This window comes from Oenanthe melanoleuca, chromosome 9 (genome assembly GCF_029582105.1).
Source record: "Oenanthe melanoleuca isolate GR-GAL-2019-014 chromosome 9, OMel1.0, whole genome shotgun sequence".
NCBI classification, from domain to species: Eukaryota; Metazoa; Chordata; class Aves; order Passeriformes; family Muscicapidae; genus Oenanthe; species Oenanthe melanoleuca.
This window is the reverse complement of record NC_079343.1, coordinates 8407966-8522166: the sequence shown is the minus strand read 5'-3', so window position 1 is coordinate 8522166 and position 114201 is coordinate 8407966. Positions and strand designations below refer to the sequence as shown.

The following is a 114201-nucleotide window of genomic DNA, read 5'->3' as shown; positions in this document are numbered from 1 at the left end:
AATCTGCAAACTAAGCCGGGTTTGCCGAGCTGTTGCCTGATGTTTAAGAGTTGCTAAACTGTGATAGCATTTCAACAACAGAATGGCTAAAATAGCACAAGTGTTGCTTCTCTTATTTCTAAAACACCTCAGGACTACCCTAGAATTTATTTACTTCCATTTTCCTGAAAAATCTGGTATTTGAGACAAGGTTTGCATCTAACATTCATTCCACATTCACTTCATTAATACACATTTGTTAAATACATGTTTTGCTAAGATGCTTGCTTTGCTTAAAAAATAAAATAAAATTGGAAATCTTTGAGGAGAATTTCTGAGGGTCTTTAGGTAAGGTGAACCCAAATCCTTGAAAGTTAATTAAGAGCCTTTTTGAAGACAGGTGGATTGATGGGGTTTCCAATAAATCTGCATACATAGAGTTCTCTTGCATACTGCAGATACCAGAAATATCCCTTACAATGGCCTCTAAAGTAAAATAGGAGGAAATTTGAAGTCATATTTACCAAAAAATGAAATTGTAGTGTTTTGAAAATACCAGAATACTGGTTTTGTTTTGTGTTTTCATGTCCCTTTTGGTTTTTTTAATACTATATTCTTTAAACCAATAGAAATTAATGAAGCATAGAACTGGATCTATGTTACCAGTTGCAGAAGGTTTCTGATAACATGTGCCTATCCCTAGCTGTTAAAATTTCTCAATTAGAAGAACCTGAAAACTTGGGGAGGGAAATTACGGTTAAGCAATTTGTAGAATTTTTTTTTATTCCTCCACTCCCAGTTAGATATTGGAAGAATCCCATTAAACAAAGAAGAAAATAATTATCTCACAGAAATGATTCTTATTGTCTGTCTTAACATTACTACTAGTATTCTCTCTCCATACTAAACCAGAAGTGTTTTACAGAGTCATATTTTTTACAGTGGTATCGGACTTGCTGTTTGCTCAAATTAAGAAATATCAATGGTATGTGCAATAAAAATTGATTTTCAAGAGTGCTATGTGCAACACAGCTCATTTGAGGAATATTGCTTGGCTTATCCTCTATGGGCAGAATCTGCAGACTGTCTGACAGCATTTTAAATTGAAGTAGTGATTTTAGTAATTACATGAATAAAACATCCCCTAGCCATGAAGTAAGAGCCAAGTAAGGCTTGAGATCTGGCCACAGCTGATTTCTATCCCTAGAAAGAATTTGGGTCAGAGAGAGACACTAAGAAATGTGATTGCCAACCTGAGTATTACCTTGAAAAGTTGTCACTGTTTATTTATTTATATATTTTTAAATATTTATTTTCTTTTTATCAGCACAGGCTTAAGTAAAGTACATCAGTAAAAATGAACTTTTCTTGATACATTGTATTTATATTAGGAAAATTTTGCCATGCATGTGGTACATCCATCCTAGGAAGATGGTCTTGCATATGGATTTTTATTCAGGTGTATATAGCTTTTCATTGTATTTTCTGCACTTTGTGTTCTAATGCCTTGAAAAACTGTAGCCATTTCATGGGAATGGGTCTGTGCTACCAACACACCCTGCTCTCTCATGAGGACATTATTTATTTAGGTATTTCTCTAAGATCAAACAAATAACTCATTGGCATCCAGAGTGATTTTTTTACCTTGTATCCATGTCATGACTGTTCCAAAAGCCAGGCTCAGCAACGTGAGCTTTGCTTTGCCAAACCCACTGGACTCTGCACAAAAGACAGATGCATAGCAAGGTGATCTCATGCCTGTTTACACCAGGTTCAATACATCTACTATGTGATCTTTTACTTTTTCTCATTTGCTTTAGGTCTCCTTTCAGACTGTAAGGACCATAATCCCATTCCTGAAAACACATCTTCCTTCCTGCCACACCTTTCCCATAACCCGCCTTATGTGCATCATTTGCAAACCTTTTTTTCTCTAAATATTGTCTATTTTTTGTGCTTGTCTAGTGCCAGATAAAAGTGCTGTTCGTTGACTCTCAGATGACAGTGTAGTCAAGATAGTAGCAATAATCTTGTGGTTTAAAGAAGCATCTTGTCTGAATTTATTGTCATGGAAGAAAAGCTGTTAAAAGATATTTTCTTGCATTGAACTTGTGATTTGAGAGCTGTTTAAGGGCTGAAAGACAGTTGTGTTTTTCATGGATGTTTTGTATTTTTTAAGCAGAACTAAAAAAAAATGGACAGTTGTACTATGCAACTTGCTTGACTACTTGATGGTCATGTGCCATTACCATTCTGCAAACCCCTTTGACTGCTGAAAGTCTTGCTCACTCTGATTCCAGTTTTGCATTTTCACCACAACCAGGAGTTACCAACAGCACAACTCTGCCAAAAAGGTGTATCCAGGGCAATTAATGCTCACTATTTTGTTTCAAGCAAGTTCTGCTGGGTTAGATCAAACAGCTGCCAAAGGCAGGCTTGACTAACCAGCATGCTTTGTCTCAGGCAGATCAGGAAAACAGTAGCACAATTTCAGTTCATTCCAGGGAGAGCCCTGGTTTCTGGGAATGCCCATTCCAGATGCCTGGCATCTTTAGCCTGCAGAACCAGGTCTGAAAGAGGATGTTTACCAGCTGTCTGTAAAATAATGACTGTTTTCTGAGGCTTCAGTCACATGTCATTGTAGAAATGGCTTTGTGGCACTTGAAGATGTCCATCCCCAGCCATAAGCTGAAAATTACCTTCTTCCTGGTACAGCTTAGATGTCAGAATAAATCATCTGGGCACTCATCATGGGTTTTAGTGCAAAGACAGCAGGTTAGTAAGTGCTGGTAGGAGTGATGTGAGTTCACCCACCTGACCTTTTCACTGGAATTTAAACAGTAATTTTTTATTTTTTTTTATACAGCCTTTTATACTCTGGGCTGACTGTACAGCTGCTGCAGAGTTATGACAAATACCTGGATGATGGTCACATCTTAAACTGGCACAGCTGCTTGGCCACTTAATACCTGAGGTGAGACTGAATATTAGTCACTTTGCAGCACAAGAGTTGCTGTGGATGGTAAAGGACCTGGGAAGGATGCAAACTGCCGGGGTAGCACCTTCTCCCATGCAGAAGTAACTTTTGGAACAATGTGTACATTTTAGAACAGGAAAATTCTCATATGGGAAACCTAGAGTTTTACCTAGGTTTAGAGAATGTAAAAAGGCCACAAATGTACAGGCATTTTAAGTATGCAAGGCAAGCAATTCTCTGTCACTTAGCAAACAGGAAACGTCAGAATAGTTGAGGCGTGAAAGTCAGCAACAGCCACAAATAATCTCTGGTGAGTGTAACCATGAAAAATGTGAAATGTGTTTTTCCCTCAAGCTTCAAAGTAACTTCCTCCAGGCCCACAGAAATTGAACTGGTACTAAGACACTGGATCTCATAAGAAGAAAGATTTGTCAGCTATCTCAGACATTCTCCATCAGCCCTGTCTGTGCCACACAAAGCAGTGGGTCAATGCTCCCAAAAGTCTGCATTACACACCTGCATCTGCAGATGATGCCAAGAGCTGCTGCAGCTATTACTACTAAAGTGAATAAATCCAGAGGTTCTGGAAGAATGTGGCATTCCTGTCAGAACTCACCCCATTTGGACTCTGACTTGGTATTTAGCAGGTTACTAAGCTTCATTTGACAGGTTGAATAATGAGGGATCTGTCACATATGTAAGTAAATAGTTGTAAGGAATAATTATCTTTGGAGTTGCATTGTTTTTGATCTTGCTTCAGTTTGCAACCAATTTGTCAGGCTGTCTTTTCCTACTAGATTTAAATGGCAGTACTCTCAGAAACCACTTTGCCAGGTGGCTGCTTTCTACACTAAGAACAAGCTACCCCTAACCTTTGGTGGGTGCTTGTATAGTACGATGCACTGGTGCAGCTTTTTAAATTTCACTTGAGTTTATGCACAATGTTTTCTTCCATGGTTTGTAACAGAAAACATGTTGTTTTTTTTCCTGAAAGTTGCCTTGAGTGTTTTGAAGCATCTGGCTCTTTGAGGCTATCGTCTGACATAATATATTCACATCTGTTCAACTCTTAAGAGCAGATTGTTGTGATGGGATAGGGAAAATATCTGAACCTGAACCATTTGTCTGACTGCACCACTGCAGCTTTCACTCTTGGCTGGAACTCCGTAACATGATTTTTTTTTTTTCTAATGTGAGCGTTGCACAAATGATTTGCTCCAGCTAAATCCCCTGTCACCATGGAAAGCCTGTTTATACTCTGCACTTGATAGTGAAGCAGTGGTTTCACAGCTCAAGAACGGGGCAGTAAGCCAGGAGCCTGCCTGTTCCTGATGAGAAACCCTCTCCTGCAGCAGTGAGGACAGAGACACTCACTCACAGCAGTGAGGACACAGACACTCACAGCAGTGAGGACAGAGACACTCACTCACAGCAGTGAGGACACAGACACTCACTCACAGCAGTGAGGACACAGACACTCACAGCAGTGAGGACAGACACTCACTCACAGCAGTGAGGACAGACACTCACTCACAGCAGTGAGGACACAGACACTCACAGCAGTGAGGACACAGACTCACTCACAGCAGTGAGGACATAGACACTCACAGCAGTCAGGACACAGACACAGCAGTGAGGACACAGACACTCACCCACGGTGCTGCTGCAGCCCCGGTTAGACAGAGACCAGGCAGGGTGTGAACAGCACAGTCCTAACAGCCATTGCTGCCATCAGAGAAGCTGCAGTGCTGGGCAATTACAGGCCATCGCTTTGCTCATGTCTTTTGCAGTCACATTGTGCAAGATCACCGGCAAAGACCTGCACCAGAGATGGAGTTTGCACTGGAACTGACACTTGACTTAGTCTCTTAAAGACTCCAGTATTATTCCAACAATCTCGAAGTGGGTCAGGTACTGAAAGGGAAGCCAGTGGTGTTTGGACAGCATTAATTTTGGTTATTATGTGCATTGTCTGGTTAGACCTGTTTTTGAAATGTGCCACTACATGATGTGCTCATTACAGCAGCCTCATCATCTGCTCCTGCCCGTGCTCAGCACTCTGCTGTAAACAGTCCAGTGCGAGCCGGCCGGCACTGCAGGCAGCTCTTGTGCAACCAGAGCTGCTGGAGCCTGCTCCTGGAGCCGGCTCCTGGAGCCAAGCACTGCACACAGCTCTGAGGGACAGCCTGGCTTCAGCTCTGCCCATCAGCAAGGGTTTTGTCTGTAAGTCAGGTCAGTAACAGAGAAAAGAGGGTTGAGACAGTACCTCAACATCTCTTTTTCTTCCTACTTGCAAAAATATTTGAAATAATGTAGTCTGATTTAATTTTGAAACTGTTGAACCATTTAGACTGTCATATTTTAGCATTTATTGTGTTTGTGGTGGCATTTAAATGCAACAGGAATTAAATTTAAACACATCCTAGCTAAATGTTCCAAGCAACAAGTTTCCATGAGTGAGCAAGCAAATAACTTTATGCTGCTTGTTTTCCTTCTTGTCTTGCCACTCCAAAGCCTTTAACTGCACACCCAGGCCTCTCAGCCACCCCTACCATGTCAAAAAGGACCCCAAACAAAACAAAAAAATAAAACCCAACTGTGCTCCTTGTTCCAGCAAACAAAATATTTTGTACGTTATTCCAGAGAAGGAATAAATAAGGAAAAAAACAACTCCAAACTTACAGATCTACCAGAAAATGCAAGTAGCTTTATTATACTTCTGCCTAAACTCTGAAGTAGTGATTGAGGAAGATGAAAACAAAGTTTTTCTTCATACAGGATATACATGAAAGGAAAAAAAAGTCTCTAAATGGATAGAAATAATGTGAAACATTATGGCTTGAAATTGTTCTGTTTCTTCAAAGAGAAATGTAATAGTGTCCTTGCAAATCTTATTTCTGAATATTGATCCTGTTTATACAGGAAGCTATTGTCCCTGTACCTACAGAAATCTAGGAACCCTGTACACAAACCAGTCAGTTGGTTGTGATTTTCAGGGAAGGAATTGAGGCATTACAAGTATACATTTATCCTGACCTTTTTTTGTTCTTTCAGTGATTTACAATAAGACTCTGCTCTTGGCAGAATCCTCAGTATGATCAATTAAAAGCCAGTCTGTGGTTCATTCATCAGATGCTTGAACTGTCTCATATACACTTACTGTGTCATGTATCAATTATGCAAATCTGAAAGCAACCATCACGTGCCAAGAGATGCAGGCACTTACAGAAAAAAGTGAACAAAAATAAAGAATGGGGGGGGAGGGATCTCACGGTTTTTCCCACCACACACAGAATTCTTTTTTTCTACTTACAGTGAGTTCAAGCTCTGAAATGCTTTTCCTTGAGTTTGCAGTCAGGCATGTAGGTGCTCTGCAGACCAGGATGTGGTCATTCTGCATCCTTCTGTGATAGAAATACTTTTTTTCTTTATGCTTTTGTGTTTCAATCTCTCACCCCTGCGTAAGGAAGACCTGAGAATACGCATGTATGATTCCTTGGAAAGAACAGTTACTCAAAAAAAACCAAACCAAACCAAAACAAAACAAATATAAAACCCAACCCAAACCAAAACAAAAAAACCACCAACCAAAAAAAAAAAAAAAAAAAAAAAAAATCACAGTACCTGGCTTTGGTGAAGCACAATTAAGTAGAAAGTCACCATTTGAAATAAAAAAAAAAAATATTTGCACAGATGTAAATTTAGATCAATGAGTCCAATGTAATGTGCTCTTTACATTCTTGTAAAATTTCTGATGCCTTTCAGATGATTAAGATTATATAGTAAGATATAAATCAGATTATAAACCCAGTATTTAAATAATTAAGCATTTGCTGTGACCTTCAAGACATACAGGTCAATGCAAAGGGCCATCCTTCTGGTGCTGACAGCAAAGTGGTGACATGTTCTTCAGGTGGAGATATCCTGTGTGGACTGGCAGGCACCTAAGCAACGTCCCCTGACACTTAGTGATATCATCAGTATCTAAAATCAGAGGACTGATAGGACTTCAGGAAAAAATAAAACCCAAACTATAAATGACTTCTTAAGATGAGATGCTGAGCTCTTCTCTGCACTAGGGTAAATTATTCTGGGGCTGTACATAGCTCTGCCTGTTGTAGTTGCTGTGAGCTGGGTTTAAGGCTGCTCAGTGCTCAGATGTGAATTTCCAGCAGGGGTGACCCTCCTGTGCACAACAACCATTCCCTTGTGGCTGGACCACAGAAGGACATGAGATGTTTGGGACACAGCTGGGGTGACCCAGGTAAGCCACAGGGTGCATCACACTTCCTGTGCTAATCTGTCCTCCTCCACCTGCCTGTCTTCCTTCTGGCTTTGACCCACCTGGAATTAGCATTATAAGCAGTTAACAAACATCTCAATTAGTTCTCTGTGTAAGCTCAAAGGGTAACTTTTAGTGAAACCTCATTTTGTACATTATGTATGGAAATAGAAAATTTGCACTAAAAAAATGGCAATTGTCTCCACCTTGGACAGTCACAGAACAGACCTCAGACATGAAAGGAGCTACAGAGGAATCTGTGCTAGCAGATATGACACACTGGGTCATAAATCTGCACCAAAAAAAGGCTCCAAATTCAGCTTTTAATAATGAAATTAGAACAATCATTACACCTGTGCTAGTGTGTGGTAGCTATAAACTCATGTGACATGAGAATTGAGATTTCTTGGTAGGAGTATAATTTTATTTTTTGTTGAGTGTAATGTGCCAGCCTGAACAGCGTCTGAGGGTGAGTCAGCACTCTTCCACTTTTAGATAAAAAAATGTGCATTAAGAGCAACTTAGATTGAGAAGGCAAAGAGGCTGGTTGTCCATAAGGCCAGTGTCAGGAAGCACAAGTTAATCCAGAGCCATCTGCAGTAATGGGGACAGTAAAAATTGTTTTTTTCTTCTTTCTTGAAAGAAAAAATGCCAGTTCCTCAAAAATGGTTTATGGGGAAAGTTTTGGGGTTTGAAAAGTGCACTACATTTGTCGAAAAGTGTTTTTGCAACATTTTCAAAATGAAAAATCTGTGTTTTAGTATAAATTTACTTTTACTTTAGTTCTGCAAATTATTTTTTGCAAGAGTCAAACATTTTCAAATTATTTTATCCTAACTGTTATGGAATAGGAAAAAACCCATATTAACATAAGAGGTTGTCCTCCTTTGGCAAAGGAAGTACTTAGGAGGAGAAATGACATTGAAATTATATTGAAACAATGTGTAAGCCATATTCTTCGCATTAACCACTGGTAATCTTTCCCTTCTCATCTCATCTTTGATCTGCATTTTGACTATACTGTAATTTTGAAAAGGACTGGTTCCTATTGCATATTCATGTTGCAATCATTGTTTATTGTGCTGCTCTTATATAACACCTACTCTAGGCGTATATACTTAATTCTGATCAGAAGATTAAAAAAACATGTTGTATATGAACATGCATAGTCCCAATAGGAAGTGTTTGTAACCAACTCCAAGAGACAAAACTGGTGAAATCACTGTTACAGAAGGTAAACTAGCTCAGAGAAGGAATGCTGCTTCTGTGCCATGCTATGGGTGCATGGGGTAATGTGTGCAGTGTACAGGCATCTATAGGGAAACACTAATGATGGAGGTACATGGAGCAAAATGTGCATCACACCATGCCCTGATATTCAGAGTCCAGTTCAAGAGTCATCTGAAAGAAATTCTCTTCCTGGCTATGCCAGCTCCTTCCTTTGGGGGATCTTGAGCAAGACATGTTTTGACTCACTAACTTTTCAGTCAGTCCCCTGGCATCTGGGACTTAGATTCTTTCTGGCTGACCACTCTAACTTCCAGAGGAGCCCCCCTTGTTAACTTAGAGAATCTGACATTTTCTAACCATTTTACCACAACTGCTCTTTGCTGAACGACCTATATTTAACTCTGGGCACATGCAAGCATTGCCTCAGGTGGCACCTTCATTTCCCAAGCATGCACTGCAACAGGGACACAGAGCATTGGTGGATACACCTGCCTTGCATCATGGCACTGTGCAGGCACAGAGCATCCCTGAACACACCTGGCACTGTGCAGCCATCACACAGCATCCCTGAACACACCTGGCACTGTGCAGCCATCACAGAGCATCCCTGAACACACATGACACCGTGCAGGCACACAGCATCCCTGAACACACCTGGCACTGTGCAGCCATCACAGAGCATCCCTGAACACACCTGTCACCGTGCAGGCACACAGCATCCCTGAACACACCTGGCACTGTGCAGGCACACAGCATCCCTGAACACAGCTGGCACTGTGCAGCCATCACACAGCATCCCTGAACACACCTGGCACTGTGCAGCCATCACAGAGCATCCCTGAACACACATGACACCGTGCAGGCACACAGCATCCCTGAACACACCTGGCACTGTGCAGCCATCACAGAGCATCCCTGAACACACCTGGCACTGTGCAGCCACACAGCATCCCTGAACACACCTGGCACTGTGCAGGCACAGAGCATCCCTGAACACACCTGGCACTGTGCAGCCATCACACAGCATCCCTGAACACACCTGGCACTGTGCAGGCACAGAGCATCCCTGAACACACCTGGCACTGTGCAGGCACACCTGAACACACCTGCCTTGCATCAGGGCACTCTGCGGCGGGACCCGCCTGCCGCTGACATGATTCACAGGGGCAGCACTGGCAGCCGGGAGATTTCCAAGGTTAAGGAACAGAAAAGGAAGGCAGTGCCAGGCCGACACCAGGTACCAGGCACAGGCCAGGTTCTGCCCGTTTGCCCGCGGGGCTGCAGCAGCTCTGAGGCCCACTGGCTCTTCCCTGTAGTGGCACCAAAACCTGCACTTTAAACCTAATGAAACAACTGCCACAAGCCCGACAAATGGGATATGGAGCACCTGGTGGAGTCGCCATCCCTGAAGGGTCTGGCGCTGGGTGATGTGGTTCAGTGGCTTAGGGGCTACAGGGGCAGCGCTGAGCGAATGATTGGACTGCACAATTTTAAGCTCTCCTCCAACCCCGATGCCGCCGTGATTCCCTCATCCTGCAGCACAGCAGCACCGCAAACTCTCCGGGGCACCCGCGGCCCCTCACGGGACGCGCCGCCCACCCGCCTCAGCCCCGCCCCCGTCGCGCGGCGCCGCTTTCCGCCAATCAGCGGCGCCCTGCCCACCCGCGCGCCTTCCCCGCCCTCCGCGCCCCGCCCGCCGCCGCCGTGCCGGCCCGCCGGGGATAGCACGTCTCGCGAGAGCGGCGGAAAGCTCGCGAGAGCGGCGAGGCCCCCCTCCGCCCCCGCCCCCGGCCCTCCCGCCGCCCCCGCCCCACCGCGGCCGGATCCGAGCGTGCCGGGCGGTGGGAGGGGAGGGAAGGAAGGGAAGGAGAGCAAGGGAAGGAAGAGAAGGGAAGGCAGGGAAGGGGGGGCGCTCGGCCCTGCGCAGTGAGCGATGTTTGTCCGCCATCGCGGCGGAGGCTGAAGGAAGCGCCGCCAGCGGAGCGAGGGGCCCGCGCCGCCGCCTCTCCCGCCCGGCCCGGCCCGGTCGGCCCGGCCCCCGCGCCCTCCGCGCCCCCCGGCAGCCGCGCTCGCAGCGAAGGTCGCCAGCGGCCTCCCCCGGCCCCGTTCCCGGGTCCACCGCCCCGCCGCGCGTCCCCCGGCTCTGCCGCCCCGCGCCGGAGGCGCCGCCGGCCCCGAAGATGTCGAACCTGAGCAAGGGGACGGGCAGCCGGAAGGACACCAAGATGCGGATCCGCGCCTTCCCCGTGAGTACCGGGCCTGGGCCGGGCCGAGCGGCCTCCGCAGGCCCCGGCGTCCTGCGGGCCGCGCCGTGCGGGCTGGGGCGGCCGCGGGTGCGAGCGGGCAGGGGGAGCTGTCAGCCGGGCCCGGCACCCCGAGCTCCGTGCGGGGCTGGGGGGAGCTGTCAGCCGGGCCCGGCACCCCCAGGGCCGTGCGGGGCGGGGGGAGCTGTCAGCCGGGCCCGGCACCCCCAGGGCCGTGCGGGGCGAGGGCAGTGTGCGGAAGCTGCTCCGCTGGGAAGCGGGGCCGCACGGCGAGTGGGAGGCGGAGGAACTGGTCCCTGCGATTATCACCTCCCTCATCAAACAAATCAATTATGAAAATCCACGCACGGCATTGGGGAGGGGGGCAATGGGGACTGATTTCTTTGTTTTCAAGGAAAAGGCCTCAAAGAGGGAGCCGAAGGTTATGCGCCTTCATCAACAAAATTAGTTAGCCCCGGAAGGTGTTGGGGGGAATATTTGTTTATGTCTTCTGCAGAGTTTCCTCTTGCTGAATTTTTCTCTCTGCTCCGTAGAAGAGGCACTAAGTCGTATGATTATAAAATTTGGGTGGCACAATGCCAGCTATTCTGAAGGTGCTACTATAAACATGTAGGCATAGGTAACTTGCTGCAGGTTCGGTAGAGCCGTGAGCGTGCCTTCACTTTGAGATCCAGGGGGGAAGGAGCCAGATTATTAATTTGAAGTGCTATAACGCTGCTGTGTTTTGACAGTCGGTTCAATTAGAGCTTACGACGGAATAACAACTACAGCACGAGTAATGGCGTTGGGGAACGAGAGGAATAGGAAAGGTTCAGTCTGTCTGAGGATGACCAGGAAGCGTGTGTATTTTCAGCGGGGTGTGTGTTAAAAAAAGATACTTAGTTGAGTCTCTGTCTTCTAAGGCTTAGCGTTGGCTTTTAAGGTTTAGAGTGAGCTTTTCAATGCTATGTCTGATTCCAGTAGGCTGTGGTGGAGAACTAATGTGCTGTGCCTTTATAGAGAAACTGGACATACCTGTTTATCTCATTTCACTGGCAAGGCATATATCAATATATTTGCTTCATCCAAACTCTTGCTGATGAAATTGGAAGATTCTTTTTAGTCTCAGCAGCCAACTTTACAGCAGTCTGAGTTATACTGTTTTACTCTTTCCTCTGCTTTTAATCATTGATAGTTGCATTTAGTGATAAAAGTAAAAATAAGAAAGTGGGCTATAAAATTAGGAATTTTAGCTGATGATAGGTTTTTCATCTCCATATTTCATTTTTTTCTTTCAAAAGCCTTTTCCAAGAATGTCAGTTTTGGATTATAGAAATAAAGAAGATGACTTGCTGCCATGTGGCCACGGTTTTAGTAGCAAATAGTAGGAAAACCTGTACAAAAATAAGCCATGACAAAAGCAATGTGTATGTTTTGTAAGAAACTGTACCAAAGATAGCAGTCTTTTAATTTGCTAAAGAGATTCATGTATTCCAGCTGTGAATATGTAACTATGGGTCAGACAGTGAAGGCAGACTCGACAATGCAATAAACTTAAGTTTGTATTTTTCACCTCTTCTGTATTTGAAATTTGTTTTGCAGGGGTGAGAAATGCTCTAATGGGGCAGTTCTTACATAAACATTGTCAAGTTTTTAAAAACTGTTTTTACTAGCATTGTCTCTTTTCAGTTGCATAAAGAATATAAGTCACAAGTCATCAAGGCCTGCAACTGTTCAGGGGCATCTCTTGATAGCCACTTTCCAGATGTCCCCTCAGATATCTTTTTTTTTTTTTACCTAGGACATTTTGTTGGCAATCCTTTTGATAAAGTGTTTATGGAAAAGAAGCATGTACTTTGTTGAGAGACTTGGAGGGGTTTCTCTTTTGTAATTGCAGAAGTTAGAACTGTAGCTGATGTAAAAATCTTTAACACACATTTTGTGTTGGCCTAAGTGGTTGTAAAGCTTGGTCCAGGAAATGACTTGGTGCTAGTGACTGCAGTAGGATTATTTGTGTCAATGAGGTACATTTTTGTGGGGGTAGAGTCTGTGTTTAGAAAATGTAGTACTCATGCAGCAGCTATGGATCCTCGCTCTTTTGTCCCAAATGTGGTGGTTCTGCTCTTTGGCTCTCAATTAACAGTGCTTCCAGAGGTGGTTTTTAGGCTGCTTCAATTCATCTTCTTATTGATCATCTTTCCTCAGGAGGTCTTCCTGGTTTAGATTAGTTTGCTTCTTGCATGAAGGTAGCTATTTACTATTACATTAGGCTAGAAATAGCCAAATTGGAATGCTGGTGTTCCTGGAGCATAGCAATATTAGCATAACTTCCTCCGTGTAGATTCTTGTTTTTTAAAGTTTTACATTTTTATAGTGTATTTCATACTTTGGTTATTATGTTTTATAATAGCTAAAGGAAAGGAGACATGATAATTTGCCAAATGTTGGCAAATTTTCTACCTCAAGAAAAATGTAGTCGAAGTAGATCAAAACATTGGAAAAGCACCAGTCTTCTACCTGGGGATCTTAATACTTAGGAATTCATTTTATTCTAGATTTTTTTTATTATTCTTGTAATTGGTGCCAGTTTATCTGTCATCCCAAGTATCCGTTAAGATTTGCTAGCTCGGGGTGCGTGATGTGCTTTTTTGTACCTCAAGGGCAATGGAATGGGAGACACTGTTTTGCTGAAGTGGGTAATCAGAAGTGACTGAGAAAAACTGTTTTCTGTATGTTTAACCAGATTTTCTTTTCCTATTTTATAAACTATCTTACAAAAAAGAACTTTGCGTTCTCTTGTTCATCATGACTTAAAGACAGTGTTAATATTTGCATCAGAAGTAGTCCAGATGAGGATGCATTCTCTTGAGACTTCAGACTTGAGCATATTTCAAACCTGGGAAGAATAACAGAAATAAATTTCTAAGAGAGTTTATTGTATGTTCAGGAAAGGAAACTCATGAGGTTAAGCGTGTGCTTATCCTTATGTACCACCACAGAAGACTTCCAGTGTGCTACTTTCAGTATCCACTTCTGGTACTTTTAACACCTCCATAAATTATAGCTGTTCCATATTTATATAAGGTCTATCCAGGAGAGCATTCAGGGTGATGTTAAAGCCAGAGAATGGGGCAGTGGAAGAGGGCATTTGAGAGATAGAAGGTTCCTTTTTCTTAAGTAGTTTTCGAATTTTGTTGTTTCAAATTCATACACACTGCAACAGATACGAATATGGATGCTAAAAATAACAAAATTTCAGAAATGCCGTGTAATTGTCCATGATTTTTTAATTATTTAGAAGAGTGCAGTGGTTTACTGAATACATGTGCATTATATGAAAATGAAGGTTTGATACAACTGCAGAACATGAATTGCACATGTTTTGAAAAAGTGCTGGGGGTTGTTTTCTTCCAGTTTTAAAGGTACGCTCAGGATTTCAAATTGGCTCTCATTCCTTAACTCTCAGTGAGCCTATTGCTGCTGGCTACAGGAATACTTTCAAAGCTCTCAAACAGATTTGCAGCAAATCTGATTTTAAGATGATTTAGTTGTGAAAAATTATGCTAAAAATGGTAGATTTGCACTTAAAACTTTTGGAGAGATGTGATTTCTGCAAGGAAGATCTAGAATGTATAAATTATATTTCCTACAAGTGTATGTGAGCTGTTTTGCTGTGACTGGTTAGCTAGTGGAAAACTGTAGCCTTAAATGTGTTTTGATGGAAAAGTTGTACATAGTAAAAAATATGCACATTTCTTATATAAATAATCCAAATGTGGGAATTTAGAAAGCATTTGGGGAATTAATTTTCAAAATTCAAGCAAGCAACATTAAGCTGTGTTGAATGAACTTTTTTGCAAGAGCTCGTTCTTCTCTCAGTGCAGGTGTCACCATAAAATTGGTTGCATGTATCTTTCTGAAAGCCAGCATGATCCAGTGTAGGTTGTTGGATTTGATCCTTACAGTTGGAGGGGTTTTTTGAATGCTTTAAATATTTTTCCTTTCCTGCAGAGATGTCTTTCTTCTCTAGAGCAGTGCTACAAAGTAGTGTTTTGCCAGTTTTCAGAACTATTTTGGTGGATCAGAGTTACATAGTTACATTATGAATTCTGTACAGCATTTTGAGAGATTACACATGCTCTTTCAATATAACAAGTCTTTAAAACAATACCTGTAAGATTCTGACTAGTTTTATTTGGAATACTTGTGCCCAAGAAAATTCTCATTTTGTTCATTCTTGTGCAGAAAGACAGACGGCCTTTCATCTCCTTCAAGTGTTTATCGATCAATATTACTCCTTTCTTGAAGAAAGTTACGTAAACTTAGAAGTAAATAACTCCAGCTCTTCCATGAGAAAGTATAAAAAAAAGACTCATATTTTCATTGCCAGCACTCCTTTCTCTGCAATCTAACAGCCACTTGTTCTAGGCTTTGTGTAGGCAGAAGGCTTTTTTTTTTTTTTTTTTTTTCCCAGGGAGCACCAAATGCTTCTCTGGTTTGTTTTGAGTCTTGGGAAATTGATGATGCAAGTTGAGATGAGGTTTGTTAAATTTATGCTTCAACCTACAACGTGTAGATCCATCAGTTCCAGAAGTTGGTGTAAATTTGGTCCATCTTGAGCATCTCAGAGCAGATAGCCCTAGAAAAAGCACTGAAGTGTGGTTAAATTTTGAAGCATGCAGGTTATGTAAGCAGTACGTGAGGATCTGCTTTGGCTTATAACCCTCAGAGCCTGTGAGGTGTTGGGGAGAGCATGGAGAGGCACGGAAGGTGGGAGAAGAGTGGAACTGGGGGGTGCTTTACTGCAGGCTTTTTCAGCTCTGAAAAAGTAATGTGAGCACACCAAGTGCTGCAGGATCACCTGGTTAACTCCATGTTTTGCACACTTAGCTTGTGAATCTTGATTACTTCATATTCTCAGTCATATTTATGGGAGCATCTTAGCTAAACCCACGTAGCGTTCACGGTCATGCATTCACATTCACAACTGAAATTTTGGTCTGCTTAAAAACTAGGAATAAAACAGACCAAAACACTAAAACACTGTTTCATATTCAAAGGAAGGGGGTTTTGTGCAAATCAAGAAAAACTTGGAAATACTTTCTATTTACTGAAGTCCTTCAAGTTTTCACAATTTTCTTTAATGAAATGCTGTGAGCAAACTGAATGTTCCAATAGTACATTTAAAATTTTTCAGAGGTGAGAGCACTAATTCCAGGGCAGTCTGACTAGTTAGTTGTAGGTGGGTTTTATTTGGTTGGTTTTTTTAACACACTGTGCATATTATCTTTTCGTTTTTGCCTCACCTAATCTCGTTCCTCAATTCTGTAGATGTTCAGGTTTCAATTATGAATTTTCTTGGTTTTCCTTACTAACTGGGTCTTAAGTTCTGAGCAATCATCATTTGCCTTGATATACAATTTTGAGCCAGTGCCTCTGTGTGGCTCAGGAAGGAGCAATGCCGTTTATGAATCTTGCTGTATTTGAAATTTGCTTGATTTTGCACAGGACTACAAGGCTAAAGCTGAAGTGATCTCTTAGGATTTTTACCCTGGCTAATTCAATCTGAGCTTTTTCAAGTTGCTTCATTAGGTTTCTCCATCCCTTTACTGGAGTTGTATAGTAATGAATTATTAAACAGGAATTACTATTTTTCCCTGGTAGTGGTAGGTAAAAGAACTCTATGAGAGTAGCTAAACTGATGAAGATTTTTTTATATTCTACATGAATAATTGTAGTAGTAGTATGTAACACAAAATTAGGCTTTTTTCTGTAAAAAATAGTAAAATTTCTCAAAATTTTCCTTTTAACCTGTTCTGGACAGATGCATGCAGCACAAGTGACCCCATTTTTCAGGATTTCAAGCAGGTATTCCTAGGCTTTGATCTGTAGGGCAGGTAGTCTGAGTTCAGGTGCTTTTAAATTTTCATTACCACAACTGATGTACATTGTCAGTGTGTCTTTATGTGGTGAAAACATTTTGTGATAGACTGGGACAGATTTTTCTTAAGATAGTTTGATTGAGTCCATTCATAAAACAGAGTGATTGTGTTACAGTCTAAAATAGGTTCTTGACCTTGTACATATGCTCACTGGATCTTATCTTGATTTCTAGTAGCTGTACAAGTGGAAAAGCAGCTCTTGAGAAGTAAGGTCATGCTTTTCATTCTGAGTCAGGTTTTGTGGAAACACAGAGCAGGAAAGTAGCATTGCAGAAAACTCCAGCATAATTTTAATCACATTATTTTATTTTTCTGAAAGTCAGTTAAAGCCAGTAGAATTTTTTTAAATGACTGATGTTTCTTTTCTGAAGGTGCAAGTACTGGCAGCTCAGCATAAGTAAATACTGTTAGATAGCTTAACAAAAGAAGTTCAGTATTGATTTTAACATATTGGGAAAGGTAAAAAGTGCACTTAATACCTGAGTACTGCAAAAAGGACAAAACTGTGTGGATGGTGTTTGCAGTGGAGTGGCCTCAATTCTTTAATTAGCTGTTTATAAAATCAGTGTTTGAGGGCTGAAACTGTCTTGCTTGTAGGTTAAATAAGGTATAATACTGTGCAAACTGTTAGCAGATAACTTGCTTTATTGGTTTATGGTTATGAATGAGATGCATTTGTGGAAAAGCCGATTTTTGTTTAATGCTAATGAGAGTAAACATAAATTAAGGGATTAACTTAAATTATACATGTGAATTATATTAAATTGGACAAGCTTATATAATAAATTCATAACATTAATCTCTTAGACTGCATGTGGTCTGAGCATAGGCCGTGCATGTCTTTTTCTTACATTTTGTACGTGAAGAATCTTTGTTGAAATAAACATTTTGCTTCCACACTAGTTCTGTTTTTAAAGCATTGGTAACATCTGAGTGGACCTGGTTTTTTTTATTACATACATGGATTTAATTTTCTGTATAGGTATGAATTTTTTTCTATTGCCATCATTTCAGTGTTAGTCTTAAGTCTTCCAGGCACTGCTGATCTGTGCATGTGCTCATGGTGTTTGCACCATGTGGTACAAAAATTCCACAGAGAGGTTGTTGTCAGGACACAGGGGTATTGATTATTTGTAAATTTTAAAGAGATTTAATAATTGTATCTTCCTTCTGCTACCTGAAGTGAGCTGAGGGGGAAAAAAAGAACCATCTTGTGTTGGCCTCTGTGCTGTTTACCATTCATTTATCATTCATTGTGCTGCTTGTTTTGAAATGACTACAGGAAATGTGTCTGCAATCTCTATAAGCTGGTGTGTATTTCACAGATTTCCTCTTTACATGTTGTTGATTTTTGGACAATTGTAAAATACTGAGCTACTTGTAGGTTAATTGAAAAAAGCCAGAAACAATTCCTGTGGGATTTGCCTTCAGTGTTAAGTAGGCAAGGAATGGGCTATTTGTGGTTCAGGGAAGCTTTCTGAATTCAGGTCATCAAAGCTGGAAAGTTAATGAACTAATAGATTTTTTCACTTGGAGAGATGATACCCCTGAGGAGAGTCTGCCTTCCAAAGAACATTTTTCTTTCCTTTGACACTTCTTAACTGGTATTGAGGCATGCAGCATCTCTGTTATTTTTTAAGGTTGTTATAATGTTGATATTGTAGAAATCACCAATACAAAAAATTTGCCAAAAAAACCTAATTAATTTAATCCCTTATTAAGTTAAGACTTTTTATTTCTACTTTGTAGTGTTTGTTAGGTGATGGTCTTAAAACTAAATCGATATATGATCACATACTGAATCAAAGTTTTAGTCTGTTCTGACTAGGTTAAAAACAGTATTTCTATTAGTTTAGAGTTAGAAATGCTCTGAGTAGTCTGGGGTATAGTGGTGCTGCTTGTGCTGACAGTGACCTGTCACTCTCAGGACAGCCTGCTGATCATTACTGCAATGCTGAGCTCCCACTCTTGTAAAAAGGAATTAAGAGAGTCAGAGACCTAAATCTCATTGAAATTTGAGATTTCCAGCTATCTTCATTCTTTGCTAGTAAATCTTGTTAGGTTATATGTAAGCAAACAACTTGCCTTTCTGCTTTCAAGCCTTTAGGAAGTTGAAAGTAACTCCAGTGGAAGAGGAATGAGCCACCTTTCTTCTCCTGCAGTGTAAGAGCCAGCACATGGGCCCTTATCCCAAGTAAGCAGCTTTGAGGAAGTTTGCAGGCGAGTGTAATTTGTGTAGTTTGCTCACAGTCACACAATCCTCAGGTTTTGAAAAGCTTGTCCTTGCCTCTTACAAGCTTTTATTGCAGTGGAATGCTAAATGTCTTCAATGAAATTTTAAGATTTGGCCCTGTTTGTATATGGGAAAAAGCATGCCCAGTAATTTATAAAATTTTGTGCCACTATTTGCACTGTCTTGTCGTTTCACCTTTGTCCAGAGGCTGTTTGACAGCTGCAGACACACAGGTGAGCTGTACCTGTCCCTCCCCACACCTTATAGACCTCCAGGATCCTACTGACAGGTGAGAGGGATGATTCACTCCCAGAAATCCAGGTTTTCTTTGTTCCAAATTCTGCTTTTCTAATTAGGTTCAAATACTTTCTTTTGACACCAACCTTGTTTAGCGTAGAAACAAAGCTATTTTATTTCTTTCAGGGGCATATTTCCTCCTGTTTACACAAGCCTTTTAAATTTTTGTTCCATAGCTTTAGTTTGAGGACAGTTTTTTTGGAATCACTACTTCTGAAGTGAGTAAAGAGGACTCTCAACTTCTCATTAGTCTTCAAAAATATTGATAATTTTTATTCTTTTGGGTAGGACAGGGGAAGTAGATAGATCTTTGGCTTCAAATCCTTATGTTTCTTCCTCAGTTTCATTCAGAATGGGTTTTTCTTGAGTTAAGCAATACACAATACTCTTCTTTTTCCCACCTGTTATTTGCACCATAAGAGACAGTATACTTACTAAAACAAGTCAAAAACTTACTTCAGATCTGAAAATGCTTCTGTTAATTTGCAGAGCTAAAAGTGAAAGATCAGACATTCTGAATTGTGACTTAGATCTGAGTTTGCAGAAAAGTAAGAGTATTGACAGTATATAGCAGTATATAGTATATATGGAGAGTATATATACAGCAGTATAGACAGCTCTTCTTTACACTTGTTAGTTTGGAGTGCTCCAGGGAAATCAGGAGTTTCATTGCAGATGTTTTATAGTCCTTCTCTGTTTTCAGGTGCTGTAGTAATGAGCACATGTAGAAATGTCACTGCATGTTTTTGAAAAGAGCCTTGGTTAATAATGTCACTCTTTTAGCTGTTTAAGCACTTCCATTCTGTGTCAGTGACAACAATCTTTTGAGCTAGAACTTCCTAGATTTAGCCTCTTAGCAGTTCAGGTCTTCTAGAAGTTTGAACAAAACCAGTTAATTGTTTTCTTTTAAATACAACTTTTTAAAAAACAAGTTTCATAGTGTAATGTCAGGTGGGCAGAAGCTTGCATCATGACAGGGGAGATTTACTTATTCACAGCTAATGCCTTTTGTTATTTGAAAGGCATTTAGATTTGTCTGCACATGCTGGGGAAAAAAGATGTTATTTAAATCTTGGATTTCTGTATTTTACTTAAATACTTTTCTGGTGTCTGCTTTGGGCAAAGCATGCAACTGTAGAATAAATTCCTTAGTGTAAATAGTAGCACCTTAGAAAGTTTATGTTAAAAAGAAGTTAATTTTGGTGTGTTTTCTTTGCTTTTCCTCAGTATCCAGCCCTTGTGGAGAACAGCATCCATTAATCCTTGCTGAATAAAGCATATGTTTATTTCAAGCAGTTTGGGTCTTGTGGGAAATAAATAGCAAGGCAGATGAGTGAGGAAGAGACAGAGTTAAGCATTGTGTAAATGATCACAGATTCAGGCATTACCAACTTTGATTATCCCCTGTTGTTACTTAACCAGCTGAGAGTTTTTAGAGAGAACCTTGAAGACTGATCTGTGTGAATCCATATATATACCAATAAGTAGATGAAAAATGAGACTGGTGAGCCAGCATTCATTTTTCATTGGCCCACTCAGACAAGCAATATTCTGCTTTTGTCTGTATTAATAAGAGTTATTTTTTATCTGTATTAATAGACTGACTGAAGGTGCATTTTGTAAGTTGAACATCATAAATTGCAAAGTGAACCCATAAGTTGATATTTGGGGAGTATAACTGTTTGTAGTTGCTTATTAGTGTGGGATAGTGTTGTGAAAGTGTGCAAAGGTCTGTAGAGAAGAAAGTTATCTGTATTCACAGAATCACCACTGTGCAACTTTGTGTTTCAGTTTGTTTGCCTTTTCAGAGGGTCTCTGGTTTTTGCATTTTTTAAAAGAAATTAAACCAAAACTTTGTGATTATATTTTGCCTTGTGTTTATCTGGTAAGTGAAGGCTGCTCAAAATTACATAGTTCGTAGTCTTAGTTCAGATGAAGCAGGTGTTTGGGAGAAGTTGGTTTTCTCAATTTTTTCCCCTTCAGCATTTTATGTTCCATAGATTTGCAAGACTAAAGATGAGGAAGGGCATTTGGGAAAAACAAAGAAACTTTACTAAATGGAAATTGAAATCAAGAGTAAAGGAGGTATGTTGGTAGTTCACGATTAGTCTCATTCTTCTGAATTGGTTCCTGAAATGTGACAGATAAATGAGTATCTGATCCTTAATTTTGTTCAGTTGCCTAAGCATGTCAAAACTGTTGCTGCAGTATTACATGTTCTAATAAAGACTTGCTTTTAACTTTTCATACAAGCTGTTAAATTTTGCTGTTGTGTAGTGAAAATCCTGTCAGGCCTAGCTGTAATGCAGGCAGGTATTATATTTTGAGAGAAGAAACAAATCCTTTTTCCCGAGATTTACTGGAAAAGGAAGTTCTTGGAGCATATTGCATTTTGCTGTAAAGCTCAAGACCAATCAGCTAACCCCCTTCCTCTTCAGGCTCCTACCCCAAAGCAGCAGTTGTGTGAGGAGACCAGCATGCTGCAATGCCTTGGAGGTAAACTAAATCTGTCAACCATGGTGCAGGAGGTGACTCCTCCTTTTAAGGAGCAATCACTTTTTAGGCTGCTTAACCCATCTGCTCCGTACTGGCAGAACAGATTTTCAGTGCTGCAGAACCCGGTCAAACAAAGTGGAGAAGGAAGCAGTTTTGCTTAAAATACTGCAGCTCTTGGATGTTTCAGTTGAGAAGCAGGACTCCTCTTTGATTTAATTGCATGTTCTGCTTGCTTCTGCTGAGTAAAGCCTGGGAAGGAGAGGTGGATATTGCAATTCCTGCATTTCTGTTACTGATTGAGTATTGAGGCTCAAGCCTCTCTGAGGGTGAGACTAGAGTTGGTTCTTGCCTTGGCCTTTAGAGGATTTCTCTCAGCACTGGTTACTCAGCTCGTCTGCTGAGCCTGGAAGGGGACATGGTGCAAGATGTGAATATTCCTTGCAGGAGGAATCTGAAGAAGTTTAGTGTAGGGTTTGCCCACCCAAACAAAGTCAGTGCTTGAATATCAAGGGAAGAGTGAAGAACAAAACACAGGTATTAAAAATTGTCAGTATTTAATCTTGTAGATGACAACTGGCAGATGTCATAAGCAAATTATAGGCAGAGATTCCCCCTCACCACACACAACCTCTGAGGGAATATAATAGTGTAATAGGCATTTCCTGACATTCCTTAGGAAACGTGGATAATACTGTATTGTCATCTTCGATTGTTGCTGAAGGTCATCTAGGAGCATAAGGTGTCCTACTTATTAGGACAGTTTTGGTAGAACATTTCTCTGATTTCCCTGTGACTCTTGACATGTGTCTTAAGATTAATAGCCCAGATTCAGGAGAAGAGCAATGAGACAGGGTGCCCCTTACTTTCTTCATGCTCCCTCTGTTAGCCTCCAGTCATATTTTTGGTGTGTCACAGTTAACCTGTTCAGATAACATAATTGAGGAACTTTGTGTGTGGTGGTTTTGATTGTTAAGAGATCAGTTGTTTTTTATTTGTGGGAGAATAGCCCATGTATCCTCTTCCAGATATACTCATTGCTACATAGTGAAGAAAACTTAACTCAGAAAAGTGTGGATATTGAGCTCTCCATTTGACATTAATAGGAGAACATTTTATCTGCTCTGTAGTTGAAAAAAGTGTAGTTCCATATCTTAATATGCCATTTTTCAGAGATATTCTTGGAGCAAATGCTAGACAATATATCTCTGTCATTGTAAATTCTAGTCTTTTAAATTAACAATATTCAAAGGGTTTATAAAAATTCAAATAGTGATTAGGTTCTGAGGCTGGAAATGTGCTCTTCTTGCCCTTTTCTGGATAACCTCATCCAAACTTCATCCAGAATGAAGGATACAGGCTCAGGATACTGAGTTATTGTGTAACAGACTATTTAATACCACCTTGATGGATGCCCTGTCTTCCAGTGGACTGTTGGTGACAGTCTCCTTTGCCTCAAGGACTGTGCCCCTGTGGTGGCTGTTCTAGATGACAGCACTCAGTCCCTTCTGTTTTTTCTTAGGAGGTATAGGAAATGGGAGAGTGAGAATAGGTGGCAATTATTAGGTGAAAATGTTACTCCCAGTGCTGCTAACTAACTTAATTGTTGGCATCCACTCAGTTCCTTCCAGGTAGAGAGCATAAACACCTGTATTCTGTAATTTCAGCTGGTTCTTGTCCCAGTGCTCTGTGGTATTAGACCTGTGAAGGATATAATGGAATGAGGCAGATGGTTGCTCTTTTTGAAAACTTTGAGAAGCCTTATTCTGCAGTAATCACTGTCTGGATTGATGTGTTTCACCTGTTAACGTGTAGAATTGTGGTAAACACTCTCCAGCTATGCTGTAGAAAACTGAGTACCAGTGTTTGTAACATTTTTGAGAGTAAAAATGTCCTGCAAATGTGTTTACAGTCTATTAAAACTTCTGAGATTCAACACGTTTTATCTGAGATCTTTGTGTGGACTTTATAGATCTTGCATAGAAATTCCTTCTGCAAGAAGGGTAAGAAGCAGTGTCTGGTCACTACTCTTGATCCCACTGGTTTGTGTATGTCCTGTTGCTCCTGGTGGACTTCTGTGGATACTCCTGCTGTAGGACATCTGTTTACCTCTTCCTCACTTCTTTCTTAACCATCTCTTGTTAAGAAGACTTAATAGGTACTTAAAGCTGGTATAAACTATCAAGATTTCAGCAGGCTCTTAGCAGTTTGCTTCTGTAATTTCTCCTTGCAATTCACAGCATTTAAAGCATGGTTATATAAGAGGAATGAGCTCTGTAGTGTTAAGGGCAAACTGATGACAAGGAAAAAAAATGAGAAATATGGAATGAAGCTGCATTCAGGGGAAACTGCTGTAAAATTTAAAGTAAATAGAATGAAAATGATACCCCAAAACATTTATTTCTCTGCAAAGTAATGTGGATTTCCAGCAACAGATATGTTGGATGTTTCTGGATCTGGGAGTTTTCATGGTTTTTTTTGACTGTAGTTGGTAGAAGCTAGGGAGCAAACACCAGGTTCCACTGGTGACCACAAGTATTTTGTTGCTCACCTTTGGTATTGTACAATGCATTTCCATTTGAAAACTGGTACAGGCAGTTTGAAAAGGTCACGTATACACAGGGAGGGAGCCCTGGTTTTCGAGCTTCCTCAGCTTACAGCTGTAATGTGTATTACCAGATCACCAGTGGTTAAAGTTGGAAGGTACTTCTGGAAGTCATCTTGTTCTGCCCCACTGCTCAAGCAGGGTCACCTAGAGCTTGTTGCTCAGGATTGTATCCGGATGGCTTCTGAATGTCTCTGAGCATGGAGTCTGCAGCCTCTTTGGGCAACCTGTGCCAGTACTTGGTCACCCACACAACAGAAAAGTTTCCATGACAATCACAAGGAATCTCCTGTGTTTGTGCCCACTGTATCTGCTCCTGTCGCTGGGCACCACTGCAGAGGCTGGTTCCCTCTTCAGTACACCCTGCCTTTAGAATTTGCATGTACTGATTTGATCCCTGCAGGGGTTCTCTAGGCTGACTGTCCTTCCTATTAGAGCTGCTCCAGAGGGTTGTTAGCAGCCATTCACTGGACTCTCTCCAGTGTGTTTTTGTCTCTCTTACACAGTGTTCTACATGTGGCTTTCCAGTGCTGAGTAGAGCCCTTGGCCTGCTGGTGACCCTTCCATAAGCAGTCTAAGATACCATTAATCTTCCTTGCCTCAAGGGCCCATTGGTTTGTCATCAACTTGATGTCCACCAAGAGCCTTGAGTTCTTTCCTGCCAAATAGATGCTTTCCAGCCATTTGCCCCAGCAGGCATTATTCCCCCTAGGGATGGGATGTTTCACTTCCCTTTGAAGTGCATGACTAGAAGGGGGCCGATGACATTTTGTATGAAGTTACGTATTGATCAGAAAATAACGAGAATTGAGCTGGTTGCTCCTTCTGATTGAATGCCGGTAGGTTACTTGCAGGAGGTGGTGCCTGTAAGCTTCCAGGAGGGAGAGAAGTCTCTGGGAAGTCTTTTCAGGACTGTTGCCAGCTTCAGCTGCTTTACAGGTGATAATGACAATAGATTGCTGACAGTGATTGTTTATTTGACTTGATGATTTTAATAGGGTAAACGAACATTGCTGAAGGAAGAGGCTTGAGTGTGTCTGATCCTGCACTGTGGAATAAAGGACCTTTTGAATCTCTTGCGGTCTCTTTTTTGAAATGATTGTACTTTCATGTACACTGACATTTTAGTCTTAATTTCCTCAAGATGTACTTGTGCTACACTCTGAGTTCAGATGTTTGTGCTCGAGTTGCATCTTTGAATCATTAGCATTTGGGCAGCAGTGTGTGGAAGTTTTCCAACCAGCAGCTTCTTATAAACAGCTCTCTCTCCTGCCAATAACAGACTTGGTCGCTTTCCCATTCCCCAAGAAAGGTAATGTTCAGATAAGCGCGAGTACATTAACACGTTTCCTCTGCTTGGACACTGGCTTCTTACTATCTTGGTGAATCTGGGTGTAGACACTACTGAAATTGCTGGGATTTCACTTCTGAAAGCCTTTCCAAACCTGGGTGTTTGTTTTGTTTGTTTTTTTTTTTATGGACCAGCAGAAGAAGCAATCTGTGTTCTACTTAAATCTGCAAGAATGCAAAGACACAAGCAAGGCAACTGTATTCTAACTGTGGATTTCAGTTCTAAAATATAACCATTAGAGGAAATCTGGGAATGAACACAGAAAAACATCTGGGCTCTGATCCTGTATTTGTGGAAGTGGATCACTTACAGTCTTTGTTGCTAGGGATCTAGAGAGTTGCATAAATCTTCATTGTTGGGTCAGACTGGGGGATTAGGATTGCAGTTTTGTTGTCAGAGATGCTTATGTAGAGAATTCTGAAAAATGTCAGTGTTCTACTAGTATCAACAACTTACTTACTGGTTATTTGTTTGGATTTTAAATCTGCCTACAAGCCTGACTTCAGGAACAGGATGAAAAGTGATGAACCTATGAGTTAAATAATCCAAGAATAGATTTAGTCATTGCAATTCTTACATGCATTGAGAATACAGGAAGACCTCTTCTGCTTAAATGCTGAACAACTTTTCAGCAGCAGGGAGGAAATAATACATTTTTGCTCAAACTTTACTGCAGTGACTTACTGCCAAATAGAATGGAATTATTTAAAGTATTAGGAGTCTTTGCTTTGATAGAAAACACTGCTGCAAACAAGTCAGCTACGCTAGATCTTTTTGGAAGACAGTGCTCTTCTAACGTGATATTCTAGAACTTGAGCAAACCTGTTCCCATAAAACCTCACAGATACTAATCTGAGTCAGAAGCAAAATAAGCTGCATTGAAAAGCAGAGTTTTTATTGCTTAATCCTAAAAGGTAATAAGGTAATTTTATAGTACTTTTTCAAATATTTCTGTGTATTTATCTCATGGAGATGTGTACTCTTTAAAATTACCTTCTATGGACCTTTCTTGTGCTTTCAGAGTAGCTCATGGTATGTCAGTTGTTAAGTGGCACAAAGCTCTGTGTGCTTGTTTGTATTCAAAAGCAAATGATGTTGCAATCATTCCTTCTTTTTTTATAGCATTTGGATTAAAAGTACAAGAATTAAACGATTTGCTTTTAGCTTTTTGCTGACCAGATCTGAATTATTGGATGTGCTGCTTTATCTCTGTATGTAATGTACAGAGATGTTCCCTGGGACCAACCCAGAAACAGGGGCACTGTAATACCTTTGCAGACTGGTGCCCAGTGGTTTGCCTGCTTTTTACAGATCATACCTTTGCTTAGAATCCAGTGTGCAATTAAATTGCAGTTGAGATTAAAAGGTTATGTTGGCTGAGAGTTTTTTAATTAGCAAGGGGAGCCTCTGCTTTGTTTGAAAACAAAACCTCAGGTTTTTGAAAGGAAAGCTGACAAGCTTTTACTTGGATTGCTGTCTGCAAATCTAAATGGTTGCCTTCATTATCAGTACTTGTAAATTGCTGGTTCAGGAAGGCTGTAGAAAACAACTTCCCCGAAGGGGCACCAATGTAGCAAATGCAAATTAAAAACAAAATTACTGTCTTTTCAATGCTGTGTGTAGCAGAATGAGGAAGTGTGGAGGGAGCTGTGACATTCCATCCACCATTCCTCTGTGACACTGAGGCTTTGCATTTAGGAGATAGGGAGCTAAAAAGTTTTCAACATGTTTGTGATTTTATTTTGGTTTTGCTTTTAGATATATAATGCCCATCTTAAGTTTAGGGTATATGAAGTTTATTAGTCAAGTGCATCTGGTATCAGAGGAGTGGGAATAGTAGCAACAGGATTATTTTTATAATAAAAATCCTTGCATTTAACCAAAACTCCAAAAGATGAGCAGGATTGTGTCTTGTTTTTATTTTATTCAGCATCAAATTCCTCCAAGGCAATTAATGGCTTTTCTTTATTGCGAGCTGTGTTGCTATTTATCATGCATAGGAAACTTGATATATTTTGAAAATACATGTAAAAATAAACTTGGAATAAAAAAATTCTGCTAAATAATTGCATTTGATTGCAAATGGAGTAATATCTAGTCTTCATATCTTTCCTCTATTCAATTAGTGGGTTTTGTTGGAAGGAGGAGGAGAGGTAGATTAGGGTTGGTATGATTCTCCTCTATAATGTCATACCATTATTTTTTACTCTTTTAATACTTTCAATTCCTATTTTCAAGATTGCTTTGACGGTTTTGAGAGACTCTGGGATATTTTCACTTCCCATAGTAATTCTGGGAATAGCAGTTTTTTCCCTTCTTTCTTCAGCCCTTTTTTTTTAGCTATAAAATGCTATATCTGTTCCTGATTTTGTATAAACTAAACCAAACTTAACTTTAAACATTACTTTTTAAATTGGTTCAGTTTAAAAGTGCTTGGGATTTTTTTTTTTTTCATTTGGGTGATGAGACCTAGCTGAATCACAGACTTTAAGCAATACTGGTATCTGATTTTTTATTTTTTTTTTTGCGATACTTACTTGGAATCCCAGATGCTGCTTTATCTATAAAATATCATATATTGAAGCACCTTTGCAATGGTAAAGCACAAATGTGAAATAATTTACACTAAATAGAAGTTTGCTGTATTGTGTCTTATTTCTTATAAGAGTTTTTCTCCTTCTCTGAATCTTTTTTCTTTCTTTCTGTGTATTTACTGAAGTTTACAGATCTGAATAACAGGTCAAGCAGATGCTTAGTGCTTGGTACATATCCTTTAGGAAGGTATTTAATCATATTTGTATGAAGGGAATATGTTCAGTGCAGGTGTTAATGTTGGGCATTTGTGGGGGTTTTCAGTAGTACGTGTACTTTTTTAAATTGTGGGTACAGTATTGTAGGTGTGTAATTATTTGGATGTTAGTACCTCAGCTAGTCCCAAGTTTGTTCAAGCAGATGACCAAGTTTGCTAAATCTGTGTCAGACATTATTATCTTTTGTTGTACAGATTTATTTGAGGTCTGGTGAAGCAGATCAGTATTGCAGTACAATTTATGAGGTGCCAAATAATGTGTTAATATGGAATGAGAGTTAACCATCTATCACTGTTAACCTGTGGAGGAGGAGTGGGGAAGAGACTTTTGTCCACAATTACCCACCTTTACACCTCCAAAGGCTCTGGAGTTGGATTCTGGGGATTTGCAGTTCTGAAATAAAAAAGCATTAAACTTTTGCAAATTACAATTTTCATAAATATTTATTGAAATCCATACTATTCTCATAAATACTGTTTTTCTTTTAATAAAGTTTGAGAAATCTTGTGATAATAGAATCAACAAGATGGGGCAGAGCAATTACCTCGTATTATCTATATATTTTTTTTTTTTTTCTAAACAATAACGTCGTGTTTTATTTTTACAGATGACTATGGATGAGAAATATGTGAACAGCATTTGGGATCTTCTGAAAAATGCAATCCAAGAGATTCAGCGTAAGAACAATAGTGGTCTCAGTTTTGAGGAGCTGTATAGAAATGCTTATACAATGGTGTTGCATAAACATGGTGAAAAACTCTACACTGGACTAAGAGAAGTGGTCACTGAGCATCTAATAAACAAGGTTTGTCCATTTGTGAATTAAAATAGAAGTGTTATATGAAATAATTCTGAACAGTTATTTAAATGACAGAAAATCTAAGTTCATTATGTTACCTTGTGTTGCAGTTGTGTAACTTCTCTCAAAAATGTTATTGTAGAACTAACATCAAGCTCAAATGATTTCATGTTCCAGGTACTGTTTGTTGTAAGTTACTGATGGAAGGCAGATCATAAGGAAGCATTTGAAAGTGTGTAACAGGAAACAATTTTTTTTAAGAATTACTGTTAAGAGCTGATAATTTTTTTTAAAGATTTGTGTCATTTTTGGTGGCGTTTTGTGACTTTCTTAGGCCAAATTTTCTCTTGTTTGCTAGTCAGTTTTTTCATCTGTGGTACAAATAAATACCAGTGTAAGAACTTGTTTTCTATAGGCTAATGAACTAATTCATAAGTTAATGAGGCAGTTGTGCTGGGATTATGCTCTTTAAAGAGGTGGTAGGCACTGTTCAAAAACAGCAGCTCAGCAATAGCAAAAGTCCTCAGTTGCTCACACTATGTCAGCAAAACCCTGTAAGTCAGTCAAAATGACACACAGAAACTTTCTGAAGATGTAGCATCTGAGAAAAGGAATCTTTGTGTCTTGTGTTAAACCATGGAACCACTTCTTTAGTCTTTGAGCAAAGTTTAGAATTGATTAATAAATATGTAAGCGGAAAAAGTTAAAAGTCAGTTTTTAGGATTCCAGATAATATTTCATGGCAATGGGATTCTAAGCCTATGGGAGATGCCTGCCTTACTCATGGTGACATCCATAGCAGAGAGGTATGTGTCCACTTTCATCCCATATTTGATCTCACATTCTGACTGTGGGTTCAGATGGAGTATCAGATTTTTGTCCTGTTTTTACAAGATCTGCGAAGGAAAGTCAGAGACCATCATGTGTCTTGGATGATTACTTCTGGCTGAATTACAGAGAATGGATGGGAGATATATGGCTAAATAATTGAGGGTGCTTGGGGAATTTTTTTGTGCATTCCAGCTGGAGTTACTGCTGTGGCAAAGAAATGTGTTATTTCTTTTCTGAAATCTTAGTTTTCAAAGGTGCGGTCCAGATAAGTACTGTCTAAAACTGCTTTGAATGTGGGGCTTTTTTACTGTTTGCAGCAGAGGAGACATCCTCTATGAAGTGGCTAAATAATTTGCAGTTCTTTTCTATAATTGTAGCACATCTGTGACTCTCAAAAACTTTTGGTTTCATTATGTGTGCATTCATAATCTGTACTATTCATATAAAATGTGGCAAATGTCTAGGCTTTTTTTGCCTTGTTCTTTGTGTATGCCTATGCACTTAATTATCATGGCACTAAATTTTTATTATTCTCAGGCTTTAGTTTATCCTGGTTTAATTTGGTGGGTGTTTTTATCCTTGTTCCTAGGTATTCTGCAACTTATCTTAGTTCCTAGGTATTTTGCATATTAAAAATTAGGCATTTGCAGAATTAGTTATTCTGAAGTGCTGATTGTGGCAGCCTGACAAACGAGCAGAAGATTCAGAGTTTGTGTTTTCAGTGCAGAGGCTGAGAGGACTGCACAGGTAGCAGTGCAGAGAAATGCCTTTCTGACACTAAAACAAATCTTCTCTGATGACCAAATATTCCAATCTTTAATGTGATTAATCAAATTGTATCCATGTGTGTGGGTGATAAATAGATGACCAAAGTTTTTTCAAATAAAAAGGTTAGCTGAGTTTTAGTAGTTCATTGCTGTAGAGTTAAAAAGGCTAAATTATTCTGATGATGCCAGCCTATAAATTAAATAATCCAAGGAAAAGACTAAAAAAAGTGACTTATGCCAGAAATTTCTGTACAATAACAAAAACTTTTAGATGCTAAAAGCTTCTGCTTGTCCCTTTTGTATGTTTGCTTAGACACATTATGTTGAGGCATATATAGATGGAAGTATGGAAAAAATAATGCATTGTTTATTGTTTAAGAACAGGATCAATTTTGTAATGACATCTTGTTTGTGCCATTAGACTCTGTTGTAAGATAGATTAAAACAAAAGTTTTGTTTAGCCTCACATTTTGTCATAGAAATTTTAGCAAAATCTTTTATGTTTGCTGTCTCTGTCCAAGAGCAATTCTCTGGTAAATTCTGAGTAGCCAGTGAACGATAAATGCTCTCATCACAAGTCTTGGTAAAACTTCTATTCAGAGAATCAGTGGTGGATGCTAGAATTTATAAGAGGGGGATTTTGCCAACTGAAACATTGTTCATTACATTTTGTTACTTTTATAAAAATTGGAATGTTCCCAGATGAATAGATTTTACTGAAGAACTATACTCAATTCAGGGAGCACTGCTGAGGTGCCTACCCCAAATTTGCGATAATCATCAAGCCATAACTGTCATTTGTTGCCCACATCTCCAGGTTACCTTTTTAGAAAAAAGCTGCACTCTTGTGGTATTCCAGTCATGCTGGTTAATTAAGAATAAAGGAAGAGACAGTGGTTATGTTCTGCTGTTTTTAAAAATAGTTTTAAGGCCTGGAAAGCACAAGCCTTCATTTTTGGCAAGTCATGGTTAAGAGCTGTATTTTTGATTTATGCTAATTTAACTGCCAGGTGAAATGCTTATACAGCATTTTAATTAGCAATCAAACACTAATGACAAAAGTATTTAACTTTTCAACAAGAAAACAGTACAGAGCACTGTCTTAACAGCTTAATTGTAAATAAAATAATAGGTGCAAATATGATCAATACAAGATGCATGTAAGCAAGTTATTACCAAGACTACTTGGCTTTAGACTTGCAGACCCCAATGGTTTGCAGTTCTAAATCACCCTATTCTGGCTGTGGGATAAAGGCTGTAGCAAGCCAGGTACTCTGCATCACTGAGACAAGTCAGCTCTCCTAAATCTACCTTGTTTTTACTACTGGGTAAGAACATGCTAAAACTTGTCTTTACCTGTGTATTGACATCATTATTTAAGTATGGTACGTGTAGAGCTCTTTAAAAATACTTTGAATTTTGAAAGTACTGAAATCTTTCATCTTAATTACAGTATTAAATTCCTGTGCATCTGATACTTCACTAGTTTCTCCCTTTCTTTCCCACTGACAATCTTGTAGCTTCATGTGGACAGTCTTCCTTCATACTTCTCAAGCCTAGTGTTATTACTTCACCCAAATGTTAAGTGCTTCTGAAACACACAGAGCTTGATTTACAGCTCTAAACCATTTGATGATAAGCAACATCATTTGTATTACAGTAAAAAAGTTGAAGTTAAAAAGTTTGCAGGGTAATATTTTTAATGTTCCTTTTGTGCATAAATCAGTGAGGCCCTATGAGGTGCATCCCAGAGTCCTGAGGGGAATTGGTTGATGTAGTTGACATGCTACTCTCCATGCTGGTCAGGTGAAGTTCCAGGTGACTGGAAAAGAGGAAACATTGTACTCATCTTTCAGAAGTGTAGAAGGGAGGACCCTGGGAACTACAAGCTGTAAGCCTCACCTCTGTGTCTGGGAGGATCATAGAACAGATCCTCCTAGGAGCTATGCTAAGATACATGGATGACAGGAAAGTGATTTAGGACAGCCAGCACAGTTTTACCAAGGGCGAGTCTTGCCTGGCCAACCCAATGGCCTTCTATGAAGAAGTGACCACATCAGTGAACAAAGGAAGAGCTCATTGCTCTGGACATCTGTAAAGGTTTCTACATGGTCCCCCATAACCTCCTTCTGTCTAAATTGGAAAGAGATGGATTCAGTGAGTGGAGTTAAGTGGGTTAGAAATTGATTGGGTGGTCACACCCATTGGTTGTGGTCAATGGCTCCCAGAGTCCCAATGGCCATCAGTGACAAGTGATACTCCTCAGGGGTCTGTCCAGTATTTCTGTCTGTCGTGCTGTTTCAGAGTAACAGTACAGGCAGGCATGTGAGAACACCTTTGGTCAGGAGGGTGCAGAGCTGCTCATGGTGGCAGTGTTCAGTGCAGAAGGAATGCTCTGGGGTGCTGGTGGCAGGTAAAGGCTGAAAGCAGCGTGTCTGCACTGGGACTTAGCAGGTTGTGTCTGGGCTCCTTTGCAAGCTTTAAAATTTTATATCTTAGTGTTGCAGAGAAAAGGGAGAGATGAAAGTCATCTCCATCAGGGAGTTTGAAATTTCCATAGCATCAATGAAATAGGGAGGAATGACATGAGAAGTTGTGTAGGAGGCAAATTACCTACTGAGCATTAGAGTGAGCCTGACTGGCAATGTATGCAGTGTTATCTGCCTTTGTATTTTCTTAATGATGTTTTCAGACAATCTTGAGCAAGTCTGCTATTATATGGAGGGCAAAAGGATGTGAGGGAATTGCTCGAAAGTACATAACTGTTCAGAATGCCCAGGATCCTTCAGTGTTTCTTTTTTCCTTTCAGCAGTAGGATAGCAGCTGCAGGGATGAACAGACATTTCTGCTCGTCAATCCATTAACCTACTTGGGACTCCTAAGATTTTAGAATATATCTTTTAAACTATTTGGATTTTTCTAAAAGAAATTGTATAATAAAACTTCTGAGAGCTTGAGGCCTTGGTTCAGAAAGTGCTGTTCTGTACTGCTACTCCCCTCAGGAGGTTCTGGCTGTCCTTACAGTAGTGGAAATTACATAATTGAACTATTTGTGCTGCTGCATCAGGCCAGGCACTGTAAGATAGAAATAGTAGGCCATAAATCTTCTTTGTGTACAATTAATTAGAAGTTATTTAAAGGTATTGAAAGCCTATGCCAACAACTACTCTTATTGGGGGGAGGGTTCTGTATTTCCTGAAGACCTATATCCAGTAGAAAATACAGTTGGGCCTGAAGTTATACACAGAATTTCTTCCTTATAGCTATAAAACTTTTCATATATTATGAAGTTGGTAATTTATGTATATGGACAGTCCTATTTAAGCTGGCTTTCCCTGTAACTTATTTCATAATTGCAAATATTGTCACAAAAATCACCACAAGCTCAGCTAATTTAAAGTAACATTTTGCTGATAAAAATCCTTGAGATTTGAAATTTTATAAGGCTTTGGCAGAGTAGCAGCTGTGTCTCTTTGTTTGAAGAGTGTGAGTATGCAGTTTTCTCTACTTCAGATCATTTCTTCTACTAAAGTGGTGTGACTCTGCACCTTTGCATGGCTAAGTTGTTTTGTGCATTATAGCAGTTTCCCTTTTGTATTGATGAATTAATGGCCCACACAAGGAATGTGTCGAACACTTGTTAACTATAAAGTTGCTGTAAGTGATAATTTGCTTGGCAATAGCTTGGTTGGCTTTTGTAGCAGCTGAAAGAATGGCTTTCCAAACCTCTCTGCAGTTTCAGATAAACCTAGAAGAATGTTATGGAGGAGCTTCACAGGGAAACTCTGAAGGTAGCTCTGCTGTACAGCACCCATTCCTGAATTTTAAGCCTATTTCCAGAAATCTCCGTGGCACACCATATGGAGCAGAGGTGCCACTATTGCAGAGCGTGCCAGTGTCTGCACGAAAGCAAGTTGTCCCTGCTACCTGGTGGCAGGTACCCACCCCTTTTTGTGAGATTTGGCACTGGCTGGCCCAGCACCATCAGTGTGAGGGATGTGGGATGGGTGCAATTATAAGGGCACGCTGCCTCTGTGTTGTTAAAGTAAAGGGTATCATAAAATTGGTCAATAACTATCTTAGTTATTTGTGCTGATAATCTAATCATGCTTTGGTAAATTTTACCAGTGTGGATGAGGTAAGTAATGTTTTTCATACTGACCAAAGAAGTAAAAGCAACCATGTCATGTTTTTTTTCTCTTGTTCTGGGAGATTCTGCATGTTCTTAATAAGTGTATGTTAGTATCTGATGAAGTTATTAATGCATATTTGTGTTTTGGCTAAAATCTGTCTGGTTTGGGTGACAGCAGAGCACACACTGGAAGACCAAGGTAAAGGGTGATCATGATCAGAGAGAATGAGGCAGCTAAGCAGAGCTTATAACTGCATATTATGTTTTCCAAAAGCAAGGAGCAGAGGCCTTGCTCAGGTGCAGAGTAGGTGTTTGAAGATGTAAGGAAGATTTGAACAACCTATGCATACCTGTATTGCCTAGATGCAGTAACAAGGTGAATATTATTGGGATAAGTTTCCCTTCCTTTATCTTTCCCCTCTCCCTCTTCTCTTTCTCCTCTTTCTTCCCTCTCTTCCTTGAGACCATTGTGTTGGATGATGTGCCACACTGTGTCTCTGGCTTGCTCATCTGAATTTGTGAGTGTGTTAGTAGTGTGGCAGACAGAGTTGTTACCCTGGTTTGGCCTAATAACTTCATAAAACAGGAATGACAAAATGAAGTCAGATGGTTGTGTGAGACATTAGTGCAGCTTGTGGCTGCCTGGCATGTGTGATTTGTTTCCCTATTTGAATCTCTGTACTGAAATTTTCACTATCAGTGCAAATCAATATATGTGAACAATCTGTTTGGTTACAACAGAGGGCAGAACATATTTTACATGTTATGTGAAAAGTTAATTCCCAGTTTATTAACTCTGGAATTTTTTTTTTTTTTTTTTTTTTTACATTCCCACAGGTTTCTCTTTGATATAAGTTTCAAGTTTGAGGACTGCAGTATATGCCTACTGGAAAAAAACAAAATATGAAACTGGATGGGTTTTTTTTATTAGTAGGTAGAGTAGTGGCAAAGAGGCATACAATCTGAAGTTGATGAGACAGATGAACTTGCAAATTGCAAATACATTCATAAAAAACAAAGATTACTTTCTTATTTCTGAAATCTTGTCATTAGTATTAATGTAAGAGTCTGATCTTTGCCAAGCAATTGGTTCCTTTCAGAACTGTTGTTTGCTGTATCTGTATGCTGTCTCAGCTTGTCTCTCTAAATGTCATCATGGCCAATTTTCCACCTGTACTTGTTCCTGTTTGTAGCATTTACTGCTACTACCCAATGTTCTGAAATTACTTGTGATAGTAAAATTACCAGCAACTGAAAGACTATAACACAGGAAATGAGAGCTTTGAGGAGTTGTCAGAGACTCTTCTTAACATTTGAGATTTTAGGAATTCCTTTAAAATTTAAAACCCATGTTTATTTTCTTTCTCTTGTTTCTAGCATAATTTTTCTTACTTATTTTTCTACAGGTAGGGGTAATCAGCACCCAGGAAAAGCAAAAACCTGTTTGCAAAATTCAGGTCCATAGAGGAGCAAGAATTCTTGTGCTGAAGCTAAGTTTAAGATTTAAATGCTGCTGGAGAAACTGACCTGAGTTTATGTTAACCTTTTTTTTTTTTTTTTTTTTTTTTTTTAGGTGCGAGAAGATGTGTTAAACTCCTTGAATAACAACTTTCTACAAACACTAAACCAAGCGTGGAATGATCATCAAACAGCAATGGTGATGATTAGAGACATTCTGATGTATATGGTGGGTATTCTGCTATTTCACACACTTAGCAGTGTAGTAAATTGTCTTCTTACCAGTCTTTTTCCAAAGACCACTCTCTGTCCTTTGTTTTGAATTTTCTGTGTGCATGCAAGACTGCTACAGGTGTTTGACGAATTGTAATTTGTTTTATGTTTTAGGTTATCTCATTATCACTAGAAAAGTTGATCTAAAAATAGTTGAACTTTGTAGTTCTTAAAAAATAAGCTAGTCAGATGCATTCTGGCAGATTTTAGATGTTAGTTCAGCTAGTGGTGCTTTCTTACTGTGGAAAGCACTATGGTGTAAAGCCTCCTGAAACTTCCAATGTAGTTGTTCTTTAAGCTTTAGGATTTAAAGAGGACAACTTTGTTTAGGTACAGGGTGTGTCCTTGGATGTTAAATTATAGTTGGTTCCTTTGCTGTTCATGAAGAGCTTGTTTGGATGATTAAGCAGTGTACATAAATGTGATTTTTGGTTGCATGCTTGTCATTTCTTACCTATATCCAACAGAAAAATCTTTTTTTAAGAGAAGAGGGCCTGATGTTTTTTTGTCTGGATTGTGTTATGCTTTAGGTAGCTGGTAAGTATTAAATTTCCCATAGTATTGGGGATGTTCTAGGATGCAGGAGAGTATTTTTGCTTAGCTTCTGGACAAAAGTTTTGACTTCAAAAGGAAGTGTTGACATGCTGTGTTTTTTTGTGTAATTTTTTTTTTCCTCCAAAGTATCCTAAATATAATAATCAAGTTTCCCTTATAGTTATGTTTTTTTAAAATGTGTATTACCTTGTCTCTTGTAAAAGTCTGTTGCTTTCATTTCTGTTGCAGGGGTAGTATGAGGTTTTTTGCAACCTTTTGCACTAATTGTGCGAGATTTGTCTTGATTATTTTGAAACATTCTGGGTTCCCTGACAGAATTTCAAGTTTAGATAGTTCCACTGGATTTTGTAGGATATAGCACGAGCTCTCTTCCTTTTTACATGTTCAGGCTGCAGTAACTGGATGTAATGCACTCTGTTAATCCAGGCACTGTCTGCAACAAGCAGTGAGGCACTGAAGCAGTAAAGTCGTGTGCTAAGCAGCATCTTTGAGTCAAGTCAAGTACTAAGGTTGAAGTAGTGAAGTACATTTAGGCATGTCTGAAATTCGGCCTCACAGTGGCAGTGCAGGTAAACATACCTACAGTGGGCTTTATTTAGCTGCTGTATGGAATGGGAGCAATGGAGGTGGAGTTGTTTGGGCTTTTCATCAAGCAATGTGAGTGTGTGTATTCTTGGAACATCAAATGGAAACTGGGTTAAACTGGATTCTGTGGTGTCTCTTTACTACTTGTGCTTGCTAAATTTAATGCAATTTCAGGTATGTGAGTGCAGCAGTCACACCCATGGCTGCATTGCAGACCTCTGGGTAGTGCCAGTTACACACTGTCAGAAGTGAACAATTGCTCCTGCAAATACAGCTGTGGATTTTTCAGAAGGTAGAGTACTCCCTTCTCATCTGTGCTGTGCACAAAGCTGGTGTTTTTTTTTAGGCCAGCGCTGACACCTTGGATACATGAGTTTTGACAAATGACTCTCATTGTCCATGGCTTACACACAAGGTAATAGGAAGAAGTGTTGTTTTTATTTCCAGAGTGAGGATCAAAGACATTACTATGCAAAAGGGTGTCAGTACACGTGGGTGTCTGAAGGCTGCTGTATCATCCAGGTAGTGTATCCATGCAGAGATGGGTAAAATGTGTCTGCTGCTACCTTACAGTAGGTGACTTCAGTTCAGAATTAGTCTGCAGTGTAAGCAGGATTGTAATTCATGAATAATTTCTGTCTAAAACTCTATCCTTGTCTCCTGAAAGTTACTCTTACCTTTAAGCACCCAGTGCTTCTCCCTGTGGGATGTGATTTCTGTTCAGTTGTGTGTAGCCTTGTCAGTCAAACCTGTTCCCACATGGGGCTCTCTGTGATTTTCTTTTTAGGCTGGGAGAGCTTGTAGCAAATTTGATCTGTTACCGAGAGTGAGCAGATCAGCAGGATCTGAAATGTTTATGTTGCTGCTCTGGTTTGGGTATTGTAGACAGGTCTGGCTTACTACAGAGGTTGCTGATAAGGAGTTACTCTTTCACAATGGCAGTGTTCAGCACTGCCACAGCAGAAGCTATGCAGATGAGTCATGGCCATGGCTGTAATCCTTTCAGATACCCTGCTGCCTGTGCTTCAGAGGCTTGAATTTTATTTTTTTTTAATAATTATATTCTTTTCTCTTCAAGTTGTATAGTATTGGACATTATGTTTTAATTTGCTCTTTCATCTGTTAGTGTATTTTAAGCTTGTCTTCAGAAAAAACATTTACTTCTGCTCTTCATGCAAGTGTGTAAATAAGGAAGTGAAATAAACAACCCCATTTCTAAAAAACTGAAAAACAAAAGTAACCTATTCCAAAGACCTAGCCCACCACACATCACTGATCTGGCTTCATGAGAGCAGTTGGTAAATGTTGTGTTTCAGGAGCCACAGAGTAGGCATATCTGACATGTTCCCGTCTTGTTTTTTCATTTGAATTAAGGGCTGCCTGTCTGAAGACAGAGAGTGGGAAATCACACATTAATTGCTGAACCCATTAATTGCTTTCCTCTGGTTGCCAAGTGGCAATCTGGCATATAATTAGTATAGGAATAATTTTGCTATGTGAATACAGGTGCTAAGTGGTGGGCTGTCTGTTCCTTCTTGTTTCTTGAAATTGCAAAATTTATGTAAACTTACAATTTTTGAATGTTGTTTCCATATTCAGAAGCAGAACATTTGTTCTTCTAGTGGTTTCATTTTCCAGGTGTTTGAGTAGCTTTACTCTTTAATTCTGTGTGTGATAAAGCACTTAAGATAGTGATGGAACCAGTGGAGAAGCTAATCTTTATACTCAGTTTCATAAATTGACCATCATCCTTTGCAGAATTTGATTAATTTTTAATATTATTTTGTTATAGCTATGTACATCCTTAAAAGACTTAAACTTAAAAAAGCTTTTTCTAATGTCATTGTCCTGATGCTTAAATGGTAGTAAAGCAGTATTTTTAGTAATTGCCCAAAGTATGATATTAAAGGAATGGATTATGCTCTGACAGAAATTAACAAAAATTATTGCTCTTCTCAGATGAGTAAATGTTGTAAAAACTCAGTTTTTCTATTCTTAATACTTTTTTAAGTGGTCTGACCCAGTAGTGGCTATTAATCAAATACATGCATTTTCTGTCCACTGGTGACTTATTAATAGGCCTTCCTTTTTTCAAAGTTAAGAGAGAGGAATAGGAAAAGAGAGAATAATTTTGGAGCATTTCTTTGGGTAGCAGTAAGAGACTTGGAGTCTGCTTAGCACACTGTCCATTCTGTATGATGGATTTTGGGCTATGCTGTCTGTAAATGCTGATCTGAGGATCAGTGTTAGTTTTTAAAGGTAGATGGATAAAAAATGGGTGGTTGAGAAGCTTGATTCCTTCCCGTATACTGAGATTATATAGGGAGGCAGAATTTAAACATACATGGAAATGTAAAAAATACTTTCTTCACTCCCTCTTCTTCTTTTGGAGGGTAGGTGGTGTATGGGTGAGATTATAATGAAACATAACAAGGTTTTGAAATATTACTCAAGTTGAATTAAAGTGAATTTGGAGAGGATACAGGGAGCGTTGTCTACAGAAGTCTTCTGTACAATTTTGTAGTACTAATCCATAAAGATTTTGATTGTAATTCTTCTTGTTTTGGCTCTATATTGCTGCTCTTTATTTAATGATGCTATTTCAGGAAATTTCACTGAATATTGACTATTATTTGCTAAAAGGAGTAGTAGAAAGATGCATGGAAGGGAGGGGGAAGTAGGTAAGTAAAACCTCGAACATAGTGCTGTGGATTTAGTCAGTAGTTGGAGACTCCTCTGCACCCAGACTAAAAAGTGGGAAGGCTGTAGATCTGTTCTGGCATGCTTCAATCATAAATGCTGTGCTTATACTCCTAAGCCAAATAGAACTTCCAGTGTAAAAGAAGTTTTGGAAAATGGGACTGATTTTGAATTTTAAAGGATATACATAATTTCTTTCTATTGAGAAAAAAGATACGTTTGGGCATATTTCCACTGTAGAGTAGGATCTCTTGTATTTTTAATATAATCAATGCAATGAACTCACAGTTTTATTGCTGTTTGTGCCCTTGTTGCAGGACCGAGTGTATGTGCAGCAGAACAACGTGGAGAATGTCTACAACTTGGGCTTGATAATTTTTCGAGATCAAGTTGTACGTTATGGCTGCATCAGAGATCACCTGAGGCAAACTCTGCTGGATATGATTGCAAGAGAGAGGAAAGGAGAAGTTGTAGACAGGTAAGATGTTTGTAAGTGAAGACTTTTGTAAATAGCTGCCAGTTTTTAAAGAGTGATTCAAAAACATGCACCAATAATTTATTATTTAAGACCACATTTGTGATCACAACTAAAATTTCTTCATATGCCGGAGTAACATATTTCTTTGTGTATTGTATTTTAGCATAATGGTAAACAGGGAAACTTATTAATATATTTTTAAATATTTATCTTGCTACTCTGCCTACATTTTTGTGACTAAGATTGCCCAACATGCAAAACCAGAAAAGAAAGACTCCTCAGCTACAGCTGTGTATTGTCCCCTACTGCCAGAAAGTGGAATCTTTTTCTAGATGCAGTTATTTTGTTTTCATTAACTGCTGATATTTGAATTTTGGTGGTGCTTATTTTGTGTTCAGCTGAGGGATTTTTCATTTTTTTAGATTTTTGTGTGGTTGGTTTTTTTTAAACAGCCGGCCATTCATAAACCTCAAACTTTGTGTAGCTCTTCCACATGTGCAGTTGTTTTGAAGTTGCAGTTGCTCAGTTCTGACCTATGTGTACAGTTTTCTTTGAAGTATTATTTTGGACTAATTTTGTATATATTAATATATATCCTTCATAATTTTATGACTTAGTAGAACTTGAGATGTGTGTCTGTGTCATTGCATTTAAAATACTTAAAAACATTTGTCAGCTCTTCAGTTTTTAACAATAACAGCCAACCTTGCTCATGTAGTGTTCTGGAAAATGTTATGTACAGATTAGAATGGACTATCTATTACTACATTTTATTAAAGTTAATACTGTGTTATGAGTTGTTATTCTGCTCTGTCTTACAAGCACATAGATTTCTCAAGTTGTTAACAACTTACTTTTTGGCAGAGGCGCAATAAGAAATGCTTGCCAGATGTTAATGATTCTAGGTCTTGAAGGAAGGTCAGTCTATGAAGAAGACTTTGAGGCTCCATTTTTGGAGATGTCGGCAGAATTTTTTCAGGTACAGCAGTATTCTAATACTACATTTGGAATGTTGTTATAACTCTCTGGAACTGTTAGATTTGGTGTACTTTACATACTTGTTGCTTTTTTGATGAGTATGTCCATCTCCATTAAACGAAATAAGAAAAGCAGTCACTAACTTTGAAGGAAAAAGTAACGCAGAGTTTACAGAATTAGCATAATTTGAATGTAGTTTTAAGCTATGGGTGCCAATGACGTGTAGTAATCATCATGCTTACCTTGTGCCTGCTTTAGGTTATTTCCTGTAACTTAGTCTATATCTTCTTTGCCCCCACAATCATTTTGAAATGACAGTAGGGCGAAAGGTTCAAACTGTCTCAAGCTTGGAAACCTGTCAAACTGTCTTTGAGGAAACTTTGTTTCCTTACTAGCTTCCACATTTGTGAGTTATTTTTTGTAATAAAATAAACTAAGTCAAGGAACTAAGCATATCCAAGTGGCTCTCCAGTTGTTGATCAGCCACCAAATAATACATTCCAAATATTTTCTAAGGGTTTTTTTTGTTTGGTTGGTTTTTTTTTTTGGTTTGGTTTTTTTGTGAACTACATGGAGGAGGAAAGCCACTTAAGTGCTTGCTGAGTGTAATAATGATCATCTATTGCTGGAAATTGATAGAAGTTTTAAAATAATTTTTAAAAATAGCTAGATAAGGTAATTTGTGACACTCCCATTTCTTATGCAGGATCAACTGTCATGTACTCTGATCTCCCAAATTCTTTGAAAAGCAGAAGCATATATTGCACAGCCATTTAAATGTCACTATTTTCTGTTTTTCATTGGTGCTTATATAAAATTAAGAAAAATAATTACTTTCATTTAAGTTGTGTTACTTAACTCTGCCTGAAAATTAAGACATCTTTTTTTTTCCAAACACTTTGCTGACTAGTATGAATAAAAACAGTTTGACATGAAATAATGTGCTCAGCATTGTCACTAATGAGAATGAGGAGAACTACCACAAACTGGTATTTGGAAGGAGTTTTTGATCCTTCCCTTTCCCTATCTTTGTTTTCTTGGCACCTGTGGCTAAAACTCCAGTTGGTTACTGGAAACTAAGTTGCTTGGGCTGTTTTAGTATGGTTTATATTGCAGCTACCCCATTATGTAACACATTTAGTATAATAGAACCTTTATTTTGTGTTAAATATGTCTGTGAATCTTGGATGTGTTGGACATGCTGTGTTTGATTTGAACTTGCTTTTAAATGCTTATCTGACATGTTTTAATTTTACCCTTTACAAAAAAAGTCTAAAGTATTAATTTGTGTTAATCACAGATGGAAAGTCAGAAATTTTTAGCTGAAAACAGTGCTTCTGTATATATAAAGAAAGTAGAAGCTAGAATTAATGAAGAAATAGAGCGGGTGATGCATTGTCTGGATAAATCAACAGAAGAACCCATTGTGAAAGTTGTTGAGAGGGAGCTTATTTCCAAGCATATGAAAACTATAGTGGAAATGGAGAACTCTGGACTTGTTCATATGCTGAAAAATGGGAAGACAGAAGGTAAGACTACATCATTTGTGAGACACAAATACTTCTGATACTGCTTATTGTTTTTAAACATGGGATAAATCATTAATATTTGTGCTCCTGTGTAATTGTGGAAACATTCAGTGACTGTATCACAAACATCTGAGAATTTTCAGTGACCATTAGATGGCTCTTAAAACAGAGCCCATACGCTTAACTTGTTTCTGTTTAGTATCAGACACAGGTAGTTTTGTGGTAAACCAAGTATCTCATAAGAAAAGTACAAATCTATTGTAATGGTTTTTGTCACCAGTAGACCGTGAGCCATTTTATTACTTCCATTCCTCTAATATGTATTTATGAAAATGCATCGCATTTTTTTGACCCACAGGCAGTTATTAAAAAGCACTGGTGTTAAAGTCTTAAACAGAAGCATTGCAGGATCAATTCTTGGGGACGGAGCAGAAAGAAGTTGTCAGTTTCTAAAGGATAAGAAGCAGCTTATTGAAGTGGGTGAAACAGAAGGGCTTGGCTTGATTTGCTTTTCCCTAGTAGAGGTTAACGTGGGACAGAGTGACTGAATGAAAGTTATTATGGAAATAGAACCTAAGTTTCTAAAGCAGCATAATGAAGAGAGGGATTGTAGTATCTATATTTAGAAATCAGTGCTCACTCTAAAGCCACGAGAAGGGGAACAGCCTTTCTGCTTAGATTAATGGCCTTTGTTCATTAAAGCAGCTTCACAATTACTAGGTGATAGAGCACAAAGTGAGCACATTTCCTAGCTGTAAAAAAGAATTCGTATGTTGAAAATGGAAGTGATGATACTATGCTTAACACTTTCTTCTTTAATCTAAACCTTCAGACTGAGGGTGCAAGGATATTGAAGGGTATTCATAAAATACAGGAAGCTGTTCAACTTTTATGGTTCAGTTAACTAGTACAGTGGAAATGCTGCTTTGTGAAGATGAGATTTTTCATAAAGGTACAAGGATGGATTGTTCTTTTGGAAAGCAGTGTTTAGCCTAAGCCACTTCTCGTTATTTTAGGTGGATAAAACATGGCAGTATAAAAGTATATGACTGACTTTAAGACAAATATAAATTAAACTCTGAAGTTTTACCGGTTTTTGCTTTTAATACAGAAACAAGCATATCACTAGTGCTGTCCTATTTGGTTTAACTTACTTTCAAAAAAACAAAAAAAAGTTTGATAATGTGCTTGATTTGGGGAATGATAATCTTGGAAGTTACGTTCTTAAATACCCCTGGGAAGCATAATCTTGCTGAAGGCGTAGTAGGTTCTCTGTAGCATTAGCATCATCTTCTGCTGGCCTGGAGGTCAGCAATGACAGGTTCCCTGCTACAGACAACCTAGAATAATTGAATACAGTCTCTGCTTTTCATTTTCATACTGCTGCAGTCAGCATATTGTCAGGGCTAAGGGAAAGAGGAGATCAGAAGAATCTGGTGCCTGAGCTGTTACAGGATGCTTTCTGTGGCTCAAGTGGCTGAACTTGAACTGTCAGCTTTAGCTCTGAGATGAATGAGTTACAGGAGTGTAACACACACAGGTGTCCTAATAATCTCTCATTCTTGCTTGCAGACCTTGCTTGCATGTACAAGTTGTTCAGCCGTGTGCCAAATGGTCTGAAGACGATGTGTGAGTGCATGAGCTCATACCTGAGAGAGCAAGGCAAAGCACTGGTTTCTGAAGAGGGAGAAGGAAAGAATCCAGTTGACTACATTCAGGTAGTTAAATACTTTAACTTTATTTTCTTTCCCACATTAGCAGTTCACTACATACACAGTTTATAAGGTATACCTTTTAGTATTCATTCAAAAGGGGTTGTTATTAAAAAGCTAAATTTAAAGTTTTTTAATGTACATTCTCAGAATATCCAGACATGTTTAGAACTCTTACTTAAGTTGGTTGGAAAGTACATAGTAAGTTTTTGTGCTTTTAGTAGTTGCTTTTAATAAACAACTTATTCAGCCTAATTATCTAACTGCTGGGAACTTCTTGGATTTCCCTAAATGCTGTGTCTCCAGAGTGAGTTGTATGTCTGCTGAGAAATAGCTTTATAGTGTCCACTTTATTTAATTTTATGTAACATTAGCTATCAGTGTTTATTGAGGCAAAAATCACATGGCTGTATTTCATGGCAAGCTTAGCTGTGACTGAGAGGTGAATGTGTTTTATCAGTCATAACAAATTACTTATTCCATTCTCTGTCTCCCTAAGAAACAGAACAGTTCTGCATGTTAAAAGATGTGAGTGTTCTTTCTTGCTCTCTCTCTCTTACTAAGTGATGTGTACCATTAATTTATCAAGATCACAAAATACGCTTCAGACCTATTTGTCATTTTTCTTTTCCATTGTCTCTGAGAAGATGGTTTGGAATTTGCATATAAAATCTTTATATGAACCTTAAAGCTTTGTTTCTATAGCTGGAAGATGTTTTATATTTAATATGAAAGTGTGTATTCATTAAACATTGTCTGAGGTTTTCTAAAATGTGTGATTCAAGTCCTTGTGTCTCTTCTTCTTGAGGAGCATTTAATGTATGTTTTTCAATCTCTGCTGTTTTGTTTGAAAACAATAACTGTGCTAGAACTGGTTACTATTTGAAGAAGCCATTTGAGTATAAAAACATTTTTGATTGGATTATTAATTTTCTGGCAATGCTGACACAAACTTCTTACCAGGCTTGAACAAGAATCACCTCTTCAAGGGCTGGTGAAAAGAAGAGAGAATGCCCTTGAAAAATTATAAGAGTCCTTAATCATTAAACCTAATATTTGTGGTGCTGTGATTTAGGGGGAAAAAAAAAAAAAAAGGGAGGGTGGTGCAAATGATGTGGGGAAAAAAGTGTCTGGTTTACTTTGATGTAATTTTCACTCTTGATGGGCCTGAAGAGGTATAATAAAAAGTTTAACTGAGAAAGATAGATCTAAAAACTTAATTATAAACATAGTATCAAGGTTTCTTGTCACAAAGGTGAAAAGCAAAATGAGGCTGAGGAAGACTTGCCCATGTGCTTTGACAGAGCTCAGCCCCTCAGTATGGACCCCAGCATCTCATGAAGATGTCCTAGGATAGGGACTGACATTCGATTACTGAAAATCCCCCAGAGAGGTTTTTCCACCACTTCCATTGAGAGGATGGAAGCAGAGAGGAATAGCTGTGAATTGAGAAACCACCTTGCTCCTTTCATCTCAGCCATGTTCATGTAAACCTGTCATGGACAACAGCACTAAGGAGACAGACATGGAAGCTGCATTAAACCATCAATAATATACTCCATCATAGCTCAACACTGCTTCCACACCATGACATCACCCTGAGCATAATTGGTGAGATGATTGCAAAAGCATTGCCAGGGGATTAGATTTAAAACTTATTATAATAGTTTGAAGGGATGTTGAAATGCTTTTGTAATTCAAGGTACTAACAGTTTCTCCTGTTTAACACCAGGTTGTTCAGATGGTGTACTCCTGGAGAGGAGACATGAGCTAACCTTGGTAAACAGAGAGATAGTGGGATTTACTTTGAATTTAAAATTTCTAATACGCATTAATTAGCCTGTCTAAAGATCATTCCTTTAAGTGAGATGGTGAGTTCCTAAGAAACATTACTACTTCTTTGAGTAATTCTTGAATGGCTTCTTTAAGTAACCACATATAAATAATTTTTTAAGAACCTGAAGACGTAAATATCATCTAACTTGTAGAGTTCTTGCAGGCAGTGGTTGTCCGTGACAAATCTAACTCTCAAGTGAAATTTTCTCCCCCTGCCTGCCAAATGCTTTCTCAGTTAAAATCTGTATGTATCATATATACTTAGAAAGGTGCCCAGGTGATTTTAAGATGCTTCTCCCTTCTATATCAGTTGCTTTAACCTTGGGTGAAGATGGAGCAAACTCTAAAAATGATACTGAGGGTCCTGTGGTTTAGTTCAGAGGAAGTGATTCAGTTCACTGAATCTTGTATCTAAATTTCACATGCTCCCAGTGACTCCTAATGATCAGCAAGAAACACATGACTGAATGATGCAGAACATGTCCCTGGATTAAATTAGAGGGAAACACAAATGCTGACAAGTTTAGTCCTGTTGCAGTGTGTTTTCTCCTCAGACTTGTTCAGGAGCTCTTGGAATGCACTTAATGGGTGCTTAGCCTCAGCTTTCCCATATGCTGTGTTTATGATACTGACTTTGCTCATGTTTTTTGAAATAGAAAAGGCTTAATGAGTTCAACAAATACCTACCTCCCTTAAGTTGCTGATTCAAAAATACAGGAAATCAATCTGTTTAAGCAGGCTGTTTAAAAAGCTTTCTTAGTCTGAGAAGTGTATTGCAACAAACTGCACTAGTGTTTGACACCAATATTTTATCTAGTTTATGTGAAAATTGCTTCTATACGAGATTCATGGCAGCAATAGAAATCTAAGAATGGAAATGAAATTTCAGATACTTTTAAGAACTCTGAACAGAGAGCATTGCAGAACCTCTGACTGTAGATCTTGTCTTCTGTATGGCCTCATCTATTATTATTGTTCCCCAGCTTACAACTTCACATCAGTGAAAATGGGTTTTTCTTTTCATTTTTGAAAGGGTTTACTGGACTTGAAGAGTAGGTTTGATCGCTTCCTTCAAGAGTCTTTCAATAACGATCGGCTCTTCAAGCAGACGATTGCGGGTGACTTTGAGTACTTCCTCAACCTCAACTCCAGGTCTCCAGAGTACCTCTCATTATTTATTGATGATAAGCTGAAAAAGGGAGTCAAGGGAGTAAGTATAAATCAACTCAAAATATCATCCTTTTTGCCCTGTAAACTTGGATGGAATTTAACTAAGCTACTTTTCTAAGAATTATTTTTATATTAAAAGAAATTACAATTTTACCTTCAAACTGGTGTAATACATCTGAGCTCATAACACTCAAAACACTTTAGATCTAAACTTACAGAAAAATCAGGTGACAGGAGATCTGTGTGGCTTGTTACCTACCTCTGAAGCAGCATACCTGAACTACTTATAGCAAATACTGCCTCAAAAAACAATTAGGTTGTGGTAGATTCTGTAGCTCCCTTCTTTTAAAACCTTGCATGTAATTTCCTTAAGTATATTTATAGTTTAGTTTGGCAGCTATTCTCATTATCTCTTAATTTCTTTTGAAAATTAATTTGATTAGAGAAAAGGGTTTGTCTTTGCTGCTTTTTACTGTTTTTACATACCAGAGAACTATTACCATATCTGTCTTCTAGTTCTAAGTACATCTGTTGCCTTCAGTCTTAACTTCTTCCATTAAATTTTGAGGTACAGAACCCAGAACTGGATTGGATGATTTTTCTGAGGCTTCAGTTACTCTAAATAAACCTTATTGTTAGATCATACAACTTATGCTTTGGGAATTAAATAGTAAATTTTGGGGTTTTTTTATAAAATAAATAATAGTTTTATTTGTGTGGCACTAGACAGGCTTTGCAAAACACGTCTTAACAGTTAAAAGCTTTCATTCCAAACTGACTTTTCTACTCATAATACTGATTTCCCTCATGCTTTTTTAAACTTATCCAGGAACTTTTACTGTATTTATCAAGGCATTCTAACCATTCATTGTTTCCCCTCTCCCTTGCTCTTGCCTTTCCCTTCATTTTAGATCTCTTTCTTACTCCACTTTATGGAGTTACTGTTCTTCCGGCTGTCAGTCATTGTTGGACCGGTTTTGTTGGCTACTGTTAGACCATCTGCTGCTGTGAATTACTTTAAGTACTTAGGTTGTGTAAGACACTTGTGGTGAAAGATTAAAACCAGCAAATTATTTCTTTTACAGCTAACAGAACAAGAAGTAGAAACTATATTGGATAAAGCAATGGTTTTATTCAGGTTTATGCAAGAGAAAGATGTTTTTGAACGCTATTACAAGCAGCACTTGGCAAGAAGACTTCTCACAAATAAGAGTGTTTCAGATGACTCTGAGAAAAATATGATCTCCAAATTGAAGGTAAGACAGTACTTGCATACTTTTTAGGGGCTTTTCTTTTTTGTTTTTCATAAATATGGTTTCTTCTGTTTTTACATGAGATGTATAGATAATGTTAATCTTGATCGCTGTTAAATACAGTGTTGATTTTGAAAGCCCCAGCAGAAAATACAAAAGGCTTTTCAAATATTTTCATGGAAATAAAGAGAAGGAAGTACTGAAAAGCCCCTGTGATGAGAGTGCAATCTAGATAACAAATTTTTTTCTAAGTTTTTAAATAACAGGACAACTGCAGTGACTGAATTTGAAGACTGCAATTTTTTCCTAGATTTTTCTGTTACTCATGGTACAATTGTGTTATTGCCAATTGTGTTGTTTTTTAATTGCATCCATCAGCAGACTGATGATAATGCTCAATTTCTTTTTCATTAAGTGTTTGAAAAACAAAATCTTTGTATCAGTCTCTAGAAACACATTTTCCTTAGCTGGTTAAATACTGATTAAATAGACCAAGTGATGGAGAAGAAGGTAAAGCCTAAAGTTGAACAGACTTTAAATGTAGTTCTATTGCAGCTTCTTCTCAAGTGACATGATAAATGATGAGAGCACTTCTGAAGCAGAGCAATCCTAAAATGAAACTGCACTGATCCTTATTTTTGACCTTCATATTCTATCAGTGAGCAAAGCCTTTTTGTATCAGATTTCTCCAAATTTGTCAGTATTAATCCCTTCTCAGTTACCTTGCCACCACTTTTAGCTGGTGATTCAGAAGGCACAGGGCATACACATATTTGCAAGATGAAGTGCCATCTTTTCTTACAGAACTGCAGAGTGGTCAGGTTGTTGAAGCTAACACACTTCCTTTCCCATGTATTCACAGTATGTGTCAGAAATGGGCACACAGTCCTGTGTGTGCACATCTGTGTGTGTGCAGATGTTCCTGATTCTCACAAGGCGTAGAATCTTGCTGGGTAATCTGCAATCAGCCTTCAAAATAAAACTTTCCTAGGACAACAGGAGTTTCCTTGTGATATAAATAGGGTTCGTTTCCCTTTACAGAATTGTGCTAAAAGCAGGTGAAAGTGAATGTTTTGATTTGATAAGATTTCACTGGTTTTTTAATATTATATAGAAATCTAAGACAAAAATACAATAATGGAGAAATGAGAAGGAAAGCAAATTAAAACTGTGTAGGGTTAGGTCTTTATATATAAGATAGGAAAGTTTTTTTTAATGCTAATGGAAATTCCAGTAACCAAGATACAGGAATGTAATTTTGGGGATTTATAAACTAACTTTAGTTTTGCAGTTTGCCTATCAGAAGCTTTGTTTTCATAGTGCTGGTACAACAAATTATTTTGTGTTTTTAGACTGAATGTGGATGTCAATTCACATCGAAACTGGAAGGAATGTTCAGGGACATGAGCATCTCAAACACAACGATGGATGAGTTCAGGCAACATCTTCAGGCAACAGGGGTAAGTGCTGGGGTCTGTGTGCTCATCTGTGTGTCTTCTCTTATAGTCTGTATTAGCATTTCCTGAAGTGCCAGAGTCGGTTGGGAGCTCGAGGAGTGCCAGTTTCGTTCCACAGAATCCGTGTGCCCCAAGGGCTGTGCCGGGCAGCACCGCCAGGGGGAGCGCTGTGCCCGCCCCACCCAGCTGTGCCACACTCCAGGGGCTGGCTGCCAGCTCCCTTGTGTGCTTCCCACCAAAGCCGTCCCATTCTGCAAATCACCGGTTGTGATGTGTATCTGCTGCTAAGAGCAAGAAAAATACTGCATGCTGCAGGTGTTTGCAAAGCACGCCATCTCATGTTGAGTTTCCTGACACAGCTAATGCCTTTGCTAAAAGCAAAACTGCCATTTTATTGCAATTGTCAAAATTTAGTTTTTCAAAATTTCTTGCAAATTGTCAAATATGGATTTAGTTGTTTAATTAGAAAAATTGCACCTTCTTGTAAGAGCAGCTCCCTAGAATATTTTAGGGAGATGTCATTATTTTTGAGATACCAGTTTACTTGCTCTAAAACACTGTTTTTCTGTACTGATACTCAGTAGCACTTAATAGTGTATCATAAACAGCCAAGCAGTTCTCTGTGTGAAGGTAGGTAGGGTCTGTACATCCAACCTGTTTGAATCAGTTTCAGAAGTCTGAATGCCAGGAATATTTTCATGGATATCCTCTGTCCAATGTTCCTGGTTGTGCAAGGTGATACGAAATCTTTGTTGTCTTGAAGCAGTTGGCTGAAATCCTCCTCCTCAGAATTCTGTGACTCATGAGTAGCAGAACAGCATGTTCTCTAAGTGGATTCAGAAAAGGATGGAGAGGAAGTGGATAAAGGTGTTTGTGGACAGGCAGCTTTACTACTGGTTTGTTTGGTTTCTCAGCTTTAGAGGCTAGTCATGTTTTGCTTCTGCAATGCTTGAAATATAAATTTCAGTAAAGATTTGTTGGAGCATTCCCATTCTTTCAGTAGCATGGTGGGCTTGGACGTGTAGGGGAAGAGGGGATTGTGCTAAATGTCATGTACTTTACATGACAGTCTTAAAATATGTGAGTTAATAAATGATATCTCTATCTTCTTTTTAGCTATTTACAGCTAAGATGAATTTAAAATGTTAACAGATGTTCTGTTAGGCTGTATTTTTCATCTTTTTACACTTCATGACACCAGCAGTTCATGTGATGGTTTCCTTTTGGTCAGCCTAATACTGACCTTTGAATGAAATTTCCAGAAATACTATTTAGGAAATACAGGAAGATTTGGGGGATTTTGTTACTGTTAAAATGCTGATGATACTGTGTCTTATGTGAAATAGTTCATTCTGCTCCTTTTTAAACAGTTTGGGTACCTTGAATGTGTACAGTGCCTCCTAGAGGAGTCAGGCATATGTTTTTCTCTAAATAATCCTTCTGGATCCTCTGTTCAGAGACAGAGGCAGTACCAAGGTCTGTGTAGATGATTTTTGCTTTCAAAGTGGAAAGCTCAGCAGCAGGGAAAGTCCAGGCTAATAGATGGAGAAGTTTCTGTAACTGTGATGCTGGAACATTTCTTTCAGTTCTGTAAAGACTGGATCACTTCTGGGCACTTTCCACTACTTCCTGCCATTTTTATGCCAAAAAGACATCTCGTAAAATAAAGTGCTTGCAAAACTTTTTTGTGTTGCAAACTGCTTAGTGCTCTTTATAATGTATGATGGGGGGCATTCTAAATTAGTGCTGTGTTTTGGTCTGGCAAAGACCAAAAAAATATGGGAAATTGTTGCCATCTCAGTTCAAATGCTTCAGTTACAGAAAATGTATTTATCTGGATCCCTCTGTCTGCACTGACGGCCTTTTCCCACTTGGCTGGAGGAAGAAAACCGTTGAAGCATTTTTAGGTTTTTAGAAGTTTTCTGGGCACAAGCTGGTTGGTGCATGCAGGCATTCAGTACACACAATACAAAAACTGTTCTGTACTGCATGGGAATGCTACTCTGCTATTGAATAGTGAAAGTTCAGGTGGCAGTTTTTGACCTTCTAAAACGTAATATGCTCTATTTCTGTGTAGTGGATTTATATAAGTTGAATATTGTATGCTTGGGGTTTTCCATAATGTGTGCTCTTTGAAGGTATTGATTCTACCTCCTAAAGCTGAAAGTAATCAGTTTTAAGCTTAATAATGCTCAGCTTAGTTGGGATACCTAGTAAGGATTATGCATCACTGGTAGCCAGACCTTTATCATCTGCCAACACATCTTTATAGATCAGCACTTGAGCTGGGGAATGTTTCCTCACCAGTGCTGAATATTCAGAGTCGTGGGTGTCCTTAGGGAAAGGGGCTGTGCAAAAGTGAGTAACATTGCAGTCCACAGATAAGCCTCCCCATGGTTCAACATCAGATAGTCAGTATTTCCACTCTACTTCCAGAGAGTACATTCAGAATGAGTTATTTTGAAACTGACACATCTCATGCAACCCAGCTTTATTGCATGTCATCAAAAAACCTATTTACAAAGATTTGTTGCACGTATTGCAAGTTCTGTTTATGATCACAGACATTTAGTTCTTAGTTAAGAATTCATTTTGTTCAATTCTGTATGCTCTTAAATGCCAGAGGGGAATAATGTAGAGAATTTTTGCTGTAGCATCTACTCTGATAGTGATGAATCAATGTATTTGTCTGGTTTTGCAAAAAAGCATGTTTACAGATATGTCTATTTCTTTTGTAGTTAGGCAAAATTCTAAGTATTTTACACTGATACAGACAAAGTGGTGAAACATGGTCTTGTTTTTAAATAGTGTATGTTTTCTTCCAATTACTTTTAGGTCTCACTAGGAGGTGTTGATCTCACAGTGCGTGTCCTCACAACAGGTTACTGGCCTACCCAATCAGCCACACCAAAGTGCAACATCCCTCCAGCTCCCAGACATGCTTTTGAAATATTTAGAAGGTATGTATTACTACAGATTTTTAGGTAGAGTTTTTGAGAAGAAACTTTCTAAACTTACTTGTATAGATTTTTTTTTTTTCCTACCTGTACAGTTTTGGGGTTTTTTTACAGCTTTACTGTTAAGGATGTGCTGGCAAACTGCTCTTCTTCAGCTCATGTAAAAATTAGAGAATTGAATGATGGTGCTTGAGGTTTTGGGAGATTTTAAATAGAATTCTGACAAAAATTAATGCTTTGAAAAAGCAAGAAGTATAAACATTTTAACAATATCCTCAATAGCTCCAAAAGGTTATGTAACTTTTTAAATGTATTTCCTCTTCAATACAAAATGTGAGCTATATTGTTTTCATCTCAATTCTGTTACAGATTTTATTTAGCCAAACACAGTGGGCGACAGCTGACACTCCAGCATCACATGGGTTCTGCAGATCTCAATGCCACTTTCTATGGGCCTGTTAAAAAGGTAGAGAATCAAGATTATATAAATATTGTATCTTTTTTTAAAAGTAAGCTAATGCATATTGTTTGTAACTTCAGAATTTTGTAAAGTAAAAGCAAACCAATTGAGAATGTAAGAATAAGAAAAAGATGCCTTCCATCAGCCTTATAGTCTCATTCTTTTTTGCAGCAGTTTTGCATTGACTCTTTATTTCCCTCTGAATCTATTTTGAATGCATCACTCAGCATCATCTTTTACTTGTAAAAAGTAATAAATGTGATCTTGAAGTGACCTCAGTTGTTTGAATGGTTTGCATTTTTTTGACTGTCGATGAAAAGTGAAACTTGTTAGTTACTTTTGCAAAGCCAAGTTTAGCCTCCTTTTCATATGCAGAGTGCAATGTAGACAACATCTTTTCAAAAACAAGACTTGAGCAGAGTTTATAGGAGTACAATGCTTAACTTGTCTGTGTACAAGAAAGGAATTTTGTAGTGATTACACCAGTACTAAAATGCCAAGCTAGAACTAGTAATGGCATGATGCTTGGGAATGTAGGAGGCAATTCAAAATGAAAGCAAAATTCTTAGAACGAGTATTAATAACATGCACTTGTGAGGATGTTGAAATTGTGTTACTGTAGGATAAATATGTTGATAACTTTAAAGAAAAGCTTAAGAAAAACTTGGAGGGTGGACACATAATGGAACAGGGGCCTCAGAGGTGGTGAAGTCTCCATCCTTAGCAATGGTCAGTGTTTGTTGGCTGGACCATGGGACCTCCTGTAAGTGCCTCCAGGCTCAATCTCCCTGGCATTGTAAGGCAGCTGCTGGAGGAGCATCCTGGTCATGCTCCCAGATGTTTGCTTTTCTGTCACTTCTGTAAGCTGATCTAGAGAAATTTTTCATCATGAAACTTTCGTCTTATCAGGACAAAGCATTTTTCAGTGAAGAATAACCTAACAGTAGTTTTGGAATTTTAAAACAGGAAGATGGCTCAGAAGTCGGTGTAGGAGGTGCCCAAGTAACTGGCTCAAATACACGGAAGCACATATTGCAAGTCTCCACTTTCCAGATGACAATATTAATGCTATTCAACAACAGAGAAAAATACACGTTTGAGGTAAGTGCTGTGGGTTTCTTACCTGATTCTAAATAACTGGTTTGGGCACTTTCTTGTCCTCTTGAGTTAGGCATTTGAAGATCAGGTGCCTTTCAGTCTATTTGAGTATGGATCAGGCCAACTAACACAGGAAGCAGATTGTTAGCAATGCACCTGGGATGCAGTTTGAGGAAATTATTTGGGAGCAGAAGGTTTCAGAAGTGTTTGAGAATTGTGAGTGTGGTTGTTCTAGGCCACTGGGCTGTAGAAAAGCTGAAGTTGAAATGCAGCAGGTGGCTCCACTGCCTCATTTTGTCTTTGAGAAACTGGATATAGAGGCCAAAGGGTGGAGAAAGGTATTCAAGAAGCCAGGATACAAACCAAAGTAAAATTGGCAGGCTGGACTGAGCTGGAGGATGTATCAAAGAACTTTCAGCCCTTTTCTGAGTTAATCAGCCAGAAAGGACAGTGAAGAAAGGTCTGGATATATTCTTAACAGGGAAATTAGAGGGGTGTTGCTGGGAAAGACTGAAATGTCATCTAAAAGATGATGATGATGAAGAAGGCTTTAGGAGAGGAGGAAGATCATGTGCTTTGTAGTGTGAGCATTATATTGTTAATATAAATTGATAGTTGTGTTTTGAACATTATCTTCTGTTTGAGAGACCATTGGCAGCCTTGAAAAGCAGTATGGGTGCAGATTGAAACAGTTGATTTCCAGGTTTTCTCATCTGCTTTTGACTGTGCTGTGCATAGTAATCGTTTGCTTTTTTGTTTGGATTGTTTTCAGACTATTTGGCATACTTTCCTAGCCTTTTAATAAAGAATGTTTCTTTGAAATGGTCTCAGTAGTGATTAAGGAAGGAAGGATTTGATAAGAGACTCTTAATAAACGACTGATAATTTAAAATGTTATTTTAGAACACAAAGTCCTGTGTGTTGTGAAATCCATTTCAGAAGCATTGCATCTTTGAGTACTTTGCAGAATATTTGAGGGATGAAAACAAGGAGGAGGACTTAAGAGCTCATTTTTTTTCCTTGAAGCTGATTTCTAAATTGGGCTGGTAGTTGCCTTATTCCACCAAATTGCAGGCTTAATGAGTAGCAGAGCCTTACCCATATATGAATAACACTTGGGAGAGCAGTGAAAAATGCAGTTTTTAATACATGCTCTAAATTTTACTTTATTTTACTGAGACCAGATGATATGTCCATCTGCTTTTAGGTTGTATGTTTAGTCTGATTTGGGAGTTCTTAAGCTCTTACTTCGTGTCCCACTTGAACTAAAACACTAAGGAGGCATATTTGTGTTGTTTGGTTTCTTTGGTGAAGTGTGTGGGAGTTGTCTTTAACTCCAGCCAGGAAATCTTATGAACACTTCAGAGGAGAATGAATTTTATCTTTGTTCATTGATTATTGGATACCCTGATTAACTGCTGAGTGCTGGGCACCATTCCTTCTCTGTTGTGTCAGATGAGTGCTTTCAGTGCAGCAGAGCATGTGAGCTGACTTGTGTGTGCTTGTGTATCCTAAAACTGTCTGATACACAAGTGTTTCTGCAGATTCACAGCTCAACAGATTCATCTGAAGTTGCATTCACAGCTGAACAGACTTTGCTGTTTTATTTTGCATTCAGTGTGATTATTAATTGCAAACTTGATAAGATCCTCATAATAATCCTAACAGCCATGTGATTGAGGAAAAAATGGGATCCTGATAATGCAAAATTTATCCATAAAATACTATGGAAACTAAAAAGATTGTTGCATAGAAAAATTTCTTCACCAAAAAATTTATACATTTATTGTATTCCTGTACAGCATTTTATTTGTACAAATTTTATTTGTATATGCAAAATAGCTATTGGCCATATAGATGTAGGTTAATGCTACTGAAGTGGAAGAGGAAGAATTTTCATGCAGGCCTTCAAAGAATGCTCATTTATTCTACTAATTCTTTTTTTCCAATCAGGTCTTATATAAATCTGAACACATTCTTCAATTGATTTACATTACAGCTCAGTATTTTAAAAGGTGAAATGCTCACTTTTTGTAATGACATCAGAAAGAAGAGTGGTTCTTTATGTTTAACAAACAAGAAATGAAAATGTGACCATAGTATAAATTAATTTGTGGAATAATTCCACAAAAATGAGACATTAGAACTGTGAACTAGATTACCTGTTCCCTCTCTTGCTGATATCTGCTTTGGAAGTTACACAAGTTGCAGTCTGTAAATAAAACTAAAAATACTTTTTGTTATGTCAACAAAATGACAACATTCTTTTCCTTCAGATTTTTCTGCACATTTCCCTTCTAATAATCTATTTTCTTTCACAGAACCAAAAGAATTCTATACCTGGAGTGATCTCTTTTGTAGCCCCCAGCTAGAGCTCTCACTTGATAATACATTAACACTGAGATTGTGTAATCAGTGCTGCTCCTGTGCACAAGTCTAATGTGGCCTTTAAAATAAGGCATTTTTGGAGATGGGAAAGAAGTACACATTTCTCAAAGTTATGCTACAGACTGAGGGAAAGAGAGCACAGGAACATCTGTTATCCCCATTTACATTCATAACTGCATTTTTTTTTAATTCAGCTCAAAATTTTGGCTCCTTCTGAGCAATTCTTTGTGGTCCTTACTTTAATGCTGGCTTATAAATTCTAAAAGTGAAATGATTCGAGTGTGTTCATGGCTCAGCTGCAGAGTGAAGTACAATAGCAAATACACACTGGTTTATATTAGGATGGGTAGTGTGAAACCCCCTAAAATTCCCTTTTGGCTACTTGCTTCACTTTTTAATAAAAGCAGAATATATATATGGCCTTGTAGAACTGATGTACTTTTCAAAGGATTAATTTTAATTGTTGATCAAAAATCAAAGTTTGGGAGCCTGCACATAACCGGTATTACATCATAAATAAGCTGGGTTTGGTTTGTGGCCTTGAAGGCTCTAAAATCTGGCACCTTCCCTTAGTTTGTTAAATTTTATGCTGATCAATCAATTTCAATAAGACTTTTTGTTGTGACCATGTAAAGGATTATAGCTTTCTGGGATTTTTTTTTTTTTAGTACTACTTTGTGCTGGATCTGGAAAAAAATGTGAAGGTGATGTTTTAGATATAGCAGCAAAGGAAGAAATAGTAACTTTCTATGAGCAGCTTGGGAAGAAACATTTTGATACTAGGACATAGTTAAAATATGTGGATATTCACAACTTAGTTCAAATGATGGAAGTTTTTCTGAATGCATTATCCTAGGAACATTTTAGTATTTCCAAATCATCTATAAGCAAGAGGTACCAAATATCCTGAATTTTTTTAATTTTGGACTTTGCGATTTTATTCTTTTTACCTCATTCCAGTTAACTCGACCTTATGTCAAAAACAGCTTCAGTCAATTTCACATGAAGTCAACACTCTGTGTGTAGTGTTGGGTCAAGTTGAAAAATAATGCCTGTTTTGTCTGAGCCTTGGCATCACAGAGAGCTGGTAGTGAGGTGCTGTGTGTGAGGTACAGTAAAGTTGTGATAAAAGTCTGAGTCAGAGCCAGTACATCCAAATAATTTTTACTGTATGCTGTCAGTGGTGCCTGATGACAGAGAAGTGGCTGTTTTTTCTGGATTTATTTAAGGAAGAACTTGGGTATGCTAAAAAATAACATCATTTGATAGAATTTAGTTTGATTTTTCTGGTCAATCTTTACAGAACTTTTAACAAGTTGTTTATAGTCTTTACAGATCTTAGCATTTTGATCACTTGGAGTTGTTACTGCTGTTTTTAAACTAAGGTCATCACATGGACTTGTGTGCCATGAGAATCAGGAATTTATGGGGACAGTGTAAGGGCTTCATGCTGCCCTTGAAACCAAAGTTGGGGAAGCTGAGGAAGGGATACCTCTTGTGGACAGCTGCATGTCTACAGGGTTTGTTTTTTCTCTTTAGCTGTAACAAGTCCCTCAAGAGTCTGAATGGGAATGTGAAATCAGAAGTGTCTGCAGTTTTCTCAGGCTAGAAATAGGAAGAAAAGAGATGAGGAAAAATGAACTTTTACTGAACAGGAGCTCAGTAAGCACCTTAGGTCTGAGAGAGCAGCCTAGTTGGCCTTCTCCTAGAGCACATTAAGATATCATACCACATCCAGTGTAACTTACTAGCTCATGACCACTGTTGACTTTCCTATCATCCATCTCTCAGCTGACTCTTCAGAGCACTGACAGAGGTATATACCAGGCTATGTATATGTTTTACAAACAGTCTTCTTCAAAGTTCATATGTTTGCTGCACTATAATGGGCTCTTTTTGTATTTCACCTAGAGAAGGCTAGCCAAAGGCATTTGGGCTGTAAATAGAGTTATTCAAAAGGAAGGTATGATGAATGCAGAGTATTTATATGCTACAGTGAAACCAGGCATTGTTTGCTTCATTTGTAAAGATCACGTTTTTAGCAGTGTGGCTGAATGCAAAAGCATTTGTGCAGCTCTTGCTCAGGAATGGGCATGAACATCATGGATGTTTTCCATCACTGAGTTAGTCAGAAGGTTTGGTTTCACCCTGTCCAACAAACCTGGAACCAGTTAACAAACCCTTTCAGCCCTCTCAGAAATTGCAGAGGGTTAAACAGCTGGCTATTCATGACTGTTCATTTGATAGAATGCACTGAGTGCTGACCCAGGATCATTTTGCACAGTACCCACTGAGACCTTGCTGCTGAATGAGTTCTGACCTTTCAACTGTCACAGAATTACTTTATTAAGCAATCCCTGATGTTGTTTGCAGCACATGATACTTCTGCCATAGCCATAAACTAACTAAAGTATTGTTCTTTAGGAAATTCAACAAGAAACTGATATCCCTGAAAGAGAACTGGTTAGAGCCCTACAGTCCCTGGCATGTGGCAAACCAACACAGCGTGTTCTCACAAAAGAGCCCAAATCAAAAGAAATAGAAAATGGTCATATATTCACAGTGAATGATCAGTTCACATCTAAACTACACAGAGTCAAGATTCAGACGGGTAAGTCAGCTTATATGCTACTCTCTTGCAGCCCCAAAACTTCAAATTGTCTTTTGCAGGATTGATGTCCATAGAAATGAAAGGAGAGAATTTTTTTTGATGATTAGTTGCATCAAAATGAAAATTCAAATGCCAAGAAAAGTGTGGAAGTCAGTTAAGCCTTTTACTTTACAAAATTTGTAATTATCTCTTACAGGAAATACTGAAAGAAAAATAAAATTCAAATTAAATAATTAAATGAAAAATATGCTACTGATTGATTCATAAATAGGAAAATTGCCTCGTAAGTTGCTGTACTGCAGTGAAATGAGTGATGTTTTTAGCCCATTATACAACAGCCATTTTCAAGTACCAGGTAGCTTATAATGGTTTTGGACAATGATTTGAGTTTAACAACTAAGGGAAGCTGAGTGTATAATAACCACTTCATTATCTTATAGAAGTGCTGGTGCTTGTGCCTGTGAGCAGTTTTGAGTACTGTTCAAATTTTAACATAGTAGTAATTAAATAACAGTTTATCTTGTCAGTTGCTATCAAAATATGCCAGAAAGTGTTAATATGTTCTTGTGGCTGCTTTTCATTTAAAAAAAAAAAAAATCAACTTTGAGAATGTCAAAACTCAGGAAAATATAACTTGATGTCTAGATGAAATAAATAGTGAAGCTAACACACAACGAAATACATTTTAATTTTGCTAACATAATTTCCATTCTCTGTTTTCTTTAAGTTGCTGCCAAACAAGGAGAATCTGATCCAGAAAGGAAAGAAACAAGGCAGAAAGTAGATGATGACAGAAAACATGAGATAGAAGCTGCTATAGTTCGGATAATGAAATCTAGAAAGAAGATGCAACACAATGTGCTAGTAGCAGAGGTATGCTTGTACAGAGTTTTGCTATTAGCTCATTAAAGTTACACAGCTCTTACTAATATGATTCTGAAAGGCTTTTGAGAGAGATGCTGTGTTTAACCCATCCTTTCTTTTCTCCATGTCTATCTGAAGACACACCTAAATCCTTACCCTTGACTTCAGGATGTACTCATGAGTGCATCTAATTCTCCTTCCTACTTTTAGTGCTGTTATGATGTTAAATTGCTTGAAAAGCCAACCAGTGTGCTTAACATTATTTTTGGCTTTGATCTCATTACTGACTGTTGAGTCCAGGTTTGAGAGATTGGAGCTCTTAGCAGAGAGAAACAGTCCTGCTGCTTTTCTCTGCAAAGCTCACACAGCTCCAGCACATTACACATTTTGCACTCCTGAACTCCCTTAGAGCTGTGAAATTGGGAGCATTCTCAGGTTGTGACTATGCCTCTGTAGAGCTTTGAATCGTACCCCAACATGAGCAAGCAAGTGGAAGGACTGTCAGAAGTCTGCAGGCTGCTTTGTATGCTTCATAGCTGTCACCATCTCTGTCTTAATTCATTTTTCTGGTTGTTGTGTTCTATTAGGGTACTTCAAGGTCTTACTTGCACTGTGATCTTACATTGTTGGGTTTTATTTTGTTTTAGGTAACCCAGCAGCTGAAGGCTCGATTCTTACCAAGTCCAGTTGTTATTAAAAAACGTATTGAAGGACTTATTGAGAGAGAATATTTGGCACGAACACCTGAGGATCGCAAAGTATACACTTACGTAGCATAAAATGCGTTCAGAAAATTTGATTTATTCTTGGACTATATTCTTCGCATGAACTGGGAAGTTCTTTTAAATCATTAATATTAAGACGACCATCTTCTCTATTAAATTACAGTACATGTTCTAGACCATTCAGATCAAGCCTTTTACTCCTTTTGAGAGTTTTTGACATGAATTAATTGAGCTTCAGGCTTTTCAACGTTATCCCTGTAGAGATCATCCTTACAATTCTTCGGGAAAATGTGAATGTGCTGCGTTTGTTTTCAATACTGTATGAAAACAGAGAAATAAAAATGACTTTAGAAAATACAGCTCATTTAAAAAAATAAATTTGTTGGAATTTCATTTCCCCAGATCTTCAGTGTTGATGTAAATGTGTTTCTGTAGTGTTGCTTAGCACTTCGCGCATTGTATAAGTTGGGTTTAAAAGAAACCACAGGTGGCACGGCAAAATTCCCACTTACCTTGCTCTGCTTCAAATGTTTCTTTAGCTAGACATGTTTAATTTAAATACTTGCTAATTTTTTGAAGACCCAAGAAGACAACTTGAGCATGTTTCACTCTTCCAGCTGCACTCACTGTTCCAACAACATGAATCAGGAACTTCTGGGGCTCAGAAAAGACCATAATAATTTTGGCTTTCCCTTCTGTAATTTGAGTTCTTCTAAAGTAAACTCTATATTGATTAGGTTTTTTCTGGTTTCTTTATAGGAAAAAGGACAAGATTTTAGTGTGTATAAACTGTATAATAATTTTTGCTGTTGTACTCACTGCTGATGGTGGATTGTACAGGGCGATGTTTTTATTTCACTAAATGTAGACAAAATAAATTTAAAATAAATGGATTTAGTGTACACAAACAACTAATTCAAGTGTGTTAGAATACAGGGTTGACAATCTTTTGGAACTAAATACTGTCCCCTGGGGAAATGTACTGGGATTATATTTTGTTAATAAACATCAGAGATGGATCTGTAGCCCCAGGGCTTCCCATCATAAATGCATATTTCAGGAGATTAAAGTGAAGCCAGTGTGCACTATTTGTTTTTAAAAACGCATTTTAAACATGCAATAAAAAACTGTTACTGTAATGAAATTTTTAGTTCTTACCCCGGAACTTTTTTTTTCTTTTTGACAGTATGCTGCAAAAATAGATTAAAAGTAGCAGTTTGGCATCATTCTTCTCACAGTTAGAAATTTTTGAGTGTGCATTGTACTGTGGTTTTTATTAAACCGTATTTCTGACATTCCAATGCACGTATTCTGTGCTTTCCCAGCCATAACTATTTTTCTGCTTTAATTGAAAACAGTATTTTTTGTCTTGATTCACATTACTTTCACCCATAGATCTGGAAATAAATAGTTGGGATGGGCTTTCCAATATGAAGAGCTGGAAATGAAGCAAAAAGAAAAGCTTGGTTGTAAAGCATCTGCCAGAGCAGTTCTTGATGGGCTGTGCTGAACAAGTGCGTGGTGCTGGTGCAATGTTCCAGTGTGACTGGAGAATGTTTTTTGCAATGTGTCCACAATTTTACCCCTCTCCAGCCTGTTAAGATTCACGTCCTGGCTGTTGTTCAAGAGTAGGATGTCTTCTAAAGACAGGGACTGGAATTAGGGTGATATTTTAGCTTGACTGTTTGGAAGCTGTTTTTTATGAAGCTTTAAGTTTACTGTACACCCCCAATACACCTACACACACAGTAATTTTTGAATCAGCGGAAGGAGGTAGTGGCTGAAGAACTTTCTTGCCCTTTCCATCAGGAATCTAGTCCCAAAAGACATGAGCTGGCCATTGGCCCTATTGAAAAGGTGTTTGCTGGCTGTTGCTAAAACGCCTCTGTCTCTGCACATGTATGCAAATCTTCAGTAGAGGTGTGGTCATTGTTTAGCCAGTACAACTACCAAATACAGGGAGCTGATCTGGGGTTTTGGTTTTGTTTAAAGTCATCAGAAACATGTTCCTCAAAATGTAAATATTTCTTCCATGTACCAATATGAAGGTTTTCTTTAATGCATAACTGACTCTATTAGAATCAATGTTGTGATATTGTGTGTTAAAGTTTTCCCATGTGCTTTGCAGGGAGAAATGGGTTCAAGTCCTTTTTCCTGTGAAATTCAGGGACATGAGTGTTGTGATTTGGGACAGGAGGTCTTTGTCCTGTGTATTGCCTCTGTACTTTTGTTGTGCATCAGCTGAAGTTTCCTACTTCTAGTGGCTTCTGGAAGCACTGAATGTTGTGTGAATGACTGCATAATTAGGTGTTGAAGAGTGTTTTTAAAAGCTGCGTGGGCAAGAGTGTTTGCCAGAAGAACAGCAGGTGGTGATGGCTATCTTCAGTTACCAATATTAAGAGTATAGTTTACATTTTAATAGGTTTTGAAGACTATTTTGAAGGGACTTTTGCTGAAGTCAGATTTCAAAAATATGCCCTTTACCATTCAATGAGGTAGAGGATGGAAAAATGGAGAATGTGTAATCTTCAGTAAGAGAGAACAAGACATCACTGGGACCGTCCTTGAAGTGAGTTTGATGTTTACATGTTTGTATGTTAGTGAGATTCCATTTGCAATCTATAGTAGAATTCTGCTAAGCCTTTTCTAATTTAATTTCTTTCTTAGTTTCTTCTTAAGACTTCTTTGTAATTTTGTTAAAATTTCAGTAGTACGATTGTAGTTACATGTGAGTGCAATTATTAGTAAGTTTGGTGTCTGCATTAATATGCAGCTAAATGCAGTAACAAGACTTAATAAACACGGAATTTAATTATTTGGATTTTTTAAAATTAAAAGTAGGGTTTGAGTTTTATAGCTGTTTGAAGATGTGTAGGCATGTACTTCCCTTGTACAGGAGTTTATTTAAAAGGATTGAGAGTATGCCCCATTTACCATCATAAAAAAGGTGATAATCCTATGGATCCCTGGTACAGTTCTTGCTCTTTTCTGTGTTCACTACTTTTACAGCTTTGATTTATTTTTTGTCCCCTGGCATTGATCCATATAGTTTCTCCACTGGCTACAGAATAAATGAACGCCAAGCAGACCAAGTCTGTGATGTTAAGCTACTCCTGACTGCATTGTCCTTCCTTACCCCCTTTTCCAAAGAGAAACTTTGCTCTTGACCCTTAAGCTTCCAATGCAACACAATTTGTTCTCCTTGCCACTGCTCATTGAGAATCGGCCACTGGTGTCAGATTTACTTTCCCTCACCTGTGGAAACAAGACTTGCACTAAATATGCTGGATGACTGAAGTATTTTTATTCACGTGTATTGTGTATATATATATATATGGTACTAGAGCCTGTCATAATGCATAGTTTTGGGGATAAGCTTGCATTGAGATGGGGTTCCCATCTTTTCAGAAGTACCAAAAACTGGAACTGCTTGTGGCCTCTGCTTGTCCAAAGCTGGCCAGAACCTCTATAGTTCAGTCAAACCCTTTGGCTCTGCTTTGTTCCTCATGGTGCTTAGAGGCGAGCTGGGCTCTGAGCCTGAGCTCCCCTTTCCATGGAGCCCTTTAGAACAAGGGTTTGGCAGCCTAGAACTGGACTCAGTAATGTGCACAGCTGGCAACAGGCATCGTCCTGTGTGTGTCTGGGACAGAGCTGAATTTCTCTTGATACTCTCATTTTGATAGCTTGGACAGCAAGTGTAATAACCATTGTGCTCAATCTGAAGTGTGTTTAATAGTTCTTCTGTCCTCTGGAATGTGTTGTTTGAAAAGACTGTAAGATGCAGAACTTACATATTAAACTGAAAGGTGGATAAAGGTACAGGACAATAATTCACCTACTTTTCTGTCCTTTGCTGTGCAGGGAAGTGTTCATAGATTGTGCCCCAAAATGCATTTAATATTCTGAATTTTTCAGCTATGGTTCATGGTTGATGTAACTGCAAGTTTTTCAAGCACAGCCCAGCTTTTTTTAGGGAAGTACATACACACAGACTGGTAAGTGTAATATCTCTGCCTCATTCTGCTCTAAGGCACTGAGGTTTAGGTGGGTGCTTCTGGTCTTCTCAAACACAATCTGACCAGGTTTTTTTTCCCCCACAGATTTTACCTGCAAAGGAAATCTTGCAAATGTGGTGTGATAGGACCCAGCAGCAGTATCTGGGTCTCCAGCCAGCCTGACAGTCTGCCTGCTCTCAGCAGCTGTTTGTCCCAAAGCAAGAAGAAAATTGCTGCTCAGGAGGGAAAGGCCTGTTTCACCTTCCCCAGTCCTGGAACTGCTGACCTGGACTCGCTGTAGACAGGACAAGGAAGTTGTCTGGAGAGCCAAGTGCTCCTGTTTGCCTGAGTAAACTAGGAGGGAGAAAAGGGGGATCCACCAGAAGGTGCAACTTCCAGCTCCTGTTTATGAATAGCATTTATTTCAGCAGTGCTGTTTTGGGAAGGAAAAATTCACAATGAGAAGTCCTTAAGTCCTCAAAATCATGCTACATTAGAGCCTGGTGTGCCTTACAATGCCTTTTGAATTTGTGTGCAGATTTTGCTTTGCAAAGTTACCAGAACATGCCCCAAATCCCAGTAATGCCCGAGTTTCCTAGACCTCGAGAGCCACTTCTGCTAATATTTGTTGGTTGTTTGGATCTTGCTTCTTTTGAAATTCTGTTAAAGATGAGGCTAATGATCTGCAGCTTGTCTGTCACAGCATTTGGTACCAACTTAATTATGCAAATCTGCAGTATAATGTGGGATCCAGGCCAAGACTTTGTTTTAATTAGAAGTTTGGGTGTATTATTCTGTATCTCAGGAAGGTTGTCTTCATGAAAGGCAGTAATTAGAAGCCTTCACAGTGCGTGGGTCTGCCTTGCTCCTTAAGCTGGAGCTTGGCCTGGCTGGCGCGGTCAGCATCTCCTGGGGGCTCGCTCTTAATTAGCACTCGGCAGGGTGCAGTCACGCCCGGCCCTGCTGCTGCCCTTCCAAGAATTCTGTTTGGAGTTGCCTTCAACAATGTTAAATGAAAGCTGATTAAACAAACACTTACTGGGCCCTGCAACTCGGGTTTGTTTAGATCTGCCCGTTTTCTTTTTCTGGAAGATTTTTAATTGATGTGGGATATATATAAAAATTGCTGGGTTAAATCTTTCAGAAATGAGTCTTAAATTCACATGTAGCAGGCTGACTTCCCCCTCGACCACTCTGACCTGTGGAAGTGGATTGACACTGGGGGTGTGGGCAGAGGGATCCTGAAGATGCCATCTTGGGTCAGTGCTAAATGTTGGCTCTTTGAAGTCAAGACACCACAGGAAAAGCTGAGAGAGTTGGGTTTGTTCAATCTCAAGAAGGCTGAGAGGGGATCTAATCAATGTCTATAAGGGGCTGAAGGGAGGGTGTCAAGGGAATGGATCAGGCTCTGCTTTGGGGTGTGAAACAATAGGACAAGAGGCAATGGCAAAACTGATGCCCAGGAATTCCAGCTGAAGGTGAGGAAGAACTTCACTGTGCAGTGACTGAGCACTGAATCAGGTTGCCCAGAGATGCTGTGGGTTAAACTCTAGGCTGAGCTCTGGGTTAAGCTCTGGGCTGAGCTCTGGGTTAAACTCTGGGCTGAGCTTTGGGCTGAGTTCTGGGTTAAGCTCCAGCCTGAGCTCCGGGCTGAGCTCTGGGTTAAGCTCCAGCCTGAGCTCCGGGCTGAGCTCTGGGTTAAGTTCCGGGCTGAGCTCTGGGTTAAGTTCCGGGCTGAGCTCTGGGTTAAGCTCCAGGCTGAGCTCCAGCTCCAGCACAGCCCAGGGCAGCGCTGCCAGGTAGGACAGGCTGCAGCCTGAGCCAGCTCCCTCTGCTCTGCACAGCTGTGTGCTCCTTTCCTTCTCCTCCCTGTGTTTATGTGCTTGGATCCTGACTCACAGTGTGTGGTGGAGCTCTGGATTTTCTGCCTGCTGACAGACCCTTGCTGGATTACTGCTTTCTGATAGCTGGCTAAAAAGAAGAAACAAGAATCGTTGGGAGAGAAGTCTACTGAAATAAATGCAGTAGGTTAGATGGGGTTTTGGTCTTTTGGTCATTGGGTCTTTAGTTTCCTCCAAAGTGACGATGAATTGGAGTCACAGGATTTGAAGAGGCAATCTCTGAAAAGACTTTTGTATTCAAGTAAGGCCTTAATTTTGATTTTTATCTCAGTCTTGTGTATGCTGTATATAATTGTCATCTAGCAGGTTTATTTAGTAGTTTTGTCCTTGTTATAGGCAAAGTTGGTGTAAAACAAAACAAAACAAAAATGTTTTTAAAAGAAATTGGGAAGTCTGAGTCATGTATTTAATGAGGCCTTCTCCCAAGGTGCTTAGGCAATATATACTCAGTCTCTCTCAAGTTAATTATGTTCTAATAATCCTAGTAAAGTACCTTTCTTACAGATGTTGCTCTGAACTTATTAAATCCTGTGGTGCATCATCAGTTTTGGTGGTGTCAGCTGGAGCAAAGGACTGAGCAGTGCAGAGGACTAGGCACAACTCAGGAGCTGATTATGAAAATGAATTTTTAATTATTATGCTGTGACTTTCCACTGTAGGATTTTAGACTTATAGCAGACAGTATGCACTGAGGCTTCACACCATAAAGTGTTTATTAGTTGTTTACACTTGGACTTTAATTTGTGCAGGGCTTACCAGGGTATGCATTAGTGCCAGATACAAATGTTCATATTTGTCCTGCTCTTACACATAGCTGGGGTGCCCCAGCAGCTTCCTGTATGTTCTGCTGTGTTACCAGTCCCTGCCATGTGGGAATGGGGCCCCAGCTTTTTTGAGTCCCATATCAGAATTGTTCACCCCTCCTCCCCTCAGCAAAGTGACTTTTCACGTAAGATTGAACTGCTATTTTTCTAATCTCCTGAAGAAATCTGTCTTGGCATTCTGTAGGTCAGTATGAAAAATGTGCTTTTCCACTTGGCAGCCAGACTGCAAAGCTGGGGGAAGGGGAGGCAGAGAGGAAGGCAAGGATTCATTCCATTCAGGGATCAGAGTGAAATCAGCACTTTGCTTTTCGTAGATGACCCAGCAAAGGCCAGCACTTTGTTCTGGGGGCAGCCATCCCTTTTCCCCTGAGACCAGCAGTGGATGAAGGGTCTTGGCTCACCAGGCTGCAGCAGTGAGGGCCACTGCAGTCAGGCTTTATCCCAATGTTTGGGGGCACAATAGACTGGAGACAAAGTGAGTGCATTGTCCGAGGCTGAGGAGCCTGATTTGAGCCCTTCCCCAAGGATATTTAGTAGTCAGAGCAAGTGGAAGAGGAACAGAAGTGTTTGGCTGGTGGGGCTGCCCTCCTCTGCAGGAGAGGGTCAGGCAAAGGCTGAGGTTCAGCTCAGCTCATCTCATCTCCTGTCCCTTGTAGGAGGATTGGTAGGTTCTCCTGACCCAGAGCTGCTGGAGAGCTGAGAACCAGACCTAAAGTGTTCTCCAGGCAGCCTCATCAGGTGGAGCTTCAGATTTGAGATGGCTTCCCTGTCTCACCTCAGCAAGCACAGAAGAAACACATGGTGGAAGCTTCAGGGTTTAACCCTTTTTGTGAGTAAGGCTCAGTTTTTTGGCTGTTGTAAAAACAGAAGAAATGCTGCACACCTTCAGCAGCCTCTGTGGGCGGCATCTGCCCATCTGGAAAACAGATTGGCTCCCCCTGGCCACAGCAGGATCTGGGGAGGGCCAAGTTTCTGCATCATTCCTTAACCAGCCCTTGCTTCCACAGCTGCTCTGCAAGAATTGATGTCCCCCGGTCACCTTCACCACACTGCTGTGGCTGCCCACTGATTTTATCCAGCAGACTGGAGCAGGGATGGGGCTGAGAGCTGCACAAGCCAGCAGTGATGGCACTGCACGAGGAAAGCAGTGCTTGCCCCTCCTTGCTCCCTCTTCTCTGCCCTGAGAGGGAGCAGTTTGCAGGGGCAGGAGTGGGGGTCCTGCTCCCAGGGAGAAGGGGGACTGGAGAAGGCACTGGGGCTGTGGTGTGGTAGCAGCCCAAGGATCTTCACCTGGGATGGGAATAAGGGAACCTGCTCGTGGGAGCTGCTTCCAGCTGCAAACCAAGCCCTGGTGAACTTACTTCGTTTTGGTGTTTTCCTGTACAGGCAAATTCCCCTGTCCTTCACAGGCAGGAAGGCAGATGACTGCCTGCCCCTGCCCTGTAGCAAGGAGTTGATGAATCATTTCCTTTTCCATATTTTAGTGAAATTGTGTTGTTCAGAGCTCATCTAGAGCATTTTAATGTTTTGAGCACTTGCACTCTTCTCTTCACTCTCTTCCTGCAATTGTCTGAAGATTTTTTTTCTCCCTCACAACAGCAGCTGTTACTTGCTCGAAGTGTTGCAGGTGAGTGCAAAATAATTTTTTCCCTCATTTTCTATACAGGCTTTTTTTATTTTTATTGTACATATGTGTCAGTGTAGCTTTTAAAGCATAAATGTGAGTTTCTACCAGTGGAAGAGATCTCCCTAAAGAAAACCAAGGCTTTGCTGCTTGCAGCTTTTGACCTTGGAGGTTTAACTTAGTTGAATATAAAGCTAGGGTCATATTAAAAAAAATAGTTCAGAATTTTGAATAATAGACTTATTAATGCTGGGATTTCTTAACAGTGAACCACTGCTTTATGTGCTTGGCTGTTTGAGAGGGAAGTTAGAATGTCAACAGAGAGAGATGTGCTGGTCTTAATTAGATGGAGCTGGACAGATGACTAGAAGCCCGAGTTTTGATTTAAATACTGGCTACAGTGGGGGCAGTTCTGTACAGGAAGTGGGTCTGGCTTGACCTGTATTGTGTTGCTCCTAGGCTGGCAAATAGGGAGGTGAAGGGACAGTGATTTATTGTCCAGACACTAGAAGAGACCTGGAAAGAAGTGTATTTTCAGCATTCCTGTTGTAGCTTATGCAGTAAGCTAAGTACCAGTATGTAAACCCAAGGAGCAAGAGAAAAACCATTGGACTTTGATTAAGGCCGCATGGGTATCTCAGGAAAAAAAATTAAATAAATAAATAAAGGAAGAAAAAGAAGCAAAGAGGGCACTGAATTTTATGGGCAATGTACAATAACCCAGAACAGGTTTCCAGTTAGGCAGCAAGCTGCCTGTGTTGTGAAGGGTGTAACTAGGAGTCAAGATTTTTTCCCAAAGCTCCTCTTTCCTGATTTATATCTGCCTTTATTGTTATCTGTTATGTTCACATGGCTGGGTTTTTTCTTTTGTTATTTTGTTTTCCTTCCTTGTTTTCAAAGAATAGCTTATCTGTGTGCCCCAGAAGGGTGGGACTCACAGAGATCACAGGCTTTTACAATGAGCCAAAGCCAGCCTGCTGAGTACAAGAAAATTTGCTGAGGGTTTCAGCCATGGACTTTGCAAAAGGCAGTGATTGCTTTGGTGGGACTCAGCTGGTCCAGAACAGCACTGCAGAGACACAAGTGAGCATCACCTCATCCTGGAAAATCACTGCTTGTGTGCCACTGCTGTGCATCTCTGCTGTCCTGTGTTGTGAACGACAGGAGCAGGAGGGCCCAGAGCTGTTTCTGGACACTTGGGTCGCATGTACTCAGTGATGAGAGCTCCAGAGCTGGGAATGAGCCTTGAGCCGAGCTCTGCTGGGATGTACCTGGGACCGCTCGCTTAAAGCCTTGTCGCTCTGCAGCTGCCCCTCTGCGTGTTCACTGTGCTCAGCCTCAGGTTACTGCAAAGCCTGGAGGAGTCTGAACTCATTCTGTTCAAGGCTCAGACTACACCCTTGTGCTCCTGAGGCAAAGACTAAAAGGAAGGCACCAATTTGTCTGTTTTAATTTTCTGCCAGGAGTCGTTGCAATGGATGATGGAGCAGAGTCTCTGATGACTGTGCATCTCCTCACCCACTTGGGACACTCATTTCCTCTGCAGCAAACTCTGGATCGGCTTTTGGAGTGGCTCTGCCTGGACATTCGCCTTTTCCTGGTGTCTGAGCGAGTTCCTCCACTGAAGTACTACGAGAGATACCGCAAGAGGAGCTGCAGCTTTCCCGGAATATCCGTCCTCCTTTTTCTGCACGAGGACTTGGGAGAAGAACGGATTTTCCAGGTGCACGAGCAATTCCAGCGCCCTCCCTGGCGCTACCAGCGAGCCCAGTTTGCCAAAGGGCGAAGCCCCCGCTGTGCCTGTGCCCCGTGCCAGCAGGACTTCTATGGGCTGGGCGAGCAGCTGCCCGTGTGGGGCATCAGGCGGGTGCACTGCGGCCCCGAAATTCTGCGGGTCACGCTGTACTGCAGCTTTGAGAACTACGAGGACGCAGTGAGGCTGTACGAGCTGATCCTGCGGAGGGAAGGCGCCCTGCAGGGCAGCACCCTGTGTGTGTTCGTGGTGCACAGCGCCCCGCACGCGGCCGTGCAGCTGTGCCTCACGCAGCTGCCCGCCGGGGTGGCGGCCCGGCCCAGCGGCTCGGCAGCGCTGCAGTTCAAGGTGCGGGACATCGGGCAGCTGGTGCCCCTGCTGCCCAACCCCTGCGTTCCCATCAGCAGCACCAGGTGGCAAACGCAGGACTATGAGGGAAACACAATTCTGCTCAAGGTATGTGTGTCTGTGGTGCTCTCAAGTGGAGGTTTATCTGCTTTTTTCCAAGGAAAGCAGGACAGGTTCAAAATGGAAATTATGATTTTGTTTGTTCATGTTTTCTTTTGAATTTGTGAATGCAGTAATGGGTGTCTGCCAGTGCTGTGATGCTGTTGATAAATACAAGCACTGATCCTTGGAATGTTTTTGTAAAGTTAAATTAACATCGTTACTGTTTGCCTGAAATGCAGATTATTAATGCTTTCAAATGCACGCTCACACTAGCTTAACATCTTCCTTCCTCTGCCTCAAAAAAATGATCGTAGCAGCCTAATCTTTTTCTGATAAGTCATTGCTGTATAAATGTTTTCAAAGCAGATTTTTGACATCCAAAACCAGAAGTTTTGTAAGTGTAATGTTGATACAGCACCACCTGCAATCAAGGTTGTGAGATCACAAGTGAGTTGCAGTTGGGCAAAAGTGATGAAGAGATGTGTCCTAGGAAATCTCTGCTTTTTCTGTGGAAGTGTGCAGTCCAGACTTTATAGGAATACAAATTTTTTAAAAATGACGAAGTCTGTGCTGAGATCATATGTAGTGAGAATTATACGTGTCAGTAGACTGGCAGTTTGGCTCAGTGTGCTTTCTTTCCATTGTAATAACCTCTCCCACCTCTGGTTATTTTTTCTTGCAATTTGGATTTTAAATTATTTACCCTGGCTTTTTATTTTTCCTTCCAGAATTCCTCTGTTACAGGTAAAGTTAACTACTTGGTTCAGCCTGTTTTTATGCTGCTCTGAGCACTAATTTTAGGGCAGCCCTTGCTGCCTCAGTCAATACCAATTTATAAACTGGTTTTCAGCCTCTCAGAGTGGTCAAGGCCCGGGGTATCTTCACATAGATTTGAAGTTGGTACTACCTGAAGCAGGAGACTGGGCCAGGTGACCTCCAAATGTCCCTTCCTAAATTACTCTGTGGCTCTTCCTGCTGTAATACAAGGTCTTTGAGCTGACAGATGCACATGAATTCACTGGCAGGAAATTTGGAAGCTTTTTTTGGGATGTGACCATGCTGCACTGTGCTCCTCGCAAAGGAAGGTGTAATCCTCTTGAACTTGAGGATGTATCTTGTGTCCAAGCTCCAGACAGCAGGCTGACAGCCTAGTGCTTTATTCAACTAGTGCTTTATGCAACTCTTCAGCCCATATTGTAAATCTTTCTTCTAAGTACCTGCAATTTACCCCCCTGCCCTGACCTTCTGCTGTATTGTAAATTAAATCCAAGGCTTTGCTCACAGACTCCACACAGAGCTGTCATTCCCCCCTGGGTAACTGGCAGTGGCTCTCCTATCCAAGTGTTTGTCTAGGTTCCCCTGGAAAGCAATGTGGATTTTTTGTATCCACAATTTACTTTGGCCTTTCTTCCCCAGGTGCACTGACTCAGGCTGCAGGTGACCCCAGCACAGCGAGGCTGGGCATGAGCATCATCCTTGGTCAAGGCAGAACTGTGTGATAACTGGGCTCTCTCTAATTTTCCACAGGTTCAAAGCAGCTCCAGGACCCTTGAAACAAACATCGGGCTTTCCCAGCAGCATAATAATGCAGGCAGTGGAAGAATCCCGCAGGACTGTATGCCAGCGCCTCTCCCTGTAAAGCAGGGTAATCCCGGGCGGAGAAGCCAGGAGGTCAGAGCTGTGAAGGGTGGAGCAGAATCCGACCCGAGTGCAGCCCTTGCCTCTGAGCAAGCCAGCAGTGACCTCCAGAGGCCCGTGTGCTCTCCTGGCGGTGTCACAGCATCCCGGCCGGGCTGGGCAGCGGCGCCGCGGTGCGGGCAGGCGGGCAGCGGGCAGCGGGCTGCGCTCCCGGAGAGCCGCCGGCACCGCGGGGCCGGGGCCGGCACCGGCACCGGCACCGGCACCGGCACCGGCACCGGCACCGGCACCGGCACCGGCACCGGCGGGGACAGCGCGCTGCCCGCGGGCACTCCCGGCCGCTGCCCGCTCGGCCGCTTCCCCCGGGCCCTGCGGAGCAGCCTCCAGACCCTGCAGGGCAGCCCCCAGCCCCTGCCATCCCCCCGGACCCTGCAGGGCAGCCCCCAGCCCCTGCCATCGACCGGGACCGGCGCTGCCCGGCCCGCCCCGGACGGGGCGCGGCTGCCGGGAGCCGCCGGCAGAAGGAGCAGAGCGGCGCACGGAGCTCCGCAAACAGCGCGGGCCAGCCCTGCACACCCAGCGGAGCACCAGGAGGAGCAGGAATTCTTTATATGACTGAAGCCAGACGTGCCGGACGGACTCATCCTTCCCATAGGACGTGCTGCTCAGGGTGTACCTCTGCAGCTGTGAGACCCCACTGGGGGTCGCTGAGGCAGACACTGAACTTCCACGGAGGAATGCTAAGGAGGCTGCAGGAAAAATTACACTGTATTCACAGAAAGTTGTTGTTTTGGTTTGTTTCTTTTTTAACGCACAGTAGGAGAGGGGTTTGTTGTGCACTGAATGGGAATAAGCCGTATGACTCATACAGCTGTTCTAAAATGCTAAAAAATAGACAGTGACATCTTCAGATGGGTTTGGAATGTGCAGTTTGCCTGAGCTGCCCAAGCAGCTGGGTGCCCCCAGCCGTGGGGTCTCAGCATCCCTGGCCAGGACACACTGGAACAAGGTCGTGGCATGGTCACAGGGGTTATGCTGGCGTTCCTTTGTGTTCCTTCTTGCTTCCCATGTTGTTGGTATTTAAAACCTACAATGTTGTCAATTTTATGCAAGATTTGAAACATAGGAATATTATTTTAAATATTTCTCAAGAAAAATATTTCTAGCGAAACCTTTTTCCCAACTCAGCACAGTATGGGCAAAAGACACACACTTGAAGAGAAGTGCCAGTAAAACCTGCAGTTGCCTATTCATGTGACACTTAAAATAAACACAGCAACAGGCCAGGCTTTTGTTAAACCAGTGTGCAATTAGCAGGCAATCCTAGCTGGGTTTTAATTAACTGAAGACAAGAGAAGTTAAGAGTCTTGGAGGGAATTGCTAAATCCTCAAGAGTAAAAAGGAGGGGAGAAATGCAGTTTTGATTCAGCATCAACAGATGCTGAAATAACTCCCGTCTTGATCAGTTTTCTTTCTCAAGTAGGATTAAATAAATCTCAGAGGGAAAGAGATGGGAAGAATATGAAGGAGGAGTGAAATTATTCAAAGAAAAGCCACATCTGATCATACTTACCTTCAAAGGTAAGTACAACAAAGAGGTATTTTCTCCCATAAATGTATCTGAATTCTGGAGGGGATATAGGGAAGTCCCAGCAGGTGCTGCCCTGCCAAGTGATGCTCATCAACCCTTCAATTTGGGGACCAAAGCCTACAGAACAGAACACTTCATTCACTGGACACTTACAAACATCCCCCAGGTTTTCACAAACTATGCAAACACTGTGGACTTTCTAATGAACCCTGCTGTGATGTGTTGCATCTACAAGGGTGATTATTTAATCTTTCCTAGCACTAGAAAATGAGCAGGGCTTTTCAGAGCTGGAGGAAATGTCTGCTCAGTAGGGAAGCAGCCAAGAGGAGCTGGCAGGGGCTGGTTCTCTGTGTGTGTGAGGGTGGGCTGGAGGCACAGGGGAGAGCAGGGGGCTCAGAGTAGGGCAGTGCTCTCTAAAACACGAGGTTACAGACCTGCAGTGGGCATGGATGGGAATTAAGGCAGAAGTGGGATTCCTGGGAGAAACAGCTTTAAAGAGAGATTTCTTGGCCTTCTCTCTACTCTCTCCTGCCAAAGGTACTTGAGTGTGGCTATTTAGCATAATCTTATTTTACCTAAAGAAAAAGGCAGAAGGTCAGTATCTAGCCTGGGGGAAATGCTTCATCATTTGAGGAAAAAAAAAGGGACAGTTTTACCTGCCTGCAGCAGATCATGGAAAAGAGCTTCAAGTCAAAGGAAAATGGCTCTGAAAATATTGCTTTTAACAGTGAACATGTAAAATCCTTGTATTTTAAGCACAGGATATCTAGTACAAATTCTGTATTACACAGGCAGGTGTGCAAGGTGTGTTAGGTCAGAGGGCACATTTCTCCATGGACAGATTCAGTAGTGGAAGGCAAAGATTCACATTTCCCAGACTGTTCATATCTCTGCAGCCTCTGTTTTATACTTTTCCCTTGCACACTGTGGCACTTCCTTCAGGCTTTTAAAAAAGTCTAATAAGGAACACAGGCTGGCAGGGCCTGTGGAAGGTCTGTGTCTCAAACAGCCTGAGAGGAGCTTGTGCTAAGCAGCCAGAGGGAATGGATGCATGAGCTGTGTGGGGCTGGCAAGGCTGGCAGTGAGCTCAGCCAGGGCTTCCCATCCCATGTGCTGCTCCCAGCAAAGCACACTGGGGAGAACAGGCTTGGTGGGAAACTGGAGAGGGAGTTTGACAAGTTATGCTTGTGAAGGAAGGGAAATGCAGTGGGATTTTTACTTTGGTGTGTGTCGAGCTTGGTATGGATTCACTCTGGTGGGAATGGCTCTGTCCTGGCTGTGACCACTGGGACAATGGTGCTGTGGATGAGCTGCTCATTCCCTTGATGGACAGCAGCCAAGGTGGCCATTGATTAACACCCTCTAACCAGGATTTTAATTTTGAGGTGTGCGCACTTTGGGGGCAGTGGGATCCTGCTCTGTATCAGGCAGTGCCGTGCCCAGGAGTAGGGACATGGCCCTGGGACTCCTGTGAGCCACTGGGTGACCCCATTCCCAGAGGGGGCAGAGATGCTGCCAGGTGCTCAAGGGATGAGGATGAACAGTCCCATCCCTACTGAAAGGCTTTTCTCCTGACCACTGGCACAGGCTGGGTGATGGAGGGGGGAAATCTGTTCTTGCAGGAGCAGGGTGTGTGCTGAGAGAGGGAGCTGTGGGCAGTGGGGATCAGAGAAACAAAACTTGCTCTGGGGTCACTTTAACACAACCTGAAGGGTTGCTGTTGCTTTTTTTTTTTTTTTTTTTTTTTGTTTAGCCCCTGGCAACAGAAATTGTGTCTTTTGTCTCCTCTGAAGCAAGCACAGAGGTATTTCTGAGGGATGAGTTGCCCAGGAGCAGCGGGAGCACTCCCTGATGCCTGGATACGAGCACAAAGGCAGGGATGCTCCCTTGTTCCCCACTGCTGGCGTGGGCAGCAGCCAGGAAACCCTGCAGAGGTCAGTGAGATCACAGGCTCGGCCTCTCATGGTAAAGAGAAACTGGCAAGCTTGATTCTTTCTTCTCTCCTGAATTCTTGGCCAAATTCAGCTATCATGAACGCCCTGGTAAATCCTGAGGCAGTCCTTTGAGTCTTCCCAGATTTACACTGGTGGGTCTGGGAAGGGACTTTTATTCACCTGTGTTGGTGCCGTGCTCTGTACCCAGTACAAACAAAGCTTTGCAGCCGCTTGGTAGAGAAAAATACACGTTTCAGAAATCTCATGTTTGTAACAGGAGCACAAACCAGAAATTGTCTCGTTCTCTGAAGGTGAGTGTGGCAGCTGCAGCCCCTGCACGGGCTGTGTCATCGGGGCCACTGGCCACCTGTGCAGGGCTGGAGCAGCCGTGGTCACCTCCTCTACTGTCCCGTCACCTCTTGGTTTTTGCAGATTTTCCAGATCATTGTTGTTATGGTTATTTTTGGTGTTTTGGTGTTGTTATTGTTATACAGTTAGGTTTGTTGTCCCCGTGTGTCGCGGCTGGGCGGGGTGCGGGGACTGCGGGGCCGGTCCCGCCCGAGCCTGTGCCACCAGCTCCGCCTGCTGCCCGCACACGGCATCCTTCCGCTGCTTGTGTCCCCGTCCCCGGTGTCTCCTCTCCCCGTGTGTCCCTGTGCCCGTGTGTCCCTGTCCCCGGTGCGTCCTTGTCCCCCTGTGCCCGGTGTGTCCCCGTCCCCGTGTGCCCGTCCCCGTGTGTCCCTGTCCCCTGGTGTGTCCCTATCCCCCGTGTGTCCCCGTCCCGTTGTGTCCCCATCCCCGTGTTTCCCCGTCCCGGTGTGTCCCTGTCCCGGCGTCCCCGTCCCCGGTGTGTCCCTGTCCCGGTGTGTCCCTGTCCCGGCGTCCCCGTCCCCGGTGTGTCCCTGTCCCGGTGTGTCCCTATCCCCGGTGTGTCCCTGTCCCCGGTGTGTCCCTGTCCCGGTGTGTCCCTGTCCCGGTGTGTCCCTGTGCCCGGTGTGTCCCTGTCCCCGGTGTGTCCCTGTGCCCGGTGTGTCCCTATCCCCGGTGTGTCCCTGTCCCGGTGTGTCCCTGTCCCGGTGTCCCGTCTCCGGTGTGTCCCTATCCCCGGTGTGTCCCTGTCCCGGTGTGTCCCTGTCCCGGTGTGTCCCGTGCCCGTGTGTCCCTGTGCCCGGTGTGTCCCTGTCCCCGGTGTGTCCCTGTCCCCGGTTGTGTCCCTATCCCCCCTGTCCCGGTGTGTCCCTGTCCCGGTGTGTCCTTTTCCCCCTATCCCCGGTGTGTCCCTGTCCCCGGTGTGTCCCTGTGCCCGTGTGTCCCTATCCCCGGTGTGTCCGCGTCGGGGGTGTCCTGTCCCCGGTGTGTCCCTGTCCCGGTGTGTCCCTGTCCCCGGTGTGTCCCGATCCCCGGTGTGTCCCTGTCCCGGTGTGTCCCTGTCCCGGTATGTCCCTGTCCCGGTGTGTCCCTGTGCCCAGGTGTGTCCCTGTCCCCGGTGTGTCCCTGTCCCGGTGTGTCCCTGTCCCGGTGTGTCCCTATCCCCGGTGTGTCCCTGTCCCGGTGTGTCCCCGTCCCCGGTGTGTCCCTATCCCCGGTGTGTCCCCGTCCCCGGTGTGTCCCTGTCCCGGTGTCCCTGTCCCCGGTGTGTCCCTGTCCCGGTGTGTCCCTGTCCCGGTGTCCCGTCCCCAGGGCCGGCGGGGCTGTGCGGGCGGCAGTGCGATCCGGGCTCGGGGTGTTCTTTCCCCCAGTCTGCCTCCGCCTCCTGCCCGCCCAGCCCGAGCAGCGCCGGGTCCCGCCGGGAGGGCGATGCTGCTGCTGCGGCTCCGCTGTCCCGACAGAAAGGTGTGAGCTGCCTGCAGCCAGCCCCGGCCGGGCTCTGCACTCCTGCCTCCGCCTTTGCCTTTCTGCAGCATCCCATCTCCGAGCCCAGCCGTGCTCCAGCGTGTCTCCGTATCAGTGCCTGTCCCCACCCTTCCAGCGGCTTTTAATCCTCACTTTCATTAACACCAAATTAGCCTGATAGATTAGAAAGCAATAGAGGTACTAATAACAAAGAAAGCCCATTTCTCTCTCATTCATTAATTCTCTCTTGACAGCAAAATAGTCAATTAAGGAGATCTGTCATGTAAGTGAGAGGGGAAAATAGAGTTGTTCTTAATGTGTTTCACTGTTTTTTGGCAGCCACAGTCACTGATGCTGTGCAATGTCATGTGCAGTTGTTACTGTGCATCTGCTGTGTGTAAGAAGAGTTGATGTAGTACTGGCAAGATTGCTACAAAGATGTTTTACTAGAAAATGCTATGAATTCTCCCTTTTCATCAGTAGCTGAGCACTGAATGATCACTCTAGGACAGAGGTGATGGAGCAGGGCAGGGAGTGAGGAGTGAGACCTTTGCTTTGGCAGGGCAGAGCTGGAGGAGATACAGAGCATTCCAGGTCATGTGTTTCTCTCTATACCTCACACACAAAGTGAATTATGAAGCTCAAAGGCTCTGAGGCTTTGCTTTTCTCTAATCAGGAACAGGAAACTTCTGCTGGAGCCAAAGTGAAGCCGAAGGAGAGGTGTGGGCTGTGAGAGGGACACAGAGGGCCTGGGGTCTCCCTGTGGTTCCCTGTATGTGTGGCACACATCCTTCTCTCCCTCCCATCATTCCCTGTAGGTTTGCAATCAGGAGAATTCTCTGCAGCCCCACTGCAGCCTGGAACTCCCTGCCCGTCCTTCCTGGCACCTCCTGCACACAAACTCGGCTTTGCAGCAGCTGCTTGCTCCTGTGTGATGTAGATGTAAGGTCTTGCTGCTGGATTTTGCTGAGCAAACCTCCAAATGTTAGTCATGCCAGTCTGACAGACCAGCTGGGGTGGGACATGCACATGTTCGGGCAGGGGGCTCAGCTGGGACTGAGCTCCCATCACCTCAGGGTGATCACTCTGTCACACCCCTCCTCTGCCACAGGCAGGTGTGCCTGCAGCCTGGGCTCCAGCAGCAAGCTGTGTCCTGGAACTGTGCTCTCCTCAGTCTGAGCTGTCCCCCATCAACTTTGTTCTCAGGAAAAGCTGCTCATTTGCAATGCAATATCCTAAACTGAACACCCCAAATACTTAGAACCTCACTGAAGAGTCAGAGATATTCCCCACCCCCAAACCATAACAGCAGTAATAGAGAATAGCAAAACACAGATGTTACAATAAGAGCTTCTTTCCTATTCCCATATATTGGTCCTGTTTAGGTGCAGAGGATCAACCTGTATTAAAAGATCAACCTGTATTAAAAATTCAATTATCCTATTTTTTAAAGAGAAACAGGGATCACACACAGGTTTGGGAGGGTTTTTGGAGTGAAAAGTCAGTGTGCTAGAAGCTGTCAGAACAGATCTGTTGTCCTGGGCACTGCCAGGATCAGTCATATCTTCCATGGAATTTCTCAATCCAATCCTCCCCTTACAGCAGACTCCTCCCGGCAGCACAACTGCATTGCAGTTTGCTGTGCTGTGCCTCTGATGTTTAATTCTCATTATTTGAGAGAGGTTTTGAGAGGTTTTCGCCTCCCATTGAGCACTTGTATTAATACTCCAGTTCAGGATTTCAGTTCTGCTGCTGATTACAGGCAGGGACAGATCCAATTCCTATTAGGGTGAATTTATATTCTTTAAGAGTCCCAAAAGCTTTCTTCTCCCCTATCACCCTTCTTCAGGCACTGGCAGCCTGGCTATGCTGGGAGGTGATTAGGTTTGTAAATTTGTTCCTGCAGACACTCAGTGACACTGTTCATTTTCTCATCTCCCTCGTGCAGCTGAAATTGTGACAGCCTCACTTCTTTAATTGGGATCATCTCCAGCAGCATCTCAGCATCAGAAGAAGCCTCACAGGGCACAGGCCCAGGAAGGCAGGAGCAGGCAGGAGCTGCTGGGGCTGTGAGCTGCCACAGCTGGTGGAGATGGATCCTCGCTTCCCAAAACTGCAACAGAGGGTGTGAAATACCCTGACAACTGACTGGAGGTGAAAGATGCTTGCTCTGAAGTACTTATCTCCCTGGGCTGGGGAGAAAGGGGAGAAAGTCTCTCCTTGCACTCTTTCCTTAGCCTTGGCTCCCTGCTGCTCTCTTGGGAGTGGTGTGAGAGGTGGAGGAATGATGAGGCACCCAGAGCCTCCCAGCCCTTTAACCCTGTCCCTCCTGCCCCTGTGTCTCTGTGCTGGGAGCTGGGGTTGTCCCTGAGGCTGTGGTGCTGCTTGGTCAGAGGCTGCAGACCAGGAGGGCTCAGCCTGTCCCTGGATCTGCCATGCTCATAGTGCCTGCATTGGGAGCCTGGCCCATCTGTGCTCGTCCCTGACCCTTCCTCAGCTTCCCTCTCCTCCTGGCAAGGCACCAGGGACTGTGTCAGCAATTCACTACAGGTGCTGGGCACACACCTGGCCCATCCTCTCCCCTTGTTGCTTTCTGAACCTGAAGCTTCACCCATGGATGGTTGAAATGGAAGTGTGGTTTGTGGTTTTGCTTTTGTTTTACCAGAATTAGCTTAAAATGTCCCAGGGATTCTCAATGAAAAGAATAAAAAAAGGAGAGTATATTAAAGGAAACTCCCAGGGTAACAGAAAAGATTCTGAGTGTGCAGTGAGTACAAAGGGAATGTATTTTGGCCATTCCAGTGCCTGGAAGTTTTATTTCCAGTCTGGCAGCAGAACTAAGCAAGCAGATCTTGGTTGTGTTCCTGCCCCTCCCTTATTTGTTGGCTGTGTTAGATAGAAGCATCCTCTCAGGATGACCACATGTGCTGGGAACAGCATCACCAGCAGCTTCCTGTGGATGCAGCTCTGGGAACTGGCACTGGTCACTGGGGTGGGTGCACAAAACAGGGATGAATAAATGGGTGTTATGAAACCTTGTGCTCAGATGAAATGCAGCATTTCATGGCACTGATATTCCACTTCCCTGGGGCCTTCCTTGTCCGCTGGGCACAGTGGCTGCTGTGTGGCCTCCTGCCAGTCCAGCCAGCTCTTCAAGCTGTTGCTGCACTCTCCAGAAGTGAGGAGCTGGAAGGTGACTAATCAGGTCGGTTCTGCCACCACCACAAGTGTCTTGGTGGAGCAGATGTACAGTGACACTCTCAGGGCTCCACTGAGGGTCCTACTGGGTCCCCACTGGCCTTGGTGGGGTTTGGCCAGCAGCTGGTTTCACTCACAGGTTCAGTGATTTCACACTGAGGAGGGCAATCCTGTCCAGCTCCCCAAAATCTACAGCCCCAGCCTAAGGTTTTCCAGGCAGCCTGTGTGAGCTGGGGCACCAGAGGAAAGAGTAGGATGAGAGCAGAGTTTCCCTGAGAACTGAACTGTGGTTTTCTCATCTTGTTTTAATTTGGAGCTACTGGGCTTTGTGGAGAGAACAGCTGATTGCAGAAATGCCTCATGCTGATGTTTACCAGATATTCTTTTTAGATGGGAAAGTCATTCTGTGTCATGAGAAATTTCACAAGTGTTAGCTTTTTTTGCAAGTTGGAGTGAAACCAGATTTGAGGAGGTTTAGATTTCTCACAACCTTGGAAGTTTGTCCACCCTTAGGTGCAGCTCTCCGACACTCACTCGAGCTGCTCATCCTGCAGGACATGGCACAGAGTGTTAGAGCAGTTGAGACCAGACAGGTACCATGAAAAGCCAAGCACTTTCTGGTAGAGAAGAGCAAAGTTTTACTTCTCATAGCTGCTTTGCTTCAGCAATTGACCCAGTGGAGACTTCTGTTTTCCAGTCTCATTGTTCAGCTCTGGTAATAACCACAGTTGTGTTTACAAGTTCTGAGTGATGACAGGCCAGAAGCCTCCCCAGATTTGATTCTTCCTGTGTCCATGTGCTGGCTTTGCTTGCCTTCATCCAGGGCTTTCTGTCCCTTGCTCTGCCTGCCATGACACTGAGCTGAGAGCAAGCCTGACCCTGTATGTCCCTGTGCCTCCCCACACAGGATCCCTCAGCCCATTTCCAGGCATCTCTTGTTCTAAGAGGCTGCATTTCATTTGTAATTTGCTGGCTCTGGTAAGGCAGGTACTGTGACATGGGCATCCTGAAAAGCCCTCACACCCATCTGTGCCCTGTGTTGTGTTTGGTTCCTAGGTTTAGCTTGGAAAAAGGGAATTGCTGCCAAGGCATCAGTGGGAGCAGGAGGTGTGTGGTGTCAGAGGTGCAGTACCTTGGCAGCAGGCTCATGGAGGGGCTGCCAGCAGCAGGGGAGCTGGTGGGAGGACATTCCAGGGGCTGGAGCTGGTCCCTCCATGCACAGGGCAGGCTGGCCTTGAGGAACAGCTCCTGCTGCTCCTTGTCTGCAGGAGCTGCTGGCACAGCCTGTCTCCTGAGCCTGTCTGGGGGAGTGCACACACAAACCCAGCAGCAGCCAGAGTGACCCGAGAGGCAGCAGAGAGCTCCTGGGAGCCAGTGCCAGGGTGGGAGCTGCCAGGGCAGGGGCTGAGCTCAGCTGGCAGCCCACAGTGCTGGCCAGCCCTCTGGCACAGGTGGGGTCACTTCCACTCATGGGGGATGTAGAAAGATGCGTCCCAGAGAAAAACCAAAAACCAACAGGGAGGAGAGCAAGGAAGGAAAACCCATAAAACACTTTATTCTAATGTCTTGCAGATCCTCAGCCATTGCCCCACTTATCTGGCTGCTGGGTTTTATTTTCAGCTGATTCATGAGAACGTGTTTTGGAGCCTTTTGAAGTGTGGAGACCACTTCCATCCCCCTGGTGACTCAGACCACGATGGTGAGCCAGCAAGGTGGTGTTTCCATGGCTGTGCTCTCCAGGGAGCTTTGGGGCTGCTGCACCCCAGGCTGCCACAGCACTGCCTGGCAAGGGACTTGTTGGATTGCACAAAATTTATCAGAAACAGAGCAGGATGGGATTTTTGTCCAGGTTTAATTTGAGCTTTCCTGGTGTAGCTGTGAGAGGTGAAGGTTTCTGTGTTTTCTGTGTTCTGCTGTGCTTTTACAGCAGGAGCAGTGGTGAGCCTCGGACAGGCTCGTTGTCAAAGCCTGGGTGTGAGCTGTTTGTGGGGGAAGCTGTGCTGGCAATGAAAATACTCTGCAAGTATTGCAAAGGCAGGATGGAGATCTGCTCCCCCCACAGCCACCATGGAGATCCTGGCTCTCTGAGAGGTGGATGAGGTTAGTGCTGGCTGCCCACACCTGGCGGCCACCAAAAACTTGTCTGTGTTTCTCAGTTGTTCTTCTGGGTGGGATTTGTCTGCAAGAGAATCTGTCATGGTTTTGATTCAATACATGGTTACTGCTTGGAGGGTGATTATTTGAAAGCATTTGTTCTCTCTGTGTTTTGTGCTCTGTCTTGCTTGACCTACACCCAGCAATGCAGGTTGGCAGCCTCAGCCTGTCCATCCATTATCATTAATGCTGCAGCATGTGGTTTCACTTTGTGGAGGATTGCACAGGGCTGCTGATGGTAATGGGAAAGGAGATGTTATGGGCATGCAACAGCCCCTTTAACATCGACATTTTGGATGGTTTTTGAAAGCAGTCACCCATTGTATGTTCTAAAAGCTATTTGCCTGTAATCTTAAATTGTGATAACAATAATAACAATAACCTTGCTGATGCAGAGGTTGTGTGGGAGAAACATTGAAAATTCACTACAAAGCTTTGCCGAGCTTGAAGCTTTTCTTTTTCTCCCTTTTCCTGATTGAAAGCCATTTCTCCCAGCGGTGGCTGGCAGTTCCAGCTGTGGCAGTTCTGGCAGGGTCACAGCAGAGGATCAGGCTCTGGAGGCAGCGTGGCTCTGTGCACACATGAAGGAGGCAGCACAGTCATTTCCCCAGAAATGTGGGGATGCAGTTGGCCTTTGGTCCAGCAAGGTGTCAGAGCAGTGCCCACATCCCCTCCCAGCCCAGCCCAGGTGTGCCCAGCTCCTGCAGCTCACAGAGCCCTGGCAGAAACACCTGGTTGATCCAGCATGGGCAGTGCCCAGGCAGTGCCCTGCAGGGAGGAGGATGCTCAGCCTGCTCCAGAGGCAGCATCACCACGGGAGCTCCGTGGGGCTCGGTGCCAGCTGCAGTGCAGTGCCAAGGAGCATCAGGCCTGGGGGAGGCAGGAGCTGGGGCTGCAGCCTGAGCACACACACACCCCTGGGATGTGGGGCTGCCACACAAAATTAATGGGATTGTCACAGGCTGGTCACGGCTGAGGAGCTGCTCTCCTCCCCAGCCCCTCTCCCGGGGCTTCCAGCTCTCCAGAAAATTACCCTGTAGAGTGCCATTTCTCATGCTTATTCTTAGCCTAATCGTGTGTACTTGGTTCGGGTTCTGGAAGCTCGATGAAAGTCAATTCACTCGAGTTTAAAAATTCAGTCAATCAGATGTGGTTGGCTGAGTTGGTTTTTCTTTCTCCTCACGCTTCACAGACATTTTGGTGGTGGGCATTGAGAGCATTAGGGCTGAAGTTATCCAAACCTCTCCACTGGATAGGAAAATAGTATTATTCTCATTTTATTCAGAAGGAAATGAAAACAGGGATTTTATACAGCTTGCCTAACATCACAGGGAGACTCCTTTTAATAGAAACCAGATCTCTCATCTCCTAATCTTAGAGATTAAAAGCAACAACATCCTTCTTCCCTAATCCTTCTTTCAGACACTTCAAAACTTTGCACTAACAGTTTGTTTTTGTTGGGCATGGCCTTGATAAGTGGTTTCTTTGAGCAATAGCCAATTCACCGGCCATTGTTCAGTGATAATGAGCTGGCTTAACATGAATTCAACAGCATGCCAAGACTCTACACCTGAACAGGCATCCAGAGGTTGAAACTCTGTCTGATAATTGAAAAAAACCAAACCCAAACCATTATTGTTTAAAAAGAAAGATGAGAACAAGTAGGAAGAGGGTGAATGCAGAGGTATGGCATATGTACAAACTGCAGTGATCTCAGGTACTCAGGCTGGATCCTCTGCTTTCTTGTGCTGCCATCACTCCTTATTTCAGTCTTTAGAAATCCTCTTTGTCAGGCATGTGTTGAAACAATGACAGTGCCTTTATTTGGAGATGCTGGGGGCTGAGAATGGCTCTGTGGAGGCTGGTGGATGGTGGTGGAAGGGAGGGAAGCCTTAGCATCTGTAGGAGGGGGAGAAGGGGCTTTTGGATGGCAGTGAAGACATCGTTCTTGCTTGGAGCAATGATGAGATATTCAATGCATCTTTCTTCCATCTGAAGTAGGAGGTGAGAGGCCAGCTAGACTAAAGGCACTGCTTGGTGAATCTGGGCACTCACAGGCAGCAGGGTATCTTGGAGGGATGTGCATAGTGGGAACAGGAATAATGAATGGCTGGTTTTTTTTCCATATTCCTTACATGTTTACATTAATTGAACTACTATTGTCTTTTCTCTTCCCCCTGTCTTTGGAGGTGCTTACTGCTACAGGCTGCTGGAAGATCCTGGGGAGAGGATGGTCCCCTTTGCAGGAGCATTGATTGTGCTTGGAACTGAAGCACTCAGTTTCCACTCTTCCCCTAGTCAAGAAGTGGCTGTTCCACTTGTGTGCTGTGCAGGGCCTTGGATTCTGATCCTGAGGTGTCTTTGCTGCTCCCCTCCTGTGGCTTTAGGTCAGTCTGCCTTTCAGAACTCACACATCTGCAGTAGGTTTGCCTTGTCCTTCGGGTGCTGTGGTGCTGAGGAAGCCCCACATCCACCCGTGGGTTCCCTTCTCAGTGTGCAGGTGGGCAGTGCTCATTCCCAGGCTCCTGTCAGTGACAGAAAACAGCTGCTGGTCCAGCAGCACTGGGTGTGGAAACACTGAGGCTGGCCCTGCTCACATGCTGCCCTGCAGAGCTGTGCACTGCTGGTTCTGCAAAGCATGGCTGGAACTGATTTTGTTTGTTGCTCACAGTAATTTTCTCCTGGGGTCATAGATTAGGCAGTTTTGGTTTGCTCTTTTCCCAGTTTGGTTTTAATTAGTGTTTGACCTCCTCACTGCTGGTTCTCTTCTGCACTTGCTGTATTGTAGTCGTTTTGCTCTGGGCTGTTTTCTGAGAAAAACTAGGACATACTCAGTGCCTTTGGTAGATGTTATGCCTGGAAGGTGGCCCAGTGCTGTAAGAAGTGCTCCTGACTGAGTAATGGGAGCCAAAAACTAAAAAGTTATGCTAGTGTTCCAGTTAAAACATGGGAGTAGCTCACACCATTTCAAAGTGGCTTAGCCTGTGTCATCCCAGTACCAAGAGGAAGGTGAGTCCAGAGCAGTGCTGCTCTCAGGAGATGGCTGGCTGTGTAAATAATCACTCAGACCAGGAGCTGCCAGTGACAGCCTGCAACCACCCTTTCTCCCTGCCCTTGGCTGCTCTGGCAGTCAGGTCAGGTCAGCCCTGCTCTGCAGGACTCAGGAGCAGAGTTCAACACTCTGTGGCCAGGGAGACACCAGGCATGGCTGGGCTCTCCTAATGGGGACAGGTCAGCTCTGATCTGCTCTGTTGCTGTGTCCCTGTTTGTTTAAATCTCCCAGGAGTGTTTCCCAGGGTGAGAAGATCTCAGTGGCACAATCTCAGCCACAAGAAGTGAATTTAGCCCTGCATCTTTGGAAGCCTGTGCTGCCAGCAGCAGCCAGCCCTTCCAGCAGGAGAGGATCTCCCTGGAATGGGCCATCCCTGGAGCTCCTAGAGAGCATGGAAATGTGACAGGACACAGCATTTCAAATCCTCACCTGGCTTATGTAGAAGGTAAATACTGTTTCTCTTAGCCTACATTCAGAGGGTGTGAGGTCAGTACCTCCAAATCGTATTTTATGGCACATTCAGCAATTTAGGGCAAAGGCAGTGGTGAAGAGAACCTCGAGTGGAAATGCCTGATTTTTAAACTGGGATTTGGTATAGGTAATGTTTTTGCCTAAATCAGCCAAGTCCCAGTGTGCTTTTGTCAGTGTGACTTCTCTTGGCAAGAACTGGGTCCTCTGCTATGTTTGTGAAGTTCTGCATTTAAAGGGGTGGTGACTTGCTGGTGATATTGCTCTGTGATGGGTGAATATTGGAATTTTAGTGTCTAGTGCTGAACAGGCATAAACTTGCTATTTTGTCAGCATGACTTCCTTTTTATTGTATTTGTGCATTAAATCTAACAAACAATGGAGAGCCTCACACTGTGCTGTGGAAAGCTTCTATTCTCTGTCTTGTGCTTTTAAACATTTTGTAGATTGCTTTGCTACCCAGAGGCATAAAAGCTCCCCTATAAATTAATGCATATCCCAACTTTAGAACACTTGGATATGAATTAGCTTGTTATCCATGTGAAGAAAGGATTTCAGAACCCACAAACACGGTCAGAATCATCTTGATCCAGTTTCCATAGTTTTGCTTGACCAAGCAGATGTTTTCTGTGAGCTCAGCAGAAGAGGGGTCAAACCCTCTATCTGAGCCTACTATTTCTGGCAAAAACACTGATGTTTTTAATCCTTTTTGAACAGGACTCTTCTGAGAACTTATTTTGATTTATTAACCTGGTTGTTTGAACACAGAGAAACAATCTGGAGCTGCGACCTTGATTCAGAAAAGTGTGTGCTCCAGTGTTTCTGCTCTGCATCCCTTCAGGCTCAGTGCAAGGGGTGTGAAGAGCCTGATGAGCACAGCAAGGCTCTTCAGAGACACAGGGCAGCCCCGGGTGCCTCTCTGAGGGGTCTGGCTGTGGTTGCTGCTCTGGGCTGTGTGGGGTGCTGGGCCTGCCCATGCAGCTCCCCAGAGAGGGTGCTGGGGGCTCTGCTGGGATCTGCAGACCCCACAGCTGAGGAATGCAGTGCCATGTGGGGCTCCCAGCCTGCAATGCAGAGACCAGGACAGCCCATGGCTGCAGTGCCCACTGGCAGGGCTGCTCTCATGAGAACAGCTGGGCTTTGGGGATGTCAGCCCCTGCAGCTGCATCCAGTAATCTCCTCTCTCAGGACGGGGAATCTGCTCTTGCTCCGTGCGTTGGGAACGTGGAGACACAGCAGGAGCACAGCTCCTGCTCCCCATTTGAGTAGAGCCCAGAGCAGTTCTCATGGTGTCCCCATGGCCCAGAGACAGCCCAGCCTGGCAGGGGAACGTGCACCCCAGAGAGTGCAGGATGAATAATGCCCTCCCTGTTGCACAGCCCGAGTGACCAGGCTGCACTCATCTGCTCCTGAGCCCTCCCTTCCTGTTACTCACAGCCCCTGACTAACTCACACTGCTGGCCAGCCACTTTCCAGCCTGACTGCCTCAAGGAAGGCACTTCTGACAAAAATGGCTGGGTTTCAAGGGGTGAGAGGGAGCTCCTGCTGCCAGAGCCCAACATGCAATTGCCGGCCTACGTTTCCTTTAGGAGTGCAAACTCCATAAGCGTTTCACTGTGATTGGAGCTTCCTAATGCCATGAGCTGATCTGAGAGTGCTGCACACAGGCTGGGCTGGCCCAGGATCAGCAGCAGGGGGTTTGCAGCCCCAGGTGGAGCTGTCCCTGCAGGGTGGGTGGCAGTGCCACTGCTGCTGGATGCCATTGCTGCTTCTCCTGCAACACGGCTGTTGGCAAAGGAAACCCACGGGAACAGCAGGAGGACCCAACAAACAGCCCTGCATCTGCCAGGCTTGTCCACTGTCCATTTAGAGATGGCAGCAGTTCAGGGCCAGCCCACCGTGGAGCTGCATCCTCTGATGATGAGCAGATGTTCAGCACATCTGACTAACCCCTGCTTCACCAGCTCAGCTTCCTGAGCCGTGTGCCAAGCCCAGGGCTCACGCCTGGCATGGAGAGTGTCCGTGGGACACGGGGCTCGGAGGTGTGCTCAAAGCCCAGGGTTGTTTGTATCAATAAAAGCTCTTTCAGCACTGTGTTTTGAGTGCTGTTCACTTCTGGGCTTTGAAAATGTGTCAGATGTAGACATTGGTAAAAACCCAGCACTGTGAGTGAAACCTGGGGATGGGGAAGGAGAGAATTAAAACTATGTAGCTCACACTACTTGTCTTATGTCTTGAATACATTTCTCTCCCTTTCTTTTCCAGAGAAATCTCAGTGGGCACCACTGTGTCTAAGTCATTAGCCAATGATTTTGTGTGCTGACTTAAGGAAAATTAAATTTTGGCCCTTCTTTCCCAATGCACACATTTTAACTGTATTTTTAATTTTGGGATCATTTCCCATAGTTTTTAATAATCAGTCTTGGCTTCTCCTCGTGTGGCTGTGTTAGCTCAAGAAAGCCTTTTTCTTCATGAAACCTGTCTCCAAAACAAGTTCCATGGGTCTGTGGGTGAAGTCCTGAGAGGCAGCAGGTCATGTGGACTGCTCTTGTAATTTCTAACTGAGAATAGCAGGGCTGGCTAGTCAGTGGCACAGGGACAATTGCCACCCATGGCTCCCAGTGACAATGAGTTATTGCCCAGGTGAGTGTTTCTGGAAATCCTTTTCTACCCAGCCATGCTCTGGAGGGGGATTCACACCCAGGCTTGCATTCATCTCTGTTCCAGTCTGGTCTGTCTAATGGCCAGGACTGAGCTGGATGGAGGCTCAAAACTCTGGGATGAGCACTGCATTTCATGCCTTGGCTGCCCTGTAGTCAGCACACAGCAGCACAGCACAATTGGCTTGGGCACAGCATTTGTCAGGGAAATTTCTCTTTCAATCCATAATGTAGGGAATCTGTCAGATTAATTCTGTTTTCATGGATTCCATGGTGCCTGCTGTGGCTCTTTGAAGTGATGGTATGGCTTGGTGTCCCTTTGACAATTGTTCAATGTGCAGGTGCCTCTTGGATGTCTTCACTGAAAACCAGGATGTTCTAGCACAAAACTTCAATGCCTATATTTCCCCCAAATTCCCTAAATCACAGACTCATCTAGAAAATTCTCATATATTTCAACTTTATCCTACTTTCTCCCTTGGCCACTCCATTTTCTTCTTTTGTCCCTATCACAACAAGGCTCACAGGATTAGGGAAGGCTTGTCTGTAAGTGTGCCTGAAAACTCTCAGAGACTGCATATGCACTCCATAACAGTACCAGAAATTACTTCCTTTCCTATTAAATGCCCATAGAGACAATTTTGGGGTGCTTTTTTGAACCTCCACCTCTTTTCTAGAATTGCAGCCTGCATAGCTGCAGCTCATTTCCAACTTGGGACAGCCACATCCTGGAGCTCAAACTGTGAAGGGATGAGCAGAACTCTCAGCTGCTCCAGCTGTTTCTCCTCAGAGGTGAAGATGAGCAAATGAAGCTGGCTGGTGTCTCCAGGTAAGCTAAGGAAAAGGTTTTAGCAGGTCAATAAGTAGATGTCTGTTAGACAAACCTGGGGTGGAGATCTTTGTGGTGAAGAATGAATCATGAACTTGAGGACTACCTGGTGTTCTTGTTTAAAAAAACAAGCAATTTGTTGCCAATCTGGACAAACAGTGGCTTTTTGATCAGGGCTTGTTCTAAGCCAGTGATGACAGCATGTGTCATCTGGGGTTGTTGTAAGAGGTTCTACATTCAGTTGATCTCTGTTAGCAGTCTGCCTACTCATCTGCCAGGAACAGACATGGCAGTAAATGCTTTGTGCCATTTCCCCTGGAATTTCACCCAGCAGTGCCTGCAGGGGTGGCTTGCACAGTGTGTCCCAAATCCAGCCACAGAAGCAATGAGCTGCTGCTGCCAGAGATGCCAGCAGGAATGCAAGGCTGGCTGCTGCTCTCCTGCTCTTTTGGGCTCCTTGGTCTGTGTACAGCCCCTCCCTGACAGGCTGGTGATGCTGCTCAGATACAAAGCCAGCCTCAGTGGCATTGGGGCCACTCTGCTCTCAGGCAGTGATCTCACCCTCATTGTGCAGTGCCAAAGCCTGCAGACACACAAGGAAAAGGGATTTCCTCACACTTTTCCTGTAGGTTGATCACTGTTCCTTTGGAATGGGCAGAGCTGTGTTGTAGGTCTCCCCAGCCTTGTACCTGCTCCTAGCAGAGGGGAATGGAGCCATCAGTACCTGCTTGGTTTCTGCTGATCTCTGAATTTACCTGTGTCCTATGGAGAAGGAGCCTTGTGCACCTCCAGAGCTGGTTGTGTAGGATGAGGAATTGGTTTTGCTCTTTCCTCCCAGGCAGTTTCTGCATGTGGGCAGAGGGAAGGCAGGTTTGGGAGTGCCCTCCCTCCTCAGGCCTTGTGTTGGGATGCTCCTGCAGCCCTGTCACAGCGTGGTGTCACACACAGCTCTCATCTCTGACTGCTGTCTAGCCCTAAGGAGACTCCTGTCTAAGTATTGACTGTAAAAACTGGAAACACTGGGGTTTTATAGCTTGGCAGACATTGGCTGGGGCTTGACTGCTGTGCCATGAGGGGACAGCATGTCCTCCCTTTCACTGTTTAAAATAGGTGGATTTGAGCACTATAATGGATTAGGCACTGTGGGTGTTTAAACTTTCAGGATGATTGATCACCTCTCACAGAGAGGCAGATGGTATGGTGATGAGTTCCAGATCCTTTCAACTGAGCATCTCCAAGGAAAGTGTTGTGGACCAGGCTGGGGGGAGGCTGCTCTCACTTTAATTTAAACAAAAAAAACCCCAACAACATAGGATTTAAAATTAAACCTTCTTAGCTCATAAACAATGACTCTAAAAATTGACAATACAATTAACTGCCTGAGCCCCTCTAGTGTGTGAGCCAGGTGAAAGGGTCTTGGTTCACAGCCCCACGAAGGCTTTGGGAAGGAAGGCTTGCAGTGGGCTGGACTCTGCTGGACTCACCCCAGTGCTGCTGCATGGCCCCTGAAGGGAGCCCAGCTCTCCTCCCAGCCACAGGACTTTGCTCCTGGGCTCTGTCAACAGCACCTGCATTGATACCACTGTTTGGATCACCCTACGTGGAGACTTTTGATCCCTGGAGTAGAAATGTGATTCCCAACCCACTTAAAATATTCCAGTGGCTGTACTGGAACTATTAGTAACCCCATAGCAGGGCTGATGCTCAGGGAGCCACCATGGGTCTTTATCAGGGCAAAGCAATGAGCAACTAATGCAGAAAGCTGGGAAAGCTCAGCAGCTTCCCCAACATGCCCAGTTCTGTGCTAACCTCACTTCTCAGGGAGGACTGATTAGAAAGAGTCATTTGCCTTCTTGCTTCCTGGCATAATTTTGCCACTTCTCAGCATGTGTGCTGTGGGCCAGAGGAGCCCCTTCCTCTGAAGCAGGTTCCCCCAAGCATCCCTGTGCCCAGTGCAGAAACATTTGTCTCTGTGTCAGGGGCTGCATCCCCCTGTTCCTCTTGGTCCCCACCATGTGTTGGGGAGGCTGGGAAATCACACACTGGCTTCAGTTCACAAACCATTAACTGCATGGGCATTTGAGGAGCCAGTTAGCTTTCCAAAGGCAGTTTCTGGGCTTCAGGGTGATGTAAAGTTTCTCTGAATGCCAGTTGGCAGCTGTGCTTGGGTAAAAGCCCATGCTGTGTCACTCTTCCTTGAAGTGCTCTCCCAGCTCTCTGCCTGTTTGGGCTGTCTGGCTTGACTTCTGCAATTAGTGAAAGGTTATTGTAGGTTTAAAATGTTGCCTGCTTTGGCAGTATCTGCAGTCCCTTAAGGCAAGGATGCCTGTTTATTGTTATAACACTGCCTAAGCACAACACAGAGAAATCCCTGTAGGAAAGGGTATTTCAGTGAAGCAGATTTTTTTTTTTTTGTAAAAAAAATGAAGTTTTGGCTGGCCTCTCAAACCTAAATGCCATTGGAAACTAATACTAAGTTTATTTTTTCTCCATAAATCACGTCTCAGGGCTGTTGTTATTCTGCTCTCCTCCTGCTGTATCTTCCCAGTGCTGATAAGGAGCACTTAGCTGCTGTCCCAGATGCCCAGGGCTGAGCAGAGCCCCTGGGGCTGCTGGCAGCATTCCCAGGGCCTGAGTGAGCTCCTGCTGCTGGGTGATCCACGGCCACCCCTGCCCAGGGCTGCTGTGCCAGGGCTGGGGGCTCCTCTGTGCCAGCACCTTCTGCACCCTGCTGGCCAGGCCTGCCTGCAGACAGAGTGCCAGCACTGTGTGGGGCTGGGAAAGGCCATGGGAAGCCACCAAGTGGCTCTCCAGCAGCTCCTGGCCCTGCCACCCAGCCTGCCCCCAGCACCTGGGTGCCTGCCTCGGCTGGGTGTCTGCTGGGAGCCCCTGCATCCCAGACCTTGGGAGCAGCTCCTCAGGGACTCAGCCCTCTTAAGACTAAACACCCAGCCACCAGATAAGCATCTCCAAAAGGAAGAATTTCCATTGTGGGATGGGCTTTCATATGAATTAAAATAAGCAAATGCCTTGAAATCTATTTTGGGTTGCTGCTCAGAGGAACTGGAATATCCAGTTCAGTATGACAATCCCTGCATCCCTCAGGACAAAGCTAGGGATAGTTGGGAAGTGAGAGCTTGTCTGTCAGACTGTTTCAAGGCTTTGAAGATTTAGGATTTTTATAAGACAGAGCAACATCATATATATGATAACATATACTTGTTGTTTGTGCTTTTCCCTCCAGCACACATCTTGGAAGCTTTCCTGACACTCCACTGTGGCTGTGCAGAGGAGGAGCCAGCCCAGCCTCCCTGTGTGCCTTTCTTCACACATTTTGATGTGAAGATGCTAAAAATGACAGGAGAATCCAGTCCTCCTCCCACTGGTGCCCAGCTGGGTGCAGGATTGCTATCCTGCTGCTGGGAGGGAGGACTCCTGCTCTGCTCCAAAGTGTTTGCTCGTTCCTGATCAAGCCAGGCAGTTCTGGATCACTGTGATAATGTGGGATTAATTCAGAGGACTTTCTCCAGCCCACTATAGAAGACACTGATGCATAGTTCTGATCCATCCCTACTGTTAACCAGCAGGGCACTTGCAGGTGAAAGGAGAATATCTGTGATGGGAATGTCAGCCTGCACAGCCTGTGCCCTGCCTGCTGCCAGCAGCAGCTACTGAAGCTGTCCCAGTGATCTGGCACACGATGAACTGGAATAATTTCTGATTTCACTCCTGATCCCCCCCAGCCCCCTCCCTTCCCAATCCAGCATGCATAATTTAGCAGGAATAATGAGCCAGCTCCTCATATCTGCTGTGACCCCCCAGCTGATGAGGTGGCCCATGAACCCTGCAGCCAACATCACAGAGCACCAGCTGCAGGCTCAATGTCTCAGCTTTTCCTGGGGGCTCAGCAACTTCCCAGGGCATTTATTTCAGTTTTCTCCTCACACTGATGTGAATTTCAGCTCTCTTGATGTTCCTGTCAATATTCCAATTTTCCCATTTTTGTCAGTAAGAAGCAAATCAGGTCCCTAAAACTTCACAGGAGTTATGGTTTCAAAGCAATTGTTTGTTAGTACACTGCTCAAGGAAGACTATTAACAGAGTAGTCATGGTACAGGTTTGTCTTGCAGAAGGAAAAGAATCAGGCTTTAGAATCTCTGTGTGCTTTATCTGCTGTAGTTTCCCTTTTGGGCTCTGTAACTACTATATGAGATTCTAATATATAAAATTCATCTTTTTTGGAGGAAGAGATGAAATAGCTGCATAAATTCTGAACTGTACTGGTTCCTTTTTCCTGCCTTGTTAAATGGCAACTGTGGGAATGATCTTTTTTGAGGATGAGGCTTTAATAGGGGTGTTTATTACATCAATGTTTTTCTAAATGCATGAAGTGGAACTTACACTTAAATGATCATTTGATTAAAAGTGGGATTATGTGAGCTCACATAATGACCTTTCTGTGAGGACAATTTCTTTCTCAGCTCTCTGAAGGGAAGCTGGGAGGAACCCTGCTGTAGTTAGCAGGGTCACAGTGTTATTGTAAACCTCCTATCATTTTGGAAGAGTCTTGGGACAATGGTTATTGGAAATACAGTGCTGATACATGCCTGTAAAGTTGCAGTGCATCCATTGCCCTTCCTTATGCTGGGCTGCAAAAATCCTTTTAGACTTTTTTTTGGTAAAGGTGAATCTGAATATTGTGATTTTAAAATACTTTTTAGAGGAGTTTTAAGAAATAATTTTAAACCTCCCCAGCAGCACTCTGCTGGGCAGGAGTTCCCTGTAGCCCTCTTCTTGACAAAGTCCCACCACTCCACTGCTTCCCCTGTTCTGTTTTAGGAGCCTGCCCACCTTTTGCCCCTTTAGGCTTGTCATTTACCAGTGCTGTGCTGAGTGGGGTGCTGTGAACCTGTTGAGCCAGAGAACAAGAAGCAGCTCTCTGCATTGTTTGGCCTGTCTGGTCTCAGAGGTGCTGTTTGTCCCCAGGCTCTGTTGAGATGCCATCTCCAGAGCCCCCTCTCTGCCTGACAAGAGCCCATAGACAGATCCAGGAGTGGCATTTGTCCACCCAGCAGTTCACAGGTGCCTTGTGTGCCCCAGGTCATCAAGCAGAGCTTCTCTTCTCCCTGCTGGCAATTGTGGGGTCCTCTGCCACTGTGCCTGAGACCCCACCAGGTACCTGTGCCCTGCACATGGTTCATCCCCCACAGGAGCAGCTGGCAGCTCACAGGCACCCTTGCCATCCACTCACTGGCTTGTGCTGGGCATGGAGCTCGTGGCAAGCACAAAAGCTCCCTGGAAAGATTTTGGCAGGTTATATCCTTAGAGAATTATGATTGTGCCGTGGGCTTTGAAATAAGTCAATTTTGATACAAACATTAAGTCTGATTGGAGAACTAAACAAAATATTTTTGGAGTAGTTATGTCAGTGTTAAGCTGCTTTCCCACGTTAATACCTCCTAAAACCCCCCCAACAACATATCCTTTGTCCAGAGCCATGCACAGGCTGTTGCACAAGGTCCTTGCTGACTGCAGATGGGCTGTATGTTCTGTGGGTTTTTACTCTCTGTGGCTGGAGGGTGAGCATGCTGGGGCTGAGCAGCAGCCAGCCTGGCAGGAGCTGGGACAGCAGCAGGGTGGCCGTGGTGGCCAGGGAGGGAGGGGTGTGCTGGCCCTCCTGTGCTCTCTGCTCTGGGCACACAGCAGGAGCTGTGCCTGGCTAAAGGAGCCAGGCAAAGGTGCCCCTGCACACCCACAGCAGCTGGTGGCTCCAGTGGGAATCACTGGCAAGCAAACAGTTTGCAATGTCAAAATGACAGCTGGTGGCTCAGGCTGGGCATCAGGGACACTCAGCAGGGATGTCTGTGCCCTTCCAGCTGACCAGCAGCTCTTTGCAGTGCCCCTAGGTGTGTCCTGGGGCTCTCAGGTTGTTGGCAGGAGCTGCAGTTCTCTCCCAGCTGCAGTAGCTGTTCTGGGGGGTTTGCTGTGCCATGCCTTCCCCTTCCTCCTCCCTGTGGGACACAGGCCAGCACCACAGCCCCCTCCAGTCCTGAGCAGCAGCAGCCAGGAAATGGCAAGCTGCCATCCAGCAGGGTTGTGATGCTGATGTGACCCTAATTGTCCTAATGCTTCAGGATCAGTGATTTCCAGATTTAGGCTGTGATATCTGCTGAATTCAATCCTGTCAATGGAGGTGCCTTTGCAGGCAGGCAGCAGGCTGTGCTTGGAGTAAGTCTGCTCTTGAAATTATTTCCACACTCAGCAAAAAGCACTGAAGTGCTGTGAGCACATGGGGCATCAGAGGCAGCCCGAGGACCTCATGCAGGCTGTGACCTCAGATGCCTCTGGCAGTTCTGTTCTCCTGTAAATGCCATAAAGATTGAGGCCATGGACAGAGTGCAGGAGGGTTCCAGAATGACCTGGCATCACCTGCACGGTGAAGCCTGACAGAGGCAGCAGCCCTTGCTGTGCTTGCAGGAGCACACAGCCATGCTGGTCCCCCCTCTGCTCGCTGCTGGCTGCTTGCCTGCAGATTTTGAGCATCCTTCCAGCTGGACAAAGCTCCCGGCTCATCTCTGCCGGCGATGCCGGGCGGGCAGAGCTCAGCAGCGCAGATGGAGAGTGCAGGGGATGAGCTCCGTGCTCCCTTCCCTCATCCCAGCCCTGTGCTGCTGCCAGCACGGACAGGAGCCAGGCCAGCCTGTGGCTGCAGAGGCTGAGTTTCCACAGCAGGCTCCAGCAGGCTCTGCTCCAGATCCCGGCTCCGAGGCTCCAAGGCTGCACTGCCTTCCCAGGGTGTTGCTCAGGCACAGCCTCAGAAATGCAGCTCATGTGCTCTGTGTGTCTTGTTTCTCCCCCGTCCTTCCAGGGGCTGCAATCCCAGCAGAGGCTCCCAGTGCTTCTCCTGCAGGGCTGGGTGTGCCATGGGCAGCTGCCTCACTCCCAAAACTCTCTGTGCTTGGGGAGATCTGCAGTGGTGACGGCTCCTCTCAGCCCCTCACCCCAGCTGTCATCCCTGTGATGAGCTGCTTTCCTTCTCTGTCTCCCTGACTTCTCCTCAGCCCCATCTCTCCCCATGTCTCACGGGCTGTCTCTGCCCTGGCACAGGACATGCTCCAGTTGCAGCAGATGCAGAGACACTCAAGGCTGCTGAGACCACCCTTCCATCATGTCACAGCATTGCTCCACATCTGGATACATTTCTGCCAGGTTTTCACTGAGCCAAAACGAGGATTTTTCCTTTTCCTTCCTATTCCTGACGCAAACATTTCCATTAAAATAATCTTGAAAAACTCAGCCTCAGGGAAACATCTAGCTAGGGGAAAAAAAATAAATCTCAAGGTGATTGATTCCAGTTGTGGAGCACCTGGGAAGGAGAGTTTGGAGGCAGAAAGCAGGAGGCAGCTGTGGCTGAAGCTCCCTGGGAGGGCTGAGAGCAGGAGGGAGCAGCTGGCCAGGCACAGGGCCACCAGCCAGAGCCTGCTGCCAGCTGGGCTGCAGCTCCACCAGAAACTCAAGCACAGTGCTGACCAGCTCCCTTTCCAACTCCTGCTTTTCAGGGGGCATGCACAACTTTAGCTGTTAGTGACAGGCAAGGCTTTATAGAGGGAAGCCTTAAACATGGCCCTGGCACAGGGAGAAGGGAGCTGGGGAGAGTGACTCAGCTGGGACAGGGATAGAGAGATGGGAGAGATGTGAGAGATGTGCTGGGTGCCTGCTGCATGTCCACATCATGTCCACATTGTGGTGCATGGTGGTTGGTTGGCTTGGGTTTGCTGTGCCTTAAAACCATGTGAACTGACAGCTGAGAAAGGCTGGGTTTGGCACTAAAGAGCATTCCCTTGCACCTGCCTGGGGTCCCTGCATCACTCATCATCACATCATTAACATCTAGCACAGAGCTTGTAGTGCCTCCTGAACAATTTCTGTAATACCAGGCCTGATGTGAAGTAGGTCAACTGAAAAATGAGTAAATTACACTTGCAGAAATGCATTAGGAGCTGCAGTGTGCACACTGCCATTTAGCAGGGGTCATAACAAATTAGGAATTAAAGTTATAGACAGAGGAGTTTTCCAGGCTGGGGTGGGTGAAGCAGCCTCTGCCTCTGGGCTCTTTGCCTGCCCCATGCTGCTCCAAGAGCAGCTCACAGCAAAGCTTCATGTGTCAGACCTTCCATCCTTTCTGCTCTTGAGGTGAGATAGTTCCACAGAACCTCGTTTCTTGGTGCACTCCTTACAAGAAGAATTAATGTAGCTGCCTCTAGCAGAGGGACAAGGAGTGCAGGCACTCTCCTGAAAGCCAGAACCTGCAGCTTATGTCAGTGTGGTATCTGGGCACCACCACAGAACTGAAGTTGGGAGCCTTTGAAATCCTTCCAGCCTTGGTCCCTGAAAAGCCAAACTCTCAAACTTTCAAATCTTGCTCTTTTTCTTTATAATGGGGGTGGTAATATACTGGGAAGGTATTCAGAGGAAATACAATTTCAGCAATGAAACTGTAAGCTATTTTTTACTTTATTTTTAGAGGAAAAAAGACAAAACACCCCAAGACCCCAACCTTTCAAAGCTATAATCTGAACATACCCAGCCAGAAATGCCAGCAAATCTGTTTCCTGAAGGGTGTTCTTTAGTCATCAATTAACATTTTAAAGACCAAGTCTCCAAGAAAAGAAAAGCAGCTTAATATAAATATGTTGGGTGAGTTCAAATGACAAATACTTTGAAATATGCATTTTAAAAAAAATAATTAGTGTTTTCTTCTTCTCAGGCTTGTAGTTTCTGGGCCAAGCACCTTCAGACAGCAGAAAATCAATTCTTTCTCCTCCTCTCCTTCTCCACCCACCTAATTTGAACATTATTCTCTTTCCCCAGTGTGGTTCTTGTTCTGCTGTCTGCCAGGCATGCCTCCTCCTCCAAACACAGACAAAACCTGCAATGTATTTAAAAATAAATGCTTGTTATGTCCTGGCACCCATGCACATCCCGCTCAGGTTCCTCTGGAGGGCAAGAAGCATTTGATTTTCTTTAAAACATAATCAAGAAAATTCCTTTAAAAAGTGCCTGCACTCCTTTCCAGGTGCTTCTTTTCCTGACAAAATGCACCTGGGATGCCCAGGCAGGGATGGTCCTGCAGCATGAGCTGCTGGCACACTGAGGTGAGCAAGTTTAGAGCACAGTGTGTCAGGGCACTGAGCACAGTCACTGGCAGGTCCTGAGTGGCCAAGGGCACTTGGGAAGGAAGGTTTTTAATTGCTGCCCAATTACTCTCAGCAGAGGCAATGGTATGTAGGCCTGGAAAACTTCTGTTTTACACTGTTGCTGCTGGAGCTTCTTAAAACTTCACAGTGAGAAAATTCACCCTGGTACCCCAGCAGGGAGTGTGAAACTCTCACCTTGCTTTATTACATCCTCTGGTACAGCAGAACCAAGCCCTGAAATGGTGAGAAGCTTCTTAGCTGTCTGCATCTCCCCCTCCCTTCCCCCAGCTGCTCTGTGCTGAGTTTGCCCTCCTCCTCCTTGCTGCATCCATTTCTAACACAGGGGTGATGTGGAGTGATGCCACCACTAAATTCCTCTTTCTGATTGAGAGGGCACCCTGCAATTGCATGGTACTGACCTATATCTCTAATTCCCCACAAAATCATTAAAAAGAAAGCTATAATAATTCTGCTTCAGGTTAAATTTTAAATGCAGGGAGGGAATTAGAGCTGTAGACAGACAGCAGTTACATTTAAAATCTTTCATTAAATAGTATTTTGATATCTGCTCTTAAGCCAAAACCTGCATTTTGGGGCATAATTGTATAAACTACTGTGGGAAAGAAGGAAAGGGTGAGACTGTCATGAGGCACAAGTACCTCTGCATCCTCAGTGACTCAAGCAGAAGCCAAGGCCTGACTGGCACTCCATTTCTGAGCAAACTCCACAAATCTCCAGGGGGAGAACAGCAGCACACAAAGATGGGCATGAGCCTAGGGCTGCATTCCAAATCATGTGCTGCTGCTGGGTTTTCATCCTTGCTGGCTTTTGGGGGTTTCAGCCTTGTTAATGGGAGGAGCACTGAGGGTTATGGGTGTGCAGGATCTTGGGAAGAAATGATCCCTGTGCCCAGGAGCTCTGCTGAGGCCTGAGCTGCAGGAGGTGCTTTGGCCAATTTATGGAGAGAGGAAAATGAATGGGAATATTCTGTGACTTGCCAAGGCTTTGCCACAGGAATCCTTCGTGGGTCTGGAGCTCAGAGCACAGAGAGCCCCCAGTGCATGCACATATCACAGCAGATGGTGTGTCTGTGCATTCCAGGCATCTCTCAGGGTCACTGCTGTGATGTGACTCCAAACTGATGCTTTCCCTGCTCCCCTGCTCTGCCATGGTGGGTCCTGCCTGTGCAACAGAAGAGGATTGTCCTGGGAAAGAGTGAGATAACGGGGAGAGGAAAAGCATCTTTGTTTGAGCACAGAGAATACCTGTCTGGAAAATGAGAGATTCTGCTGCAATCAGCATGGTCAGGCCTGTGTACCACTGTCAAGTACAGGACCACTCTCTTCTGGTTAATTTTGATTTTAGCATTTCAGACCCTGTCCTCTGGGCACATGAGCTGCCTGGAGAGCTCCCTTGGGAAAATAATGAACCTTTCCTCTGAACAGGGAGAAGGCAGGGTGGTGCAATGCTGATCACACTTTGGAAAAGTACTAGTCTCTGATTGCCTATTTTTCTTAGCAACCATCACTTGCAACTCATTCACCACTTCAAAGAGAGAGCAGAGACAGGCATGAAACCCTTGGGAGCACCTTTCTTTTTTGCTGTGTGCAAGTTGCTAATTGCTATTATATGTTTAGTCACTTGGATTGTGCATCATCAGAAATCAGAGCCATGCAAAATCAGGTTGATAAATACATTATTAGTAGCAATGTGCATCCAGTATTTGGGTATGTGTTCTTTGGGTAGTGTTCTTTTTTGCCCAGGTATTTCAACAGCAATTTATCTTCTTCAGTTAGCATAACTGTAGTAGCAGAGAATGAAGTAATGGTTGTTAATGATGGGTAAATTACTGTCCAAGCTGGTGAATCCCATGTGGTTTTGTTACCTATTAAAGTTTATCTGTTGACTGTTCCTCCACAGGGGATTGAGAGAACTGGCCCTTCTGATCCAGGTTACCAACAAATTGTGCCTGAGCAGAGTCAGCTCTGCTTAAAATCCAACTTCTTCCATATGTCATTTGCATCCAAAGGGATGCTTACAGCTGCCTGAGCTGAGGAGAGCAGCAAGGGAAAGGGCATTACATGCATCCCTCTGTCAGGAAGGCTTGTCACAGTGCCAAACCCCCAGAACACTGCAGTGCACAGACCCAGTTTCTCTCACCCTCTAAACCAGCCCAGTGTGCTGCAGAAAAGCAGTCTGAGAGGAAGGTCCTTGACAGAGCAAGTACAGCTTGCTTATTTTTACTTGAAAATAACAAAGCAAATGTTCTGCATGTGAGAGGAAACTTGAAATGCTGCTGCTGCAGGGCCAGACCTGCTGCTGGATGGGAGCTCGTGCTGCTCTGGGCTCTGTTCTGCCCTGGCTCCTTGCTGTCCCCTGCACCTGTCCTTGGGCTGCAGTAGGTCTGGGCATTTGTGTTCCAAGCCTTTCCCCACCATCCTGCCCTGCTTTAGCGCTCACCCTACTCCCAGGTGACTCAGCCCTTGCTGGGGCAGCTCCTTGTGCCCCTTCCCTCTCCCTGTCTGACCTCAGACGTGCCCCACTCGTGCACTTTGGTCTGTTGGAGCCACAAGAAGAGTAAGCAGAAAAGCAGCTGTGTAAGAAGTTACCTGACTTGTCCTTTTCTGTGTGGCTTGGCTGCAGTCCCAGCTCAGCAGAGCAGGCTCAGCAGTGCCTGAGCCTCCCAGGCTCTGGCATCTGGCTGGAGAGAGGCTTGCCTGTGGTCCTGTGCTCAATGGCTCTCAGTCTAAGGGCTGAGAAATGCAAAACACCCTGGAAAAACGGCAGGCATTGGTACTTAACTCTTTGGTGAGCATGGAACAAACAGCTAATAACTGTGAAAACATAAATGTTTCCTTTTTATTGCTGACTTAAGAGAGAAGTAAAATCTGACTTCCCAGCCTCATTTAGAAAATCTGTGTAGACGACTTTTCTTGTCTGCATAAGATACTGCCATTTACTTCCCTCTTTTTCAGGTTAAATATCCTAGAATTTAGAGATTTATGATCTGCTACATTAGAGAGTTACCAGTTTTCTGGTCCTAGCAAGGATTAATCTGTGAAGACATTGTCCCATGGACATCCTTTCAGGGAGAATTGCTGCAGAATCACATGTTGTATGTAAGTATCACTTGCAGTGAGATTTATCTCAGGTGACAGTATCTCCTGCCTGCCATATGAAAGACATCCATAGGCTTGTGTCACCAAGGAAAGGTGTCAGGAAAGCTAAAAAGTGCCCTAACCTCTCTACTGCTAATGTCTGGCAACGGGCTAGGGGATGGCTGGGGGGAATGGGCTGCCCAGGCTGCTCTGGAGGCAGCATTTCTACCCTTGCATCCCTGGGCAGAGGTACTGAGGGCACCTGGAGCATGGGGGTTGTGTCAGAACTACAAACCTTGTGAGGATTTCCAGGTCTGATCAGCAATATGGATTCTGGTGTGTAATTGTTATGGCCCAAAATATGTAATAATGTGTTAGAAAAGCACATTAGAGGTTCCAGCCCACCTACAGGGTGTGCATCCCAGGAGCACCTTAGCTGTAGTCTGTGGGAAAAGGCACAAGCTCCTCTGTGAACTTCAGCTGATCTTTGGTCCTCCCTCTAGCAGTCAAGTACATTGTTTAATTTTTTTGGACAGTACCCACATCACTGATGGGCACTTCATAAATACAACTAAATCCATCCTGGCAGGCTTCATCTCTAATTTTACAATGTGGTTTTCTGTGTCAGATGACTACATTTTATCCTAACTGTTTTAACAGCAGCACCCAGCATGATTCAGGTTTATTCTCCCATCAATCATAGATGCTGTGCAATCATAGATGCTGTCTGGAGGGCTGTGCAGTGCTCCTGAAGCAGCAGGTGAGCTGCTTTAACCTGAGATTCCCATTATGAAGATGGTGCAATCAATCCACCTGACTTCTTTATACCTCTGTGTGGGTTTCTTCTCCCCCTCTGTGACTAGGAGTGACTCACTGCATCTTCCCTGAACTGCTCTGGAGAAGCAGCCTGCCTATCTGTGATGCTTGTCCTGCTTCTGTTCCTCTCAGAGGGTGAGTGATGGGCCAGAACCTGCCTGGCTTACCCCAAGCCTGGCTGTAGGGACAGGCAGTGGTGTGGGGCTGCTGTGCCCTCCCAGGGGATTGCCTGGGCCAGCCTTGGCTCTGAGGAGCTGTTGGAAGAGATGCTGCAGTTGTGGCTGGTCTCCTGCTGCTCAGAGAGCCAAAGGTTTTACTGGTTTTTTTTACTGTGTTCTCCTTTGCTCCCTGTGAATGCTCTCCTTTGGCAAGCAGGAATGTTCAGAAAAAACATCTGGAGCTTCTGGGTGAGAAGAAAACCATATCAGCAATTGATTTGAATGGGAATAACAGTTGTTGATGGGAGGTCAAGGCTGTGGTACGTCATGTCTAATAGTTGTTTATCTTCTATAGCTTTTTCAGAATGTTTCCTCACTATTTTTTTTTTTAATGGAAAATCTGGGGGTGGTTCTTTCCTTTCTGCTTGTAATCTCTCAGTTTAGTTAAACCCACAAAAATGCTGAGAGAAATTGCTTAATCCCACAGAAGTCTGTCATCATCTCTCAGCTTGATATAAATTTTTGTTTGATTTTTGAGGAAACTGTTGTTTAAAGTGTTTTTTGGGCCGTGACAGAAGATGGTATCTGTACGTGCTATGGAAAGTCATTCAATAAGTACAACTAACAAATTGCAAAACTGATGTTCTGCATGTTCAGCCTTTAGGCACAGGTCATGGAAATGTCCTAGAGTCTGGCTCAGCAGGCTCCTTGTGCTGTGCTTGGTTCAGCACAGGTTTCAGCACACCCCACTCCTAGCAGTGCATGTCTGTGAGGCTCCTCTCTCTGCTCTGTTGCACCTTTATTAATCAAAACTCCTGCTCTCAGAGCAAAGAGCTTCCAGGCCTTGGGGCATCAGTGCAGCCAAAGGAGATACTTACTATGTTCTCCCTTGCTACCTCTCCTAAAATCACCTTTTTTCAAAGCTCTACTCTATTCTGAGTGGTTGCAGGTTTGGCAGTCACCTGTCTATGCACTTGGCAGGACAATATCTGTAGCAGAACACAACAGGTTTATAGATGTATAAAGACCCTGGCTTCCCAGAGGAGTTGTTGGTAAGAATGGGGTTTTTTTTGGCCAAAATGTCCATGATTCAGCATCCATCACTGATCTCTGGAAGTCATCATCATACCTGTCAAACAGTCCAGGTTTTTCCAACTCACAAGTAAAAGTTTTCTCCAGTTTTTTTCATTTTTTTTTTCCTAAAGTGCTGCTATGTACAGAGCCTTTTCATTAGATCTTTCTTACAAGTCTGTTAATTTATTAAAAGGTCAGTCTGTACTAACTGAATAAGCACCATATCCCTTTGCTTTAGCTTTCCATTCTTCCAGAAGATCTGCTTTTAACCATGGCAGGTATTTGAATTCAAGTCATCACCTAATCTAGAAATGTGATCTTGTCCATAGCACTTACATTCTTGTGCCTGTACTTCAGACTCACAGCTGACACTGAACTGAACTTGCTACTGGGTTCTCTATCTGGCAGCCTGAAAACATCTGGTGTCTTGTGACCAAACTGAGTAAGAAACAAAACTCAGAGTTTTTTGGGGTTTTTTATGGTTGGTTGGGGGTTTGTTGGGTTTTGTTTTGGTTTTTTTTTTTTTTCTTTTTTACAAGTTTTCATACAAATTATGAAAAACTTCTGTGCCTTTCATGTTCTGAACTTGGTCATGGACCTTCCTTGGTATAGCAAAATATCCCTGTGCTTGTGTAAGAGGTTTCCCATGCATTTTCCCAGTTGTGGCTCTGATGGCAGTAAGGCAGCGTGGTGTGGTGTACCAGGCTGGAAAGAGACCTCCTGACTGGAAAGCCTGTGTCTCTTGGTGGCAGAGGCTGTACAGAACATTGAGCTGGCTGGGAGGTTGCCCTTACTATCCCTCACTATTTCCTGAGACAAATATGTGGTTTTACTAAAACATAGTGGTTTTTTTTGTTGTTGTTGTTGTTGTTTTGTTTTTTTTTTTTTAAAGAAAGAAAAATCCAACACTTGATTTGGAGGAGCAGGGGAATTCCATTCTCTATCAAGGAAATCAGGAGGAGACATTTCCCCTGGGAGATGCTGGTGAAAGGCTGATCCTCTGCTTTTCCAGCATGGCTCAGCCAGCAGCTGAGCAGTGTCCTGTGAGTGCTCAGTGCCTGGGCAGGTGCTCTGCCAGCAGCTCCTCTCACCCTGCAGCAGCAGCAGCTCTGAACCCCTCCCACAGCTGCTCATTCTGCAGGTACATGGGCTGGCCCCACAGGGAGAGCTTAAGCCAAGACTGCTCTGAGCTCCCACGCTTCAGGGGAGTTGCAAAACCATGACGTTTTATGTTCTGCTTTAGGGCAAAGCCAGCTGGAGCTTTCACAAATGGGAAAACCCAGGGATTCTTGAACCATCACCCCTGGCCCACCTTAAGGTGTTGCAAGGCAGGCTTAATAACACAGATACACAGTGGCCCTAGAGACAGCCAAAATATTTTCCAAGGGTTGCAACAGAAATGGCCAGGGCAGATTGTTCTCCTTCTGTCATCAGCCCTGCCTCAAAGGAAGCACTAGATGAAGGGAAAGCACATGGCTTTGGAGGACAGAGCACTTCAGTGTGTTGGCTAAGGGCAGCAGCACAGCTCTGCCTTCTCTGCAGAGTGCTCCCACCCTGCAGAGCACTACAGCAAATATCTGTATTTAACCACCATGGCCTGGCCCTGCCTGGCCCTGCCTGCACTGTGGGGCTGCAGGGCTGGGCATTGGGCTAGTGCTGAACCTGGGGCTGGAAGAGTGCAGGACCCAGAATATCTCTGACTTGCTTGGGAAGGCGTGGGATCCAGCAGTGGCATCCCACCCTGCTCTGTGACAGGGCAGCAGGTAAACACTGAGCTTTTCTGCCAGAGCTAAGCAGGAAATGGCTCTGCATTGCTCCCCTGTGCTTTCTGTGAGTGGTGTGAGGTTTCACTGGGGGCTTTGCAGCACTGATGTGTTCCAAAACAACCTCAGAGGTGTTTGTTACAGCTCAGAGGAGCTGGGTTACAGGATACATTTGGATTATTTTGCTTTAGTAGTAATCCTACACCTGGGTCATAAAAGATAACAAACTTGATCCAGTGGGTGAAAAGAAGACCCCAGCATCACCCCACTCACATTCCACTTGGAGGGATGAATAGAAATGAATCTTTGCACAGCAAATAAGTTCCCATGTGGAGGGTTAACATCAAGTTGAAGCCTTGATTTCTCTTGAAAATTCCTCAGGAAGACCAATTGCAGACAGCTCTTAAAACTAACTTCATTTATATCATCTTATAAAATCATGGGATAATGAGAAACATGTCCCTTTTTCTGTATCATTCTGCCCTATTTCAGCTCCTTTCTCTTGCAAAGTCTCTTTTGCAGTGTATCTTAGCTTAGTGTATCTAATGGCTCCTCCTCAAATCTACACTGTTTTCACCCTAGTTATGTGTGGAGAAAATCTTATTCAACAGAGCCTGAAAAATAAGAATAAGAAAAGACTCATCTGAAGGATTTCTGACCATTTTGGTTTTGGTTTGGGTTTCTTGAATTGAGTTAAAGTAGTCTCAGCTTGTGCAAACTCTTGTGAAAAAAATGCAGCCAGCATTAAATTTCACAGTCAGCAAATATCCAGTACAAGGCTGATGGTGGTGATGGTAAAATCCTGGCAGAAGCCAACAGCAGCTCTCTCTTGGTGTTTGTTCAGGGGGTGCAGCTCCTGCCCTGCTGTAAGTACTGGCTCCCCTGTGCTTCCCAGTCTCATGCCAGGTGTAAAGCCAGGAAACTGTGGGGCAAAAGCTGAGGCAAAAGGTTCTTCTGGGGGCTCTGGTGTCAGGGGCTGAGAGGCTGAGAATGAAACACAAGATGAATGCCCTGAATCATCTGCCCTGGGAGTTGCCTGTACACTCACTGGCTTCTGGAAATTGTTACAGCTTTTAATTTCCCAGGACAATCCCTCTGAGTAGTTCCTGTGCCATGACAGGAAGAATTTGCTATTAGTTTGGGCAGGAGATTAATTGCCTGTATTTCTAATTGGCAGGGCCAGAGGTGTGACCAGGATGACCAGCCCTGGGCACCAGGTCAGGGCACAGCAGGGATGGAGGTCATTCCCCATGGACATCATTCCTTGTGGCACCTCCCTGGCAAACTGCATTTACCTGGTGTTGAGAAGGGAGCAATTCTGCCCCACACCCCCCTCCTGACACCAGACAAAGAACTGAAACTTCTGGCACCAGTTTTTGGGGGGCTCCAGCTGCACCTCTGAGGGTGAGTGCTTGTCTTCAGGGTCCAAGCAATGGACTCACCCAAAGCTTGCATGGACAAACTCCATTGCTTTGTGCAAGAAGGTCATTAGCAGGAAGGAAATGAAGGGAAAATTAAAACTCATGTTTTCAGAACAGATGAGAAATCCCTCTGTGGTCCCAGATCCAGGGCTGGCTGTACCCTCACTCTGAATAGGAGGAAGAAAGAATAATTTCCTTAGGTCTCTTTTTGTGCCTGTTAAATAATTAATATCTCTTTAGCTTAAGTTTGAGCACTGGAAAACCCTGGGTTGCATTTAGGCCAAAGAACACATATTTTTGCTATTAAAGCACACTCTCATTTTATCTCGTCAGCCTATGAACTTCTTGCAGACCACGCTAACATTTGCAAAAGGGAGTTTCTCTCTTCTCTCTTTTCTCTCTTCTCTCTTCTCTCTTCTCTCTTCTCTCTTCTCTCTTCTCTCTTCTCTCTTCTCTCTTCTCTCTTCTCTCTTCTCTCTTCTCTCTTCTCTCTTCTCTCTTCTCTCTTCTCTCTTCTCTCTTCTCTCTTCTCTCTTCTCTCTTCTCTCTTCTCTCTTCTCTCTTCTCTCTTCTCTCTTCTCTCTTCTCTCTTCTCTCTCTTCTCTCTTTTCCATACATACAACTATTTACTAGGTCAAAGATAAGGGAAAATTTCTGGACAACACCTGACCTCACTGGAGAGTAATGTCCCATAGTGGGTATGGAGTGTAAAAACCTCTTTTAGCTTATTGCAGCTTGTGACACCTTAGGGAGCAGCAGCACCACTGAGACAGCAGTGAGGGACCAGCTGGGGCTGCACATCCCTCCACCACACTGGCTGGGGGACAGCTGGACCTCAGAATTAGCTAGAGAGGGCAGCAACTCGATTTCCAAATGCTTTGGAGTGGGTAAGAGCCCTGCTTCTCATTAGGTTTCTGTGTGGGGCTGGCACTTGCCATCCAAATCTGAAAGCTGTGGCTGGACACTGGCCAGAGGAGGGGGTGAGGCAGAGGAGGCTGAGCCAGCCCAGGCAGGAGGAGGGAGGAAGGGCTTCCAGGTACCCAGAGAAACCTGAAGCCTCTCCCTCCTGTGCACAGGAGGGATGCTGCCCCTCCACAGAGACCCTGGGAGATGGATGTAGGGGTGAGGGAGGGAAGGGGTTGGAGCTAGTGCACTACAAAGGGGATTGGGCTGTGGAAACAAACTGTTAGCATCAGATTTTACTTGGTTTGAAGAAAATATTCCCATTCCATCTACATTTCTGGTAACAGCTGGATCATCTGCAGGTCTTGCAGCAGGCTGTGTTTACCAGCATCCTCCTGGCACTCTCTACTCTCACCTGAGCTCATGGCAGAAGAAGAGAGCAATGTGAAGGAGAGACCCAACCTTTAAAAGTTGTGTCTCCAGGTCTCTTACTCCCAGGCCTCTGGTTGGAATATTTGCTAATTTTTCAGGTGTACAGCTGTTGCAGATAGCCCCTGATACCCTAGCTGCTAATTTAGCAAGCAAAAAAGAACTGCTCACTCCCCTCAGCCCTGGAAAAGCTGGCACAGAAGGGTCTCAGCATGGTGCTGGTGCTGGGAAGAAGCTATCCTTCTTTTGAGTGTTGTTTTCTCCTGCAGTATTTCAGCTGGGAGCAGCCTTGACCTGCTATCCTAAACAAAGAGGTCCTGTGGTTTTCCAGCACCACTGATGAAAAGTAAAATCTGCATGGCATCCCTAGGGAGCTGGAGGAGCTGCAGCAGCAGCCAGGGAGGGTAAACCCAGATTGGTAGAGAGCACAGAGCTAATTACAGGAAAGGCCAGGCAGGAGAGGGGAGCTGCTGTGCTGCTGCACCCAGTGAGAGCAGCAGGGCTCCCCAGGCAGGGGCTTGGGGGCATCTGGGGGCTCTGCCCTGGACCCTCCCAGCTCACTGGGGACAGGCTCAGGGCACTGCTGGGGGCACAGCCCGTGGGGCACAGGGCTATTGAGGGCAGACAGAGCCCTGCATGGCCTCTGCTGCCTGCTGCTCAAGGAGGAATAAAGAGGGACTGTTCTTGACCTCCCAGACAGCCAACCTTTATGATTTTAAGGGGTTTTACTTGACTAATGGAGCTGTTCCTACCTTTATTCCTACAAGGTCAAACCATTTGTTTTCATGAGGTATGCTAATGTAATCTATTTTTCCTTCTTCCTCAGCCATCTCTTTTAAAAAATTCTTAGATGTTTGGGAAAGTGTTGTTAGATGTATTTTTATGTGACATATTTACGCACACTGTCACTGATCTGGATTCAGATACTGCACTACAGCAATAACTGATAGGTTGTAATGTTTATAAACGTTGCTCTGAGATTTGAATTTAAGAGACAAGCATAGGAAATAGATCTTATCACAATGCACTGTAACCAAATGGAGTCCCAATAAAGAGGAATAAAGAAAACAAATTTTATATCTGGGCATTTGCATTCTCCCAGATGCTGGGTACCATCTGCCAGGATGTTTTAGCTCTAAAGTAAGCTGCAGTTTATAACACCTATAAACCCAGTGATTTCTTCCCCTCTGCTCCTCTGCCCACACTTTTGCAAGGGAAGGATGCACACATTAGTAACTTGGGGTGAAGATTTTCTGGGAAGGACTTTGGTGGGAGAGGAGGTTTTTTTCTCCAGAGCATGCATATTTTGGATGCAACAAGGTTGCAAACTGTGGTTATTGTCGTGAAGAGATCCATTTATGTGTGGCATGTATTCATGTGCAGTTCACATGGACCAATTGCTCAGATTTCAATTCCAACCTTATTGTTCCATGCTTGTCACATCAAAAGGATGTATGGATTTCCTAGAATTCAAAATTTTACTGGAAAAAAGGGATGGTGTTTCTTGAAATATTGAGACGTTTTATCTAGTTTTGGTTTTTTTCTGAATCTCAGGGATTCTGCACAAAGATGAGATTTATTAGAGGCTTGAGTGCTCAGTTGTGTGCATTATTTCCATTGGACTGGGAGCAGATTCAAAACTGGAGAACTGGACATTCACATGGTCCAAGAATTCAAAAGTACAACTAGCACTGGGCTATTTTTTTTCCCTCTGAGTTATGCTGACAGCAGCCATTACATTAAGGCTGAAAAGTTTATTTACTATATAAAAGCCGTATTTTCCCTTTTTATACCAGCTTTCCTTGGCTTTCATTGCTTGGCAGTATCCCCTTAACCACTGACACCCAGAGGCGTGGAATTAAACTGGGATGAGAAATGAACATGCAGAAGAATACTGGAGATTTAAGTGGCTATGGTTCTGAGAAATCCAGTGGAAAATATGTTTACTCCAAGCATCTGTAGCACCTAATTGAAGCAGTGATATTTTCTGTAAGAACACAGGGAATAGTTTTCTGCTTTCTCTTTGGCTTTGAATTTCACTTTGAATTGATGTGACATAATCCATGGAATTATTTTCTCACAGCTGCAGTGGAAACTTTCTGCCAATAGACAAGGATGTGTTAATGGGGGTGAAAAAGCTTACATTCAGTTCATCTGTGGTGCTTTCTGGAGTCTTTGTTGAGGAACTGTTGCTTCCTCCTAATTTATTGAAGCCCAGTACACAGTAAACACTATTATTTTTGGACTGTTAATGTTGCTATAAATTTGAATGGTAGGAAAGGGTGGCAGACTGTGATCAAAAGGGAGGTGATCTACAGCTGTGTGTGAAATAATTGCTGATACTAAAAGTGACAGAGACTGAAACCCACATTAGTGTGCCCTTAAAGGATGATGTAGTGCTCCTGAGCCTGCAGTATTGGCATTGCCAAATGAATTCCCATGAATCTAATTTAGGAGAACATAAAAGAACCTGTATCACCTTTAGGGCATCTGCAAGTGCTGCTGGTTGGTACTTTGTTGTTGATTCACACTGCTTTTCTCAGGCAGCTGTAATTGGAGTCCCCCACCAGGGGACTTGCAGGACCGGGGAGGGAGGGCAGCCCTGCCAGGATGGGCACCAGCCCCTGGTGTCAGCAGTGGTTCCTGGCCCAGGGAAGGCTCCTGCCACGGTGGTGCCACCCTGGGAGAGGCTGTGGAGTGTGGGAAGGCTGCCAGAGCACTGCACACCCCTCCCTGAGCACACCTCCCTGGCACTGTGCAGCCCCTGGGCTTGTGATTAAATTCAGGTACACCCTGCTCAGCAGTTCCAGCTCACCATGGTATGCCAGTGGTCATGGGGTTCTCCAGTGCCATTCCAGAATAAAGAAAAGCCACTGTGTGTGTGTTTTACAGGAACACATGGGCAGCAATGTGCTCTTCTCTGTATTCTGCTTTTCTGAGGCAGTGGGGTTCTACAGCAACCATCTGCTCTAAAAGCTACAGATTCAAGCATCCAGATCTTTCAGACTGTATCAATCTGTATTTGTGTTGGTCACTAGTCTCCCAGGCACACATCACAAAAGGCAAGCAAGCATTAGGGAGCTGCTCTGTGCCACCCTGTGCCCCTCTCTGTGCCACCCTGTGCCACCCTGTGCCCCTCTCTGTGCCCCTCTCTGTGCCGCCCTGTGCCCCTCTCTGTGCCTCCCTCGTGTTCTGCAGGTGTCTCACAGACTGTCACTCAATTCCATCCTGTCTTTTCCCACGCCCTTGGACTTGCCTGTGGTCACCAGCAGGGCCAAGCCTGGACAGCTGCCCATGGGCCACCAGTGACTGCCCCACCACGTGCCAAAGGAGGGGAAATGGCTCCCACACCTCACTCATCTCTCCAGCCCTCTGTTTCC

At 43.1% G+C, this 114201-nt stretch overlaps 2 protein-coding genes across 4 annotated transcripts; both read left to right on the top strand.

Moving 5' to 3' along the window:
* The first annotated feature begins 10229 nt into the window (after positions 1 to 10229).
* On the top strand, positions 10230 to 62461 carry CUL3 (cullin 3). The gene is made up of 16 exons (XM_056498761.1): positions 10230 to 10714; positions 29050 to 29247; positions 36545 to 36658; positions 40860 to 41020; positions 41885 to 41999; positions 43299 to 43527; positions 45100 to 45245; positions 48109 to 48285; positions 49331 to 49501; positions 50851 to 50958; positions 53791 to 53915; positions 54282 to 54378; positions 55339 to 55473; positions 60283 to 60469; positions 61197 to 61342; positions 61981 to 62461. Exons 1-16 carry the CDS (start codon positions 10649 to 10651, stop codon positions 62110 to 62112), a joined length of 2307 nt encoding a protein of 768 aa, XP_056354736.1. The 5' UTR covers positions 10230 to 10648; the 3' UTR covers positions 62113 to 62461.
* A 7835-nt stretch (positions 62462 to 70296) lies between these two features.
* On the top strand, positions 70297 to 75387 carry FAM124B (family with sequence similarity 124 member B). Of its 3 annotated transcripts, none has more exons than XM_056498605.1 (3): positions 70297 to 70405; positions 71866 to 72611; positions 74133 to 75387. In XM_056498605.1, exons 2-3 carry the CDS (start codon positions 71877 to 71879, stop codon positions 74856 to 74858), a joined length of 1461 nt encoding a protein of 486 aa, XP_056354580.1. In that variant the 5' UTR covers positions 70297 to 70405; positions 71866 to 71876; the 3' UTR covers positions 74859 to 75387. The 3 variants fall into 3 exon arrangements, with proteins under 3 accessions (XP_056354580.1, XP_056354578.1, XP_056354579.1); XM_056498603.1 differs by having other exon boundaries at positions 70327 to 70405; positions 71303 to 72611; XM_056498604.1 differs by having other exon boundaries at positions 70331 to 70405; positions 71308 to 72611.
* The last annotated feature ends 38814 nt before the right edge of the window (positions 75388 to 114201 follow it).

Coding starts and splice junctions, on each gene's coding strand:
- CUL3 (XM_056498761.1), top strand. CDS start 10,649: ATGTCGAACCTGAGCAAGGGGACGGGCAGCCGGAAGGACACCAAGATG. Junction 41,021..41,884: donor AAAGGAGAAGTTGTAGACAG/GTAAGATGTTTG, acceptor ACTTTTTGGCAG/AGGCGCAATAAGAAATGCTT. Junction 53,916..54,281: donor GCTTTTGAAATATTTAGAAG/GTATGTATTACT, acceptor ATTCTGTTACAG/ATTTTATTTAGCCAAACACA.
- FAM124B (XM_056498605.1), top strand. CDS start 71,877: ATGGATGATGGAGCAGAGTCTCTGATGACTGTGCATCTCCTCACCCAC. Junction 72,612..74,132: donor GAAACACAATTCTGCTCAAG/GTATGTGTGTCT, acceptor AATTTTCCACAG/GTTCAAAGCAGCTCCAGGAC.